At 42.2% G+C, this 144,179-nt stretch overlaps 1 protein-coding gene across 1 annotated transcript; it reads right to left on the bottom strand.

Moving 5' to 3' along the window:
- Positions 1-59,795: 59,795 nt before the first annotated feature.
- Positions 59,796-139,039, bottom strand: TPO (thyroid peroxidase). The gene is made up of 15 exons (XM_033937549.1): positions 138,674-139,039; positions 138,046-138,191; positions 128,555-128,724; positions 125,613-125,745; positions 122,604-122,733; positions 110,876-111,082; positions 99,218-99,733; positions 95,573-95,831; positions 91,829-91,999; positions 89,737-89,974; positions 83,059-83,267; positions 78,751-78,921; positions 72,937-73,068; positions 64,771-64,870; positions 59,796-60,280 (listed from the first exon to the last, which is right to left on the bottom strand). The coding sequence occupies exons 1-15, from the start codon at positions 139,037-139,039 to the stop codon at positions 60,136-60,138; spliced, it is 3,093 nt and encodes a 1,030-aa protein (XP_033793440.1). The 3' UTR covers positions 59,796-60,135.
- Between the last annotated feature and the right edge of the window lie 5,140 nt (positions 139,040-144,179).

Raw genomic sequence — 144,179 nt, 5'->3', positions numbered from 1 at the left:
AGCTTTTCTTGACTAAGGGCTGAAGCAGAGCCCGGGAAAGAGGAGTGAAACATCAAGTGATTGAGAGAGACTTCCAGGAAAGAAACAAAACCTGGTTAAGGTGATAAAAACTGTACATTGAATAGACTGTTACAGCCAGAGGTTTTAGATCCTGATGCTCATTGACCAAAGGAGTGTTTGTGGACCCTGTGAACCCTGTTGTTAGGTGCCATCAACTCGTGTTCGAGTCCTAGCGACTTGATGAATTGCAGATCTAAAAAGAAAATCAGTTTTGTGTTAGTCCTGCAAGGTCCTCCAGTGTCATCCTCAAGGTGGTTTTCAATGTGTCCAACCATCTGATTGCAGGTCACCCTCTTTGCCTGGTTCTTTCGATCTTCCCAAACATGATGACCTTCTCCAGGGATCTCTCTCTTCTCATGGTGTAACCAAAATAAGACAGTTGTAATTTCATCATTTGAACTTCGAGTGACAAAGCCAGTTTGATCTCTTCCATAATCGATTTGTTAGTTCTTCTGGTGGTCCACAGCACCAGAGCTCAAATGATTAAGTCTTATTTCTGTCTTGTTTCCATAGTGTCCATCTTTCACATCCATTACCTACCACTGAGAAAATGAGTGCATAGTGTGACAATGGACAAGTCTGATCTTCATTTAGAGTGTTACCTCCTTGTCTTTGAATACTTTGTCGAGAGCCTTCATTGAAGAACAATCAAGTGCTATTCTGCGTAGTATTTCCTCCTTGCTAGTTGCTTCTTTGTTTACAAAAGAGCCCAGGAGACTGAAATCCTTTACAACTTCTATTCTATCATCTTCAAGCTCAAAATCTTCACCATTTTCCATGTTCACGGTCATCGTCCTGTTTATGTTCATTTCTAATTCCATGTTATGACTTTTGGCTTTGATTTTTCTCAATAGATATAGCATGTCTTCTTTGCTGCTTATGATGAGTTTTGTATCATCTGCAGAGTGCAGATTGTTTATATTTTGGCCACTAGCTTTGAAACCAACACTCTCTTCTTCCAAATTTGCTTTTCTGAAGATGGTTTTACCATACAGGTTGAACAGGTAAGGTGACAAGATGCATCCTTTCCTGACACCACACTTTATTGGAAACCAATCAGTGTTGCCATATTCAGTTCTCACTGCAGCTTCTTGGTTTTCATATAGGCTTTTTATCAGCCTAGTTATGTGTTTGGGTATTCCCATTTGCACTAGAGTTCTCCATAGTTTATTGTGATCCACATAGTCAAAAGCTTTGCTGTAGTTGATGAAGCAAAGGTATAGGGAGTTTTTGTTCATCTTTGCTCTTCTCCAATATCCATCTAACATTGTTAATAAAGTCTCTTGTTCTTTGACCTTTTATGAAACTTGTTATCTGTTGATTCTCCACTTGTGACATCTGATTCTTCTGAGGATGCTCCAAAGGCCACTTTTTCTTGGATTGTACTACTGGGGTCTTCTTGATCCTTGTGTACACCCTTCCGGTGTGATAGTCCCTTTCATCCCATTTCCACTTTTTGATTTTGGTTTGTTTAATGGAATCGCAAAACTTATTTAATGAGTCCTCCAGCTCCTTTTTCTTCTTATCAAATTTTCAAACTCTATCTGTCTGCATTTCTTGTTCAATCTTCACCACTTTTACTTTCAAATCCTGTTTTTTATGAAGGTATATTTTGAATATGAATGCTCAATGCTCCAACATATATGCTAGGTGCAGAGAATGCCAGTATGAATAGGAACCATCATAGCACTACCAGTGTTCCTATATGAGTAACAGCTGATTTGCTACATTGTAATCCTATAACAAGACTACAATTTATAAACTGGAAATTATATAGCACTTATCTTGTAGCTGACAAACTTGTACTCTGCTGGCAGTGATACTCTTCTTATTCGTTGATAAATTATCCAACTTCTGCTGCATAGTCCATAGCGTGATTCCCAACATGTGATTGTGACTCGTGTGCAAAGTACCATGCAAAGTATACAAAAATTCAGGAAATACAAAAAATGCCCCCTCCCCAAAAAAATAAAAAAATCCCCCGCCCCACAAAAACTTATTAAAAATGATATTGTCCTCGTATAGAAGTTTCACAGATGGTTGATATAAATCAATTGTGAATGCTCCTCATTATTTTCTTACCTTTAGCTAGATGTATTTAAGAATGTTGATTTTATTATTTCTTAACTTATCTGCTTTTCTCTTTTTTAAACTACTACAGATTCTCCAGTCCATCTTCAAATGAAATCCAGTGATCCTAGGGTCTGGTCGGCTCTCGTATCAAAAAACAGATTACAATGCATTATTTACAACGCATGCTGTGTGCATGCATAAGAATGTGAAATTCAGGGCCTGGTTGAAAGCTAGCAAACCTGAGAATTATCCACTAGATGGTGCTGTTTGTTCATGCTATATTTTTGGATTTTCTCTTCAAGAACCCTTCACAGCATTTAAAAGTTTTTTATATGCCAAATTTAAAGAAAGTTAAGTAGCATGAACAAATTCAGACAAGAAAAAAAAATTTTGTTTTTATTTTCTTTTTATATGTAATAATAGTATAATTTTACAATAAATGTAGAAATATAACTGCAGCATACACTATCCCCAAAACAGCTCATGTGCCTTTAACTTGATTTCTTGAATTCAGACACAGAGTTGGTCTATACCACTTTTACTGGGAAACTATTTCATGTATCTACCACCCTGTCTGTAAAAAAAAAAATAAATATATATATATATATATATATTACTCCTGAGCCTATCACCTCTTAATTTCATCCTATACCCTTTCACTCTGGAGATTTCTTTCAATTGAAGAGACTCGCCTCATGCAGACATTCCTATGCCATGTAGGTACTTAAACATTTCTACCATATCTCCCCTCTCCTGCCTTTCCTCCAAATTAATAATAATAATAATTTTATTCTTATATACCGCCAAAGTCATAATAGTTCGAGGCGCTTTACAACAAGAAGTGCTGGACAATCAGAGAATAAAACACAATAAAATCATCAGTACATACATACAATGTGAAAATTTAAAAAAACCCAGTAAAACCTTAACTTACAAATCGATTAAATAATTTTGTTTTTACTAATTTTCTAAAACTGAAGTAGGATGAGGAATGCGTAATGATATTACCCAACCATTCATTCAATTTACCTGCCTGGAAAGCAAAAGTTCGATCTAAGAATCTTTTATATCGACAGGCCTTTATTGTAGGATAAGTGAACATGTGAATTCCACTAGTAGGCCTATTAGAACAGTTCAGTCTAAAATGAGAGACCAGATACGTAGGGGCCAACCCAAATATTGATTTAAAACAAAGACAAGAGAATTTGAACAGAACTTTTGCTTCCAGGGGCAACCATTGCAATTTTTGATAATAGGGACATATATGTTCCCATTTTTTCAAACCAAAGATCAATCTAACAGCCAGGTTTTGAATAACTCGAAGTCGTCGAAGAGTTTTCTTAAAAGTTCCCAAGTAAATGATATTACAGTAGTCAAGCATACTTAGAATGGAAGATTGAACCAATAAAGGGAATGATACAGCATCAAAATATTTTCTGATAGATCTTAGTTTCCACAATACCGAGAAGCATTTTCTAACCAATGCATCCATATGTTCATCTAAAGTCAGGGATCAATCCAATGTCACTCCCCAAATTTTTATGGAATAGTTAATTGGGAAGACCTGATCATTCAAAGAAATTGATAAATCTTTAATTATATCATATACCTATTGAGATCTTTAAGTCTGTCCCTACGTAGACTGGACATTTTAGTAGCTTTCCTCTGGACAGACTCTATCCAGAGTCTATCATAGGAGAAAACACCCTGCAGGGATTCAAGACAAAGTTAGACAAGTTCCTGCTGAACCAGAACATACGCAGGTAGGGCTAGTCTCAGTTAGGGCGCTGGTCTTTGACCAGAGGGCCGCTGCGTGAGCGGACTGCTGGGCACGATGGACCACTGGTCTGACCCAGCAGTGGCAATTCTTATGTTCTTATATCTTTTTAAAGGTGCGGTCTCCAGAATTGTACATAGTATTCTAAATGAGGTCTCATCAGTCTTATACAGGGGCATCAATACCTCCTTTTTCCTACTGGCCATTCCTCTCCCTATGCACCCAAGTATCCTTCTAGCTATTGCCATTGCCTTTTCAACCTGTTTGGCCACCTTAACATCATCACATACTATCACACTGATGTCCTGCTCCTCTTTCATGAACAAAAGTTCTTCACCCCTTAAACCACAGGTGTCAAAGTCAGTCCTCGAGGGCCAGAATCCAGTCGGGTTTTCAGGATTTCCCCAATGAATCTGCATAAGATCTATTTGCATGCACTGCTTTCAATGCATATTCATTGGGGAAATCCAGAAAACCCGACTGGATTCCGGCCCTCGAGGAGGGACTTTGACACCCCTGCCTTAAACTGTACCTTTCCCTCGGGTTTTGCAGCTCAAATGCATGATTTTACATTTCTTAGCATTAAATCTTAAGTTGCCAAATTTCAGCCTGTCCCTCAAGCTTCATTAGGTCCTTTCTTATGTTTAGGTATGCGCGAAACACAAATATTAGATTAGATTAGATTATTCATATCATCAGGGGTGTCAACTCTATTATAGATTTTGGTATCATCCTCAAAGAGACAAATCTCACCAGACAGCCCTTCAGCAATATCACTTACAAAAATGTTAAAAAGAGCAGGCCAAAGAACAGAACCTTGAGGCACACCACTGGTAACATCCCTTTCCTCAGAGCAATCTCCCTCAACCAGTCCCTCCCTCAGTCTGTAATTTTGGGGCCCATCCCAAGGGCACTCGGTTTATTTATTAGATGCCTGTCAAAGGCTTTGCTAAAATCTAAATGCACCACATCTAACACTCTCCCTCTATCCAATTCTCTGGTCACCCAAACAAATTGATCAGATTTGTCTGACAAAACTTACCTTGGATCCTGTAATCCACTGGATTCCAGAAACTTCACAATTCTCTATTATAAAAGCATTTCCATTAATTTACTTATCACAAAAGTTAGACTTAATGGTCTGTAGTTCTCTACTTCTTCCTTACTTCTACCTTTTGTGTAGAGCGACTACTACTATTAATTATTTTTATAGCACTGCCTAATGTACACAGTGCTGTACAGAGTCATGAAGGAGACGGTCCCTGTTCGAAGGAGTTTACAATCTAAACAGACAAACAGGATGCCATGGGTACAGTTAATCTGCTGGCTAGGGTAGTGGGGAGTATGGCTATGAATTGAAGGCTACATCAAAAAGGTGGGTTTTCAGTCTGCTTTTAAACAAGTTGAGGGAAGGGGCATGATAGACAAGCTCAGTTTATTGTAGGCATATGGGGCAGCTTGATGAAAGGAACAAAGTCTGGAATTGTCAGTGAATGAGAAAGGGTATAGCTAAGAGCAGCTGATCTGAGGAACAGAGTTCTCTGGGAGGTGTATAAGGAGAGAGAAGAGAGGAGAAATATTGAGGGACAGCAGAATGAACACACTTGTAGGTCAGCAATAGGAGCATGAACAGTATGTGAATGTGAATAGGGAGCCAGTGAAGTAATTTGAGGAGAGGGGTAACATGAGTGTTGCGAGATTGGTAGAAGATGAATCATGCAGCAGGGTTATGCAGATGTTGTAGGGGGGAGAGGTGGCACACCAGGAGACCAGTTAGAAGTAGATTGCAATAATCTAAGTGTGAGGTTATGAGAGTGTGGACAAGAGTCTTGGTAGTGTACTCAGAAAGGAAGGGGCAAATTGTGGTGATGTTATAGAGATAGAAGCAACTGGCCTTAGCAGTTTGTTGGATGTGTGTAGAAAATGAGAGGTTGGAATCAAAGACAACTCCAAGGTTGCGGGCAGAGGAGACTGCAATGATGACACTATTATTTACAGAGACGGAAAACTTGAGGAGAGGAGGGTTTAGGAGGCAAGAGGAGCAGCTCAGTTCTGGACATGTTTAGTTTCATATGATTAAAGGACTTGTTTAAAGGATTTGTTTAAAGGACTTGGTAGTTGTATAAGATGGCGAAAGCTTGTAGAGGGATATGAGCCTTGAAAAAACCCATTATCACAATCCTCTGAAATATCGATCAGTGTCTACAACACTTCAAGCCCTATTTTCTTTTGTCTTCTGCGGTCCTGCTCTTGGTGCTTCAACAACCTTCTTTGACCATATTTTGGATAAAAACTGTTTTATGTTCATATCTATTGTCACCGTGTATCACTAGGCCGGACCATGCCATAAATTGGAGTTAGGCAAACTAGCCCAGAGCACATGGTGCTGACCGAGCGGTTAATCAGTTCCCTTTGGAGTGGTGGATCAAATGATGAAAACACCTGAATAGTTCAAAAATTTAACAACTCTATTTCTTCAGGGACTCAATATTTCAACAGTTCAAAATAAGAATTGCTGGAATTCTTCTTTTCAGACATCAAACAAAAATACAGTACTTTTGCCCAAAAGTTCACTTTGTAAACAGGCTTTTATAACTTCTCAGTGTTCAACACAAACTTCCAAAAGAAAACATAGCTTCAAGATGCTTTTTCCAATATGGCCTCCCTGAGGCCTGTGCCTAACCGGGAGTAGGTCTTCTTTGTTGTTCTGCTGCCCTAGACAACAATAAATGCCTCTTACACCAAGGTACTCTTGCAGCTTAGAACTATCATTTTCTGGTTCAAAACATTTCAAACAATTTTCAAATTCAAAATTCTCACTGGCAGTGTCAGGCTGGATTTGCCTCTGAGTTCTTCTGATAGCGGAGCTCAGGGCAGAAAGGGACCTTCCACAACGACCATTGGTTGTGGTCACTCCACAATAGAACCCACAATCCAGCAAAAGAAAAAAGCAAATATTCAAAACCTCGCTGCCAGGGCTGTGCAGCACTCCTGCACAGCCTGGCAAAACAGTCTTAAAGTGTTGCAAAAAACTTTACATTAAAGCCTTCAAACCTTTCAGTAAACTTTCAATTCAGAGTTTACTGGGACAGCCAGACCCCTTTCTCAGCAAACCCTAGCAAACAATTCCAGTCTCTAGGCTTACTTAATTGGATGTAATTTTCATCAAAGCATGATAATATTATCCATATTTGGCTCCAATATTTCTTAAAGGCTGTCTCAGTTGTAGAAATTGTTTCCTTAACTGAACTGTCTCTTTAGCAAGATCTGGGACAAATACCAGTTTAGAATCTTTGTACACTGGATTTTTTGTTTCTTTTGCTGCTTTTAAAATTTCAAGAACCTTATTAAGAAAAAACCAAATACAGGTCTGAGAGACATTTGGAGCATTGAGATTAATGCGTCTCAATGGCCACGAATTTGGTCTTGGAGGATGAGATGTACAGTGTCGGCATCCATGAGACAAACTTGTTTTTTTTCTGTTACATAGAGCTTTATGGATCCCTGTTCGTTTACAAAAATTGGATAGCTCTAAGTCTAATGAATGTTGGCACTGTCATCTCAAAACAGGGACTTTAGATCATAGAAACATAGAAACATAGAAATTGACGGCAGAAAAGGGCTATAGCCCATCGAGTCTGCCCATGCCAATGACCTACTCCCTGACTTTTACTCCCCTATTGATCCCATGTGAATATCCCATTTTCTCTTAAAATCTGACACGCTGTTGGCCTCAATCACCTGCTGAGGCAGCTCGTTCCAATGATCGACCACCCTTTCGGTGAAGAAGTACTTTCTAGCATCACCCTGAAATTTCCCTCCCCTGATTTTCAGCGAGTGTCCTCTGGTTATCGAGGGCCCTGTAAGACTGAAGATATCATCTTTCATCTCTATACGCCCCGTGATATACTTAAAGGTCTCAATCATGTCCCCCCTCTCTCTTCGCTCCTCCAGCGAGTACATCCGCAGTTTTTTTAGTCTTTCTTCATATGTGAGATCCCTGAGCCCCAAGACCATCCTGGTAGCCATTCGCTGAACCGATTCAATTCTCAACACATCTTTCCGGTAGTGTGGTCTCCAGAATTGAACACAATACTCGAGATGAGGTCTCACCATGGATCTGTACAGTGGCATTATGACTTCAGGTTTTCTGCTGACAAAACCCCTACGGATGCAGCCCATCATTTGTCTTGCTTTGGACGAAGCCTTCTCCACCTGATTTGCAGCCTTCATATCATTGCTAATGATCACTCCTAAATCACGTTCTATCGTGGTACTGGACAAGGTTTCACCATTTAGTGTGTAAGTTCTGTGTGGGTTTTTTTTGCCTAGGTGCATTACTTTACATTTTTTGGCATTGAAGCTTAGTTGCCAAGTTGATGACCACTGTTCCAACTGTCGTAGGTCCTGCGTCATAAAGTCAGGTACACTGCTTTTGCCTACTATGTTGCATAGTTTGGCGTCGTCGGCAAACAGTGATACTTTTCCTCTAAGTCCTTGGGTCAAATCTCCTATGAATAAATTGAATAGTATCGGCCCTAAGACGGAGCCCTGAGGTACTCCACTCGTCACAGCTGACGTTTTGGAGGGGGTACCGTTTACCATCACCCTTTGAATCCTACCATCTAGCCAATCCTTTACCCATGTAGTGAATGTATCTCCTAATCCCATCGATTTTAGTTTGTTCAACAGCCTGCGGTGTGGGACGCTATCAAAAGCTTTGCTGAAGTCCAAATATATCACTTCTAGGGACTCCCCGGCATCCAGATGACTGGTCACCCAGTCAAAGAAGTCAATCAGATTAGTTTGGCAGGACCTTCCCCTGGTAAATCCGTGTTGGTGTGGATCACGTAAGTTTTCTTCGTCTAGAATTTTGTCAAGATTCTGTTTGATCAGTGTTTCCATGAGTTTGCACACTATGGATGTAAGACTCACCGGTCTGTAATTTTCTGTCTCTGTTCTGCAGCCCTTTTTGTGAAGTGGAATTACGTTAGCTGTTTTCCAGTCTAGGGGTACTTTTCCCGTGCGCATGGAAAGATTGAAGAGCACGGCTAGTGGTTCAGCCAGAACTTCACTCAGCTCTCTGAGTACCCTGGGGTGTAGATTGTCTGGTCCCATGGCTTTGTCTACTTTGAGTCTTGAAAGTTCGTGGTAGACGCTACTGGGTGTAAACTCGTACTCATGAAACAGGTCATTTTGGATGTCTATTTGCTGTAGTTGTGGACCAGCTCCTGGCGCTTCACAGGTGAATACTGAGCAGAAGTATTCGTTTAGCAGTTCATTTATTTAGCAGATCATTTATTATTCTATTGTCCATTCATTATGAATTTTTGGAAATCAATTTGGGACCAAATTAACTGTTTATTAGATAACCCTGTGGCATTATCATATGATACTGTGCTGTTTGGTATGGCAATGAGAGCAAAAAGTCAGATATCTACAAATAATAACAAATTATTACTTATAATGACTGGGGTTGCCATTCAACAAATTACATATAATTGGAAAAATTGGAATAGATTAAATTATAATTTTTGGTGGAACTCCTTATGTCATATTTATAAAATGGAGAGACATTGCAATACAACAGGGTTGTTTCAGGAAATTTCAAGATATTTGGGAGCCATTAACAAAGTATTGTAATGATTAGAAAAATCTTGTTTCCCTTAAATTTACAAGTTCAATTATGGGGTGGGAGGGAGGGTATTTTTATTGTTACATGTTGCATAAGTAATGATTATATGAAAGATAAGGGTGGGGAGGGGGGAGATAAGAGAATATTATATGTATCATTGTTGATTATTAAGTGATATATTTATGGTTATTTGTATGGATATGTTATCACACTTATTATAAGTTTAAAAATGAATAAAGATTAAAAAATAAATAAATAAAATAAAATCACCTATTTGTAGTATTTCCCATTTTAAATAGCTATATTTTGAATGTCTTCTATTAAATCTCTGTCCACCTTTTCCATCTGTGATAGAGGCCTGTGTATCACACCAATGTAAATACATATTCCATTCCCTCTTTCAAATTCAACCCACACTGCCTTTTCCTTACCTTGTAGATTCTGCAATTGTGTGGCTTTAATCTTTAACATATAACACTATTCCCCTCCTTTTCTTCCTACCCTGTCCACTAAATCCAACAGCCTCTTTCATCACAGCCTCTAGATCCAGAACCTAATTTCCTATACTTGAGCATTAGTTTATACTGCTTCCCATTTTCCTATTTGTGACAAAATTAAAAGTAACTCAACTTTCATTAATCACCTTGAAATACCACAATATATAGATAATCACTTCAAAACTTTAAATGTGCTTATTAGTGAATGCTCAGACCCACAACTATAACCCTAGTGAAAAATCACGGAGTCAGCTGTGTATGGAGACCATCATCGCGTGTTCACTGTCTCTTCCACTAATAACCATAGAACAAATGTTCTAACAGATCCAATAGATACTCAATTGGAAACAATGACAACTTATCTGGTATATTTGGTTAGCGGAATTTGTCATTCATCATAATTATTTTCAGTTTGAAAAGAAGTACTTTATTCAGACAATAGGGGTGGCGATGGGGGCAACTGTGGCTCCATCGGTCGCGCGCCTCTATATGTCAGAATATGAGGAACAACATGTATATAAGTCACAGTGGTTTGGGAAAGTTGGCCTCTGGAGGAGGTTTATTGACAACATCTTTTTTTGTCTGGGATGGGGAGCGTGATGAATTGGAAGTGTTTCTTGAGGAACTTAACCAAGTGGACCCTAATATTAAATTAACCTATGCTGTTAGTAGTGACAGCATTTCTTTTCTGGACATTCAGGTTATGAAACAGAATGAGGGTTCCGTGGTGAAGTATGAGACCACTTTATTCAAGAAACCCTCCGATCGCAACACACTCCTGCATTACAGTAGCTTCCATCCAAAACCCCTGTGGGATAGTATCCCGGTGGGGCAATTTTTGAGGCTAAGGAAGGTGTGCTGTGGCGATGCGGATTTTCACCAACAGGCCATGCAAATGTATGGGAAGTTTATTGAACGAGGATATCCTCCTAAGTTAGTGAAACAAGCGTGGACAAGAGCGCGCAATTGCCAGTGTGAATGGTTGTTCTATCCCCGGGAGCACAGCGGTAAAGGGGCCACGGTATGTGTATTGCCTTTTTCTAGCCAGAGTTATAAGATTAAACAGATCATTCTAAGGCACTGGTCAGTGTTACAGGTACATGAAGGCATGAGGGAAGTCCCACGGTTTGCTTTTACGCGAGGGCGTAATCTGGCCGAGATTCTTAAACATAGAGAAAATATACGAGAACACGCCTTGAGACCCCATAAGGGATGTGGACAGTGTGTTTATTGCCAGCATGTACTTAATACTGACCAGGTGAGTATTCCAAGATCAGGGGGCAAAAGATTTTATCTGAGAACTGGTACCAACTGCCTGTCTAGGGCAGTGATATACTGCATAGTGTGCCCTTGTGGTAAGTACTACATAGGGCACACTAGGCGGGTGGTGAAAGTTCGTATTGCTGAACATTTGAGCAATATTCGTTGTAAGCGTGATACTGCTCCGTTGGTTAATCATTGGTTGGAAAGCAATCATACGGCTGAAGATGTTATGTATACGGTATTGCTTCAAGCCAATAAGGACTCGGGGAACGTGTCCCAATATTTATTAAATCAAGAACATAGGTTCATATTTCAATGGCATACCCTGGCCCCGGTGGGGTTGAACAATGAGATCGACTGGTTTCAGATTTCATGCCTAGTTGATGCAGTTACGTTTCCTGCTTGGAGTGACGTCTCTCATGACGTATTCATTGGGGAGAGTACTTTAGGAGGCGTGGTCAGCTGGTATGTAATGCGACGCCAGTAGCAATCTGTATGCTGGACGGAGGAGTTTTGTTTCCCGGTAAGCCGTAGGCAATAATTAAAGTTAGTTGTATAAATAGTATGAAAGTAGTCAGTAAAGATTAATGAGATTGTGCGCTTTGTGAACAATTGACTGTTGTGGGTTATAGGTGGTGGTGTGATTAGGATCATTTTGTCTTTGTAGTACCCCTCCTGAAGAAGCCAACTGGTGAAATCTAGGTTGGGGGGGGGGGGGGGGGGGGGGGGGGTCGGTGAAAATGTACCAGTTCAGTTTTGGTGATTAAGGAAGTGCCCAGAGCAGCTGTGTTGGCAGTATTACCACCAAATATACCAGATAAGTTGTCATTGTTTCCAATTGAGTGTCTATTGGATCTGTTAGAACATATGTTCTATGGCTATTGGTGGAAGAGACAGTGAACACGTGATGATGGTCTCCATACACAGCTGACTCTGATTTTTCACTAGGGTTATAGTTGTGGGTCTGAGCGTTCACTAATAAGCACATTTAAAGTTTTGAAGTGATTATCTATATATTGTGGTATTTCAAGGTGATTAATGAAAGTTGAGATATATATACATCACCTTATTTAATTGAAGTTCCCTTGTATAGTGAGTTTTAAAATTAAAAGTAAGCTTTTTCTTAAAAAGGAAACCTCAAAAATTCCTAGAACCTGGTCATTTTATAAGATTGGATGCAACTATTACTCATGTAATTACAATTATAGACTACTAGCATAAGTCCCCCAGTTACATGCCTAACTTTAGGCATGTGAGGAATAAATTGTTCCAGTTAATACTAATCTCCAAAAGTCATAAGGAGAAAGTTAGATACTCGATCCTCAGAGGGTGAAATTACCCACAGGTTCAAGTGAGCAGCTCTCACCAAAACCCCGATCTTCACTGGATCACAGGCGTATCTTCTTTTGTCTCTTTTTAACTATATATATTTTTAACACGTTTCTTTTTTATCCATCAATTATTAGTTTAAATGATTCAAACGGTTTACTTAACTTGCTAATTTATATAGGTGGAGAACTTGCTAATTTATATAGGTGGAGGCGCTCCCCTATATAAATTAGCAAGTTAAGTAAACCGTTTGAATCATTTAAACTAATAATTGATGGATAAAAAAGAAACGTGTTAAAAAATATATATAGTTAAAAAGAGACAAAAGAAGATACGCCTGTGATCCAGTGAAGATCGGGGTTTTGGTGAGAGCTGCTCACTTGAACCTGTGGGTAATTTCACCCTCTGAGGATCGAGTATCTAACTTTCTCCTTATGACTTTTGGAGATTAGTATTAACTGGAACAATTTTTTCCTCATATGGTATTGTTGATTATTCCAGTTGTTTGTATAGCCATTATCTTGTTGTTCTAACTTTAGGCATGAGCACTTATGCTAACTGAATAGCTGGTGTAAATGCTTGCATCTAACTTCTGTCAGTTAGCACATAACTGAGCATTCTATAATATGCACACAAAAGTACTTCGCATATCCCGGAACTGCTCCTGCCCCTCCCAGGTCCAAGCACCCCTTGGAATTGCACACCATGGATACTGGGCACTTGATTTGTGTAATACTGACTTAAAGCAATTAGCCCTAATTAACCTTAATTATAGCCAATTATTGGTTAACACCAATTAGCAGCTAATTTAATAATTAAGCTGTATGCCTAATAATGACACTTCTCTATTGCTTGTGTGTGCATCTTTGTGCATTATCCCCCCAGTTCTGTAATTAGTGTCTTATGTTGTGCATGCATGCAAATCGGTGCACACAGCTGATATGCGTGTAACTCCTGGCCTCCTATGATACTTTAAGGCTGGTTATGTGTACAGGAGGTAGGCCAGAAGAACATTATCAGATAAAAAGCGGGTAACTAGGACAAATAGAAATTCCCCTTTCTTTACCAGTATATTCAGGGTTCTGGGACACTGATCCCTGGAGTTATATGTGTAGAAGCACCCAGCTGCTTAGAGAAATTCTCTGCCTGCTCCTACATAACTATTAACCAGAGAAAGACAGGATGTTTCTCCCTACTCCAAACTGCTCACTTCCCCTTCTCACACATACTGTTATCTGCCCTTTTCACTGTTCTCATGCTGGATTAAAAAAAAAAAAACTCTGAATCTTTCAAACATTCAATGGTAGCTCTCTGTTCTTTACAGTGGGAGGAGTGCAGACAGCTTCCCTGTTTTATGATGTCAGAGGAAATAGTAGCTCTAGGTTGAATTATTGTACTTTGAAACCTATAAAAGTTCAGTGAACTCAGGGATCCCCCTCCTTACACTCTCCCTCTGCCACAATTGAATGGGTCCCCATGTCTATCGGTAAGGCTAATGTGATAATCAGAATTGCATCCTAATACGGCAGAGATATCTTGACTAGCCAATTGAACATATTTATTCATGCATTCAAGAATAGGGTTCAGAGGAGAGCGACACATCTGATAAAAGGGATGGAAAACCTTTCATACGCTGAGAGATTGGAAAAACTGGGACTTTTTTCCCTGGAGAAGAGAAGACTTAGAGGGGATATGATAGAGACTTACAAGATCATGAAGGGCATAGAGAGAGTAGAGAGGGACAGATTCTTCACACTTTCAGAAAATAAAAGAACAAGAGGGCATTCGGAAAAGTTGAAAGGGGACAGATTCAGAACGAATGCTAGGAAGTTCTTCTTTACCCAGCGTGTGGTGGACACCTGGAATGCGCTTCCAGAGGGCGTGATAGGGCAGAGTACGGTACTGGGGTTCAAGAGGGAATTGGACAACTTTCTGCTGGAAAAGAGAATAGAGAGGTATAGATAGAGGATTACTGCACAGGTCCTGGACCTGTTGGGCCGCCGCGTGAGCGGACTGCTGGGCACGATGGACCTCAGGTCTGACCCAGTAGAGGCATTTCTTATGTTCTTAATTGTCAACCAATCAGCAAAAACAGTCTGCAGAAATTTGTATAGACTGATTAGAAGGACTATTCAATTCATCACAAACAAGTTTTGTGACAAGCTATGGGTCCTATCTGACCTGTGTACCAATACAATATTATCAGCGTGCTGACCAGATGTGACATCTGAAACAGCAGGCATACTTTTGGTATCAGCTGTATTTTCCTCAGTTACACCACTTATAAGGGCATTATCAACTATGAAACTGCTAAGCTCAGGTAGAGGTTCAGATTCACTGGATGATTTAGATAAATTTGACATTGGTTCTGGCCTGTGTATAGGAGGTAATTGTACATGAGGTAGGTCATGTGTGTGTTGTGTGAGAGAGAAGTCATTAAGATCCTCTACATTTCTAGCATTTCTTTCAGGCACTGTCTTAATGATCCATTTGTGAAGCATCTGACTAAATCAAATCTAGGCCTTGTAATGCTTATGGGTCCATACAGTTTCCCTTCTGAAATGTGAAATCCTTAGACTGCAGAGTGGTCCGAGTTACAGCTTTCTTGTTCATTCTGTGAGCAAGTTTGTTGTCTTAACTTTTGTTTGTATTTTGCTATTGGCCCTGGATGTTGTAGAATTTCCAATTTATAGCAAACAGACTGATTTACCTATGAGGAGTAGGTGATTTTCGTGTAGAATTTTCTCAGGAACCTTTCCACTTTCAGGTGTCAGTTTGTATACTGGCAGTTTGGCGACTGAGTCACTATCGCATAAGGCTCTGTGCACCAGCAGTTTGATAGCTTGTACTTGCCTGGGATGCCTAAAGTCCTGATCAGTACTCTGTCCCCAGTTTATAGCTCTGTTGTCTCGGACATCATAGCAGAGTTTATTGCTTGTATTTTGTTTGTCAGCTGTCTCCTGAACTGCTTGATGTGCAGGATTGAGTCGTTGCTTGGATATATTTGAGATGGTTTCCTGAAGAGGATCCATAGAGCTGGCATAAGGGCTGGAAATGTGCACATAGGACCAAATTCTATATATGGAGTTCAAAAATATGAGCACTAAGGCCCCAAAAATATGAGCACTAGGCTATGGCTTAGGTGTTGAGTACTGTGGTGTTAAAACGTGATTCTATAAAGCTAGGCACACTTTATAGAATCATGCTTAGTGATACCTAAAGTAGGCTCAGATGTCAATTGGCATCCTAACCTTAGGTGTACCCTATTTATACCAGGGTTTTCTTGACTTAATAGTGTGCCTAAGTCTAAAACAGGTGCCTACTTGAAAAACATGCCCACAGTCTGCCCCTAACCATGCCTATTTTCTGGTAGGTGCCTTGGACATGATCCCTCAGCACTCCCCCAATAGTCACTGATCCCCTTCCACCCCCCAAAGATGTGAAAGAAACAGTACATACCTGCCTGTATGACAGCTTCAGATGTTATGGCCAGTCTAATCTGAGCAGCAAGCAGGTCTCTGGAGTAGCCTGGTGGTCAGTGCAGTGGACTGCAGAGAAGGGGACCCAGGCCTATATCCCACTACTACATTTATGGTAGTCTATTTGAGCCCTCCAAAACAACCCTAATCCCACTGTACCTACATATATCAACATCTTCTTACAGTTCCTCACTGAATTCTGTGCCAACAAAACCTGTCAACATCCCTCAACCACTTCAATGAAATTTCTATACTCAGTGAAAGGTCCTTTCCTTAAATCAATCCTTCCCTTAATCAATGCTTCTATTGCATAAAGGGGAAGTTCCAACACCCTGGAAAGCTGAAGTGATCAAACCATTGCTGAAGAAACCCTCCCTAGTTCCAGACACACCAAGCAACTATAGGCCAGTTTCCAATCTTCTCTTCACATCAAAGCTCCTTGGAAAAACAGTGCTCCACCAAATAACTACATTCATCTAGAACCAGAATGCCCTCTCTACTCACCAATCTAGATTCAGGAGCTTTCATAGTACCGAAACAGTACTCCTAGATTAAATAGATGACTGTTAGAGCTACATGGACAAAGGTCAGGATGTACTTCTCATCCAACTGGACTTGAATGCAGCCTTTGACACACTTGACCATGAAATCCTATTATCCAGATTATTTGAGATTGGGATCAAGAATACAGCATTTCCTGGTTTTCATCCTTCTTGGACCAAAGAAGGATGAAAATTCGGTATTCTCTAAACTGAGAACCGCAAAATATGGAGTACCCCAAGGTGCACTTTGATCCCCACTTTAATTCAACATCTACATCAGACCAGCCCTTGATATTGCAAAGATACATGGAATCAACATGGATGGATGACAACCAACAAACTTCAACTGAACCCATCCAAGACTGAACTTTTATGGATTTGCCATGATTTGTGCTCTGCCTCTCATCCTTGCATCTTCTGGGACAACACCACTCTGGTACCCCAAGACCAAGTGTCCAGCTTGGGCATTACACTGGACGCTAGTCTGACTCTTTCAGCACAAATCTCCAAGGTAGTATCCTCCTCATTCTACTACTTATGGCAACTAAAGCCCATCTGCAATTATTTCACTGATTCTGACTTCACCCAATTGTTATATGCCTTTGTACTATCCCGCATGGACTATTGCAATGGTCTTTACACCGGTCTACCGGCCAAAGAGCAGAACCATCAAGAAAGAGTCCAAAATGCTGCAGTACGACTCCTAAAAAAACCCTTGGCCCTTTCGACCATATCTCCCCAGCACTGATCCAGATCCACTGACTCCCAATACAACAATGCAATATCTTCAAACAACTAGTATTAGCGTTTAAATGCTTCCATGACGACACCTGACTATGTAGCAAAGAAACTTCCAATATACCATTCTCAGTGTTCCCTCCATTCGCAATGGGAACTCAGACTTTCCAACCTTCCAGGAAACAGCATCCACCAGGAGACAGCCCGAAAGCGATCATGTTCCTAAAGCATACCTAAATTGTGGAATCAACTCCCTCCTGCCATTAGGGCAATTGATAACCTACTGACCTTTCGGAAAACAGTAAAGATGCTTCTTTTCATGGACCGGATCAATTTTGGTCTCAAACTTTGACAGACCTTGCTTCAATGTACCTTATCTTAGAACACCTATGCCTGCTAACCAGTTCTTCTAACGTTCACTGCAGATATGTTAATGCCCATTCATGACTCTATGATTTATTTTCTTAGATTCTGCAAAGCATGTGTTCTTAGTCACATTCTCTATAAGTTGTATTGATTCTGTAGCTTTGTTTATTGATCCTGTAGCATGTTATTGACTCTGTAATGTATGTATCTCTGTTCCTGAAAACTTTGTGTATGTATCTTTGTAACCCGTTCTGGGCTCCTGAGGAGGACAGGCTATAAAAATGAATGAATAAATAAATAAATATAGGTGATCCCTACGGGCATAAGGGCTATTGGTTTGGTCCAATAGGTTTTAGGTGTGCTTTAGATGGCTCAGTATAGACTATAAGGGGGTTTGGTAAGATGTGTACCTGCTCTGCTGGGATGTCTGTGTGGCCTGTCTACTATAAATTCTGGCCCCTTCGATATTCCAATGACTTGTCTTCTGTGCTTTTCTTTTGGATGTGTATTTTTCAAAAATGGTTCAAAAAGATATATGCACATCTGAAAAATGGCCATTTTCAAAAAAACAAGATAGCTGTTTTGCAGTTTTGAAAATGGGTATGTTTGGTACTGGATTTTTGTGCAGATTCTGTAAAACATCCAAACTCGGATTTGGGCGCCATATCGAAAATGCCCCTCAATATCTAAGATAAAATAATTCACTATAGACTGCAAATTTTATCAAAGTGGAGATTTTTGCTTTTTTTGACTTACTGTTCTTATTCAGTTCCTCTTTTTGTTCTCTCCTGCAATTGTTCTGACTATAAATACATTTTTACAATAGGAAATTAATGATTAACTTATTTTCCGAATATCCTTAAGGAATAATCATGAAATTGGTTTCACTTCACTAGAGCCATAGTAGATGCAAATCAGTTTTCTGCATATTCATTGTGGATGTCCTGAAACCAGGCTGGCTAGGTATTCTAACCATGTCAAAAAACAGACTAAATGCAGGCTGAAATTATGAACTACAGAAATATATACTGAAAACGTCTTTAAAAAATCAAAACACTAAGCACTTTTGCAAAAAATATAAAAGTAAGGAGGTTTTTAGACTGATGAAAGATATTTAGCCCTAGCAATAGGCAGCTGTGCCATAAGCAGGGCTTTTGAGTAGAGAATGACACGGGGACATATTTTTTCCCTGTCCCCGCGGGAACCTATTTTCCCGCCCTGTCCCCAGTGAGTTCTTTTCCTGTCCCTGCCCCATTCCTGCAAGCTCTGTCCTCATCTACCCAAGCCTCAAACACTTTAAAATCATAAGTGTTAAAGGATTCTGCGGTTAAGGCAGAGCTTACAGAAATGTGGCAAGGACAGGGGCAGTGACCTAACTCATGGGGACGGGAAGAGGAAATTGAGTTCCTGAGGGGATAGGGAAAAATGTATCCCCGTTTCATTCTCTACTTTTGAGGTCTTTTCCTCCTAGAAACTGGAAGTGTTTTGATTATTTTTAAGACAGGCTTTTCGCTATATACAGTGGTGCCTCACACAACGAACTTAATTCGTTCCAGGAGCAAGTTTGTTATGCGAAAAGTTTGTTATGTGAAACGCGTTAAGCGCAGTGACTAATGACTGCCTGCAGTGCCTGCGCGGAAGGATTCAATACATCGGCAGCGATCGTGGAAGCTCGGGCGACTTCGTTGTGTGAAACGAAGTTCGTTGTATGAATCATGACATGAAGTTCGTTGTGTGCAGCGTTCGCTGTGCGAGGCGTTCGTTATGCGAGGTACCACTGTATTTCCACTGGCCAGGTGTCCTGACAGAGCAGGTCTGAGAACCATTGGATTAGCCTATAATTTATATTTATGTCCACTATTTATCCCCTGTGGGTTTGAACAACGAAATTGATTGTTTTCAGATTTAGCACGGCTTGTGCTTTTGATGGGTCCCGCAGTTTTCAATTAGCCCCACATTCATGCGACGCACTTTGTGGTGTTTTTAAAGGGCTTGGCATGCTCAATGGTTGCACATCGCCAGAGCTGTCTGTTAGCTGGGTGGAGGAGTTCTGTTTCCCGGTAACCTGTGATGAGAAAGTTAATGCAATTGATTAGAGTTTGAGAAATATAAATGTAGTACATATAGGTAGTTCTGGCTCCTAGAACGGTTGGTCCCATTTTTCACTGTGGTGTGGTAGTTAGGTGTGTTATGTTTCCTTTATAGTGTCCCCTCCTGAAGAAGCCAACCGTGAAACCTGGGTTGGGAGGTCAGAGAGAGCATGACAACAGCAATTTAGTAGTAACATAAGAATGTACCCGGAGCAGTTATAGAGCAGCAGTATCGCTATCCTGCATGTCATATAAGTACAGATTGTGTTCCATGAAGCGGCAAAATATCTTGTTTAAAGTTGGAAATTAGTAGACCAATAGTTCTAGAGACAGCAGGTGGCGGAGACAGTGAACATGCTATGATGGTCTCTAAAATAACTGGCTCCGTGAATTTTCACTAGAGTTATGGTTGTGGGTCTGAGCATTCACTTTAAAGCCTGTTATTTTTCAAGTGATAGTTTGATTTTTTTGACGATGTCTTTGAAGTATCAAGGTGATTAGTGTGTGATATATTTATTCATCACCTTAGTTGATAAAAGTTCCCTTGAATATTTGTGTACACTATTTATTTCAAACAAAAATCTTTTTTCCCATTAAGAACCTGTAAATGTTATAAGAAATTGCTTAGATTAGTAATTTTCATTACAGACAAAGGGGTCCTTTTATTCAGGTGCATTTACCATAATTGTTGTTTTCCGGGTCTCACCGCGTCTGAGTAGGGGGAACTTATCTAGTACACAACTTTTTAATTGCACTATACCAAAAGTTTCAAGGCCATAAAATCTATGGTAAAATACAAAAGCAATTCATAATGAAAATATCATCATAGCATGAATATTGCAACAAGTCATATAAAAAAGTTTTCAAATTATTATGAAACCTTAAGTAATTGATATCAGTCCTAATGTACACAGGTAGATTATTCCAAATTGTAATGGCGGCATAAGTAAAAGAGGAGTTGCGCTGTCGTTTATACTATACTCCTCTAACTGTGGAAAATGTAGTAATAAAGTGCCACATAATCTGGAAGAATAATGCAAATGAGAAAAAATCAAAATCACATGACTGAAACGTCTGTTCTACCTACCCAGATCTGGCAAGACCCAGAAAACAGCAACAATCATAATACCAGCCATGGAAGCCTAAGAGATTGATAGGCTTAAAAATGATAAATCCCCGGGACTGGATGGCATCCATCTGAGGGTAATCAAGGAACTGAAAGGGGCTATAGCTGGACTGCTTCAACTAATAGCCAATCTGTCGATCAAATCAGGAAGGATTCCAGAAGACTGGAAAGAGGCGAATGCTACGCCGATCTTCAAGAAAGGTTTGAGGGGAGATCAGGGAAACTACAGACTGGTGAGTCTGACCAGGAAAGATGCAACAGGACATACACGCTCAAGAAATGGGCTATGACATGGCAAATGAGGTTTAACGTGGATCAGTGTAAGATGATGCATGTCGGTAACAAAAATCTTATACATGAATACAGGATGTCCGGTGCAGTACTTGGAGAGACCCCCCAGGAAAGAGACTTGGGAGTACAGGTCGACAAGCCAATGAAGCTGTCCGCGTAATGCGCAGTGGTGGTGAAAAGGGTGAACAGAATGCTAGGAATGATTAAGAAGGGGATCACGAACAGATCGGAGAAGGTTATCATGCCGCTGTACTGGGCCATGGTATGCCCTCACCTGGAATACTGCGTCCAGCATTGGTCGCCGTACATGAAGAAGGACACAGTACTACTTGAAAGGGTCCAGAGAAGAGCAGCTAACATGGTTAAGGGGCTGGAGGAGTTGTCATACAGTGAGAGATTAGAGAAACTGGGCCTCTTCTCCCTTTAAAAGAAGAGACTGAGAGGGGACATGATCGAAACATTCAAGATAATGAAGGGAATAGACTTGTTCACCCTCTCCAAGGTAGAGAGAACGAGATGCACTCTCTAAAGTTAAAAAGGGATAAATTCCGTGGAAACGTAAGGAAGTTCTTCTTCACCCAGAGAGTGGTAGAAAACTGGAATGCTCTTCCAGAGGCTGTTATAGGGGAAAACACCCTCCAGGGATTCAAGACAAAGTTAGACAAGTTCCTGCTGAACCAGAACGTACGCAGGTAAAGCTAATCTCAGTTAGGGCACTGGTCTTTGACCTAAGGGCTGCCATGTGAGCGGACTGCTGGACACGATGGACTACTGGTCTGACCCAGCAGCAGCAATTCTTATGTTCTTAGAACATGCTTTTACCATAGTTTAAAAGGGTTTACCATGGGTAGTATTAATGTGTCCTGTGATAAACCCAGAATGAGTACATGCTACTCATGTGCTAAAAATATATTATTTTGTTGAGGAAGCATATCTACTATCAGCACATCTACATTGGCATGCACTAATTGATTAGCCCAGGATTACTGTGTGAGCACTTTGGAACAGATTCTATAAATGTTGCCTAACCGTGCCTAAAATTTAGATGTCGGTCCATGCAGTTGTCAATCAACAGCTAAGTGTCGTTTTTAAAATCATGCCTAGTGGTGCCTATGATTATGCATTATATATGACTTTGCTAGGCATCCTAGAGGTAGGCACTGGTATATTAGGTGCTGGTCTAATTTACTGGCGCTTATCTCAGAGGCCTAGTGATGCCTAAGACCATCATGTCACAAGACATAGCCAGTTAGCGCCAATGTTCATTGGTTGACCAGTTAAGTTTAGCAGCCAGATAGACTTGCATAAATAGCAGACCTGTCTTTGACTGCAATAAATTAGCCAGTCAGTTGATGAATATCATCTTAACTGACTTGTCTCATTCCCACTTTCTGCTGTAATATTTAGTTAATGGCACTGCTAGGAAGATTCAAGGGAAACGCAAATGGAAATATACCTGGTTTAAGAACATAAGAACATAAGCCGTGCCTCTGCTGGGTCATACCCGATGTCCATCATGCCCAGCAGTCCGCTCACACGGCGGCCCATCAGGTCCAGGACCTGTATACTAGCCCTCTATCTATACCCTTATATCCCCTTTTCCTTCAGAAAATTGTCCAATCCCTTCTTGAACGCCAATACCATACCCTGTCCTATCACTCCCTCTGGAAGCGCGGTCCAGGTGTCCACCACCCGTTGGGTGAAGAACTTCCTAGCACTGGTTCTGAATCTGTCTCCTTTTAATTTTTCATAATGCCCTCTCGCTCTTGTAGTTGTCGAAAGTTTGAAGAATCTGTCCCTCTCCACTTTCTCTATGCCCTTCGTGATCTTATAAGTCTCTATCATATCCCCTCTAAGTCTCTGCTTCTCCAGCGAAAAAAGCCCTAGTCTTTCTAATCTTTCAGCATATGAAAGGTTTTCCATACCTTTTATCAAATGCATCGCTCTCTTCTGAACCCTCTCGAGTATCGCCATATCCTTCAATATTGGACGCAGTACTCCAGATGCGAGCGCACCATCGCCCGATACAACGGCAGGATAACTTCTTTCATTCTGCTTGTAATACCCATCTTGATTATTCCTAGCATTCTATTTGCTTTCTTAGCAGCCGCTGCGCATTGTGCCGATGGCTTCATTGTCATGTTCACTATTACCCCCAAGTCCCTTTCTTGGGAACTCTCACTCAATAATAGCCCTCCCATTGTGTAGCTGTACCTCGGGTTTCTGTTTCCTAGGTGTAAGAATTTGCATTTCTCTACATTGAACTTTATCTGCCATCTCGTCGCCCACTCCCCTAGTTTGTTTAGGTCCCTTTGTAAATCTTCGCAGTCCTCTTTAGTCCTAGCCCCATTGAATAGCTTGGTGTCATCTGCAAATTTTATTACTTCGCTCTTCGTCCCCGTTTCTAGATCATTTATAAATACATTGAATAGCAGCGGTCCAAGCACCGACCCTGCGGAACACCACTCGTGACCTTCCTTCAGTCCGAGTAGTGGCCCTTCACTCCTACCCTCTGCTTTCTGCCTGTCAACCAATTCCTGATCCATCTGTGTACGTCTCCTTCCACCCCATGGTTCTTTAGTTTCCGAAGTAGGCGTTCATGGGGAACCTTGTCAAAGGCTTTTTGGAAATCTAAGTATACAATGTTGATGGGGTCCCCTTTGTCCATCCGTTTGTTAATTCCTTCAAAGAAGTGCAATAAGTTCGTCAGGCATGATCTTCCCTTGCAGAAGCCATGTTGGCTTGTTTTCATAAGTTTATGCCTCTCTAGATGCTCCTCGATGCTATCTTTTATCAGCGCTTCCGCCATTTTCCCCGGAACCGAGGTCAGACTTACCGGTCTGTAGTTCCCTGGGTCACCTCTCGATCCCTTTTTAAAAATGGGCGTAACATTGGCTATCTTCCAATCCTCTGGGATCACGCCTGTTTTCAGGGATAGATTACAAACCTGTTGTAGTAGTTCCGCTATTTCCTCCTTTAGTTCTTTCAATACTCTTGGGTGGATTCTGTCCGGGCCCAGCGATTTGTCAGATTTTAATTTTTCTATCTGCCTGTTTACGTCCTCAAGGCTTACTTCCATGGATGTTAATTTCTCTGCTTGATCTCCTTTGAAGATTTGTTCAGGTTCCGGTATGTTGGATGTGTCTTCTTTTGTAAATACTAATGAAAATAACATGTTTAGTCTTTCCGCCACTTCTTTCTTCTCCTTCACCACTCCCTTCCAATCTCCGTCATCCAGCGGTCCCACATCCTCCCTAGCCGGCTGCTTCCCTTTAACATATCTGAAGAACGGTTTGAAATTTCGTGCTTCCCTGGCTAGCCTCTCTTCATATTCTCTTTTTGCTTTTCTAACCACGAGGTGACATTCTTTTTGATACTTCTTGTGTTCATTCCAGTTCTTCTCGGTTTTGCCCTTTTTCCATTTCTTGAATGAATTCTTCTTATCCCTTATCGCTTTCTTCACTTCTTTAGTTATCCATGCCGGGTCTTTTGTTCGGCTCTTTTTGCACCCTTTTCTGAATCTGGGGATATATCGATTTTGCACCTCGCTTACCGTGTCCTTGAATAAAGACCAGGCTTGCTCTACAGTCTGCCATTTCTTTGTGTTGTTCCTGAGTTTCTTCCTTACCATTACCCTCATTGCTTCATAGTTTCCTTTCTTGAAGTTAAAAGTTGTCGCTGTGGTTCTCTTTCCCTTTGGTATTCCTACTTCAACTTTAAACTTGATCATGTTATGATCACTGTTTCCCAATGGTCCCACTACTTCCACGTCTTTTGCAGGTCCTCTTAGCCCATTAAGGATTAGATCCAGAGTGGCATTTCCTCTCATCGGTACTCTGACAAGCTGATCCATGAAGCAGTCCTGTATAGCTTCCAGGAATCCAGTCTCCCTAGCGCATTTTGAGTTTCCAAGACTCCAGTCTATTCCGGGATAGTTGAAGTCTCCCATAATGATCGTTTACCGTTTTTGCATTCTCATTTCATCTCAGCTTCCATTTCTTCATCAGTAGTTTCGTTTTGCCCAAGTGGACGATAGTACAGGCCCATCTTTATCTCAGGCCTTTTCCTTCCCGGTATTTTAACCCATAGCGATTCCAATTTGTTGGTCGTTGCTGCTGTGTCCACTCTGGTCGAGTGTATGCTTTTTTTTATGTATAGAGCTATTCCTCCTCCTCTCTGCCCTCACCTGTCCTCGCGATAGAGTTTGTACCCCGGCAGTGCTATATCCCATTTGTTTTCTTCATTCCACCATGTTTCGGATATCTCAATGATGTCTACTTCCCCCATGACTTCTAGTTCCCCCATTTTGTTCCTTAGGCTCCTTGCATTAGTATATATGCAATTTAAGTCCTGGTAATTTTTGTCTTCATTTCCTTTACCTGTGCTTCGATCTTTATTTTCTTCTGTGCTACAATCCTCTTATCCTCCTCCTTTGGTTCAATCCGCTCCTGTGTTTTGCCCGTTGTTTCTTCCCAGCATTTTTCCCTCGTAGTATCTTCACAGGATACCTTTTCCCGAATCGTCGACACTTGGTCGACTGTCGGCTTTCCCCTTCTTCTTAGTTTAAAGCCTGTTCTATTCCTCTCTTGACATTGTTTGCCAGAAGTCTAGTCCCGCCGTGCTCAAATTGAATAATGCACCAGCTGGTTAACACTTCCACACCAATTCTCCACCTCCTATCATGACTCCTCAGAGAAAATTTCTTTAAAAATAAATAATAATAATTTTATTCTTATATACCGCCATACCGAAAAAGTTCTAGGCGGTTCACAACAAGGTGAGCTAATACATGGGATACAGATAAAATACAAATTACAATTACATTACATAACACTTGGTTTAGCATGGTTATTCTAGTCCTCTAAATTTTCTCTTCATTTTGCCTCTTCCCTCCACTGGAGTTCCTTTCTACTCTAACTCTTGTTAACCGTGTCGAGTTTTACGAATGTAGAGATGATGCGGTATACAAACCTATGGTTTAGATTAGATTAGATTAGAAATACCCAAAAATACTTTAACAAGTTTATGGCAGCCTGTTCTCATGTGCTAAACATCTATTAAAGGCTTTTAACACCCTTACTCTTGCCCCAAAACGTTGTCCAGTTCCTCACGAAGTGGAACCACTCTTCCTCACACCATCTCCTCATCCATGCATTTATTGATAGTAGTTGTGTCTGCCTCTTCACATTTGCCCTCGGTACTAGTAGGATCTCTGAAAACGCTATCCTCTGAGCCCTCATTTTCAACTTGTTTCCCAGAATCTTGAACTGTTCTATCAGTGCACTTCTGCTGTAGTCCCTCTGTATATGGCCGTTTGGTGGAGGATGGGCTGGGGAGGGCTTCAATGGCTGGAAGGGTGTAGATGGGCTGGAGTAAGTTTTAACAGAGATTTCGGCAGTTGGAACCCAAGCACAGTACAGGGTAAAGCTTTGGATTCTTGCCCAGAAATAGCTAAGAAGACAAAAAATTAAAAAATTTAAATTGAATCAGGTTGGGCAGACTGGATGGACCATTCGGGTCTTTATCTGCCGTCATCTACTATGTTACTACTATGTTACTATGTTCCGATGTGGATTATTACTGCAGTCTCTTCCGTCTCTGCTCCTTCTAGGATTTTTCCAATTTTGTCCACAATGTCCTTTGTTCTCGCTCCTGGGAGGCAGGTCACCAGTTGATCCTTTCTCCCACCTGGTATGTGGCTATCCACTTGCCTGAGGATTGAGCCTCCCACTAGGATAGCGGACTTCCCCTTCTTCAGTTTTTGCTCCGGTCGCAGGTCTATGTCCTCGGAGTGCTTTGCTGCTTCTTCTTCTTTGTCCTCGGTGTGCCTCGGTGTCTGGGCATCGACTAGACCATTTCTCTGTGGGTATCTTCCTTGGAGTCGTCTTCCACTTGTTCTCCCTTCCATGTTGGCGTGTCTTCATCTTTCCTCTGATGTTCTTGTTCTTCCACCCTCCTCCTGTAGGCCTCCTCAATGAATTCCTCGAGTTCTCTGACTTCTTCCTCAATGTGTCTCCGTCTCATGAAATCCTCCGCTGTCCTGAGTGTGATGTAGAGTCCTTCCAGTTCATGAATCCGGTCCTTCAGTTGCCTGACTTCCCTCTTCAAGTTCTCTTCTGTGCCTGCTGCTTGCTACTTCCTTATTTCCTTGTTATATGTTTTTCCCTGTATCCATTCCTAATGTGCCACGTTTGTCTAGTGTCGACTAGTGTTGTGGTGTCTTGTGTTGGTTGGTGTTCCTAAATTAGGATAGCAGTTTGAGTATGTCCTGCTGTTGTTACGTATATATGTTGTGGCGGGGCCAGGGATAAGCCTAGCGCTGGCAACCCGGCTCCCGTCCCAGGCGTAGGACGGAGCGCTCCCTGGAGGACTCCCGCTGGATAATCTCAGTAGAATAATTATCATACACTGCTCTCTTGGTAAAGTTCAAATTTTCCTCTTTATTATCCCCAGTTCAAGGCACTGGGGCTCCAGTAGTCCCTCTTGGCTGAGTGGACTTAAAACACACAGCACATCCACAATGCTTCTCTTTTATCATACATAGGAGATCCCAGGCTGCTAGACTGCAATCCATTTCACTGCCTTCAGCGACCTCTCCCTCTATCTCCATTAGGGACTCTCCGCTCTCTGAGACTGAATAGGAATTCCCTTCAGTGCCCGTTACTGGCCAGCCCTGCTCTGGAAGCCTTTCTCCTCCCTTGAGCTTCTGCCTAAGAGCCAGAAGTTTGTTAGTTCGGGAGGGCTGTAAGACAGCCGGTTCCCTAGCCCTGGACTGGGAAAGAGAACTCCTAGCTGGCTCCTTCCTGCTCTGCACGGCACGTCTCTCTCTAGCAGTTCCTGAGTTCCCCTGAATGTTCCCAGGTGTGCTGGTTTTATGCTGCAGGCTCGCTCCCACTCTCCCTCTGGGTTCGTCTTGCCTGTCAGCTCCACCCCTTTCCTTAACCCTTCCTGGGCTAGTTTTCTTTACCAGAGGCTTTACTGGAGAACTGCCCAAGAAGTTATAAAAGGGATTATAGTGCCCTAAACCAGATATTGTGGTTTCTGCCCTTTTCTCTCTGCCTTGCCCTGCCTGTTGGCTCTTCGTGATAGGAACAGGGTTACTGGGCAGCTTCCTGGGCTTAGGAATAGGGGCAGCCCTTTGCATGGCAGGGTTTAAAACCGGGTTTAAACTGGTGACAGGAGCTTCCCTGTCACAATGTGCACTTGTTTGGTTATTTGTTGGCTTCCTTACCTTGATTGCCCCTTCTTGGTGTCCTTGGGTGTGGTGACTCTGACCTTCTTGAGGCCCTTCGCAAAGGCGCTCTCGCTCATCTATAGAATGCCACTGGTTCCAAGAATTCATGGGAGCTGTAGTCCTCTGTATCACACATTATATTGCACTTGTGCTCAGTCTTCTCCTGTATTTAGGGTTTTACTGGTCTCTGTTTTAACTAGAGCCTTCAGCATCTAGTTTTAACTAGAGCCTCTGCTAACCCTGCTTGTTAGCAAACCCCTGCCTTCTCTTCACAGAAGGTAATTTTATAAAGGCTTTTTAAAAATGTGTAACAACCATTTTATTTGCTTACAAGGGGGTGCTGAAATGTTCTCAGTCCAGCCAAGAAGGAAATGACAAGGAGCCATGAAACTTACAAGTTATTCCACATATTCACCCCTAAGTTCAACACACTTGACACATTTGGCCTGAAGTTTCTGTAACCCTTCCAAAAAATACCCTGATGTCTGGTCACTGAAATACTGCTCCTCTGCTGTAATCACCTCTGAATCACTTGGATAGTTCAAAGTCTAATAAATGCTGGCACTGTCATCTTGAAATAGGGACACTGGATCACTTGTTGTTTTATTGTCTCTTGATACTCAACTTTTGGAAGTCTGTATGGAGTAAAATCAATAGGATATTGGAAACTTCTATCCCAAAGTCATATGACATTATGTTATTTGGGACTTTATTACAACCCAAGAATCCAGATAGTGCAAGCAAGAACAGATTACTTCTTATTATGCGTTATGCAAGGAGGGGCATGATACAAAAAAACCCATCTAAGTCCCCTTTTGGCCTAATGCCCTAAACGTTGAAAGTAGAAGCAGGGAAAATGTCCATTCTAAAAATTAAAAAAAAAAAGTCAAAAATAAAGGTTTTTTTTGAGAATGGCCTACCTCTATGTTCAGCAGTTTAAACGGCCATACCACCACTTGCAACACATTATCAAACAAAAAAAAGCCTAAGTCCCAAATGCCCAGAACCAGACCTTTTAGGAGACGGAGGGGCCAGTCCTTCGCTTAAAAGCTGGATTCTGTAACCAGTGTCTGTCAAAAAGCAATGATCACGGCAGGAGAGATGGCTCATCTCTCTGCCGCGATAACGATCCTGGGAAGTGCAGCACTTTCGATCGCTATGCGGCAGGACAGATAGCCAATCTCTCCTGCCGCGATCCATCCTCCACTCCTGATCGGATCGGGCAGGAGGGATCCCAGGCCCTCCTGCCTGAAGACCCAACCCCCTAACATGATCTGGGCAGGAGGGGTTGGGCTCCCTCCTGCCTGAAGACCCTTCCACCCCGACAAAATATGGGCAGGAGGAAGCCCAACCTCTTCTGCCCGAAGACCCTCCCACCCCCGACACAATCCAGGCAGGAGGAAGCCCAACCCCTCCTGCCCGAAGACACCCCCCCCCACCCTGACAAAATCTGGGCAGGAGGGAGCCCAACCTCTCCTACCCGAAGAACCCCCACCTCCCGACACAATCCTGGCAGAAGGGAACCCAACCTCTCCTGCCCGAAGACACCCCCACCCCCTGACACAATCCAGTCAGGAGGGAGCCCAACACCTCCTGACTGAATATCCTCCACCCCCCAACATGATCCAGGCAGAAGGGAGCCCAGCCCCTCCTGCCCAAAGACCCCCCACTCCCCGACATGATCCAGGCAGGAGGGAGCCCAACCCTTCTTGCCCAAAGACCCCCCAGCCCCCCAACACAATTTGGGCAGGAGGGAGCCCAATCCCTTCTGCCCGAAGACCCCCACCCCCACTAAGATATGGGTAGGAGGGATCCCAGGCCCTTCTGCCCACGACGATCCCCCTCACGATCGCCCCCAAACCCCTGATCAGCCCCCCGAACCCCCACTTTCTGACCCCTTGACCCTCTCACCGACCCCTTGACTCCACCCCTGACACCCCCCTGTACCTGGAAAAGTAGGCCATCCAGCTGGGTCCCAATCCCATCCGTCCAGCAGGCCCGGCATCACTCGAATGGCGGGCCTCAGGGCCTGATTGGGCCAGGCCCATAGGAGGGGCCTTAGGTGCCTGGGCCAACCAGAATTGGCCCAGTTGCCTTAGGCCCTTCCTGTGGGCAGGCCTTAGGCACATGGGCTGGGTTTGGCACTTGGCATTCATACATTTAGGCACCCACTTGGCTGACAGATTCTGCATACTCAAGTGCTCATGAATTATACACCCAGCACATTCCCTGGATATCTGTAGTGCCTCAGAAATTGTTTTATTCAATATTCGCTGATCTGCCAAAATTAGGTCATGGACATGGTCAACAATTTCAGGAGCTGCCACTGTTTTGAGGCATCTCAGACCTTGCTGCATCTTCGGTGTCAAAATCTCCATGCTGAAAGTTTACACACTACTTCTTCACTATGGAGTATGATGGGCATTTGTCACTCAATGTTTGCTTCACACATTCATGGATTTCCTTTGGAGTTTTCTTCTGCATGAATAGGAACTTCCTGATGGCTTGGAATTCCACACTTGAAAATTTCACACTTTTCATTGACATGGTTCAATCAGTGATTTTAAACAATGGCAAAACCTAACATTACAATTCTGAAAATTGCAAAATAAAATAATACTTTTTTCAGCTACAGTGGCAAAATAAAACTCAGAATTTAGGGAGTTGGTTGGGCTGAGAACTTTTTAGCACCCTCTCATAAAAGGGATTTTGTAATATGAGTTGTACATGTAAAAGTATGTGCAATACCAGGAAAACACTTACTTTTATGTGATACACATCTAAATATGAGTTTGGGTGGAGCAAGGGCATAGTCACAATTTAAAGGGAATGAGACTATATATACCACTTTTTCTGTATGGTTACAGTAGGTGGTTTACATATTTTATACAGGTCCTTTATTTTTTTGAACCTGGGGAAATGAAAAATTACATGATTTGCCCAGAGTCACAAGGAGCTGCAGTAGGAATCAAACTCACAACCTCAGGGTGCTGAGGCAGCTGCTCTAACCACTAGGCCACTATATACAAGGTGTCCCAAAAGTCACTACACACTTTTTTTTTTTTTTCTATTTCATTCCAGATATCATTTGGAGAAACTTGAGGCCATCAGCAAAAGAATAGTTAGGCTTTGCAGTTTTTGTAAGCGTATCATTCCTTAACCATGGCTGACCAATTGACATTAGAGCAGCATTGCAAAATTGCAGCTTGGCAAGAAGTTTTTCAGTCTCCGACTGCAGTTCAGTGAGAGTTTGAGAAGCTTTATAGAAACATAGAAAAAAGCAGCAGAAAAGGGCTATAGCCCACCAAGTCTGCCCATTCCAAGTATCCCCTCCCCTGAATTTACTCCCATCACGTGAGTATCCCATTTTCTCTTAAAATCTGTCACGCTGCTGGCCTTTATCACCTGGAGTGGGAGTCTGTTCCAATGATCCACTACTCTTTCGGTGAAGAAGTACTTCCTGGAGTCGCCATGAAACTTCCCTCCCCTGATCTTCAGCGGATGCCCTCTGGTGGTCGAGGGTCCCATGAGCCAGAAGATATCTTCTGACTCGATGCGTCCCGTGATGTACTTATATGTTTCAATCATATCTCCCCGTTCTCTTCTTTCCTCAAGTGAGTACAGCCGCAATTTCTTTAGTCTTTCTTCATACGTGAGATCCTTGAGCCCCAAGACCAGCCATCACACTGCTCCAACATGACAAACCACGCAGTGGAAGGCCTGCTACTACCACTACCGATGAAAACACTGTGAACTCCTGGAGCAGGTATTTGCGCAAAGCCAGGGAAAATCCATCTAGAGGTCTGCACTGGAACTCAGCATCAACACAACTTCGATTCAATGGATGATTCGGAGAGTGGAGGTATACAACTAGTCTTCGAGGCGTTGGAATGTGATGGCAAGCCTAGCAAGTAAAATTGCAATGACTCTTTTGTTGATGATAAGAATATGAATAAACTCAGTTTATTGTGTAATTTTTAAGAATTTATTAAAAGTGTGTAGTGACTTTTGGAAAACCCTGTATATATATGTGTGAACATGTGCCCATCCACCACTTCATGCTTGGAGTAAATTCTGCCATTTTGCCCTAGAATTCTATAATAGCAGGAACGTCCAAGTGCTGATAAAACAAACTTTCTGGACATTCAACAGCATTTCTAAGCTGCTGTGCATCCAGAGCTCAAAGGGGTGTGTTAGGAAGTGTGTTATAGGTGGGAATCGGATGGGCTTTCACCTAAGCAATAATCAAAGCTTTTCTAGGATATCCTAGGCAGAACTTACATGCCGGGAGTTAGACCAAAGTAAAACAGGTCTAAGTGCTCCAAAAGTGACCAAACTGACAAGATGACCACTGGAGGGTTTAAGGCATGACTCCCCCTTACTCCCCGAGTGGTCATGACCCCCTCCCACTACCCAGAGATGGGGAGAAAATAGCACATAGAGGGCTTGCTATCAGCTGATTGCGGCAGAGAAATCCCCATCAGCTGAGTCAGTTTCAGGGATTTCTGCCGGCTCAGCTGATGGGGATTACCTCTGCTAAGATCAGCTGGAGTCCTAACCCCTCCCTCCTCCCTCCAACATCCCCCAATATTCCTGGATATCCCCCCCCCCCATCAACCAACACCCCAAATATCAGGCAACACCCTCCCACACACACAGAAAATGGCAATCAGAGCCCTAGGCCCCTCCCACTGCATCCAAAGATGCATTGGGAGGGGGAAGGCCTGTCATTCTCAGTACACGGCCCTGTAGGCAGGAGGGAGTGGGCTTCCCTACTGCCAATTCTGCATCGGAAGGTATTGGGGTGTCAGGTGAAGTGGGGGGGGTGTCTCATATTGGATTGTTTCAGGTGATGTGAGTGGGGATGTTGCCTGATATCTGGGGTATCAGGTGATGTGTGGGGTGAGTTGCTTCATGTCGGATTTTGTGTGGAGGGGTGTTGCCTGATGGGATGTCTGGTGATGAGGGGGTCCAGGAATGTTGTGTGTGTGTGTGTGGGGGGGGGGGGGGATTGGAGTGAATGGTGCAGGGCTCTAGCTGATCCTGACAGGGGGAATCCCCATCAGCTGAGCTGGCAGGGAACCCCACAACTGGCTCAGCTGATGGGGATTTCTCTGCTGCGATCAGACAATGTATTTGGGTACATCTATAAAACTTGCTTTTGTGCATTTTTCATGTGGATGTTTTTATTTTTAAAAATGGCCCAAAAAAGTAGATGTCCTAAAGACCAAAGCTTATACCAAGGTCATTTTCATCTGGCATCTTTAAAAATGGACATTTTTATTCTCCTGGGTTTGTGGATGTCCTGCCCAAAACATGCAATCTCAGACTTATATGTCCTATCAAAAATGTTCCTCTATGTGTCATCATAAAATCACCTAGAAATAAGTATCAACTCTGCATTTACATGCAGAACCAATTATAATGCTTCACATTCCAAAGTGCAGACCCAAGCCTTTGGGATTAATTTGGTGCCAATGTCTTTATTTTTCAACTCTTGTGAACTATTCCTTTAGATCCATATGCAAAACATGCTATCTAAATGATTTCCCACTGCTGCACAATAGAAGAAAAATCTATTTATTGGCTGGGCAGCTCTCTGTTTAATGGTTTTTAGGTTCTTTTTAGCCATTGCATGACTAAAACACATCTTGGGTTTCATTGATTTTTACATTTTTGTATAAATATGGACGTGTTTATTTTTCATAATATATTAATAATTGACATCTGTTTTACTCAGTCATGTATACATGAGCCTTGGAGCATATAAGATAATTGCCCTAACATTTTGCTGTTCTATTGATTTAGTAGCATTATAAGCACACATTATTTGTTTTGGAGCATAATAGTCCAAATGTACCCCTGTTTGCTTGTTTTATTATGGCCTTATGGATTGCAATTCTTTTCCTACTAGTCTTGGATAGAGGCCAGCATGTTTGCTATCTGAGAATGAACACTGTCCTGCTGATAATATTCTCTGTAAATGTTTCTCCTGCTTATAACTCTGTGACTTAAAAAAACCTGCCACATATCTCTGATTCTTCAAGGTGACTTTTTAGTGTAGCTATGTGTACTGCCCGTATAAATAGCTCTTTTGTAATCTTTTCATTTTGATAATTAATCAGAACATGTGTGATACTGGATTGGGTATGGCATTTTACCAATCCATTACTTGGAAGATTTAGTGTTGTTTTCTTTGTTAGTATAAAAATTAAACACTAATCACTTCCAAAAATACTTGCATTTTGTCATCTTTTCTTTTCTAAGCTTCCTTCCTTTTTTCTTCAAATTTGATGTACTGTTATCCCAAATGACATGAATCAGAAAAGGGGAAAAGATAGACTTCTCTGTATGCATTAACATTTTGGAAATAATGTACTCTAAAATAAATGAGGACTTAGGAGGCTGGCTTATGTCTGAGTGGGATGTCAAAAGATCTATTATGTTAGCAGTTTGATTACATTGTGAAAAAGGATCCTTGCTCCTATTTGGACATAGAAAGACACACTTCTATTGTGAGCAAAATCTGGAAGTGGGTGCATAGAGGTGAATTCATCAAGGGGCACTAACCTATTTAGCATGTACTAATGATTAGCACACGCTTTGTCCTATGGACATCTAAGCATTTAGCACACGTTAAATCGGTTCGTGCTGCTTGATAAATTTCCCCATAACGTGGGTGGAGCATGTTCATATTGTGATGCCAATTAATCTAAGGGAAAGTTGTTTAAAATGCTTACCTATATTTTAGCTGGCATACTGCCTCCTTCAAATACGCTTTCTCACACTTTTATGGCTTGACTTCATAAGTAGTAAGGGTTAAAAAAAAAAGAGAAAAAAGTGAAAGGTGCGATGAACTACAGTCTTCAATGATAAACAGATATTCAACCATTACCTTGTAAGAGTAAAACAATAATCACACTGGCCTTACAGAGCAGTGTAGGTAGAGATATGCACATGGAATTATGTGCTAGTATAATAACAATTATGTGCTAGTATAATAACAATCATGCTCTGGAAATAGCATAATAATAATCATGCCTCCTAATGAGTAACTCTGAGTTCTAATTCCTTTTAATCTATGTGAATACTACTCAACTACTCAAGGGTTAAGTTTGTTTTGCGGTTTCATTTGATCCCTTTCCAACCTGGGACCTCTGAAGAAGGCATGTTCCGAAACACGGATCGTGTTGGGTCCCGTGGTTTTGTTTTGAAGGTGTTGTTTTTAACCGTAATTAATTCAATAAATTTTGCCTGTATCGTTGTACGTGCTACTGCAGTTTTTCTTGTTTTGTACTACTCAACTAGCAACATGAAACTGATAGAAGCAATAAAGAATTTATTTGCAGGAAGAATAACACTATTTACAGGAATGTAATATTTACAATAAGTGAGAAAAAGGTTCAGGTATAGGTAGAATAATAGTCCTTTAAATGCTGTTCTTTAAAAGAACACTATCTGATATTAGAACAAATACTCCTTGTTGGCAAACTGCCTACTATCTGTTACCAAAAGTGAACATAGAGCTTGAACATACACTACTACTACTACTACTACTACTACTACTACTACTATCTATCTATTATTTCTATAGTGCTATCAAATGCTTGCAGCAGTGTACATTAAACACGCAAGAGACAGTCCCTGCTTGAAAGAGCTTACAGTCTGTGTATGTTGTTAGTCTTCAGGATAGCTGAAACATCAGGTGCTTGTCCTCAAATGCAGTGGTGCTCAATGAGATGAGTTGATACTAGATGAAAGTTGTGGGTCTAGATGCCAAGAATGATGCGGAAGTAGATATCTTTTATATCAATGTCATCAGCAATGTCTGATGATCTGATAACATTGCAGAAGGTGATTGGCTGTGCAGTTTATGTTAGGGCTTAAGAACTACAGAAACGTCTTTGATGTCATTCCAGAAATTCTTCTCGGAACTTATCAGTCTGGGGTCAGCATGACCAAAATTCCTTTGTCTCATATCAGCCAGGGTCATATTTCCTTTTCAGACAAGCATGCCTGGTCAAGTTTCCAATCACAGCACAAGTATTAGAAAAAGACAAATCAGAGTTCATGCTTTAGTAGAGTTTGTGCTGCAGAATCAGTAATTTATTTTAGATGCCTCAGTCATAGCATAGTTGTACTGTGGCAGGGGCTTTTACCATTACACTCTCCCATTCTAATTTTTCCCCTCCTTCCAAATTTTCTGTGCCAATGACTGTAATCTCCCTAATTTTTAGTTGATAAATAGCTTTTCTATCCATAAACACAGGTACTAACTATTTATATATAAATCACAATAAGGGTAATTCTATAACTGGGTGCATATAGTTACAAGTTCCTTGCACACACAAGGTATTATATAAATGCTATAGAGCTTAACTGCAAAGGGGGCAGAATATGGGACTGGTAGAGGTTTTTCTCCAGTTTACATATGTAAGGGTCAACATTCAAAGTGATTTAACTGGGTAGTAGGAGCTCCTGCTTGATTAAACCATTTCTGTGGAGCTATCCACTGATATTCATCAGCACTTAACCAGTTAGTGGTGCTGAATATAACACAAAACGCTAAGGGGCTCATAATCGGAAGAGGAAAACGTCCAAAAATCGGCCTAAGTCGGCACTTGGATGAACATTTCACAACAACGTCCAAGTGCCAATACTAAAAATGGGTTTTGGACGTATTTCTAAACGACCCAGGCCTTCATAGTGCCGCTGATTGACCATAGCTAAATGGGGCGTTTCAGGAGGAGTGTCGAGGGTGGGATTTGGGCAGGACGTGGGCTGGCTTAGACTTAGTCATACAGCATGTATAACCGAAAGTTTTACAACAGAGCCTAGACGGAACTTGGACGTTGTGACTTAGACCATTTAAAACATGGTCTAAGTCACAAAAACCCATCTAAAGTCATCAGATAAGCACTGCAATCACATAATACAGACCCCCGCACACTACCCCAGTGATCACCGACCCCCCCAACCCCATAAAAATCATAATCACATCTTTAAAATTCTGCCTCCAGACCATCATCACCTGGTAGCCTGCCATAGGAAAGCCTAGTAGTCCAGTACAGAGGCGGCTTAAACCATCTTGGGGGTGGGTTATGGACTCATGGAGAGGAGGACCCATGCCCATAAGCCCCTGTAATCACTGCATTGATACTTAAACATATGCATTCCCCTATATACCCCAAAACCCTTTTGTACTGGCATATAAGTGGCTCCTGCAGCCATAAGGGCTATTGGGGTGGTAGATAAGTGGGTCTAGGGGATTCTGGTGTTGGTTTGGGGGGCTCACCATGACCTATAAAGGAGCTGTAGTGAGATGAAGACATGGCACCCTTATTGTGAAGTTCACAGCAGTGCCCTGTAAGGTACCCCACTATTTAGGTGCCATGTCTGGGTGTTCAGTCCATCACTTTGCAGACCCCTCCTAAGTCCAACAGGGCTTGTTCTAGGCGTTTTTGACTTGGACGAAAAGTTGGACAAAAATGTGGTATAAAGATGGATGATTTAGCGACTTGGACAATCAGATCGAAACAAAAAAAAATTTTGGACATATTTTTCAAAAATGTGTCCTAGGCTGTTTTTTACTTTGGACGACTTGCGACTTAGACGAAAATGGACTTTGACGAAAATGGACTTTGACGTTCCTTTCAATTATGTCCCTCCACGTGTTCAAGGTGGCATAGCTTAGGCAAAGTTGGAATTGTTATTTACATGTAGAGAGTACACACAAATATTTACACCTCCTTCAGACTATGTCTGAATTTGTTGTTTTATAAATTCTGTATTCATTATTGAAATCCAATATATAGTGCAATCAGATTAACAATCAAGTAATATAATCTAGTGCACTCTATTCCAACAAATAATATAAAGATATTTAACTCGCCTCCCCCCCCCCCGCCTCCCCCCCCCTCCCGTCCTAACCCTCCCCCTGTTCCTCCTGGATGTGTATAACAATCTTTCATGAATCAAAGGGAAATAATGTTATAATTTCACATTCAAATCTTACAATATTTTGTTAACGGGCCCCAAACTTCGTTAAATTTGCTATGATGTCCCAGATGTAAAGAATTAATATTTTCAAACTTATAAATCTGGCATAAGGACTCTCACCAAAATCTATAATTTAAGTTATCCCAAATTTTCCAATTTTTAATTATAAGCTGCATGGCTACTCCTGTCATGATGAGAAGCAATTTATTCTTTGCATTGATTGGTCTCTTGGTGAATAATATCATTCCAAACAATATTATATCACTAGTCTTTAAGCCCGTTACATTAACGGGTGCTAGAATACTGTTCACCCTCTATGTTGCCCCTTCCATTCACTGCCCTCTCTTCTCTTTCCATCTCTCTCTCTCTCTCTCTATCCCATATGGCCTCTCTCCATCTCCTCCTTCCTTTTGCCTTGGTCTGGCATACCTTCCTCCTTCCCTCCAAGCCATTCTCTCCCCCTCTGCTCCCTTTCCTCATTTAACTACTTCATTGGGCAGCAGCAGCATTCACAATTCATTGCTGTTGCTGGCTTCAGGTCTTCCTCTTTGGCGGGTCCTGTCTTCATGAAAACAGGAAGTAGGCAGGACCCACCAGAGAGGAAGGCCTGAAGCCGGCAACAGCAGTGAATTGTAAACGCTGCTGCTGTCTGAAGCACCCGAGGCAGACGCTTCTCTCCCCTCCCAGTCCAACCCCCGCTGACTCTGCGACCCTCCCAGCAAGATGACTTTAAGATCAAACCTCCCTCCAGCGTTGGCAACCACAACACGCTAAACAGGCTGCTTTGGCTTTCTTCTGCCGTTGAGTCTATCTGTTGCGTCATTGATAACGTCATTGGTGACGCGGCAGAGGGACTCAACTGCAGAAGAAAGCCTGAAGCAGCCTGTTTAACATGCAGCGACTGCCAACGCTGGAGGGATGTTTGTACCGGTGCAGAAGCGATATGTCTCTCCCCCTCCAGTACCTGAGCAGCACTTTGCAGCGGCGCATCCTCCCATGGGGGGGGGGTTTGCACAGTGGGAGCCGAGTGAGAGCGGCGATCTCCAGTTGGGGGGGGGTTTGCACAATGGGAGCCGGGTGAGAGCGGCGAGCTCCAGTTGGGGGGGGGGTTACACAGTGGGAGCCGAGTGAGAGCGGTGATCTCCAGTTGTGGGGGGTTTGCACAGTGGGAGCCGGGTGAGAGCGGCGATCTCAAGTTGGTTTTTTTGTTTGTTTGTTTTAAGTTGAAAGCCAGTGCTGCAGCTCCTCTCTCGATCCTGGTGCAGTTCGAGAGAGGAGCCGGTACCATTCACAGTGAGAGGCGGGGTTGAAGAAGGCCGCCGCAGCTGTGTAATTTTTGTTTTATTTGAAAGCCACCTCGAGCAAGTGGTGACGTAAAACTCGCGCATGCGCAGTCGTGTTTCCGCGACGGGATCAGGGAACACGTTTTTTTAGTGCGCATGCGCGGCCTATCATTTTATTATATTAGATATGACAACACTAATGAGACTTTCAATATCGTAATAATTTGACCCCAAGTGGATCTCCAAAATTTAAGTATCAAGATCCAATGTCCCTACATCAAGATGACAGTGCAAGCATCTGTTAGACTTAGAACTATCTCATTTCTGTAAACGAACAGGGGTCCAAAACCTTTTATGTAACAAAAAAACCCCAAGTTTGTCTCATAGATGCTGACGCTGTGCATCTCATCCTCCAATTCCAAATTCGTGGCCATTGAGATGCAGAAATCTACTGCTTTATCTCAATACTCCAAATGTCCCTAAGACTAGTTTTAGGGACATTTGGAGTATTGAGATAAAGCAGTAGATTTCTGCATCTCAATGGCCACGAATTTGGAATTGGAGGATGAGATGCACAGCGTCAGCATCTATGAGACAAACTTGGGGTTTTTTTGTTACATAAAAGGTTTTGGACCCCTGTTCGTTTACAGAAATGAGATAGTTCTAAGTCTAACAGATGCTTGCACTGTCATCTTGATGTAGGGACATTGGATCTTGATACTTAAATTTAATCAGATATTATTTTATACCACTTGGTGGCCTGATGCCCTAGGAAATCTGTCTGGAAGCATAGGCCTGGCAAACTATACTGATCCTTTAAATTCCACCATTCAGAGAACCCCTTCTGAATAGCTTGCTTCAACTGCAACCATTTAAATGCTTGAGACTTTGAAATACCGAAAGATTGTTGCAGTCGTGAAAACTCAAGCATCCTCCCATTTGACATCACATGTCAAATATGATGCGTATACCTGCCTGAATCCAATGTTTCCAAATGACTTTATATTTGCCAATTTGAATCTTGGAGTTTAACCATTAGGACTGACACATGGATTGATGAATCGGAATAGATGTTAGGTTATTAATAAATTTTAACGTTTGCCACGTGAAAATAAAATTCTATTGTCCTTATAGAGCCTAGGTAACTTGATACTTAAAACATGACACAAACGCCATTCCAAGTAAAGCCAGTCCGGAAGATGCTCCAAAACTTCAGGAAGGAACCAGTACATACCCTGCCACATGAAAAAAGCTTGGTGGTATCTTTAAAAATTTGGAAAATTTACCCCACCCACTGCAATTGGCTTCTGTAAAGATATTAGAGCAATTCTAGCCTTTTTACCCAGCCAAATAAATTTCGTGAAGATATTATTTAATTTTTTTATAAAAGGACCCCTGAAAATAAACTGGCAACATGCTCATTTGGTAACATACTACAGGGAGAATCATCATTTTTACAATCTGGACTCTCCCCACCAAGAAAGATGTAAAGGGTTCCATTGCTCACACATTTCTTTGACTTTCAGCAATAAAGATTTTTCATTTACTGCCATAGTATCTTCTACTGTTTTTTGAATCGTAATGCCTAAATATTTTATACCCTCCTCCTTCCAAAGGAAAGGGAATGTGTCAAATAATCCTTTTGTACAATGCGCATTCAATGAAAGAACCTCCAATTTGCTCCAATTTATTTTATACCCATAAAACACTGATGTGGGTTGATGTCTACTGGATTTATCTGTAAGAATTTCCCTATCTTTATTCTTTTAGAGGAAATTAATATTTCCCAACAGGAGTGTCTTGTGCTGATTTCATGGATTGAACGGGAGAAAAAAAAATTACAATTGTATAAGACTTCTTGGAAGAAAAAGTAACCACCAGTAACTTAAGGATGGGGCAGATACTGGCAAATTCTATTCAGTCTGCCTAAAGTTAGGTGCCTACATTGGTGCTCCTAACTTAATTGATAAATAGGCTTAATTGACACTGATAATTGGCACTTAACACCTCATAACTGGCTTTAATTGGACTTAATTGAAAGGTGCCTAACTAAAAAACCACGATTCTATAATAAGTAGTCCAAAGCACCTACCTAAAAGTAGGCATGGTTATGGAGCAGATAACGGGGGTGACTTCAAATTAGGTGCCTCTTTCTGAATTAGGCACTGGCATAAATAGGGCGCACCTAAAGTTAGGATGCCTAGAAAGGCCTAAGGCTACTTAAGTGGTGCTAAGTATGATTCTAGAAAGTGTGCTTAACTTTTATAGAATCGTGCTTAGCGCCACACTAGTTGGCGCCTAAATTTTAGCTGCACTTATAGAATCAGGCCCATAACGGGCAAAACAATTTATCTACCAGTATCTTTAGACTCAGCATTATATATCCTTTTAGATTAGGAGTTGAAATTTGGGAACTGTGAGTAACAGTTTATGGAAGTTTTTTTCTATTGCAATTTAAATTTACACTTTACATGAAAAAAAGGTGTTTTCTTTTTGTCTTTTAATTATTATCCTTCATTCCTCTCAGTTGGCCAGAAGATGGCAGAATGACTCTAATGAAACAACCGAGAAAAGAAAAGTCAGTATTGTTTTTCTAGACATGTGTGTTCACTTCAGTTATTCTGAAAGAAATGCAATGCAAAGGTTTATAGATAATCCATAGCTATTTTGTCTTGGGACGCGAGGCAGCCATTATACCATCTTCACTCTCGTGTCTGTTTCAGTAATATCTGTCCGTGGGGCTGCAGAAACTTCGCTGCTCTCATGAAAAATGCAATCAGGGCGCATCCCCATTATGTATTCAGAGCAGATTTCCTATCAGGGTTTAAATCTACAAGAATGTACAAATGTTCCTTGATACCACATTCTTAAATTCTAAGGGACAGCTATTCAAAAGCACTCCACTGTATAGCAGCGCTAGCTGCTGTGTAGATAAACGCCTATCTGTGAATATTTGGGAGTCTATCTGAATAGAGCTACTGAATATTCTTACAGACCTGGCATTCCCTGGATAGCACTGGGGTTGAGCAAAGGCATTTCATCTAACTCTGTGGATAATCTGAGTTATTCAACAACAATTTATTATTTCTATTTATTTATTTTTAGTATTTATATACCACTTATAGTCTAGACTCTAACCCCCCCTGTTTTATGAAGCCACACAGCAACGTCCCCGAAGCCCTTTAAATCTCTATGGGCTTCGGGGCCGTTACCGCAGCGCAGCCGCTAGTGCGGCTTCACAGAACAGGCTGTAAGTGGTTTACATTCAAGTGCTCAAGCATTATCCCTATCTGTCCTGGTGGAATCACACTCTACCTAATGTACCTGGGGCAATGGGGGATTAAGTGACTTGCCCAGATGTACTTCGCGCTGTATATTCAGCTTCTATCCGTATAACTACTGTATGAGGATCAATTTTGACCAGCTACTTATTTATTTATTTATTTAATTCATTTTTCTGTCCCATTGTCCCCAAAGAACTCAGAACGGGTTACAGGTTAAACATATATATTATATAGTTAACACGTTACAATTTGACACAATTATAGTACAGGTTTACAGTACAAGGCTGTATCCTAACTTGATACAAACTAGGGGGTCTAGGGCCAACAAATGTAGAGTTTCCAGGTTACAATTTGCCATAGTTATCCTTAACAGTGGATGTTTTCAATTCAAGCTTCTATCGTAATGTGACACATTGGGATCTAGTACCAATGCACATTTCTCTGTAATCGATTGGTCACGGGCATTTAATGGCTGTTCTCCTCCTTTTTTATGTGTACGGTTGCTTTGTAGCCTAAGGGACATATCATACCTAGTGTGGTTAAAGACTGTCCTAACTTTAACCACATCAAGAGCCAGCAGTAGTCATCACTTTCCACGCATATACTGTATAGCGCCACTTTCAATCCAGAGAGTGGATCTCAATATTCGCAATCAATGCTGCAGCAAGCACTTAAGAACTGTGATGTTTGAACACTGATTCCTTAATAATCCATTATTTTAAAAATAGATACGGGCTGCTGTCCATATCTGCTATTGTAGAAGGATAAAAGGCTTAAAATTCTTCAAACAGTGAACATATTATTATGCAACTCAGGTGTCAGAAGGATTGAAAGAGTCTGTGGTCCTGGCCAACTTTAAGAAAACTTTGTTGACCTTGCAAGAGACATTATTAACAATGCTTTGAGCAATTCATTTTGGCGTGATATGTACCTGCTCTTATCTGAAGGGACCAGAGTCGATTAACTCTGATCTAGTATAAAATCCAATTTTTGTGTTTGAGAAAAACCTGATGTACAATCTCTGTAAAGTGCCACGGGTTGTTGAAACCCAAGTCATTATCTGACTTTTATTTTCTGGTTCTGCACTATGGGGCTGATGTATAAAGCCTTAAGAGTAATACTGAAAGTTCAGCCTCAGTGCTTATGGCAGCATTTCATGTATTAAAAGACACAAACAAGTAACCCCTTGGTCACTAGTGGGATGCACTGTACTGTACTTAGGCTTCCCTCGTTCCTGCGCACATTGTCCCATGGTCGCAGTAACCACAAGGCTGTCTTTATGCTGCCAAGTAGTGGTGTGCGGTCAGGGCCTTCAGGGCCTTCGCCTTACCCCCTAAAGGCCCTGAAGGCACTACTTTGAATTTGATTAGTTGAGCAGGCAGTACTGTCAGGCCTTCAGGGGGTTTAGAGAATCCCCAACCCAAGAACCATGGTTTTGTTTTGTGTTTTTTTTGGGGGGGAGGTTGGGGGGGCTACTTTTTGTTTGATGCAGTTTGGCTGGTTGAGCAGGCTGCTTACTCAACAAACTGCATCACACAAAAATTAAACAAAAAAATAAAATAGCTGGGCTGTAGAGCTGGGAATTCACTGAATCCCCTGAAAGTCCTCACCGCACGCCACTGCTGCCAAGATATATCATTAAATTCAATAAACAGCGGGTAAGCTAGAGTAAATATGTGGTACTGACTCAATATGTGGTTAGAGCTGCATCCTGAGGTTGTGGGTTCAAATCTCACACTGCTCCTTGTGACCTGAGCAAGTCACTTAATGCTCCACTGCCCCAGGTATATTAGATAGATTGTGAACCAACCGGGACAAATAGGGAAAATGTTTGAAGTAGAGAATGAGATGGGGACAAATTTTTCCCTGTCCTTGCAGGAACTCATTTTCCTGTCCCATCCCACAGAGTTCTTTTCCTGTCCCTGCCCCAAGCTCTGCTCTCATCTACACAAGCCTCATACACTTTAAAATTATAAGGGTGAAATACTCACATGGATTAAAAACCTGCTGGAGCATAGGAAACAGAGAGTGGGGTAAATGGACAATACTCGGACTGGAAGAGCGTCACCAGTGGGTGCCTCAGGGCTTGGTGCTTGGACCCGTGCTCTTTAAAATCTTTATAAACGATCTGAACATAGGTACGACGAGCGAGGTGATTAAATTTGCAGATGATATGAAGTTATTCAGAGTAGTGAAGCCGCAGGAGGATTGCGAAGAGCTGCAACGTGACATAATCAGGCTCGAGGAATGGGCAACGACATGGCAAATGATGTTCAACATGGATAAGTGTAAAGTGATGCATGTCGGTTACAAAAATCTCCTGCATGAATACAGGATGTTCGGGGCGGTACTTAGAGAGGCCTCCCAGGAAAGGGACTTGGGAGTTCTGATCGACAAGTCGATGAAACCGTCCACGCAATGTGCGGTGGCGGGCAAAAAGGGCGAACAGAATGCTAGGAATGATAAAGAAAGGGATCACGAACAGATTGAAGAAGGTTATCATGCCGCTCTACCGGGCCATGGTGCGCCCTCACCTGGAGTACTGCATCCAGCACTGATCGCCGTACATGAAGAAGGACACGGTACTACTCAAAAGGGTCCAGAGAAGAGCAACTAAGATGGTTAAGGGGTTGGAGGAGCTGTTGTACAGCGAAAGATTAGAGAAACTGGGCCTCTTCTCCCTCGAACAGAGGAGATTGAGAGGGGACATGATCAAAACATTCAAGGTACTGAAGGGGATAGACTTAGTAGATAAGGAGAGGTTGTTCACCCTCTCCAAGGTAAGGAGAACGAGAGGGCACTCTCTAAAGTTGAAAGGGGATAGATTCCGTACAAAAGTAAGGAAGTTCTTCTTCACCCAGAGAGTGGTAGAAAACTGGAACGCTCTTCCGGAGTCTGTCATAAGAACATAGGGAAAAACACCCTCCAGTGATTCAAGACAAAGTTAGACAAGTTCCTGCTGAACAAGAACGTGCGCAGGTAGGGCTAGTCTCAGTTAGGTTGCTGATATTTGACCTAAGAGCCGCCGCGTGAGTGGACTGCTGGGCACGATGGACCATAGGTCTGACCCAGCAGCGGCAATTCTTATGTTCTTATGTTTGAGACTTGTGCAGTTAAGGCAGAGCTTACAGGAATGGGACAGGGACAGCGACAAAACACATGGGAATGGGACGGGGAAGTTGACTTCCAGCGGGCCCATGTCATTCTTTAGTTTGAAGTACCGGTATGTAGACTGCTTTGAGTGTGGTTGTGTAAACTAGCAAAAGGTAGTATACAAGTCCCTATCCCTTTCTCTTTTATATAAAGGCTTGTCCTCCCTTTTAGGCTATAGCACTCAAACTCCTTCTTGGATAGCTAGATTTTGAGGCTTCTCTCAGCAGGAACGAGGACCAGTATGTGCCACAGCACAGGTACCAAACTGAACTTGAAATTCCTTGCTCAGAGACAGTAGATGAAAGCAGTTTGGAATTAAATGAAGTAGAAATGGACTCAAAGGTTGAAGTCATGGAATGTTCTAGTAATGGAGTAGGATGTGATTCTATGGAATTATAAAGGGGCTGAAAACTTGTAGGAATGCTGTATGTAAGACCATTTAATGGTTGTGCTGCAATGCAGATGATAGTATAGGACAAGCCTAGGACTGTTGAAAGGTTTGCAGCTGTGAACACAGCCAGGAGCCGGGTGTTTGGCTTGAAGGAGAACTTAAAAGTGGAGGGGTAGTTATAAGGTGACCATAAGTCCTGTTTTGAATGGGACCATCCCGTTTTTAGATCCCCTGTCCCATCGTCCCCATGCACAGCTTCGGGACGCCAAAATGTCCTGTTTTCAGGGAAAGTGTCCCGAAGATGTGTGGGGGGACAATAAGACAGGCTTCACCTCCCTCCCTCCCTGCTGTGCCAAAGCCTGCCTGCCTGCCTCCCTCCCTCCCTCTAGTGTTGAAGCCTGCCCCCCCCCCCCCCCCCGGACTGGCCCCTGATGCTGCTACCTGGCCTACCACCGCTTCAACCCTCCCCCGGGTCCGCTGACTCTGCCACTCGCTGCAACTAAAGAGAAGGAAGATCCAGGTGCCAGCCCACAAACCTTCTTCCTGACGTCAATTCTGATGTCGGAGGGGAAGTTCCGGGCCAGCCAATCGCTGCCTGAATTCCCTGGCCAGAAGCGCAGAGATCAAGAGCAAGCCCTCCGCGCTGCTGCATGGGACCCCCGCCAATCTCTGAATGGCTGCACTCATCAGAGACTCATGAGACTCATCAGAACTGACTGCAGCCATTCGGAAATCAGTGCAGGCCCAGACAGGAGCACGGAGGGCTTGCTCTTGATCTCTGCGCTTCTGGCCTGTATGCCGCTGGCTGGGAAAGATAGGAAGAATTAAAAAAGGTACCAAGGGGGAATGATTAAAGGTATGGGAGGGGATGATTAAAAAAGGTACTAGGGGTACGTGGGGGATGATTTATGGTACTGTGGGGACATGTGGTATGGGGGGATGATTTAAGGTACTGGGGGCATGTGGGGGTATGGGAGATGATTTAAGGGATATGGGGGATGATTTAAGGTACTGGGGGCATGTAGGGGCATGGGGATGATTTAAGGTTCTGGGGGCACGTGGGGGTATGGGGATGATTTAAGGTACATGGGAGGTATGGGGGATGATTTAAGGTACTGGGGGTATGTGGGGCCTGCCTGCTTGTCACTCGGCCACTAGGCCTGCCTATCTGTCACTAAGCCACTTGGCCTGCCTGCCTGTCACTAGGCCTGCCTCTCTGTGCCCTGCCCCGGCCTACCACTAGACCATAAGGGGGCAGGGTACAGAGCCTGGTAGGAAGGGGGGAACAGGATACAGAGCCTGGCAGGGAGAATTTGGTTCAGAATGTTTTTTTCTTATTTTCCTCCTCTAAATCTAGGGTGCGTCTTATGGTCAGGTGGGTCTTATGGAGCGAAAAATACGATATCTCCACAAGGTAAAAGTTTTCCTTTTCAAGACTAGTGCAAGCAGGGGACTGAATCTACCTGGGGAAAACCTTAATGAAGGGAAGCTTTCTATGCAATGTGAATATTGCTGCAAATTCTGATGTGGCTTAAAGAAACACTTTAATACATGACCTGCAGGTTTCTTGGGTGGGTATAGTCCATCATATTTATTCAGGGAGGCACAGAGGAAGTATTCCTCTTTTCCTGCATCTTGCTAAGGGAAGATAGTGGAAACAGTTAAAAGCTAGCTTCCCCATTTTGTATTTTGTTTGAGACTTATGAGAGGGGGCTTGTGTTTAAACCACAAACTAAATTTTGGAGAACTGGGGAAATTGAGGCCTGCATCCAGAGCACAAGGAGAGACAAAGGAACTAAACTGTGGAACTCCTACCCCGGGAAATATAAGCAGTGGCTTAAAAAAGCTAATCGTTTTGTTTTTTTTTCTATTTTGGTTCGAGGCCAAGTCGGTGGGGCAAGCGTTCAAAAGGACAAAGTCTGAAGCTAGAAGTCAGAGGAACCATGCTGAATGGAGGGGAAATGAGAATAAAGCCCCCACATGAAGACAAAAGTTTTGCTAGCCAAGACATGTGTGGTGTTCCTATGGACATGCTTGATTTATGGTTTACAATAAAAAGACAGCTTTGAGTAAAGCAGAAGTAAATGGAACTCTTTTTCTTTACTGGTGCACACTAGTTTTATACTCCCCTAGCCTCACAGACTAACTGCTCAGTCTGATTTACCTGTGATCAACCCTAGGTGTGGCTGTTTTCTGCCTACACCCGCTCACAGCGTATGGATGTTGACACAACGACATCATACGTATGCACATGTGCATATCACATCATCACAGTGATGGCCGTGCATGTGCAAAGGCTTCCAGACGAGGCCTCCGAGCTCATGATTTCTGACAAACAGCCGGGATTTGGAAATCCCTCTGGACATTCAGACAATCCTCTAAAAAGAGGATATGTCCGGGTTTTCCCAGACATACAGTAACCCTACCTCAGAAGCTGTTGGCAGGGCATGGGAATCTTCTCCCAATTCCCTCAGGGCCTCTGTGACTCTCCATACTCAAAAGGTTTATTCTGAGCCATGCCCTATAAAAGGATTGATTATATCAGGATGATGTGATACAACTAGGGGGCCATTCAAGTTGTGGTATGATTCAACAATGGAAGGGATTGACTAAACAGATCCTAAGACTTAAACCTGTATAACTCTTCATTCAAATACCATATGCGACACTTGAAATGGGTTTGTGTTACTGAATAAACAAATCATGCGTCACAGGTCTTCTAGACCTATTAAAATTTGATTGACAGAACATTGGTTCAACCTGGAAGGATCAGCAACAGTCATGGATGGATAATGGACTGTATGCAAATGGGGTGGGAAGGTGGGAATAAGGAGCAATGTTTGATTTTCAGCCTGTATGCAACAAAAAAATGATAGCGAGGAATGGGGGTAATTAAACATCACAGACTCCCCATTAATAGTTAAACGCCTAGGCACCAATGCAATATAATTTGCTAGTGAAAGAAAAAGCCTCAGTCTTAATGGTGAGGGAAAACCACTCTACCAACCACACATCATAGGGATAAAACACTTTCGCTGCAAGAAAATTGTATATTTTGACTTAAGAAAAACGTGAAAAATTTGAAACAATTCCTTGTGTGTAAATGTAGTACATGCGCAATCTTGCTAGGTGCAGCCATTCGGCGATCATTTCGTAGCCAAATATGCTACTTCTTCAGGGGCAAACATGCTAGCATAGCAGTTGAACTGTTTGAAGTGCTGTTCCTCTGCATTCTACATGAAGTTAAAATATGCAATTTTCTTGTATCAAAAGTGTTTTATCCCCATGATGTGTGGTTGGTAGAGTGGTTTTCCCTCACCATTAAGACTGAGGCTTTTTCTTTCGCTAGCAAACTGTATTGTATTGGTGCCATGGCATTTGTTTAACTATGGGGAGTCTGTGTATATAGTGTGTGGATTTTCAGCCTGAGTACAACCAGCAGGTCTTAATGCAGACACTGAATGGTGGTCACTGGTGTAATTTGATTATTTAATACTATTTTTTTTCTCCAATAGGAACTTTTTTTTTAATGATAGCTGTGGTTTTATCCAATGACAGCAACTCAACTAGTTGGTTAAGCATTTATATAGGCCTATGGGATACCATCGCCAATGCTTTGACTTAGAAAGAATATGAGGTTGAATATGAAACATTCGTGAGTATCCGAGATTTAAACTAAGAACATTGTATTGCCTGATTAAAGAAGTTGGATGATTATTAATTGTTTTATTTTTTTTATAACGGACCACTTCCCTGATGAAGATCTCAAAACATTTGCCATGCTGGCAGTGGGTCTAGACATCTAAAATTAACAGCCCTTTTTATTAAACTGTGCTAGAGGTTTTTAGCATGAGCCAGCACACTAAATGCTCCAATGCTCATAGGAATTCTGTGAGCATCAAAGCATTTACCTCGCCGACCCACGCTAAAAAACCTCTAGTGCAGCTTGATAGAAGAGGGGGTAAGTAATGTTACCAACAACAATATAATCCCCTAATGGGAAACTATGCCACAATATTAATATATAATATATTCCCATATATCTGAAAAAGTGTATCCAATTTTACTTAAAAGTATAACAAGGAGGAGACCTCAGTAACAGAGCCCACGCTCAGTCGTATTCACAGACTGGAAATTTCGGTGTGGTTATACTGCTCTTTAGCTCTAATCATTGGCCAGCTCCTATATTTAACTTTAATATCTTCTATCAAAATTTAAATAAGAATTCAATATTCTAATTAATATCCTATTCTATAAATATTTTTTTATCACGTTTTTTCTTTAAATTTTTCCCCAAATAACTTATAAATATCTACACTTCTTCATCTGGTTTGAGACTAAACTGACAAGGTTTAGAGAACATTTCAGTTCTATTTCAAAAAGGACCTTGCTAGCATTCAATTTCTTGCAAGTTTCACTTTAATATTGCTAAGCAGTCTAATACCACATTACTTAGCTTTTTAACAGCGCTTGTATGTCAAAAACAGCCAACGAGGCCAGCGTTTCGTGGACTTCCACTTCTGTCCACTGCTTCAGGGCTATAGATTATATGCACCAAGCCACTGTAAAAAGAAAATAAACTCAGATAACTCATTCAATATTTAATGTCGTACAGAACTCTTTTCTTTACTTACTTTTCTGTAACTTATTGACAGCAGTCTCTACAGTTTTGAAAATGGCGACAACCTCGTTTTAAAGAGCCGTACAGCGTGTTGACGTCGGCCCCAGCGTAACCAATTAGCATATAGAATGTAAAAACAGTATGGAACCCTCAGTAAAAATGTTGCCATTCCATATGTTTGTTTAGCCCATTTGGATATAAAGTATGTAAGCGATTGATCCATCGTTGTTCATGCTGAGCTAAAGTTCTCCGGAAATCCCCTCCTCTCGTATTTGGTTTTAACACCTCAATGATCGTGGCTCGTAATGTCAAAAACTCATGATTTTTTGCTATGCAATGTCGAGCTAGGGGAGCGCCCATATTATGATTTTTAATAGCACTTTTGTGTTCCGTAAGGCGGACATTGAATCTGCGGGATGTCTGTCCTATGTAAATTAAATTACATGGGCATTTCAGAGCATAAATAACTCCTTGTGTTTTGCAGTTTGAGGTATGTTTTAAGGCATAATCTTTTTTATCTCCTGGATTCTGGAATACAGTGGTCTGCTCCATTATTGCACACATTTGGCAACCACCACATTTATCATGGCCCAAATGTTCTTCAATCTCTTGCGCTTGTTTATGTGGAAGTTGTGAAGGGCATAATACTTCTTTCAGATTTCTAGTACGTCGGTAAGCTATCCGTAAGACATAATCCTTCAATGTTCCGGCTATATTGAGCATTTCCCAGTGTCTCCTAAGGGAACGCGCAATTTGAAAACTATTCTCAGAATATGTTAGGACGCATGTTATCTGTTTTTCAATTGTTGCCGAATCACTTTTTTGTTTAGGTGTTAGTAAAAGTTCACGGTGATTGTAATAAGCTCTTTTATACGCTTTTGTTATGATCTTCGGAGGGTAGCCACGTTGTAAAAATTTCTCCATTAAACAGTTTGCTTGATGTTTAAATTCAATATCAGAAGTGCAGATTCTTCTAATTCTCAAGAACTGTGAGAAAGGTAAGCTTTTTTTAAGAGAATAAGGGTGTGCACTGGAGAAATGTAAAGTAGCATTGCTATCTGTAGGCTTAGTATATACTTTTGTATTAAATTCACCGTCAATAATGTTAACGTATACATCCAAAAATGATATTCCGGTATTACTATTCCGGTATTGAAGCACTGAATACATTTCTAAATTACATTAACACCTGTCACCCTAAAGTAAAGTTCACCCATGATTATAGTAATACCGGAATATCATTTTTGGATGTATACGTTAACATTATTGACGGTGAATTTAATACAAAAGTATATACTAAGCCTACAGATAGCAATGCTACTTTACATTTCTCCAGTGCACACCCTTATTCTCTTAAAAAAAGCTTACCTTTCTCACAGTTCTTGAGAATTAGAAGAATCTGCACTTCTGATATTGAATTTAAACATCAAGCAAACTGTTTAATGGAGAAATTTTTACAACGTGGCTACCCTCCGAAGATCATAACAAAAGCGTATAAAAGAGCTTATTACAATCACCGTGAACTTTTACTAACACCTAAACAAAAAAGTGATTCGGCAACAATTGAAAAACAGATAACATGCGTCCTAACATATTCTGAGAATAGTTTTCAAATTGCGCGTTCCCTTAGGAGACACTGGGAAATGCTCAATATAGCCGGAACATTGAAGGATTATGTCTTACGGATAGCTTACCGACGTACTAGAAATCTGAAAGAAGTATTATGCCCTTCACAACTTCCACATAAACAAGCGCAAGAGATTGAAGAACATTTGGGCCATGATAAATGTGGTGGTTGCCAAATGTGTGCAATAATGGAGCAGACCACTGTATTCCAGAATCCAGGAGATAAAAAAGATTATGCCTTAAAACATACCTCAAACTGCAAAACACAAGGAGTTATTTATGCTCTGAAATGCCCATGTAATTTAATTTACATAGGACAGACATCCCGCAGATTCAATGTCCGCCTTACGGAACACAAAAGTGCTATTAAAAATCATAATATGGGCGCTCCCCTAGCTCGACATTGCATAGCAAAAAATCATGAGTTTTTGACATTACGAGCCACGATCATTGAGGTGTTAAAACCAAATACGAGAGGAGGGGATTTCCGGAGAACTTTAGCTCAGCATGAACAACGATGGATCAATCGCTTACATACTTTATATCCAAATGGGCTAAACAAACATATGGAATGGCAACATTTTTACTGAGGGTTCCATACTGTTTTTACATTCTATATGCTAATTGGTTACGCTGGGGCCGACGTCAACACGCTGTACGGCTCTTTAAAACGAGGTTGTCGCCATTTTCAAAACTGTAGAGACTGCTGTCAATAAGTTACAGAAAAGTAAGTAAAGAAAAGAGTTCTGTACGACATTAAATATTGAATGAGTTATCTGAGTTTATTTTCTTTTTACAGTGGCTTGGTGCATATAATCTATAGCCCTGAAGCAGTGGACAGAAGTGGAAGTCCACGAAACGCTGGCCTCGTTGGCTGTTTTTGACATACAAGCGCTGTTAAAAAGCTAAGTAATGTGGTATTAGACTGCTTAGCAATATTAAAGTGAAACTTGCAAGAAATTGAATGCTAGCAAGGTCCTTTTTGAAATAGAACTGAAATGTTCTCTAAACCTTGTCAGTTTAGTCTCAAACCAGATGAAGAAGTGTAGATATTTATAAGTTATTTGGGGAAAAATTTAAAGAAAAAACGTGATAAAAATATTTATAGAATAGGATATTAATTAGAATATTGAATTCTTATTTAAATTTTGATAGAAGATATTAAAGTTAAATATAGGAGCTGGCCAATGATTAGAGCTAAAGAGCAGTATAACCACGCCGAAATTTCCAGTCTGTGAATACGACTGAGCGTGGGCTCTGTTACTGAGGTCTCCTCCTTGTTATACTTTTAAGTAAAATAGGATACACTTTTTCGGGTAAGTAATGTTAAGCAGATGTACTGATCAAATGCATTAAGGTTGAGACTATTTTCGATAAAAGAATTTTTGGACCAATGAAGAAAAAATTGAGCAGTGAGTCCAAGTTAGGTCATGCCTGAAAGAAGCTAATCATGATGGTACTTTAAAAATACAAATTATATGATACATATTTGTTGATTTTGTTGAATTTGAAACTGAGCAACCTAGATAATCAATTTATCTATGATTTATCAGAGGACTTCTAAATTTCTAATGACATTTTCTTGAGCACTGGGATTTTTTTTTATTTTTATTATGGTGTTAGTTCATCCCTATGAAAGAGGAATTTGCCCCCTAAGGCAATTCACCTTCAAGTGTGTGCATAATTAGGCTGGGTTTTCATGTCATTGGGCTGTATCCAGGTCACCTAGTCAGTGCATCATGATTCTTTTTTCTCATTATTTCACCTAGAGAAAACAGTTTATCTCCATGATGTAATGCTTTTTGGTACATCAGCTTGGATCAATAATGCTGACAGCTTTATTCTCTTAAAAATACAGTTCAGGCCTGGTTTGAACAGCTAAGGTTAAATTGGGCTTTGCTTCTAAATTACCTTGTAACCTACGGGCCCAAAGTCATCCCACAACTAACTATAACAAATGGAAATTTCTGCCCATGGACAAATGAATGGAGCGTATATGATGATGCAATGCCGAACAAAATTGTGAATATAAAGATATAAAGCTTAAATGGTATCCGGGCCTCTATCGAAATCCAATGGAGTTTCAGAAATAAAGGGGAAAGTTTGTCAACAAAAAAGAGTACTTATTCAGTTTATTAACCTGCTGTTTCATTGTAAATTGACTATCCAATTGAACACCCAATACCCGAGCTGACGTTATAGCATCCAATGTTGGCAAAATAGAAAAAGAAGGTGAAGTCAGCAGCCTTCAGACACCAAAGAAAAGTAGTGTCAAAAATGTGTAATGGAGGACTTCCATTTCTGTTAGTGTGAGAGTAGCTGATTCTTCATCTGGCTTTCTTCTGACTACTACGTTTGGACAAGTTCCTGGAGGAAAGCCCATAGTCTGATGTTGAGACAGACATGGGAGAAGCCACTGCTTGCCCTGGATTGGTGGCAAGGAATGTTGCAACTATTTGGGTTTTGCCAGGTACTTGAGACTTGGATTGGCCTCCGTGAAAATGGGATACTGGACTAGATGGACCATTGGTCTGACACAGTAAGGCTATTCTTATGTTATGTACTACTACTATTTATTATTTCTATAGCGCTACCAGATGCATGCAGTACTGTGTATTAAATATGCAAGATACAGTCCCTGCTCAAAAGAGCTTACGATCAAACAATTTTTTTTCTATTGATGCAAAAAAACAAATATAATCACCAATGGCAAATTTAGGAATATAGTAAATACAAAGAACATCTAAAGTCCTGCATCAATTTCAAATTGTAAAATCAGAAGACAGAATAATACAGAAATATTGACACTGCAAGAATGATTATTAGGAACCCCAGTGAAACCCCTTCTTAGACCATTAATTCCCGGCCCTCCCAAACCCTCACCCACCTATCCAAACCCCCCTCCCCCCAGTCATGCAGTGAAAAAGAAAGAAAGAAACATGAAAGCGTGTGTGCGTCGACCAATCAGAACCACCATATAAAATCCCCCCAATAGGAAGAACGGCCACATCCCCCAAGTGATTGAGGAGAAAGCAGCGAACACGATGAGGCAACGATTGTATATAGGGGCCCCATACAGGAATTCCCATAACAATAACTCATGAAGACGATTGTGCCAATGCCAGAAGGAAGGAGATGTCTCCTGTGTCCAATGTTGTAAGATGCACTTTTTCCCTACAATACAAGATTTGAGAACCCATAGACGAGGACCCTTACCCCAAACCCCTAACAGAGAAATCTGCCCCAGAAGGACACCTAAGGGATTTAGCCGAAGTGGTTGCTGGAGGATATCCGCAAGATACCGAAAAAGAGCCTGCCAATATTGAACAAGCTGGGGACAGGTTCAAAAAGAATGTATGAAAGTATTTGAGGCTTGACACCAACGACAAAGATCTGAGGAAATACCTCCCATCAAAAGAGACCATGTTGGGAAACATAAGCATGACATAAGACACAATATTGGCACTCCTGCAATTCCGCAGAACCAACCCAGGAAGGAATAAGCTGCAAGAGTTGAAAGAAGTCCTCCTCTCGAATATCCATAGCCAAATCTTTGCCCCTGCGAGCGGTTGCAATCGATTTAGCTGGAAGATGTTACACCAACTGCCAGTGAAAATACGCAATAGACAGTGATTCCTCAGTATCAGGAGCAAAAAGATCATCCAAAAGTTGAGCTACATCCATTGATAAGGAAGCAGCAGACAATGACTTTACATAATGACTTAATTGCTCATAAGCAAAAAGCTCTCTCCATTCCCCACCTCCCCCCCCCCCCAGATCTCCCAGGGAAGTCAAAGGTATCAGCTGTATATGTAAGAAAATGCCAGAGCTGAACAAATCCCAAAGACCCCCATCTATGGTAAGTAGAACTCCCCATCCCTGGCAAGAAATCCCCATTCCCTTACAATGGCAATGAGTACTAAAACAATTCCAACGAACCAAGACTTTCCATAAACTCTGGGTCACCTGGAACAAGACAGAAGAATGAATATGTAATGGTAGAGTTCTCGGACAAGCATGGAGTATATACAGTAGAGAGGATGAAGAGGGGCGCACCAAGTACATTCCATAGCTAAGGGAGTATGAAACTCCATAGAGTTGAATCAATCAACTAGATGGCTAAGCATACAGGCCAAGTTATAGAGCCTCAGATCTGGGATTCCTAACCCTCCTCTGTGCCAGTTACCCACCAAAATTGAAAAGGACACCTTGGCCTTCTTCCCTTGGAGTCTTAATGTCCGCAGCACGCAAATATATCAGAAGAATTTGTAGACAGTACAACCATCTAGGAAAGATAACCATTTTATAAAGACTAATGCGCCCCATAAGAGATAAAGGAAGGGCTTCCCATTGTTTAAATGAAGATCTAGTGGCTGTCAACAGATGGGGAATATTAAGGTCATAAAGATTTGCTGTATCCATCCCTAGAGTTATACCCAAATATTGAAAGGAGGCTGAAGCTTACAAAAGAGTTTACAATCTAATTATGGCAGACACATAGAACAAAAAGGGTGAATCTATACATGAATTACAAACAAATATGAGTGCTTTACAAGTTGGTTAGGTTAGGACTTAAATACAACTTTTTTAAAAAAGTGGGCTTTCAGCCTGGATTTGAATATCATTAGAGATGGTGCCCAACGTACTGAGTCAGGCAAGTTGTTCCAGGCAAACATCACAGTAAGGTAGAAGGTACAGAGTCAGGAGTTGGCAGTAGAGGAGAAGGATACCTACAAGAGAGACCCGATGAATGAAGTTCCCTGGGAGGAGTATAGGGAGCGATAAGAGAGAAGAGTTACTGAGGAACTGCAGAATGAATACACTTGTAGGTCAATAAGAGGAATTTGAACTGTATACAGAAACAGACAGGGAGCCAGTGAAATGACTTAAGGAGAGGGATAATGTGAGCATAACAACACTGGCAGAATACGAGGTATGCAGCAGCATTCTGAACAGATTGAGGGGAAGAGAGATAGCTTAGTGGAAGACCTGTGAGAAGCAAGTTGCAGTAGTCTAGGTGAGAAGTGACAAGAGCATGGATGAGGGTCTTGGCAGAATGCTCAGAAAGTAGAGGCCAGATTTTAGCGATATTGTAAAAAAAACAAAACCACAGGTTTGGTAGTCTGTTGGATATGTGGAAAGAAGGAAAAAGATGAATCAAAGATGACCCTGAAGTTGCGAGCCATTGAGACAGAGGATGAGAGCATTATCCACTGAAATAGAGAACAGATGAAGGGGAGAGGCAAGTTTAGAAGGAAATATAAGGAGTCCAATCTTGGCCATGTTTAATTTTAGATGATAGCCAGACATCCAGGTAGCAATGTCAGACAGGCAGGCTGAGATTTCGTCTTGGATTCCAGAAAAAATTTCAGGTGTAGAGAGGTAGATTTGTGAGTCAGCACAGATGTGATACTGGAAGCTGGGGGAGTAGATTAGAGCAGTGGACCCCAACCCTATCCTATAGGACCACCAGGCCCATCGGTTTTTCAGGCTAGCCCTAATGAATATGTATGAGAGAGAGTTGCATATAATGGAAGTGATGGGCATGCAAATCTGCTCCATCATTAAGGCTATCCTGAAAACCCGATGGGCCTGGTGGTCCTCCTGGACAGGGTTGGGGACCACTGGATTAGAGCACCAAGGGAAGATGTGTAGATGGAGAAAAGAAGAGATCCCAGGCCAGAGCCCTCAGGTACACTGACCAATAGTGGAATGGTAGCAGAGGTAGGCCATACCCCTTCGGACACGCGTCCTTGGGCACGTGTCCATGGATCGCATTCCGTGGTTCAAAGTTCTTTAAATGTCGGGAGATAGAACCTCCCCTCCCGATGCCGGCACTTGCCAGGTGATGGCCGCAGGGGTACCTGATTGGATGTCAACGTCCTCCCGGTGAGAGAAATCAGCCCTCTGTTCCGCAGTTCAAAGTTCTTTAAATGTCGGGAGAGAGGACCTCCCCTCCCAATGCCGGCACTTGCCAGGTGATTGCCGCAGGGGTGCCTGATTGGATGTCAACGTCCTCCCGGTGAGAGAAATCAGCCCCAAATGTTCACTTCTTAACGAGTGTGCACTCTCTGCAAAGAAGGTACATTCTTTGTACATAGTGCATGCATTCATGTACTATCAGGAAAGAGGCAACCCTCTGCAAATAGTGCACACACTGTAAGAAACGTGCACACTTGTTAATAACATTCATTCTGAAATCAAAAACACAACAGAAAAAAATATATATGATATGAATATTTTCTGGCTGGCTGGCACTAGAATTTAGCTTCTGGAAGAGAGTGGGCATTGCATCTTCTGTGCTTGAGAAGTGGACAACACTAAAAAGACTAATTCTGCTCAGATCTCATGTTTTCTATCAACATGCACAGAAAAGGCATAACCCAACAGTTCCTTGTATGGCAGTAGCTAGAAGGTGAGCAGTAGATTGATGTTGGTCTTAGTGCCTCAGAATCCTGAGGACATTCTTTTTTGCATGACCTTCGTTTTTGAGGGGAGCATTTGGTGAATAATTTTCCTTCTAGATCAGGGGTGTCAAAATCCCTCCTCAAGGGCCACAATTCAGTCAGATTTTCAGGATTTCCCAATGAAAATGCATGAGATCTATTAGTATACAATGAAAGCAGTGCATGCAAATAGATCTCATGCATATTCATTGGGGAAATTCTGAAAACCTGACAGGATTGCGGCCCTTGAGGAGGGACTTTGACACTCTTGTTCTAGATAAACAGTTGTTTGCCATGGAAAAAGCCCTGGTAAAGTATTGCCTACCCCATTTGGAAGAAAAAGTATCCACACTGTTTCTCAAGGATTCAGAAAAAAAAGATATTCATATGTTTATGTTTTATGCTTATGTTTTATTAGAACTTGTTATACCACTTCAGCATATGACAGATCTAAGTGGTTTACAATATGTTCTTGACCTAAAAAAACACTTTTTCAAACTGTATGCACAAAATTCAGTAAATGATGGTTGACTTAAGCTAAAAATATGTCTTTTTTTATCATTGCAGGAAGATAAAGGAATTCTAGCAATGGCACTCATATTGTAGGCATTTATCAAAGTGATGCATTGCTTGATAAAACATTGTTACACTGTTGCTCTTTTGAAACTTTATTCCTCAGATGTGTTTGCAAATGTTTAAGCAGAGCAGAAAGAACTGTCTTCACATATTCTGGAATGCATAAAAATCAGATTTAAAATTGGTTTCAAATGCATTGGAAAGTGAAATGAATATCGTTTAGTATATCACTAGAAAACATATCCTGATAAGTCCCTTATACTTTTTCAACATGTTTAGCTGAAATATTTTGCAAAGAGTTCTTGACTTCATAGCATTTGGATGAAGCTATGTCTTTGGAGAGCTTTGTTCCATCCTTTATCACGTTCATGCCAGCTGAGTCATGAATTGAATGAGCCCTGCTGTTAAAATAAAGATAACAAAGAGTAAAGGACTGCACTATTAAAAATATACAGTGGAACCTTGGTTTACGAGCATAATTCGTTCCAGAAGCATGCTCGTAAACCAATTTACTTATATATCAAAGCGAGTTTCCCCATAGGAAGTAAGGGAAACTCGCTTGATTCGTTCCACCTCCCCTCCCATCCGAGGCCACCAGCGCTGCTCCACCCCCCCCCCCCCCGCAATCCAACATCCCCCCTTGATCTGCCATCCCCCTCCCGCTCGTGTCGCCCCCCCCCCCCTGCCGCGATCCGGAATCCCCCACTCACCTACCCACCCACCCAAACACAATCACTTAACCCGCTCTGGCACTGGCATCAGCACCAACATACAGTACATGCCGGTGCCCGAAGATCCTCCCTGTTGCTTGTGCTGTGCCTTGAGCATCTGCGCATGTTCAAAGCCTTCTAGTTCTCATTCTCTCTAAGATTCTCGGAGATCTCCAAGAACTAGAAGGCCTTGAGCATGCGCAGATGATCAAGGCATAGCACAAGCAACAGGGAGGATCTTCGGGCACCGGCACTGGCATGTCCTGTGCATTGGTGCTAATGCTGGTGCTAGAGCAGAGTAAGCAATTGTGTTTCGGTGGGTGAGTGGGGGATGCCGGATCGCAGTGTGGGGGGGCTGACGCGAGCAGGGGGGGATGCCGGATCGAGGGGGGGGGATGCCGCATCGCAGGGGGAGGCTCGCAAATCGAGGCAAGCTCAGTTTCCGAGGCGCGGATTTTGCAAATGTTTTGCTCGTTTTGCAAAACACTCGCAAACCGCAGCAGTGGCGTACCTAGCATATGTGACACCCGAGGCCCATTATTTTTTGACACCCCCCATCTGTATGAAAAACATGATTTTTAGTAACAATGCACACGTCACACATGAATAACTAGGAAAAGGCAACATCTTACATACTGCAGTGAGCAGTACATCAATAAGCCCATTGTAAAACTAAACAAGCCAGACTAGTACAGATCAATCCTACACAGTCAATCCTAACAGAGAACCATGTCTTTTTGAACACACAGAACACAGAAAACACCTTCGCCTAGTATGTAATCACAAACTAACCCCTCCCCCTTTTACAAAACTAGTGTGGTTTTTAGCCACGGTGGTAACAGCTTAGATTCCAACGCTAAAAACGCTTTACAGTTTTGTAAATGGGGAGATAGAATAAAAATATGTAGACAAAGGTTAAACTGAAGCACCAAGAAGCTGGACTCTGCATACAATGCAACATCACATAAACAGCGATGCATCTCACCTAAAGCAAAAAATAAATAAATATAATTTTTTCTACCTTGTCTTCTCTGGTTTCTGCTTTCCTCATCTTTTTGTCACTCTCTTCCTTTCATCCACTGTCTACCCTCTCTCTCTCTGCCCCTACTATATGGCATCTTCTCTCTTTCTATTCCCCTTCCAGAAACTTTATGCCTCCCCCTTCCATCTCCCCCATTGGTCTGGCATCCATCTTCTTCCCTTCCCTCCTCCAGTGGGCTGGCATCTCTTTCCTCTCCTCTTCTTCCCTCTCCCACACCCCCATGGTCTGGTATTTCACTCTCTCCTCTCCCATACCCTCACTTCCATCAGCATCTGCCCCCTTTCTCTCCCTCCAACCCAATTCCATGCAGTATCCTTCCCCCTTATGTCTCTTTCCCCGCAATTCCATCAGCATCTGCCCATTTCTCCCCCTCCACCATGCTTCCATACCACCCTGACCGCCTTTCGCACCCTTCACCATGATTCCATACCACCCTGACTCCCTTTCTCACCATCCACACTCTTCCATATCACCCTGACACCCTTTCTCACCCTTCACCATGATTCCATACCACCATGATTCCATACCACCCTGACCCCCCTTTCTCACCCTCCGCACCCTTCCATAACACCCTGACCCCCTTTCTCACCCTTCACCATGTTTCCATACCACCTTGACCCCTTTATCACCCTCCACACCCTTCCATAACACCCTGACCCCCTTTCTCACCCTTCACCATGTTTCCATACCACCTTGACCCCCTTTCTCACCCTCCACACCCTTCCATAACACCCTGACCTCCTTTCTCTCCCTTCACCACCCTACTATGCTCCTTTCTTTCTCCATCCCAAATCAGCAAGGTCCCGTGATGACTGCTTCTGCTCCGGATGGATGAGGAAAGTGACGTCGGAGGGGACTGGGCCGGCAGACGCAGGGAGTTGCAGCAAGATCCCGCGATGACTGCGGCTGCCGGCCACCCCCCCCTCCAACGTCATTTACCTCTTCCGGAACAGAGGCGATAGACGGCACAGTCATCACAGGACCTTCGTTCACTTCAGCGCGGCTGCTGACCCTGCTCTGTTATAAGTACGGCAGCTATGTTGGAGCAGCACGGGAGGTTCCGGATAGAGAATGACACGGGGAAAAAAATCTGTCCCCCTCACTGCACTGTCCCTGGCCCTTCATCGCCCCGTCACCGTCACCGCCATCTCATTCACCGCCCCGTCACCATCCTCGCAGCATCCATACAAGCCTCAGTACTGCAATATTTAGCTTATTCCTTCCTTATAAATCAAAGTTTTGGCTGCTGAACTGGAGAAAGAGATGTTCAGCTGGCAGGGCTTTGTTTATAAATTTTTATCAACACAACTAATATACTACTTTATCCTGAAGCAAAAAAAAAAATAAAAGAAATAGAATTTTTTTTCTACCTTTGTTGTCTGGTTTCTGCTTTCTTCATCTTCTCATTCAATTCCTTCCATCCACTGTCTCTCTTCTCTCTGCATCTTCCATTTGTTCTGTTACTGTGTCTCTCCCTTTCTCCCCCCTTCCAAATTGGTCTGGCACCCTTCTTCCCTTCACTCCCCCAAAGTCTGGCATCTCTGTCTTCTTCCCTGCCAGCATCTTCTCCCCACTCTCTCTTCCCCATTTCCCTTCAGCGTCTTCTTCACACTCTGTCTTCCCCATGTCCTTTCAGCGTCCTTCTTCACCCCCTGTCTTCCCCATGTCCTTTCAGCATCCTTCTCCCCTTCTCTCTTCCCCATTTCACTTCAGCGTCTTCTCTCACTCTCTTTTCCCCATTTCCATTCAGCATCTTCTCCCCACTCTATCTTCCCCATGTGTTTTCAGTGTCCTTCTCCCCCTGTCTTCCCCATGTCCTTTCAGCGTCCTTCTCCCCCCTCTGTCATCCTCATGTGCTTTCAGCGTCCTTCTCCCCCCCTCTGTCTTCCCCATGTGCTTTCAGTGTCCTTCTCCCCCCTCTGTCATCCTCATGTGCTTTCAGCGTCCTTCTCCCCCCTCTGTCTTCCCCATGTGCTTTCAGCGTCCTTCTCCCCACTCTGTTTTACCCATTTCCCTTTAGCGTCTTTTCCTCTCCACCCCACATTTCCTACTCCCTACCCCTTACCTTCGTGGCGCTTTCACCCAGTGCGACAAACCTCCCTACCCTTTACCTGTGGCCGGCGATGTCTAAACTGCCTTCTTACAGCAGCCGGAGCATTATAGTTGAATATGGCTGCCGTAAAGGTCGTCTCTGATGCAACTTACGGTTGCATCAGAGATGACCTTTACGGCAGCCACATGCAGCTTCAACGCTCTGGCTGCTGTAAGAAGGCAATTTAGACTCGTGGCCATGAAGGTAAGGGGCAGGGAGGGAGATAGGGAGCTGTTTCAACTCGGCGGCAGCAGTAAGGAGGGAGGGAGCGTGATAGGTGACCGCGTGCATTCCCCACGGGGCGGTGAATCGCCTTGTCCCGGTAGCCACGGTAGATACAGGTTTTTCCTCACTGTTGTGGTAGGTTACCCACCATGTCATTCTCTAGTTCCGGATCCGGCCGGCTGTGTACCCCCTTGGAGCGTGCATCCGGGGCAGACCTACCCCCCACCCCCCCCCTTGGTGTGCCACTGAACTGCAGCACTCGTAAACCGAAGTTTGACTGTATATATATATATATAGAGAGAGAATTACATTGTATGGCTCAACCCACTGCAAATTTCCAGGTTCTACTGACTCCATAACATAACATAACGTGCTTATAGACCGTGAAATTCTGGGCTGACATTGTGGAGTGGTTATAGAAGATTATGTGGGAGGAATAAAACAGAGTAAAGTTTTGGCTTATATTCGAGTACACTGTATACAGTAGTAAAACAGATTTTATGCTACTTATCCTAGCAATAAGCAGTGGATTTCCCCAAACCATCTCAATAATGGCCAATAATTATCCAAACCTTTTTTAATACCCGCTAAGCTAACTGATTTCACAACATTTTCTGGCAATGAATCCCAGAGTTTAATTACACATTGTGTGAAGAAATATTTTGTCCGTTTTTGGTTTGTTTGTTATTTTTAATCTATTACCTAGCTTCATCGCATACCATCTAGCCCAAGTATTTTTGGAAAGAGTGAACACGTGATTTAGGTTAGAACAATTAGAAGATTTGCTGTATAAAGTACAGATTGGGAACAAATACTACTTACCATTGCCAAATCACTAACCAACCAGCAAATGTCCAGGAAATGATTAAGATAATGGTTAGAATGATAGAAGCCAGTGATGCTTTAGGAAGCCTTCCAGAATCTGAAACATAAAAAAACACTATAGCTAAACAAACAAAACAAAAATTATATCTATCTATGAGCAATTGGCACAGATTTAGGCATTTCCACAGAACAATTCTATTATAGAATACTAGTGTAAGTCTATGTTTACATGACTAACTGTAGGTAGGTGCATAAATGCTGGTATTCTATAACCTGCATTCTAAGCCCGCTCATGCCCCTTCCAGATCTTTGCCCCCCCCCTTTGAAGTTGCGCACTCTGGAATTTGAGCTCATAGAAAACTGACCAAGAGCACTTAGAGGAAGATTCTCAAAACGTATCGTGCCTTTAACAATGGTCGCTAATCCGTCTCCAGCCGGTTTAGTGTGGCAGTATTTTACCGGCTGATTTTCAAAATAACTCACCGCGATCTTTTCCAGGCTTCCTGGAAGACTCCAACTTCACTTGACTTTGGACTCTATGTGGAGTAGCCAGCTCTGAGATCTGCTCGGCTCTCTGCTGGTTTTTCAGTCTTGATTTATTGGTATTTCAATGGTTTTTTCATTGGTTCTCTTCCTCCTGAAGATGCATCTGTGAAACACGATTTCATGCTGAAGAAGTTTGTGGGGTTTGGATTGCCTTTTTGTGGATTATTTTTTACTTTTAACTGAACACCTTTTTTTAGGGATTGGTTACCACCTCTAGCTGAGCATCCATTGAATATTGCAAGAATTGATTGGGATGCGAGCCCTAAGATAAGTTTGTTTTTGTTTTTCCTACTATTTCTTGCATGGAGAAAAATAGTTTTGATGATGTACTGATAGGGCAGGGAGGTTGTGCTATGATGTGGAAGATTTAACCATTACCGCGTTGATAGTTTATATCACTGACTGAGCACTTTTCATTTAATTACATACTTTTTTACTGTTTTGAGGTTTATGCTTTACAGCTCCTGTTTATTTATGGTTTAGACTCCAACTCTGCCATGCAAATGGATTACAATGAGGTCATTAATATCAGTGGCGTACCTAGGGTATGTGGCACCCAGGGCCCATCATTTTTTGACACCCCCCCATGTAAAAAAATAACCATGAAACGGAATAAATGGTCAGAATAGAAACAGGCAGTGAAAATTTTATTTTATTGAACCTCATATATGTAACCATTATTCCAAACATAACAAATTATGTCTGAATTGTCATGACATCAGAAGTACATATGGAGTAGTTGCAGGTGATGCTTGGGACAGTTCTGATTGTGTTAGTTTGGTTTTATGTGTTTTTTGAATAGAAGGGTTTTTATTTCTTTTTTGAAGGTTTTGTAGTCTGTGGTCGAGGTCAATAGGTTGTAGAGTTGGGGGGGGGGGTCGAGTGTTGCAGCTCGAATGGCTAGGAAGTTGTTGAACAGTTTTTTTCTTTTGATGTTTTTGGTTGGAGAGTGTGTGAATAGTGCGTGGGTTCTCCTATGTCTGGTTGAGGTGGATTGAATTATTTAGCTGAAGAAATTAGGTACCCCCCCCCACCCATTCCACACACATTAATTCTCTTCCATTTTTGTTCCCATTATAAAAAACACTGATAAGTTCCCAGAAAAAAATACATTAAAATAAGAAGTGAAAACAAAGACCCCTACAGATGAGAACATAACATAAGAATAGCTAACTGGGTCAGACCAATGGTCCATCATGCCCAGTAGCCCATTCTCATGGTAGCCAATCCAGGTCACTAATACCTGGCCAAAACCCAAGGAGTAGCAACATTCCATGCTACCGATCCAGGGCAAGCAGACACTTCCCCCATGTCTTAATAACAGACTTTGGACTTTTCCTCAAGGAATTTGTCCAAACCTTTCTTAAAACCAGCAACACTATCTGCTTTTACCATAACTTCTGGCCACTTCATTTTTAAGCTTAGATCTTTCCTTCCAAACAGAGACCTTGCTAGATATCAAATACAGAAAGAACAAGGTAACTTCACAAGGACTTAGCTGTGCAGGAAATGTGAATCTCCTCATACACCCACCATATAGTGCAAAAATGTGCAAAGGTCTGGTTTTTTCTTTCGATCACTGCATAGCCTAATGCCACACAAGCAGCGCTGTTACAAACATATTCTGAAGGTCAATGCTAAGGTTAACAAAGTTTCCTTCCTTGGACCACAAGGAGATACTGACAAACCACTGGAAGAGACCCCAAAACAGCTACCCAGGAACAACACCCAAAGACCCACTCAGTGTGTGAACCAGCTGAGTGGAGTGGACTAACTGGGGGGTGGAAATGGGCCCAGAGTTTGCTCAGCAGAATTTCCCAGACCACCTCTTCCTCTCAACACATTGACACGCTGTCACCACCACTAGAAACACCTCACCGGGTAGGCCAGCAATGCTTATAAACTTTATAAAACACATTATTATATTTTCTTATAAAGCACATATTTTAACTGAACTCTCCGACATCCTCAGCCTTGCCATTCACAAAAATAGGAGGAAGAAAAGTTCCCGTTTCCTGCTGTCTCATGTCCCCGGCCTATACAATATTTTTCTTCTGCAGACCCTTCAAAAGTCTGATCAAATCCTCGTTTCACTTGCATTATAAAGTACTGAGGATGCCATCTCTTCCCAATCCCAGGTCCTAAAGTCTAAGACAGTAGCGCAAACTAGTGCTGCCCGATTCAGGAAAAAAAAATAAAAAATTTCGATTCGATTCAGCCTATTGAATTGGTTTTTTGATTTAATTTTCCTGCCCAATTGGGTGTGTTTTTTCAAACATCCTGGTGGGTTTATTTTATAGCTTTTTCACCCCCCTTTGGTTACTCATAACCACACTGGCGCTGTGGTGTAAATAAAATAAAGAAACAAAAAGGACTTTTCCTCTCTGTTAAATCCTAGCTCACGTTTGCGGTCTAACACCAGCTCTGGCAGGATACACATTTCAAATCTGACATATTGTAATCACAAAACAGAAAATAAAATTCGTTTTTCTACCTTTTGTTGTCTGGTTATTTTTCAAATCTTGTTGGTCCAAGGCTTTGGTTGTCTTCTGATAACTTGCTTGCCAGGGTCTCCTTTCTTCTTTCTCCGTGCTAACCATCCATCTGCCATCTCTGTCCTCCCCTTCTGTTTCCCTTCCCTCCCCCAGATGTCTGCCATCTTTCCTTTTTTCATCTCCCTCCACAGATCCACCTTTTCTTAACTACCCTTTCATCCAGCATCTCTCCCTCCTTCCCCACCTCCCCAGGGTCCACCATCTCTCCCTTTCTTTTCCCAACTACCCTCCTATCCAGTATCTCTATCCCCCCTCCACACCATCCCTTGTGTCCAACTTCTCTCCCTTTCTGTTTCTTCCCTCCCTAAAAACCATGATCCATCATCTCTCTCCCTCTCCTCTATTTTCAGACCCATTATTTCTTCCCACCCAAAGTCCGGCATATGTGCGTCTCTTTGAACCTCCTCCCATTCCCTCCGTGTACTTCTACTCAAGGGCCCCCCTCTCTGAAGGCCTGTATCCCCTTTAAAGGTCTGCATCCCACCCCTGAAGGCCTGTCCCCCCCTTGAAGGCCTGCACCCCCACCCGAAGGCCTGTCCCCCCCCTTGAATGCCTGCCTGCCTCCTGGCCTGCCTGCCACCCCCCTTGAAGGCTTGCCTGCTAGCCTGTCCCCCCCTTGAAGGCCTGCCTGCCTGCTTGTCCCCTCTTGAAGGCCTGCCTGCCTGTCCCCCTGGCCTGCCTGCCTTCCTGTTCACCCCCCCCCTTGAAGGCCTGACTGCCTGTCCTCCCCCCTTGAAGGCCTTCCTGCCTGACCCCCTGGCCTGCCTGTCCCCCCCTTGAAGACCTGCCTGCCTGACCCCCTGGCCTGCCTGCCTTCCTGTCCCCCCCTTGAAGGCCTGCCTGCCTGCCTGTCCCCCCCGCCCCTTTGAAGGCCGGTCCGCCTGCCCCCCTGGCCTACCTGCCTGTTAGTCCCCCACCCTTGAAGGCCTGAATGCCCGACCCACCATGAAGGACTGCTCGCCCCCTGACCTCCCCGCACCACCTACGTTATTGAAGCAGCCCGCAGTGGGATCGCGATGTCAGCGGAGGAAGCAGCGCCGAAGCAGCGCATGGATCGCTGGTATCGCGATCCCGCTGCGGGCTGCTTCTCCACCTCATGGGGGGGGCCGGGGGGGGGAAAATCCGGATGTCAGGGGGGAGGAAACTGGACGCCAAGGCCGGGAGCACCCCCTCAGGGCTTGCACCTGGGGCAGACCTCCCCCCCCTTGCCCCCCTATTGGTACGCCACTGATTAATATTAATGTGGCAGTAAAATGAGCTCATCAATATTTAAACAATCACTCTGGGCAATTCTCTATCATCACCAGGTGATTCTATAACTTTGTTGTGTTACATTTATGCGCAAAATTTTCTGGCAGGGTCAGAGCCGTCATAATCTTACTTTCTGGTCACTGAATGAGTGCTGATTGGCTCAGGCACTGACAAGAAAATAAGGCTTGACAGCTTAGACACCCCTCTCCCCGCAGATAAAAAAAAGATCCCCAATCCCTCCTGATACTGACTCACAGGGAGATTTAACTTTAGATGATATGGGTGATGGCTGGAGAAATGCAATAGGGTATTACGAGCTGCTGGTTTCCTGAATAACTGTGTAGTTAAGCGGAAATTTTCCTTAATTATTTTCATATCTAAAAATTCTATTTTTTCAGTACTATACGATGGAATGAATTATAGACGGGGGTCTCTAGTATTTATCCAACTCAGAAAATCTAGAAGATCTTGTTCAGGGCCCTCCCATAAAAAGAAAACATCATCTAAAAACCTCTTCCATAAAGGAATATGTTGGAAATAACCCGACTAATATATCTCTCTATCCTCAAACTCTCCCACATATAGCGTGGTCACCGACGGGGCTAACGTTGCCCCCATCGCAACCCCCTGGATTTGCTGGTAATACGTCCCTTCAAATTCAAAGTAATTTCTCTCTATCACCCACTGCGCTAAATGTATCAGGAACTCCTGCCCATATTTGAGAGGGGCATCGTGGATCGCCTTGGCCGGAGGAGTTGGGCTCCCTCCTGTCGGTATTGTTTCAGGGTTCGGGGTGGATCACAATTGTGATCTCCCCCCTTCCCCCCGAACTTCCGTGAACCATGGCAAGAAAGTTTGGGCATCTCTCCTGCCACGGGTCACAGCAGTTTTTTTTTTTTTGGGGGGGGGGATATCTAAAACCAGCTTAGACCTTTGCCCTGCCTCTAAATGCCTAGAGCGAAAAGAGGCATTTTTAGAGGAGGGGAAAGGGTGGGAGGTGGGCCAACCTAGACTTAGGGCTCCTTTTACAAAGGTGTATTAGGGCTTTAACGCGCAGAATAGCATGCGCTGAATTGCCACGCGTGCTAGACCTTAACGCTAGGATTGAGCTGGCGTTAGTTCTAGAAGTGTAGCGCGGGTTTAGTGCGCAGTAATTTCATGCATGCGCTAATTTCTTTAGCGCACCTTAGTAAAAGGAGCCCTTAGTCGTACAGCAAGTATAACCAAAAACTTGAGCAGGTTGCCCAGTCGGAACTTATACGTTTTGACTTAGATCAAGTCACAACAGGTATAAGTTCTGAATAGGGGATGCTGAGCTGATCGTGGCTGCCATGATCAGCTCAGTAGCCCCAGCAACATGCTCACCCCCCACTACAAGGATCGTGACAGGAGAGATGGCTCATTTTTCCCCTCGAACTGCTGCGATCCACAGCAGGAGAGATACCCAATCTCTCCTGCCGTGATTGCAATCCACCCTCAAACCCCGAAACAATACCGGCAGGAAGGAGGCCAGCCCCTCCTGCCAAGATGATCCATGACCTGCGACCCCCCTCTCAAATACGGGAAGGAGGGATCCCAGGCCCTCCTGCCCATGATGCACCCCCTACCCCCCTAAAATACAGGCAAGAGGGATCCCAGGCCCTTCTGCCCATGATGCACCCCCCATGACCACCCCCCTGAACCCCCGATTGCCCCCTCAAATCCCCAAACCTCTTAACCTCACGATACCCTGATACCCCCCACCCCTGATACCCCCTTTAACTTACATGAAGTTGGCCAGACGGACGTGTCCCAAGCCTGTCTGCCCATCAGGCCCGCCATCCGCCCCCATCAACACTCCACATAATTTGAACTGAATAACGGCAGGAGAGATGCCTACTCCCTCCTGCATTTGGGGTCTCCTTCTCCTTCAGATGACCCCCAACACCCTGCCCCTACGATGACTTCCTATACCTTGAAGAAAATGGCCGGCAGGAGGGATGTGTACAACTGGCAGGCCCAACTCTTTAAAATGGCTGGTCTTCCCCTTCCCGGTGCATCCTGAGATGCACCTTGAGTGGCCAAAGGCACTGGTTGGCCTAGATGCCTAAGGAACCTCCTATGGGAGAGGTCTTAGGCATCTGGGCCAATCAGAGCCTTAGGCCCTGCCCCAGTGCATCCCAGGATGCACCATGAAGGGGAAGGTCTGCCATTTTGAAGTGGCGGGTCTGCCAGCAGGAGGGAGTAAGTATCCTTTCATCCGGCCTTTCTTTGAAAAAGATACGGGATATAGGAGTGGGCTTAGGGGTCGGGGTTGGGGATCTGGAGGTTTGGAGGTGCTGGGGTGGGGTTCTGCATGTTTGGGGGATGTCAGGGGTCTTAAGGTTCAGGGGTGTTGATGATTGGGAGGTGTTGGAGGTTCAAGTGCCCCAAAGGAGGGGCCTTAGGCACTTGGGCCAACCAGAATTCCAGTTGGCCTAGGAATTCCAGTTGGCCAACTGGAATTCCAGTTGGCCCAGGTGCCTAAGGCCCCTGCTATGGGTGGGGCCTTAGGCGCCTGGCCAAATCAGGCCCTAGGCCTGCCATTTGGAGGATGGTGGGCTGCTGGATGGATGGGCTTGGGACCCGTCTGGCCAACTTCATGTAAGTTTAGGGGGGTTGTAGGGAGTATGGGGTGTCAGGGGTTTTGCGGGGTTAGGGGGGGTTCTGAGGTCCGAGAGGGACTATTGGGGTTCGGGGGCAGGAGGGCCTGGAATCCCTCCTGCCCATATTTGAGAGGGGCGTCGTGGATCGCCTTGGCCGGAGGAGTTTGGCTCCCTCCTGTCGGTATTGTTTCAGGGTTCGGGGTGGATCACAATCGCGATCTCCCCCCCTCCCCCCGAACTTCCGTGAACCGTGGCAGGAAAGTTTGGGCATCTCTCCTGCCACGGGTCACAGCAGTTTGGGGGGGATTGCAATCGCGGCAAGTGAGATGAGGTATCTCTTCTGCCGCGATCGTTGCCAGAGGGAGGGGGAATTCTGTAACCAGTGTTATTTTTGACAGACACCGGTTACAGAATCCAGCTTTTAGGCGAAGGACTGGCCCCTCCTTTGCTTAATATGTCTTGTTTTGGGCGTTTGGGATTTGGGCAATTTTTTGGTTGATAATGTGTTCTATGTTTTGATGTAGTGGTGATCTGGGCGATTAAACTGCTGAACGTAGAGCTAGGCCATTCTCAGAATAAAAACTCATTTTGGATGATTTTTTTTGAGAATAGATGTTTACACTGCTGCTACTTTCAGCGTTTAGGGCCAGGCCAAAAGGGGACTTAGACGTTTTTTTGATTATGCCCCTCTTAGGCTATAAGTGGTATAAAACCCTACTTTTCAAAAAATTTATCCAGATATCTTAACCCAACCCTTCCCCCTCCTCCTAGATAAATTCTCCCCCAAAACCTCCACTTAAATAATCTCTTCCTCCCCAAAACACCAACCAAGTATTCAGATCCTTGAAATGTAACATAATTTTATTTGTACTCTAACTGTAATCTATTTGTTATATCACACAGTAACGTACAGTCAATTTAATATCCAATTTGCAAGTTCTTCCGGAATTAATCCAGGTACCTCTCCTCCCTTGTAACCAAAAATAACCCAAACCCCAAAACTGTCGTAACTTCACTGGAAATGTCCAGTTAGCTCTTTTGTAATCCGCCTTGAACTGCAAGGTATAGGCGGAATAGAAGTCCCTAATGTAATGTAATGTAATGTAAATACTTAAATAAATAAATGGAATAGTCTGAAGAAAGGAAAACAGAAAGTTAAAATATTAACAACAAAAAAGTAGCCTTACCTATACAAGTTTTTGCATCTTCAGCAAGGTCATATGGATCTGTACATAAACACTCATAGCTGCCTATGGTATTCTTGCATGCAGCAGAAGCATGGCATGGTGGATTCAGTGGATCTTCACATTCATTAATGTCTGTAAAGTAAAGATATTCCATAAGTATTGAATATTTCTATCAGTTCTTGTTTCCTGATACAATCAGTGATGCATTATTTCTTAAATGTACAGCACCTTCTTGCAGTACCAATTTAGAGTGTGGCGCAGTGGTTAAAAATACAGCTTCAGCACCCTGGGGTTGTATTGTATACTTGGTGGAAGATGGTAAAATGAATAAAGAATTGGAAAAAAAACCCACAAAACCCCACGCTGCTCCTTGTGACCTGGGCAAGTCACTTAATCCCCTTATTGCCTCAGGTACATCAGAAAGATTGTGAGCCCACGGGGACAGACAGGGAAAAATGCTTGAGTACCTGAATAAACCCATGTAAACCATTCTAAGCTTTCCTGGGAGAACGGTATAGAAAACTGAATAAATAAATACTGCAAGAATTACAAGAGAGAGTTTTGATTGTCTCTGAGTTTTATCAAAGCTTCATTATGATATTTATTAAACTTAATAAACTGCATTTCTTAGGGGCAAAACAAAATGGTGTACAAAATTCTATTAAAAAAGAAGATATAAAAAAGGAACACTAATTCACATGCCCGATAGAAAGAGGAGTATAGGAGGAGTCAAGGTAGAGAGAATGCCAGTTCTAGATCCTGCTAAAAGCCTGAGAGAAGAGGGGGGATTTCAAGGCCACCTTAAAATTGACAAGTGATGCCTTGAGCTGGATAGGAGGAAGCAAGTTCCATAAGGTGGGGGGCCAATTGGAAATGGCAATTTATCTGGTTGATTAATGGGAAGCCATAGATGGAGGAGCTATGAAAAGATGGAAGGTGTTTGCAGAGCAGAAGAGAAGGGCAGATGATAGGAGGTGATGAGGGAAGATTGGTAGTAAGTTTAGCCTATCCAGAGCCCTTTGTATGCTAGGACTAAGATTTTAAATTGGATTTGGTAATTAACGAGAAGCCAGGGGTGCTGGTAGAGAAGAAGGAGGTGCATTAAACTTGTTTGTTTGACAAAGGAGACAGATAGTGGTATATTGGACTGATTGTAACCATTTGAGATGATCAAGAGGAAGACCTGCACAGACAGAACTGTTTGGACCTGGGGGGGGGGGGGGGTGTCAAAGAATGCATGGGTTAGCAGAGCGCCCAGAAACAGATCTAAACATGGGAAAATGTATGGTTCAGAAGAAAGGGAATTATCAAGATGAACACTTAGGTATTTGAATGATGAAATAAGATGTATTGGGATACTGGCCAGGGGTGGGAGCAACCATGAAGCTGCATTTTAAGCCAGTGATCCAGCAAGCAATTGTTTTCAAGGAGTTAAGAATGGAAACTGAAGACAAAGCTGAATCAGAGACAGATCTGGAGTTGTGCAGTGTAATGGTACAAGCAAAATAATATTATCAATATAAAAGTAAGCATAAAATTCCCTGGTCTTGTACTTATGAAGACAGCAGGTGGGTTTAGGAAAATATTGAAAAAAAGGGGTATGAGGATGGAATCTTGAATATTGTACAGTGGAGAAAATGAGCTGGGGAAGAAACAGAGTAGAGACAGAGAATATTTGATCATGAAAGAAAGCAATGAACCATTTTAGCACTGTACCAGAAAGCTCATGTAATGAGAAGTTCATGGTTGTCAAGATCAAAAGCAGAATATAGGTTGAGTGAAATCCCTAGGATGATTCTATCTTTGTCGAGGATGGGGTACCAGTCACTTAAGAGGTTGGTTAACATGGTTTCATGCTATGTCCAGGATGAAGCCTTTATTTCTGTGTATGAAGGATATTAGCCTTTTCAGCAGAATGAAGAAATTGAAAAAAAATAACTTTCTATTAATTTGGTGAGAATGAAGAGCTTTAAAATAGAGTTGTAGTTGAACAGAACTAAGGGATTCTTTTTCAGAATAGGGCAGACCAAAGTGAGATTTCAAATAGGAAGAATCTTGCCAGATTGAAGACTGAAGTTCAAAATAGAAGATATATAAAGAAAAAGCCCAAATGATGAGGTTTTAACCAACTGGAAAGTAAAGGGTCAAGGGAATAACTAGTGGGTTTGGAGGAAGCCAAAATTCTGGAAAGGGCAGATTTATAGATAAAATTGAAAGAGGACCTAGAGTGGCCTCATAGAACAAGGGCCAAAGGGGAAGAAATGGTGTTAAATCCTGCAATGGGGATGGTAAATGGCTATGAGAAAAACAGAGTTTGAATGGGTAGAAGTGGGAGACAAAGTAAGAGGGAAAGGATTAGAGTGGGAAAAAATGGATTTGTGCAAGTTTGCAATTGTGGTGGTGAAATAAGATATAAGAGTCAGAAGTAGGAGTGGACGGAATGAAAAACTTTGGGGTTCCAGGTTTAAGGTCAGAAATGATTGAAAAGGGGAGATCAAAATGTCTGACATCATGTGAATAAATCCAATATCAAATTCCAAGCTTCCAACCTTTAGAATATTCTTTCTATGTTACTCCTTTAAATCCTTAACTGATGTTGCTACTTCTGTTTTAGCCATAGACCTCAGAAACACCCCTCCTCCGTCCCATAAAGGTTATGATCTCATAACGGGGAGATTCATGTGTAACCTCCTCATTGGTCAATTGTGTTGCTGCTGAACTGTTTGTGCCAAGGGAATCTCCCTGCCATGATCAACTGAGCTGCAGTGGCAGCGACTCCCCCCCCTCTCCGACACAGTCCAAGGCAGGAGGAATGTCCAATTCCTCCTATTGCCACCCCCCTGCTTGAAGTCCCCCAGCCAGAGGGATGCCCACTCCCTCCTGCTGGAACCGCTGAAACAACTCCCTCAACCGCAATAGGCAGGAAGGATGCCCATTCCCTCCTGCCAGCAGGCCCACTTGCAAACCCATGACTACCCCAATCTACAACCCCCAAGACTTGAACCCCATTACCCTGGCACCCCCTCAAGACCTAATCCCCCCACCCCAGCACTCCAATACTCCTCCATACCTTTTGTAGTACAGTGGGCCAGAGGGATGCCTACTCCCTCCGGCTGCTTGGCTGCCTCTTCACAATGGTGGGCCTTTCCCTTTTTGGTGCATCTTAGGATGCACCAGGGAAGGGCCTAAGGCCCTGATTGGCCCAGGAGTCTGATGTCAGTGAGAGTTTCGGTAAGGGAGTGTGTGGCAGGGAAAAGGTAAGTAAGTTTGTAAGAGATGAAGCATGAGGTCAGTATCAAGGTGGACAGGTTATGAACAAGTAGATGAGGAGATCTCTGTTATGGGAAGAGAGTCCAAGAAAAGGACCATAGACCTCCCTCTCTCTTCAAGCTTTTGGATCTTGAACAGTTAGAGGGAAGACAACAATACATAAATGGCTCTTCCCATGGTGTAGGCATGTCTCAATCAGGTAGAAGAGAATGGGGTGAGTAGTTTGAATGATGCTGTGGGTCAAAGGGACTTTAAAGTAGATTGACCAACAGTTAAGAAGGGAAATAGTTAAGTGACGGGAGGGGCATGACGTTTGCGGTGTACACAGGATCAGATATTGTAGTTTTTCAGAGGGAACACAAGGTCAAATGGCCTGGGGATGATGGCTCCTCCATACTGAATAGAAAAGACAGTTATCCTGGTGAGCAATGTGGAACAAAAGTTCTAAGGAGACCTAGAAAGGAAAAAGGGAGTAAAAGTTAAAGAGTTGAGGAAAAGCAAAGAAATTATATAATAACTGGCTTAATAAACAACTGCTTCTCTTTGCATTATCACATCTATTAACAGCTAATGATTTTGCACCTTTCTTTAATGAGAAGGTAATTATTGTGGCAGCTAGTTCACAGAAAATGTCTGCAAATAGATTTCCAGAGCAGGTGAATAGTTATTCAGATAATACTTTATTACAATGCAACAAAGACAGTTTTACTCTAATGCCCAACAGGACAAACTCCCCAAAGTCTCTTCACAATGCCATCTTGGCCACTCCCTCAAGAATGGTAGATTTAAAGAAGTACAGTCTGCTATAGTAAGAGGCATAAAATCCATATTGAAATGCAGAAATAGCTTATAAAATTATGCTCTAAATAAAATAAGGGTTTGGGAATGTCTTAAGTACTTATGGTTTATTAGATTTCCCCTTTTCTTACACAGTATTTTTACCTGATTCGGTCTTGAACTAAAATCATATAACAAGTGAATGCTGATGAAATAGTTATTTCATTAAATATGAAATTGTGGAAATTGTTAGCCACTATTATCTTTGACAAAACACTTTAAAGTAAATCATGTTTTATTGATGCACAATCAGTAATTACACTAGACAAAACAATGGTTCAACAAGATCGAGAATACCAAGAGTACAACAAACAGGTTTTTCAAAGAAAGCCCAACTCCCCCCCCCACCCACCCGCTCCCAAATGCAAACACATCCCTCATCCCAGAAACCCCCCCTACCCTGGGAACCCCTATCCAGTACCCCGAAGATAGCAAAAGAGGAAAAAAAAAAAAAAAGGAAAAGCAGAGAGACTGCTGAGCCAGCTATTTTCTTATGCCGCTCAGCAAACACCAAAGAAAATAACCCTTCCCCAACCCCCACACACAGAATCGACCACCCTACCATTCTACGCATGGTTAACAATCACCCAACCATCCATACCAACCATCCACACTCATCCAAACAACACACCAACCAACCCGGGGAAGCAGTATCAGCAGCTAAAACGAGTTTAAGACCAGACTTCTGGCCCTAAGGGAAAGCGATTGAATATAGGCATCCCAGATCTGCAAAAAGACTTTTTTCCGCTTGAACGACAAGCGGGCATAGCATTGCTCCAAGAGCATCAAAGTGTGAAAGCGATTCCTCCAAGCCCAGTAAGCAGGTGCGGTCGCTTGCATCCAGACACTAAGTATGATCTTCTTACCTATAACAGCAGCCTTCCAGATCAACATCTGATGTCCCCGATCAGACACCCTCAAAGATTCATACCGATCCAGAAGCAAGCCCACCGGAGACATCAGAAGAGATTGACCAAAAAGCCGTTCCAAAAAACGGAGCACAGCCCTCCAAAAAACTTTCACACGAGGGCACTCTCAAAATGCATGAAAAAAGAATTACAGCCCTGTTGACACTTAGGGTAGGTCGGGGAAGAAATACCCCCAACTTTATGCACCCGCTCTTGGGAAAAATATGCTCGATAGAGCACTCAAAATTGACATTCCCTCAGTTTGGCGCTAATAGAAATAGAGGAAATGCAATTAATAAGGGAAGGGAAATTCTGAGATTCGACAGGTATACCCAGATCTCTCCCCCAGCGATGCCCCAAAGCTTCATAGGACTTCCGAGGAGAGAGGCATCGTAGAGTGCCACGCAACACAGACACCGTCAGGCCACTATCATGAAACTGAGCAAAAAAGAGATGAAAATGGTGGCCCAAGCGAAACCGTAGGCCCGGAGGAACCAATGACTTCACATAATGATGAATTTGTTTATAGGCAAATAAACCCCCCAACCCCAAAAAATACCCTCCTTCCCCAAAAATACCCTCCTCCCCTTTTACAAAACCCACGATAGCAGTTTTTAGTGTAGGCCAGTGCACTGAAAGCTCTGCGCTGTTCCTGATGCTCATTGGAACTCTATGAGTGTTGGGAGCAGTGCAGAGCATTCAGCATGCTGGCCTATGCTAAAAACTGTGATCGCGGTTTTATTAAAGGGGGGATAAGATATAAGTTAGAATCTGACTTATGCGTAAACATGTTGCCTACCTTCACAAACTGGAGGTTGAAAACTCCATTTGCCATTTGAACAGGTTAACTGCTCCTGTCCTTGTAATTCATAACCATGATGACATGAATAAACTGCTATATCTTTCCCACCTTCTGAACAAAGTATAAAGTCACCATTGGCCACTCTCTTTGGAAGATCACAACTGCCAACTAGAAACAAAGAACAAAATGAAAAGTTAAAAACAAACAAAAAAGAACCCCAAACAAACCTCCTTCAAAAAATATGCAAATTTACAGTATTAGATTTTTTTTAAATATATATCTTTATTAAATTTTCCAACTACAATTGTGCATACAAATAATTATCTGTTAGAATTCTATGATAGAATTCTGAAAGGGAGCTAATCAACAATTTAAGCTCTCCTTTCTAGTTTCAAAGCTATGTCAGCTTTGTAACATCTGAGGCGTTTTCCCCATTGTGCTGTACTGGCTTGAACTTAAGAGGGGTGAAGGTATTGAGCGTGTTTCACCAGTGTGTATTTTTTTTTTTTTTTTTAGTTCAATAGTTTTTATTGAATATTATAAGAAATTTACAGAAAGCAGTTCAAACACACAAAATCTGAATAAGACACAATGGTATAGAAAAAGTCCATATCTATAATCATTTACTTACAACCAGATTAATAAAAAGAATCTAGGGTATGTGTAACTGCTATTAGAAGATATATGGAAGGCAGAAAAGCAGGGAGAGTGAAATAAGAGAGAGGGAAAGAAAGAGGGAGAAAAAGTGTGTATTTAAAATGGAAACTTTGGTTTATTTTGTTTGACTACAAATAATTACATATATTACAAGAAAAGCACAATAAACTTACATAAGCAATTATTTTCCCCCACCCTCCCACCTATTAATCAAGAAAGTGAATATCCACAAGAAACTATATAAAAATTCCCCAAAACAATTCCACTACAAACCCCACCCTGGATGTGTATGTTTAAAGGTCAAAAAAATAAAGCCAGTTATCATTCCTTAGAAAATTTGGGGCTCCTTTTATCAAGGTGCGGTAGGCGGTTAACACGCGGAATACCGTGCGTTCAACCGCCTGCCGCGCTAGTCGCTATCGCCTCCATTGACGAGGCGTTAGTTTTTAGGCTTGCCGCGGGGGTTAGCGCGAGATGAAATGTCCGACGCGCTAACCCCCGTAGTGCGCCTTGATAAAAGGAGCCCTTAGTCAACGGCTCCCCAACATCTGTATCTTCCCTGCTGTATAGCCATCAGATGTTTAGCAACAGCACCTAAGAGCCTTATCCATAATCTCCGGTTCTTAAGAGATATATTTCACAGTTCTATTAGGTCCACTTTCAGCTTATTTTTATAAATGTCTATTTTTCTTGCTATTGCATTTTTCTTGAACTTTACACTAATATCAAAACTAAGGAGTTTCTGTAACTTTTTCAATTTCACTTTTCCATCTAAGGCAGTGGTTTCAAACTCAAACCCTTTGCAGGGCCACATTTGGGGATTCGTAGATACTTGGAGGGCCTCAGAAAAAAATAGTTAATGTCTTATTAAAGAAATGACAATTTTGCATGAAGTAAATCTCTTTATATTTTATGAATCTTTCCTTTTGGCTGTCTTAATAATAGTATTATAATTTATAGCTAAAGAGACATATGATTAAGAAACTGTTTTATTTTACTTTTGTGATTATGATAAACATTCCGAAGGCCTCAAAATAGTACCTGGCGGGCCGCATGTGGCCATGAGTTTGAGGCCACTGATCTAAGGGAAGAAGTTATCAGGTGTGATAAAAGACGAGCTTTTACTGCATCTTGATTTCCCACAGTACTGCAGGCTGCTAACTCCCATAGTAAATGCAAGTCTCCTCACAAGCAGCATTATTCCATTGATCCAGAAGCATCAGGTTGCAAAGTCACAGCCTGATGATCCTGGGCTGCTGCTTACAGAGACTGGAATCATAAATTTAACAGGTGGTTAGAAGCTCCCTCCTCCCCCCTCCCCCCCCCCCGCCACATAAGTCATAAGCCCCTTGACAACTTCTCCAAATCAAGTACCCTTCCATGAGATACAGTATGTTCATGAGATATATAATGGAGATATTAGGAATGGCTGCAGAACATGTTTCTCCTATTGTAAGGGCTTATTATCTTCCTGCCTTTAAGAAACAAGAGGAATAGGCATGAGCAGAAACTGAGATGGATACTCTGGAGGTATCTAATATACTAAAGTATTCAGAACAAAAGAGAATAATAACAGCCTCTATGGTGGTAACTTTTGCCTTAGGGCCTCTTCTATCAAACTGCGCTAGCAGTTTTTAGTGCAGAGAGCTGTGCTGAATGGCCAATGCTGCTCCTGATGCTCATAGGAACTCTATGAGTTTTGGAAGCAGCGTGGGCCATTAAGCGCGGCTCACCGCACTACAAAGTGCTAGCACAGTTTGATAGAAGAGGACCTTAATCTCTGTTAAAGAGTGGTTGCTTAGAATATTTTTTCACCATTTAGGTAAGAAGTTTCTTGATTTGAACATTAATGTATTTCCTGATGTCTCAAGAGAGGCACAAAAATAGAGGAAACAATTTCATTTGTTAAAACCTGGAGTGTTGAAGTTAGGAGCATTGTGATTTTTGAAATTTCCTTGTAAATGTTTTGTGAAGTATAAATCTATATAAGAACATAAGAATTGCCGCTGCTGGGTCAGACCAGTGGTCCATCGTGCCCAGCAGTCCGCTCACGCGGCGGCCCTCTGATCAAAGACCAGCACCCTAACTGAGACTAGCCCTACCTGCGTACGTTCCGGTTCAGCAGGAACTTGTCTAACTTTGTCTTGAATCCCTGGAGGGTGTTCTCCCCTATGACAGACTCCGGAAGAGCGTTCCAGTTTTCTACCACTCTCTGGGTGAAGAAAAACTTCCTTATGTTCGTATGGAATCTATCCCCTTTCAATTTTAGAGAGTGCCCTCTTGTTCTTCCTACCTTGGAGAGGGTGAACAACTTGTCTTTATCTACTAAGTCTATTCCCTTCATTACCTTGAATGTTTCAATCATATCCCCTCTCAATCTCCTCTGTTCGAGGAAGAAGAGGCCCAGTTTCTCTAATCTTTCACTGTACGGCAACTCCTCCAACCCTTTAACAATCTTAGTCGCTCTTCTCTAGACCCTTTCGAATAGTACCATGTCCTTCTTCATGTACAGCAACCAGTGCTGGATGCAGTACTCCAGGTGAGGGCGCACCATAGCCCGGTACAGCGGCATGATAACCTTCTCCGATCTGTTCATGATCCCCTTCTTTATCATTCCTAGCATTCTGTTCGCCCTTTTCGCTGCCGCCGCACATTGCGTGGACGGCTTCATCGACTTGTCAATCAGAACTCCCAAGTCCCTTTCCTGGGAGGTCTCTCCAAGTACCGCCCTGGAAAGGGGCATCTGCACATACGCGGTTGCTGTCGGGGGGCAGGGCTGGGAGGCAGAACGGGGCCTGACACAGGTGGAATAGGCAGAACTGGGCTAGACTGGGGGTGTGGCCATGGGTCTGGATTTTCCTTCGGGAAAATCTGGTAACCTTATCTAAAGTGCTCCTGCCACCATATGTCCTCAGCTGGCCTACTACAAAGACTTAAAACTATGAGTAGCATTGTGACCCTGGAAGCATTTCCAAGCCCATTGCCATCGAGGGTTCCATGGTCTGCTTTCAAACCCAAAATTATAACCTGAATTGCATAATAGTAAGTAGTACTCACAGTGTAAAGTAAGCGAAAAGTCTCACCTGAGAAGAAAAATGTTTTGCTTCCATCAACCAGGTTTTTAGAGGGAACTATACCCGACACCAGTCCAGTAGCCACATTTTGCACCAGCTGAGGCAGCTGATAGTCCAGTGTTATTGAAGTACAATAATTCAAGGTGATACAAACTATGCTTTTTTTGTACATCGCTTCTGTTGTAAGGGGTTTATAAATCTTTTACATAAAATAAATAAATAAATACTATCACTTTTGGGTTCTTTTACTAAATTGTGATTTAAAAAAGGCCTTAGTGCACCTTTATGCAAGTCTTTCTTGCATGCTAAGACCATGTTTACCATGATTGTCTTTTTTCCTTTTTTTTTTTTTTTGGGGGGGGGAGCATTAACTAACTGCCATGTTCTAAAGTTGTCATTAGTAAGTAACTATTTCTTAAAATTACCAAGTGAGCACTTACCATAACCCAGGAGCATTAAGGGCTCCTGTGGTATCCTTGTACTATCTAGCACAGTACTCTATTATTTGCTGCATTAGGCTCACATTAGCACCTAACACAGCTTAGTAAAAGGACCCCTTCATTTGTAATCTTACCTTGATCATACCTTTCCTTCCAAGCTTCCAGATTGATCCCAGGTATTTGATCACATAGCAAAAAGTCTTGCGGGTACTTGCTCAGCTGAAAAGCATCAGCTGGCGTGTGAGCAAGGCCTGTATTTTCACATATTACACGAGAAAGAGAATGTTTTTCAAGTTCATGCCTTTGTGCTTTAGTAAAAATAGGTCTGTTTTCCCACCAAAACCTGGAACAATTAGAAGAAAATAGAAAGCAGAATTACTTAATTTAAAATAGATGGTTTACCATAGAAGCAGTTCTAGAACAATTGTATGGCATTTGCATATGTAACTGTGAAGGAAATTACCTGGAAATAATCCCACATATGTATGTGTGTGTGTAAGTGGTTTTTACTACTGTATTTAAGAAGAACTGCTATACTTGTAATATTGGCGTTTATCATCTGGACTCATCTGGAGGAGTGTGTGGCGCAGTGGTTGGATCTACAGCCTCAGCACCCTGGGGTTGTGGGTTCAAACCCCGCGCTGCTCCTTGTGACCCTGGGCAAGTCACTTAATCCTCCATAGCCTTAGGTACGTTAGATAGATTGTGAGCCCACCGGGACAGAGAGGGAAAATGCTTGAGTACCTGATTGTAAAAACCGCTTAGATAACCTTGATAGGCGGTATATAAAATCCTAATAAACTTGAAACTTGATATTGTTAACATCAGTAATAAATCTCAAAGGGAAGCCTCAGCCCCACCACTCCACCGCAAATTTCACCACATAAAAAGCAGAACAAAGAAAAGTTTACTATCAAGAAGGTGACAGCCAATGATGAGGCGCCACGTAAGGCTTCCCGCCATTTGAAAAGCGGCTGTGCGGTGGAGTGGTGGGGCTGAGGCTTCCCTTTGAGATTTATTACTGATGTTAACAATAGAGTCCAGATGATAAACGCCTATATGAGATAGTACTTGACTTTAAGGAACATTCTAACTTATGCCACAGTTTATTTGGGATACTTGTAATATTGAGCAGTAACTGACCTGAATTTCAGCTGAATATGCTGCAGTTATATCTTTCTCTGTTATTTGGTGATCTCAGATCCTTGTTCTGTTTTATGGACTAGCTTGTAATGTCCTTGAATAAAGTATTTTATTTAATTGATTGAGCATTTTCTAACTTACGCTGGGTTTTACTAGACAGCACTAGAGGTTTTTGCAGCACGGACTGGCAAGGTAAATGCTCCGATGTGTATAGAAATTCTATGAGCGTTGGAGCATTTGCCTCACTGGCCCGCGCTTAAAACCTCTAGCGCTGTTTAATAAAAGGAGCCCTTAAACAGCTCAAGAGTCCACTATGCACAGAATATAGAGACTGGACTTGAGACATCCGGGAGTTTAGCTATCAACATGGGTTACCGTTAAGACATGTTATTTTATCGTTAATTTATCCACTTTTATACAATGAGGTCTGGGGCTCCTTTTACTAAGGTGCGCTAGCGTTTTTAGTGTACGCAGGATTTTAGCATGCGCTAAACCCGCGCTACGCTTCTGGAACTAACGCCAGCTCAATGCTGGCATTAAGGTCTAGCGCACGCAGCAATTCAGCGCGTTACAGCCCTAACGCACCTTTGTAAAAGGAGCCCCATGTTACTAATAACTGGGGTTAACACTAAAATAACATGTTTTAATGGTAGCTCACATTGATAAATCCTTCCCCCCCCCAGGCCAAGATGTGCTCAGTTTCACTGGTGTTTTAGAAAAGGATCTTTTGATGCATAGCATTTACTTTTTTTTCAGTTTGAATTTTTTTTATTGAAATGTTAAGATTAGTACATAACATAGCATATTCACAAGTGATACTAAACCAATATAGCCAGATGCTAAGAACATGAGAGAATCTACCAGGATTATATATGATGATGTATATCATAATGAATTATTTAGTGATGAAACAGAAATATAGAAAATACTTCCCTAATATTAAACTATATTTGTACGTGTACATGAACTATCAAATAAATGATTGTACCATTATACACTTATCCTCAAATGAGTTTAAACCAAATGTATATATATATATATATATATATATATATAAATAATATAAGCAAAACATTAGGAAACAAAGAGGGGTCTAGAAATGCAAATATGGGAAAGAATGTTTCTTTGAATTTCCAGTGATGGCCAAATTTTTCTGCTAATCTATATATCAGATACAAAGAAGACCACCAGAAATAGACATTCAATTTCTCTAAGTTTTTTTCAGTTTCTTAAATGTCTTGAAATATAACACCAAACAAGATATAATATAGACGTTGTTGACCTAAGAGACAGAGCAGGTAAAAATCAAGAAAATAAAATACTACATTCCAATCTACTATAATAAAATGCTAAGTGCGCATGCGCACTCCTACCTGCGTGATCTGTAGGTCCGTGACCGGCAGGCATGCGCATGCGTGCTTAGCTGTGCCAGTGGCCAACAGAGAAATTGAAAAGCGTTGGCCTCCCTGCTCTCCACCTCCTCAAGCCATCGAAGTGACAGTCCTCCATCCAGGAAATATAGCCCTACCAGCCATAAGTTTATTTTTAAGTTAAAAGCCGCGGCAGCGGCGGCTCCTCTCTCTGCGTCGGAGAAGGCTTCTGATGAAGGTGGGGATCGTGAGAGGAGCCACCACGGCACCTTAAAGCTTAAAAATATACTCCGGCAAGGGACTAAGGGAGCCGGCCAGACCGCGGGAAGGGGGTGGCGGCAAGGGACTAAGGGAGCAGGCCAGATCGTGGGAAGGGAAGGGGGGGGTAGGGGGAAATGCTGCTGCTGATGCACAGGGACATGGAGGGGAAGGGAAATACCGCTGCTGCTGTTGCACAGAGAAGTGGAGGGGGAAGGAAATACTGCTGCTGCACAGGGAAGTGGGGTGGGAGGAGGGAAATGCTGCTGCACAGGGAAATGGAGGGGGAGGGAATGCTGCTGCGGTTACTGCACAGGGAAGTGGGGGGAGGGAAATGCTGCTACTGCACAGGGAAGTGGGGTGGGGGAAATGCTGCTGCACAGGGAAATGGAGGGGGAGGGAATGCTGTTGTGGCTGCTGCACAGGGAAGTGTGTGGGGGGGAGAGAAATGCTGCTGCTGCTGCATAGGGGGCAGGGAGAGAGACAGATAGAAAGAAAGATAGACAGACAGCGGGATGGAGGGAAAAAGAAAGAAAAATAGACAGTGGGAGGGAGACAGAAAGAAAGGAAGAAAGACACAGGGGCAGGGAGACAGACAGAAAGACAGACAGACAAAGGAGGCCATGGAGAGAGCCAGACAGAAAGAAAGACAGCGAGAGGGAGAGAGACCGAAAGAAAGACAGACAGACATATATTCTAGCACCCGTTAATGTAACGGGCTTAAATACTCGTTTCTCTATAATCATTAGAACTTGTTTAGTTCTTTCCCAGACTGATGGTCAGTATTCCTGGGTGAAATAACAGTGAAAACAGTAAGTGATTAAGAGTGCCCACATGAGAATTACAGGACCAGCATTTGTCTGTATGAAATAATTTCATCCAAAAGTGTTTAATCAGAGTCCATATTACCAGGGCAGGATTAATTATTCGAGGGCCCCTAGGCACACAAGTACACTGGGCCCCCTGACCCTGTCCTACCCATACCCTGCTCCCTGCCCCGCCCCACCCCCATTTATCTGTTTTCTTATTTACTTCTTTATTTCCACTTGTATTTCTTTCTTTTTTTAAAATTCAAAATATACATAGATTAGCATACCAGTGCACAGTTTTTCTTCTATGCAACCCCAAACATCTCTGAACATAAGAAGCATCATCTCCGGATCAGACCTTCGGTCCATCAAGTCCGGCGATCTGCACACGCGGAGGCCCTGCCAGGTGTACACCTGGCATAATTTTTAGTCACAAGAAAAAAACAAAGAGTAATAGAAAAAATCCCAAAATTTAACTACAAAATATTACTCACCAGAGATGGGTTACACTCCCCCGATAACCATTTCACAAACCAGTGGAGAAAAAGCCTCAAAAATTTCAATGCAGCAGTAAACAACTTCAATACTGTTTAAAGTCCAAGCTGCTTATGTACTATCACTGGCAAAACTCCACCACCACTGAAATGTAATTATCAAAAGGGTAATATACCCATCACTGTGCACAGGAAAAGCAAAAAAAGTTTTACTTAGCTTGGGACCATGGTCTGAAATGTGCTGGTAGAAAATGTCTGGCCAGACTGTAGATGAAAATACCATGGCACCATTTAGATGTACAATCCAGAATCCATGCCCAATCCTCCAACGTGTGCCTTGTTTCGCCTCTCAAAAGGTTCCTCAGGGAATTTATCAGCTGGAAAACTTCACTCCTCTTCCATGCACACCGGGACAAGAAACACCCCTTGCTAAAAAGGAACTGCAGGATCCAACTTCCAGTAGCACTTCCGGGTTACAGTGTCATAGCAACAGCCAAAAAACAGCTGCCATTCGTCCATACAACTGCCATTCATTCTTCAAGCTGTCACTCAGCCAAAGAATGCCACCCACTCCACCCGCTGATTAAGGCCATTAGCCAAATAGTATCCAAAAAGAAAATCCAGCGCTGTTCATGCTGGTACAAAAGCCGATTCAAATTGCCCCTCCGTGGGGTAACAGGAATGTGTTCTAGCACAAAACACACAAAATCATCAAAATCATGCCGTTCTTTGGCACAATGGCGGGTCAGGATGTCAACTTCTTTTTGTGACCGATATTGGACCGGTGTTCAAATAACCGAGTCTTGAAACATGTGGCAGTATGACCAATATAGGTTAACCCGCAAGGGCACGTCATCCCATACACCACTCCTCTTGTTTCACGTTATAAAAGAGCGCAATTTCACCACTCTTCTGCCAGGAACTTGTGCAGCCGTGCCTTCTTGCATGACAAGCTGCATACTTTCCACAACGAAAATGACCCACCTCTCCCTCCTCCTGGACAGTCCAAATGTCAGCCTTGCACAAGATATCATTTAAATTCCTATTACGTGTATAAGCAATCTTACACTCTTGATTCTGAAAACATGCGACTGTTTGCATCATAGGCCAGATGTTCCTGATTTTTCTGCCTAAACTTTGTGCCACTGTAGAAAACTTCATAATACACGGAATAACTTTGTCATCTGAAGCTTGTGTGTGATATTGCAACAGTTGTTCTCTTGGACTGAACCTGGCCCTATGCCAGCATTTCTGTATTACTCTATGTGGATAACCCCTATCTCTATAACGCTGTTTAAGAGATTCCGCTTGTCTCAAAAATTGTTCAATCGAACTACAGAAAAAACTGTAGCGAAAAAACTGACATACAGGCAAATTGTTTTTTAATCCAGCAGGTACATGCTGGTATATTCCAAAAATGTATTCCGGTCAGAAGGTTTCAAAAATACTGATGTGGAAAACCTGGATGGAAGGATGACAGCTGTTCAAAAAACCCCAAAATGCGTCTAATTCCGGCTTGGTAGAATCCCATATAAAGAAGATATCATCAATAAACCGCTTCCACATTTGAACATGGGCAAAAAAACTTGATGAATAAATCCAGCGTTGTTCAAAAACAGCCATAAACAAATTGGCAATTCATGGAGTGAACGATGCCCCCATAGCATCTACGTTGTTGATAAAATTTCTCACCAAAATGAAATAATTCCAGGACATAGCAATCCTAGTCAATTTTAACAAAAAATTCCATTGGCACCACATGAGGGCGAACTCTATTATTAAGATGGGAAATTTTATCAACAACACATGGGAGTTGCTATAGGGGCATCGTTTGCTCCGTGAATTGCCAATTTGTTTATGGCTGTTTTTGAACAACACTGGATTTATTCATCAAGTTTTTTTGCCCATGTTCGAATGTGTAAGCGGTTTATTGATGGTATCTTCTTTTTATGGGATTCTACCAAGGCGGAATTAGATGCATTTTGGGGTTTTTTGAACAGCTGTCATCCTTCCATCCAGTTTGACATTAAAATTAACAGCTTGGAGTTGTCATATTTGGATGTAAAGATTTATTTGGAGGGAGTTAGGTTTTCCACATCAGTATTTTGGCTGCCAATCATGTAATGGCGTCATATAGAGAATCGTGCCTCTGGGAAAGATAAATGCTGGAAATATAAGCCAGGGTTTTCAGTCCTACATTTCCGGCGCCTATCTTTGTCATGAATCTTGCTTCTGTAGGCGCTTTAGGCCGCCTAACGCCACTTCCAGAGTTAGCCATGCCCACAGTGGCGTTAGGCGGCCTAAAGGACCTATGGAGTGAAGATTTTATAGGCATTGATAGGCACCTTACTATTTTTCACCATTTTAAATGGAATTTCTTAATTAACTTAGGCACCGGTAGGGTGCCTACCAACACCTTTGTTTAGGTGCTATTTATAGAATTCCCCCTTAAGCATATTTTTAATGGTCCATTTCCATCTCAAGCTGCTAAAATTTGGGATAGCCTCCCTCATTATTTGAGAAATGTTCCTTTCTATGTTCACTCATGTTAAAATATGAAAGTCTTTCTTTTTTTATTGTGCTGAGTTCTTGATATAAATCACTCAAAATTCATGTTTAGATTGGATTCGATTAGATTCTTAGTCCTTATAAGCATTTTTACACTGTCCACAGCTTGTGAATATACATAAGAGTTACTTAATGCCAATTGGCACAGGTTTATAACATTGCATACTTACCAGTCACCTTCCCTTAGTGTTTTCATTTGCTTTCCAATGATGCATGCAAACAATGGACCAGTTCTGGCACCTGGAAGGAAGTTTTCTGCCAGGCCACCAAGCCAAACATCAATATTATTAGGATGTCCATACAAATCCATGAGTTTTTCAACTAAACTATAATTTGATATTGCTGTAGATAGATCCTCTTGAGTCTCCAGCCTTGATAGACCACAAAATTCCCTCCATTCATTGTACCCTACAGAGAAAATATCCAAGTGAAAAAGTAAGCTGTAAAGTTTGTTGTCATCAAAATGCACATTTTCATTGAGATAGTATTGATATGGACTGGCTCATTGGCTCAGGTGGCAAGTTCTGTGCACTGCTTTAAGGAAATCTTATATGATAGAAAGAGTCATAACACTGCTTAAGGATGCCATCTCGTGGTTGGAATTAGAAAGACTATGATTTCAAGCTTCCAGAAGGATAGATTAGAGAAGGTAAGTTAGAAGCTGGTGATATAAAACAGAGGAGTTAATTTGAGGTATTTGGGAATGAAGGCTGATGACATTAGATTCCAGTTCTGTTTCTAACTGATCCCTCCACCCCCCCTTTTACAAAGCCACGTTAGTAACTACTGCAAAACTAAAGCCTCAAAGCCCTTTAAATCTCTTTGGGCTTCAGGGCAGTTACCGCAGCAGCAGCTGCTAGCGTGGCTTTGTAAAAGGGGTGGGGGTTAACTAGAAAAACAAAAAAGCTGGAAGAAGTTGTCGGGTTATTCTCCAGTTGTAGAAAACAATATTTCTAGTAAAATTATTTCATATGACTTATTTCTATAGCAGGGGCTCTCAGCCTAGTCCTTGGGATGCACCCAGTCAGTCAGATTTTTAGAAAATCCATAATGAGATAAACTTGCATGCACTGCCTCTAGTATATGCTAATCTCTCTCATGAATATTCATTGTGGATCTACTGAAAATCTGATTGGCTGGGAGTGTCCTCAGGACTGGATTTAGAACCTTTGTTCTATAGTGTTGTGAAATTCTAGATGAAATTCTAAATTAAGGCATCATTAATAATAAAGAATCATGCTTCTTACATAGTCTAAACCAGTGTTTCTCAACTCGGTCCTAGAGTACCCCTTGCCAGTCAGATTTTCAGGATATCCGCAGTGAATATGCATAAACTTGATTTGCATATACTGCCTCCATTATATGCAAATTTCTTTCATGTATATTCATTGTGGGTATCCTGAAAACATGACTGACAAGGGGGTACTCTAGGACCGAGTTGAGAAACACTGGTTTAAAAGGCAGCAATGTGCGTGACTGGTTGTAAAGTTTGGACTGTCCAATCACATTTGCATGATTTGAATTTGTATTTTAGTTGCATGTAGTATAAAGCTGGCCCTAAGAATTTAAAACTACAATATTCCTAGTTATATTTTATTTCATAATATTTCAAATTATTTATTTAAAGTGACCCCCCCCCGTAAAATTCAAAATACTACATGATATTGGTTGATACTTTCTGATTTACAGTATCTTATAGCATTAATGTTTCAAAAGTGTGAAGATATCTTTTCTAAATGAGAAAAATAGAGACAAGAAATTCTTAAAATGTTTAACACTATGAAACTCATAATCAAAACTTAAACATGTCTAAAAACCCACCCAAATCAGTTCTTGGATGACCTAAAAGACAGGTTGTCCAAGTGCTGATAATTAATCAAACTGATTTTCTGGACATATCGCCGGACTTTTTAGGCCTCTGAATCCCGCTGTGCACCCAGAGCTAAAACGGGCATTTCTGGAAGAGTGGTTAGGGCGAGATGGTGGCCAACCTAGACTCAATCATCCTGAAGGGATAACTGAATGTTTAACTAGACATCCTGGATGAAACAAACATTGTGAGTTAGATGACATAAAAACAGGTATAAATGCCAAAAAGGTATCCAAAGTGGCCAGATAACCATTGCAGAGACAAAGTAAAGACCCCCACACTCCCCCAGTGTTCACTGACCACTCACATACCCACAAAGATCAGAATAAAAAAGTACATACCTGTCTCCAGAAAATCAGCACCTTGTATAGGTACATTTATTGCATACCTACCTGGAAGGCCATGGTCACGTCCTCTTTGTAGGTTTAGTGACGCCAGGTCCATTGAACCGGCATTAGACAATACGAATAGCTTTTCTGTTAGTTCTTCATTCATTATTTGATCTTGCATTTGTAGTTTCGCTGATCCTACCAGAAGACCTCTTATTAAGGGATCTAAACCACCTAAGCATAAAAAGTATAAGAAACAAAACAAAGCAATATGCAGTACTATGGTATATTATAAGTAACTAGTGTTTAAGCCCATTATATTAACGGGTGCTAGAGTAGATGTCTGGCTGGGTTTTTTTTCTTTGTCTCTCTCTCCTTGGACGCTGTCTGTCATTCTTTTTGTCTGTGTCTCTCCCTGGCCCCCTGTCTGTTTGTCTTTCTTTCTGTCTGTCATTCTTTTTTTTTCTCTCTCTCCTTGGCCGCTGTTCATCTGTTGTTGTTTTTTTCTTTCTCTCTCTCCTTAGACACTGGTTGTCTATCTGTCTATCTCTGTCTCTCTTGCACCCTGTCTGTCATTCTTTCTTTCTCTCTCTCTCTCTCTCCTTGGCTACTGTCTTTCTGTCTGTCTGTATTTCTTTCTGTCTGTCATTCTTTCTTTCCCACTCTCCTTGACCGCTGTCTGTCTGTTTTTGGTTTTTTTATTTATTTTTCTCTCTCTCCTTGCATGCTGTCTGTCTGTATGTTTTTTTTCTTTGCCTCATTCTCCTTGGCTGCTTTCTGTCTGTCTCTCTCCCTGGCCCCCTGTCTTTCTTTCTGTATGTCTCTCTGTCTCTCTCTCTGGCCCCCTGCCTGCCTATATTTTTCTGTTATGCCATCCCTGACTGTCTCTCCGTGGCCCCCTTCTGTCTTCCCCCCCCCCCCGAGCAAAGCTGTTTGACCCCAGCATACCCCTCCCCCCAAAGCAGCCTCCTTTCCCTCTCCCTGACTGTCTATCCGTGGCCCCCCTTCTGTTTTCCCCCCCTACTAGAGCAAAGCTATCTGCATCCCAGCACACCCCTCCCCACAAAGCAGCCCCCTTTCACCTGAGTACCGGCACGACACCCTCCAGCCATTCCTAAACCACCCTCAAATTCCTCCAGCACCAACAGCCATCCAAGCAGGCACACGCGCCTCAAGCCACCGCACACCGCCAATGTTATAAGCCACCCTGCACGCCTCAAGCTGCCCCGCATGCCTCAAGCCATCACACGTGCCTCATCAAGCCGCCGAATACGGCCAAGGAGGGACACAGCATGAATCAGGTAGCACAGCCTCCTAAGTGCACATACGCGCTTAAAGGATTATTATAGAGGATGCCTTCTAAGGTGGTAAGTGAATACATATTGATAAAAGTTCCCTGGAGAAAGCGCATAGAGCCATTTCCCTTCATTTGATTCAAGAAAGAATTTGAGCCTTTACAAGATAAATTTTTAAATGAAACTTGCAAGATAGGGGAAAATGATTTTTAAAATTTTTTTTATTGCTTGGCTGACTTTATTCATTTTAGTTTCATGAATGGTGATTTATTGGAATTCATTTATTGATTTTTATTCAGTATGGGGCCCTTATACTAAGCTGCATTAGGTACTGATGCATGCCCATTGTCTAACACAGTTTAAAAGGCAGTTCCGCAGGATGCACCCAGGAGTACTTTAGTAAGTATGAAATGTGTGTCTGCAAACTACCTGCTTAAACATTTTTACACTTTTTTTTTGAAGGAGCATGTTTGGGGGCAGAAAGTAGGTATTCCTGCACTAATCAGTTAGCACAGATAAATTATTGCTAACTAGTTAGCATAGGAATAGCACATGAGCCCTTATGGCCAACAAAATGGGTGGCAGTAAGTGCACATGTGCTAATTTTTTTAATGGCCATGTGCGTACACAAGGGACATTTTATGAAGCAGCAATAAGCACTAACTCATGCTTATGGGCGAACTGGATGGACCATTCAGGTCTTTGTCTGCCATCATTTATTTTGTTACTTTCTAAAATGGCATCAGCAGGTCACGTTCAGGAGCCATGCACTAATCGCGGGCTTGGCGCCCTCCACCCATGTGCAAAAAAGTACATTTAGTTCTTCAGCTTAAGGGGTGTATTTGGGGGTGGAGAGTAGGCATGTCTGGCGGTAACTGGTAGACCAGATTGCGGTCATTTTAGATCCATGCCAAAAGTTGCCTCAGCGCATGGAATACCGATGTGCTAAAAATATCACAGGCCACTTTTTATCACAGCTTAATAAAAGAGCCCCATAGAAAACAGAAAAGCGTGTGGGGGAAAAAAAAACAACTCAAGGAATTTGTTGCCAGAGAATGTGGTGAAATCAGTTAGCTTGATGAAATCAGTTAGCTTGGCGGGGTTTCAAAAAAAGTTTGGATAAATTCCTAAAAGGGAAGTCCATAGGTCATTATTAAGATGGTTTGGGGAAATCCACAGCTTATTCTTAGGATAAGCAGCATAAAGTCTGTTTTACTACTTGGGATCTAGCTAGGTACTTGGGACCTGGGTTGGCTACTGTTAGAAACAGAATACTAGGCTTCATGGACCTTTGGTCTGTCCCAGTATGGCAATTCTTATGTACACTAAGGCCTTGATTCTATAAAGGGCACCTAAATCATGCCTAAAGTTAGGCATGCTTTAGGCGTCCATTCTAAGTAGTTAATGAGCCAATTAAGGACATAGACACCACTTTGTAGACGCGGCCACAATTTCATGGACGCCCATGTTTAAAACTCACGCCAAATTCAATAGGCATGGGCATGGAATTGGCGTGGTTTGGGCAATGACTCAAAAATTGCCTAAAGTAGGATGTGCTAAAGTATTATGCACTAGCATATGATAATGCAAAACTAACTGTATGGTAAATATACCTTGGGAATTATTTTTTGAGGGCTTTTCTTAGGCGTAGAGTGTGGTCATTCCTGTGCTAACCAGTTTGCACATTTACATTTATTTATTTAATTTGCTTTATATCCCATTCTCCCCAACGAGCTCAGAGTGGTTTACAGGTTAACATATATAAAATTTAGACAATTGGATTACTTGTTAGCATACAGAGTGATTTACACAGGGGGGAATAAAGAGGGGTAGAGAGTTGGATTTCCGGCATTGATCAGTTAGTGCATGAGCCCTTAGGATCATATTCTCTAACTAGTGCCAGTTTTTTAGGCGCCCATGCTCAGTATAAAATACCATTTAAATCAGCACCAGAATTGCGTTTTCTTAGATTCTTTAGGCTGCCTAACGCCACTGTGGGTGTGGCTAATGTAGGAAGTGGCGATAGTTGGCCTAAATTGTCTACGGTAGTGCGATTCACATTAGAGGTAAGCACTAGAAATGAAGGCCAGGAAAACACTGGCCTATATTGGTCGCACCCCCCTTTGCTGGAGGCACTTTGCTGGAGGTACCTTGTGCAGTTGCGTGATTGACATGCAATCAGTGGCCGCCAACAATAGCACCAGTTACAGAATCTGGGCCTTACTGTCTATAGGTATCATTAAGTGCTCATGCGGTATTTTTCTTTAATGGGTGCACATTCATAATGGCAACATTACATTTGGTCATTAATTTAAATAATGGGAAAAATTTCCCCATATCTTTTACATAGGACTTCTGAAATAGGCTGCTGCTATGTGAAAAGGTTTTTTTTTGTATTACATTTTAAAAAAAAGGGCTCATGAAACCATTCTGGTATTCTTTATACAATATAATAAGATATTCTGCTGGAAGATGATACAATTGTGTATGAAAATACAATAATATTAATTACCTTCTTTAATTAGTCTCCAAGGGCTAAAGAAAACCTCATGCAGATGTAGATTTTGAAAGTCTGGATGATCCTGGAACTGTGCATTAAATCTCTTTATAACTGGCGGTATTGTTGCATGACCAAAGCGAAAAGCTGCTGTTGAAAAAACATTTGATACAGTGGGATTCACCGTGGGATCATATCCTTGGTATTTTCCAATATACTGATTAAAGGCTACAGGGCCAATGATTTTTGGAATGTAGTCTCGAAGGGTAATAATCTAAAATACAAAGGAAAATGAATTCATCAGAAACAGAAAGATATGTGAAGGCCCATTTTATGTAGAATGTGGAGGTCCAGACTGAGAAGTCTAGGTCAGCAACAAAGCACAAAAAAGAGGCAAGTGAGATGTCTGAAAACAACCAAATGAGACACATGTATTAGTCCAACATAGAGAAACACTCTCATCTGTTGTGGCCCCAACTAGGATCCCAGTTTCGGCACAAGCCTTCCTCAGGGGCTAATGAGATACTTGTGGTTCATAGTCGAAAACACGCAGGATAATCGAACGCCGACAATACCAAGCAGACAATCGCGTGCAGGACATCAGCGCACTGGACTTAAACTTAATTTTAAAGTGCTCCGAGGGGGGGTTTGGGGAGGGAACCCCCGCAGTTAAGTTACAACTGTTTATGCTGCCGTTGGGTGGGAGTGTTGGGGGGAACCCCCCATTATAAAGGGAAGAGGCATTTTTCCCTTTTTTTAGGGAAAAACGTCAATTTTATCAGTAATGTGGGGATTACCCCCCTACCCCCAATGGCAGCGCAAACAGTACTAACTTAACTGCAGGGGTTCCCTCCCCAAATCCCCCCTCGGAGCACTTTAAAATTAAGTTTAAGTCCGGCGCGCTGATGTCCTGCGCGCGATTGTCTGCTCGACATTGTCGGCGCTCGATTGTCTCGCGCACTTTTGTCCCGTCACTGATACTTGTTGATATAGTGTACATAAATAGCCTTATCAGTGTGTTGTGCTTTGGTTTTGCTCCAGAGCACAACACGCTAACAAAGCTATTTGCATACACTACAGTATATCAACAAGTATCTCACTAGCCCCTGAGGAAGGCTTGTGCCAAAACTGGGATCCTAATTGGGGCCACAACAGATGAGAGCATTTCTCTATGTTGGACTAATACACGTGTCTCATTTGGTTGTTTTCAGACATCTCACTTGCTCCTTTTTTGTGCTTTGTTGTTGACTTTATCGAGGCTGATTTTGTGCTTTTCTACTTGAGGTCTTGGTCAGGACATGCTCAGTTCCGCAGATATAGAAAAGTTTCTGCCATACTCGGATCACGCCTATATCGCCCCCTTCCTTACCTCCTTGAAATCTCTGCAAGGTGTGGTTCTCCAGGTGTAAATAGCAGCTTTCTAAAACTGCTATTTATACACAGGGCCTTTGTTTTTGAGGGGGTACTCAGGATTACTGAGTCCAAATACCTTTTCCAATGCTTGATAAAGTTGACCCATGGTCCCCAAGTCTTGATAAAAGAGCTCAGATTCTGCATGCTCAGTGCTGCTTTTTCATGGACTCTGTGGCTGGTTGCAGGGGGCCTGGCTACTGTGGGGTGAGTCCCTTAGCGATCACCCCACTCCTGTAGAATGGCCTGGTATCGGCATATTTTTTTTGCTGGAAAAGGTGCATTGTTTTTACGTGTATGTGATCTATACGTGTAAAATGCTGCTATTTACATGGGGAGATGATTTTGAAAAAGATCCCTTAGATTCCAAAGTTATCAAAATCAAAGAACATTTTGCTGCTCTTTTTCAAAAGAGAACATAACATAAGAATAGCCTTACTGGGTCAGACCAATGGTCTGTCTAGCCCAGTATCCCATCTTTACGGAGGCCAATCCAGGTCACAAGAACCTGGCAAAAACCAAATAGTAGCACCATTCCATGCCACCAATCCAGGACAAGCAGTGGCTTCTCCCATGTCTGTCTCAACAGCCACTTATGGTCTTTTCCTCCAGGAACTTCTTCAAACCTGTTTTAAAACCAGCTACATTAACCATTCTTACCACATCCTCTGGCAACACATTCCAGAGCTTACCTATTCTCTAAGTTAAAAAATATTTCCTCCTATTGGATAATTTTCTCACCAAAATGTCTAAATCATGATTTTTTAAAAGGCAGAATTGGAACATTTTTATTGAGTTCATCCAAATAGCAAGGGGGCATATTGGAAGCATGCTTTGGGTGGAATTGGGCAAGTTTATAATCTGGACATTTTTCTTTGATAATAGAACAGAAGAAAAGGTCCAGGGCAGTAAAGAAGTATGTTTTTATCTAGACCAGTGGTTCTCAACCCTGTCCTATGGGACCCCCAGCCAGTTGGATTTTCAAGATATAAAGTAGGAGACAGGAATGCAAATCTCTCTCATTCATTAGGGATATCTTGAAAACCCAACTGGCTGGGGGTCACCTAGGACAGGGTTGAGAATCACAGATCTAGACTGTTCCAGTCAGGGCATCTTTTTTAAAATATAGTCATAACTCACCAGCTGACCATTGGAGGGATGAAGGCATGACCCACAATCTCCAAGTGGCCACTGACCTCCTTCCACCTCCTAAAAATGTGACAGTGACAGTAGATACTAGCTTCTATGACAGCTCCATAAATTATGGCCATTACTAAGAAAGCAGCAATTAGATGCAGTAGCCTAGTGGTCAATGTAGTGGATGGTTATCAATAGGACCCAGCTTCAGTTCCAACTCTTTAATCTCAGGCACATATGTGAGCACTCCTGGAACTTAGAAATATCTCCTGAACCTAAATATATAAGCATCCTACAAGCTTGAGGCCTATTGTAAAAGACATTTGATGAAGATACAGAGTGCTACTTTTAAAACCAATGGGAGGAAATATTTTTTCATTCAGAGAATAGTTAAGCTCTGGAATGTGTTGCCAGAGGACGTGGTGAGAGCGGTTGGTTGATGTAGCTGGTTTTGAAAAAGGTTTGGACAGGTTCCTGGAGGAAAAGTCCATAGTCTGCTGTTGAGACAGACATGGGGGAAGCCACTGTATGCCTGGATTGGTGGCATGGAATGTTGCTACTCCTTGGGTTTTGGTCAGGTACTAGGGATCTGGATTGGCCACCATGAAAACCGGCTACTGGGTATGATGGACCATTGGTCTGACCTAGTAAGGCTATTCTTATGTTCTTATTATTTTTACCTGTGCTAAAAATATGTACACAGTTATTGGCCCCCAAATTTGCATTGAATTGAATTGATTGAATGCATTTGAGATGTAGGAATTTTTAGACAATGCTATTTGGTAATACTAGAGACCTTTAAGAAAGTAATAATGACATGTACCTCAATATCCTGCAAGGAGTATTGGCCAAGAATATCTTTAAAACTGGAATGGTGTTAAAATTAATTTGGATGCCTTGACTTCTCATGTCCTGAATTGATGATGTATCTATGTTATAAATACTGTAGGTCATTTAAATTATAATAATGTGTCAGTTTGTTACCATAAAACTATCATAGTTTATATGATTATGCAAATGTAAGCTATCATACTTTAATTTGTAAATCGAGCCAAAAAAACCCAGCAATAATAAATCTGGAGGGAAAAAAAAGATGTTTAAAGTGTAGCTTACTTGATGCAATGCTCCAATAATTTTACGGGTTTCTTGATAAACCGTTTCAGAACTCCAGAAAGGATTCAATTTTTTCAGTTCTTTGGCAAGGCGGTTATGTTCTCTCAACCACAATGTGTGAAGAGCTGCCAATGAGATGACTTCACTGGATCTACTGTCCCCAGCAAGAAAGCATTCAATCCTTTCAGCTTTGTCAGCGGTGGGGTCCTGAGTGCAGGGGGAAGGGACTTGGGTCACAAAGGGCAGGTAGTCCCGACCATGGTCAGAATATTGCGTGTTTACTTTCAGAAGGCCTTCATTGGTTGTTAGGTTCCTCAGCTTGTTCTCCAGTGCTGATGTGCTTCCATAGACAGTGGAGGCATCAAGAAATGATGTTAAGCCATTAATTTGTTCTCTTGGATTTGCTGCTGAAAGATTTCCCCAAATAACCCCTTGATTACCAGTGCCACATGCTGGTGCTGAACGGTAAAATGGCATGCATCCCATACCTGCAGAGAGGGTATCATTTGCTGGTACCTAGAGCATAATTTATAAACATTTAATTCAGAATAAAAATTCAATTACTATCCTATTTAAGAGTGAAACAAAAGTAAAAGACAGTACATAAAAGCACCCATAAAGATAATGATATTTTGATCTTCTACTGTAAAAGGTGAGTTTCTTATTTTTTCAGGTGAAGATTGTTTTTTCTTTCCCTTTTCCTTTACCATTGGATCTTCTCTGGTTTCCTTTATTGTGGATGTGAGTTGTTCAAGTTTTTTTTTTTTGGGGGGGGGGTTTCTATCCCTCCCCCCTCCATCCTGGCGTGCTCAGTGCTGTGTGCTGCTCTAACGCTCACAGAAAACTCTATGAGTGTCAGAGCAGTGCACAAAATTCAGCACACTGACCAACGCTGAAAAGCACTTTCGTGGTTATTATTGAAGTAATATGGACATTTCTTCTGACGACTTGAAATGAGTACTAGTAGGGGCTATTATCCTACAGTTTGATCTTTTAGCAGCCTTTGATGTTCCAGATGTTTCCATCTTGTTGAATATTCTAAGTGAAATAGGCTTAGCTGGAAGAGTATTTGCTTGGCTTAAAGTTTTTTTGTAAAATAGAACCTTAGTAAAATACCAAAATTTGATGTCTAATTAATTCTTGGAGGGTTACAAGTAGTGTCCCATAGGGATCTTTTTTGTTCCTAATTTTATTCATTGCTGTCATGAGCTCTCTGGGTAAATCTCAGGTTAATCTGGATGTAAACTACTATATATAAATACAGATTTTACTCTGCTCATACACATAAATAGGGAAATTCTATAACTAGCGCATAAACTTATGCATCGGTAGGCGCCCTACCTATGCCTAAGTTAATTGAAAAATATAGTCAGAAACATCATAAAACGGTAATGATGAAGCACCGACCAATGCCTAAATAAAAGATGGTTGAAATCACGGCTAGGTAATTGTTTTATTTAGGCCATGGATAGGCAGCTACATTTCAGCCACCTATATATGCTACTTCGGGATCCTAAAGTCAGCTCACAGCAACCATAAGCTGATCATGGTAGGGGAAGCTATCCTCAATCAGTTGATCTGGCAGGGCTCCCTGAAGCTGTGACTTTGGGGAGTCCTGCCAGCTCAGTTGATTGGGGAAAAATACCCTTGCTGCAATCAGCTGAGCGACTGCAGCAAGTGATACCCCCCCCAACATGAGCAGGAGGGATGCCCACTCCCTCCTGCCAGAACCCCTGACTCCCCTTGAAGTCCCATGGCAAGAGGGATGCCCACTCCTTCCTGCTGGCAGGCCCCTTGAACCCATGGCCACCCCAACCATACAATAGGAGGGGCCTTAGGCACCCGGCCCTATCAGGGCCTTAGATTCCTTTCCCAGTGCATCCTGGGATATATTGGGAGGGGCCTAGGACTCCCATTGGCCCCTCCCAGTGTATCCCATTATGAAGAGGCAGGCCTGCTGGCCGGAGAGAGTAGTCATCCCTCCGGCTGGCCTTACTACAAAAGGTACAGGAAGGGGATGGGGGAGGGATTAAGGGTGTCAGGGTGGAGGTTTGGGGTTTGGGGGGTGTTGGTGTGAGGGGTTCAGGGGTATCGTGGTTGGAGGGTCATGAGTTTGGGGGGGCCTGTCCAGTCTGTCGTGGGACTTTTAGGGGGGTTTCGGGGGTTCTGTCAGGTGGGCATCCCTCCTGCTCTGGGACTTTGAGGGGGTGTTTTGGGGTTCTAGAAGGAGGGAGTGGGTATTCTTCCTTCTGATGTTGGGGGGTCCCCTGCTGGCTTAGCTGATCGGGGATAACTACCACAGTTGCAATTAGCTTATATCTATGGCTTTAGGATCAGGCGGCAGTATAGACAGGAGGCTGAAATTTAGGCCTCACCCGGAAGCCAATACAACTTTCAATAATAAGGTGTCACATGTTATGATTTTTTTAAATTGAAAATTAGATTCACTGCCATATTTTTGGGTAAGAACATAGATAAATGATGTTACAATAGTCTAGAGTGCTCAAAGCCAAAGACTGCACAATCAATCTAAAAGATGAAATGTCACAATAAGATTTTATTGTGCGGAGCTTCCATGTTGTTAAAAAAACCTCTTCTTTACTAAAGCAACGAGTTGAGCATCAAATGACAAATTTTGATCTAGTAAAACTCCTAAAATTTTAATAATTGGACTGATAGGATAGTTAATTCCATTAAATGTTAAAGAATTCTCTTTAATCTTATTAGGAAGAGGCACTGTGGGTCAAACTGTAAAGAGAGGATGGAAAATCTATAATAATAAAATGCTAGCCGCGCATGCGCACTCGCGCCGCGTGTTCCCTGATCCCTGTTCTGTCGGGGTGTGCCGGCACGAGTGCGCATGCGCGCGTACTATGTCACCACAGCCTCTCTGCTCTCCACCTTGCGCCGCTGCAGTAACGGCTCCACACTCGCGCAGGTGCTGCTTCCTGGAGTTCACAAGAAGCCACAATGAAGTGGGACTGCAGCAGGGGGGGCGGGGGGAAGGAAAAGCCACCGGTACTATGTGAGCAGAAGATGAGGGCGATCCTGCCTGCCCGCTCCCCTCCCCCCACCACTGCGCGCTGAGGCATACAATCTCTAGCACATCCCCTACTCTCTTACAGTATATCTGGGCCAGCAAATTCACGCGGGGTAGGGCTAACCCCCCCGCCCAATTGTTCTGAAAATCCGATAATGGGAACTGGCTGGAGGCTCCGCGTTGCCATTTGCTGCAAAACATCTCTCCCCTCTCCCCTCTCCCCACAGCCCATTCACTTTCCACGTGAACCCCGCGCGAGTAGGGCAGGCGTTGGGAGGGGGGTGCAACTCAGGCCTATATTCCACCAGCCCCCACTACCAGTAAGCTTGGGGAGGGGGGACACCCTCTCCTTGACATTTCCAACCTGCACCACATTGGCCCTGCACACACAAGCCGTAGTTTCGACAACCAAAACACCATCACGTCATTTAAAGGGTTAAAGATGCGCTTTAAAGGGAGGTGGAGAGGGGGGAGTGCTTCAATAATGCGAAGCAGCCGGGAAAGAGAACGAAGCAGGAATTCAAAATTTGTACCTCACATCGTCCATCCCCCACCACCACCACCACCACCACCACCACAGTGGCTTCACAACACCCCCAGGCTGAACGCCCCCGCCCCCCCCCCCTCGCGCAATACCCGAGGCCGGCGTACCCGAGGTGGGGATCGAGAGAGGACTCACGGCATCGGCTTTGCACTAAAACATTAACTTTGACGGAAGAGCTCTCCCCAAGCGGGAAAACTAGATATAAATGATAATTCACCCACGTTCCATAATGAACAAATAGAGTTAAAAATCAGTGAATCGACAACACCATGAGCTCGGTATCTCTTACATGACGCTGAAAATTCACTTCAGAGCTACCAGCTCAGCAACAGCGAGTACTTTATTTTGAATGTACAAACTGGAGTAGGCGCAGTGAAATATGCAGAATTAGTTCTTGAGAAATCTCTGGACTGGGAAGAACAGGCTGTTCACCATCTTATTCTGACAACCACTGATGGAGAGGATCCTGTAAGATCTGGCACTGCACAAATTCACGTCATTCTGCATGCAAATGACAATACTCCTGTTTTTAATCAATCTGTATATAAAGTTGTTTTGGAAAACGTTCCTATAGGTACTGTAGTGGTTACACTGAATGCTACTGACAGAGACAAAGGAATAAATTCTAGCACCCGTTAATGTAACGGGCTATAAGACTAGTATATTTATATTGGTGTGATATACAGGCCTTCACAGATTGAAGAAGTGGACAGAGATTTAATAGAAGACATTCAAAATATAGCTGTAAAAGGTAAAGTATTACTAATAGGATATTTTAATATTGCAGAAGTAGATTAGGATATCTCTATTGTGAGGTCTCCTTGAAATAGGGAGATCCTGGATTCTCTACAAGGAGAACTGTTCCAGCAGTTGGTAATAAAGCCCACACGGATGGGGCCATACTGGACCTAGAACTTACCGTATATACTCGAATATAAACTGAGATTTTTGGGCAAAAAAATTGGCCCAAAAATGGGGTCCCAGTTTATATTCAGGTCAATGCCCCCTCCCAGAATTTTTTTTTTCAGGCTGCCGTCACTGCCAGGCTCTACCCCCGCCTCCCTCCCTGCCCGAGCCTCATAGGTACTTCATCTGGCGTTCCGCGGTGGAGGTGCGGTGGGCAGGAGCGAACTTTCCAAGTTCCTGTCCTGCTGCTAATTGGCTGCCGGAGTCTTTTAGGACGCTGAGTGACATAAGCAGGAGCGCGATTTGGCGCTGTTGCTCGGTACTGAGAGGCATCCTTACTGGCTCTGCGAATTCTCATGAGAATTCGCGTGAGCTAGTAAGGATACTTCTCAGTACCGAGCAGCAGCGCCAAATCATGCTCCTGCTCGTGTCACTCAGTAGCGAAGAAACTCAGGCAGCCGGTTAGCAGCGGGCAGGAACTTGGAAAGTTCGCTCCTGCCCGCTGCACCTCCACCGCGGATCACCAGATGAGGTACCTATGAGGCTAGGGCAGGGAGGGAGGGTGCAGAATCTGATAGGAAAGGAAGGGTGCTGGGTGCAGAGTCTGACAGGGGAGGGGGGAAGGAAGGGGGCTGGTGCAATGCCTGACAGGGGGGGAAGGAAAGAAGGAAGGGGGCTGGTGCAATGCCTGACAGGGGGAGGGAAGGAAGGAAGGGGGCTGGTGCAATGCCTGACAGGGGGAAGTAAGGGGGCTGGTGCAATGCCTGACCGGGGGGGGGGGAAGTAAAGAAGTAAGGGGGCTGGTGTAATGCCTGACAGGGGAGGAAGGAAGGGTGCTGGGTGCAGAGTCTGACAGGGGGGGAAAGAAGGGTGCTGGGCACAGAGCCTGACAGAGGAGGAAGGGGGTTGGGTGCAGAGCTTGATGGGGCAGGACACTTGAATATTAAGCCACCCAACTTATATTCGAGTCAACCATTTTTCCTCCTTTTTGGGGGGAAAAGGGGGTCTCGACTTATATTCAGATTGACTTATATTCGAGTATATACGGTACGTACGAGGAACGTGTTTCTGATTTTATAGTGGGTGATCATCTGACATCCAGTGATCACCACATGGTGTTGTTTAATATTAATACAGGAGTAGAGAGGGCTCATTTGAAAGTGAAGATTCTAAACTTTAAATAAATCTCTGGTGAGACCTCATTTAGAATATTGTGTACAATGCTGGAGAACACACTTTCAAAAAGATATAAACAGGATGGAGTCAGACCAGAGGAAGGCAACTAAAATGGTTGATGGTCTATGTCATAAGGCTTACAGGGACAGACTTAAAGATCTCAATAAGTATACTATGGAGGAAAGGTGGGAGAGGGAAGATATGATAGAGATATTTAAATAGCTATGTGGCATATATACATATGAGGTGAGTCTCTTTCAGCTGAAAGAAAACTCTAGAATGAGAGGGCATAGCTTGAGATTAAGAAGTGATAGGCTCAGGATTAATCTAAGGAAATACATTTTTATAGAAAGGGTGGTAGATATGTGGAATAGTCTCCCAGTGGAAGTGGTGGAAACAAAGACTGTGTCTGAATTCAAGAAACCCTGGTAATTTTTAGAGAGAGGAAGAGTTTCAAGTTTCAAGTTTCAAGTTTTATTTAAATTTGATGGTTCGCTTAATATTTCTAAGCGAATTACATAAAATGTACAATTGGGGTAAAAACATTAAAAATATTAATAAAATTTCTACAATAAATAAAACAGAGCAATTTCAAACTGACAAGACTAACAGGTTATACAAAACTGGAATGCATTGGAGAAAACGAGAGGGAAAAAGTTACAAAATTTTTGTTTCCTAGTGCGGAGAAGAAGCAGGTTGGAGGGGGGAAGGGAAAAAACATTAGGGTTTGGGTATAGGAGATTGAAATTAAAATTTACATGGAAGATTGAGAATTTAGAGGTTGAATGCAGCTTTAAAGAGGAATGTCTTTAACTTAATTTTAAATGAGTTGAGATCTTTAGTATTTCTAATATACAAAGGAAGGGTATTCCAATCCAGCGGTGCCTTAACTGAGAAGATGTCGTGGCGTCGGGTTCCTATTGTTTTTAATGAGGGGACCATTAATAGATCTTGTGTATTCGATCGGAGAAGACGATTTGAGGTTTGTGGAATTAGAAGGCGGTCGATGAACTGTGGTTCATTGGTAGTTATTGTTTTAGATACTAATAAAGCTATTTTATATGTTATTCTTTGGTTAATAGGTAACCAATGTGAATTTATTAGGTAAGGCGTAACGTGGTCATATTTCTTCCCGTGATGGATTAATTTAATGGCGATATTTTGTATAATTTGTAATCGCCTTTGTTCCTTATATGTAATGTTTAAAAACAATGAATTACAGTAATCTAGTTTCGAAATTATGAGAGAATGGACTAAGATGTTTAAAGATTCTATCTCTAGATATTTAGCCATTGACCGGATTAAACGCAAGCGATAAAAGCAACTTTTAACAATATTATTGATATGTTCCTGATAGGTAAATTTGGCATCTAATGTTACTCCTAAGATCTTGAGCGATGATACTAGAACGATTGAAGTGTTTTCGATTAAAAAAGGAGTGGAAAGCTTTAGCTCCTGTCTAGTTGGAAAGAGTAGTGCCTTTGTCTTGGATATGTTTAAAGCTAATTTGTTTTGAGTAAGCCAGTTTTTAATTTTTTCTAATTTTTGATTAATTTGAATTACATCATTAGGATTTTCTGGGTTGACTACGTGAATTAATTGAATGTCATCTGCGTAGGCGTAAGTGGTAAAACCTATGGATTGACTTAAGTTGAGTAAGGGAGCTAAAAAGATGTTAAATAATAAAGGGGATAGGATTGAACCCTGAGGGATTCCATAGTTGTGAGAAAAAGATTTAGAACATGTGTTCCTGAACCGTACCGTGGATGTTCGATCAGATAAAAAAGAAGTGAACCATTGTAGAGCTACATCACTAACGCCTATGGATTGTAGTCTATTTATGAGGAGGGAATGATCAATGGTATCGAAAGCGGCTGATATGTCCAAAGAGAAAAGAATAACTGAGTTATGGTGATCAAGATTGTAAATGATGTTTGTCGTAAGTCCAATTAAGGAATATTCGGTATTATGATGTTTCCTAAAACCAGTTTGATTGGGGTGTAGTACGTTGGTGGAATTAACAAAATCCAATAACTGATTGAAGATCACTTTCTCTGTGATTTTTGCCAAGAAAGGGATGTTAGCAATAGGGTGATAGTTAGTGGGGTCGTCATTACTAACTTTATGGTCCTTTATTATAGGTGATATTAGTGATGTTTTCCAGTTTTCCGGTACGTTCCCGGAAATTAAACTTTTTTTGATTAAGGAATGGATATAGGGTCCAAAACCCAAAAAGTGTTTTTTTAAGATTGCCGGGGGTATGGTCTCAAACGTGGAATTTTTCAGATTTAAGTTTTGAATAACTGTTTTAATTTCTAATAGTGTTGGGATGTTAAAGTTAGAGCATTTGGCGCATGGAATTTTAGAATTATTATTTAAATCTGGGGGGTTAGTGTTTGGGTAAGGAGTGAATTTGTTTCTTATGTTAATAATTTTATTGCAAAAGGTATCTGCCAATGTTTGAGCTGAAAGTTCTGAGCTATTGTTATCATGTCGTGGTTGAGAGTTAAAAGATTTCAAAATGGAAAATAAAATGGATGAATTTTTTGCTATTTTAATTTTTTTTGAGTAATAATTTCTTTTGGTTTCGTTAATTTTATTTTTGTAAAGTTGTGCTAGGTCTTTAAATATTGCCAAGTTTGTAATAGATTTATTTTTACGCCATTTTCTTTCTGTGGACCTAAGTTGTCTTTTGATAAGTTGGAGTTCAGATGTATACCATGGGTTTTGTATTTGTTTATTAGATATTGTTTTGTTGATTAGAGGGACCTCTTTATCTAATAATAATTGAATTGTTTCGATCCATGAAGTGAGTTGTGCTTCAATTGGATCAGTTTCTAACAATGGGGGTCTTAGAAGAAGAAAAGATTCAACTGATGAGGTTTCTAATTTTGAATAGTCACGATATGTTATGTGCTTGATTGGAGAAGTTGAGATTATTTTCTTGTTTAACGTTAATGTAAATGATATGAGATGATGGTCAGACCAGGGGACTGGCGTATTTGAAATTTTAGAGTATTTAAGGTAGTTATTTTTTGTTATAAAAATCATATCCAATATATGTCCTGCCTGGTGGGTTTGTTCTTGAATTAAAGGTTGGAAGTTGAGAGTTTCAGTATAATTTAGAAGATCTTTGGTGAGAGGATTAGAGAGTTCGTCAAAGTGAAAGTTGAAGTCTCCCAAGATTAGAGGATTTTCAGAGGAAGAGCTGAAGTCAAAAATCAGATTTTGTAAAAGAAATAAATTATTCTGATTTATAGGTGGAGGAATATAAAGTAAAAGTATTTCAGTTTTAGGATAGTTATTAAGTTGAATTTGGAGAAATTCAATTTCCGCAGGTCCAGTGGAGTGATCAATAGTTTTTAGGCTGTCCTTTATGTGAATTATAGCTAGACCTCCTCCTTTACGATTCTGACGATGATTAAATGTAAATGAATAATTTGGTGGGCAACAGTAGGATAGATAGGCTTCTTCTCCCTCTGTTAGCCAAGTTTCGACCAAGCAGAGGAGATGCAAGCCCTCCGCGATGATTTTTTCCTTAATTAGGTGATATTTACCTTTAATGGATCTGGTGTTGATTAAACCTATTTTTAATTTTGATTGGTTGAGTATGACAGAGTTTGAGTTGGTTAGGGAAGGTATAATGGAGCTAGGGGTATGATTAATGTTGTACGTCGGTTGTTTAAGTGCAATTGATATGTTAGATGGCGGACGTGATGCGAATGATTTAATGTTAAGAGGTCGATGACCCCATTGAATTGGTATGTTAGAAGTTAAATCTAGTTGCTGATTTTGAAATTTAGAGACTTGTGCTGTCATGGTTAACAGTGAGGTAAGAAAAGAAATGAAACCAAGTGAAATGAAAATATTTTGGTGGGGCTTCCTTTGAGAAATTAGTTTCTGCGGTCTTTTATTGATATGGGTATGGGTATGGGTAGCTAAGCACTCAGAGATAATGGTTACTGCAGATGGGCAGCCTGGATGGACCATATGGTCTATATCTACCATCATGTTTCTATGTTTCCAAAAATGAGACACCTAGGTAGAACACTTAAGAGAGAGTTTGCATTTACTAAACCAAGTGGGCAAGATTGAAATGAATGCTTGTACAGTATTTAAAGAACATTTCAGACAAGTATTTAAGGGCCACGATAGAGGACTTCTGGGGCTGCACATTGGACACCACTGCAATTGATAAAAAGACTGAGGATAGATGAAGAATAGAGAGAGGATGGCCAGTGATGGGAGAGTAAAATAATCTAGGAAAACAATGGAGAAGGAAGGGATGTGAAATAGATGAAAATGAAAAAAGGAGAAATATGGGGGGGGGGGGGGAAAAAGAGTGGGCAAGAAGAGGAAGAGAGAAGCATGTAAAGTGCTCCCTTCAAATCCAGTGAAAGGGTTTGTATGTCTATATGGGGGAAAGTGAAGGAGCACAAAATAATCACTTGCACAGAATAGCAAAAAAAGAAGCATCAGCCCTGGTCCAAACTAACCTAAGTCTAGTTTGAGAATCTTAGTAGTGCTTAAACTCTGAAAAGCATCACAATTATAGAGGCTTAGAAATAGATCAGTATTTCATTTTGGTAATTGTAGTCGCAGTATCTGTAATGTTGTCTCTGACCATTATTACAGTCTTGGTAAATAAAATTATTTCATTAACTGCTGCAACATTAGTTTTTTTTGTTTATTTTTTTTAAATAAAAAAGTAGTGTTTACAATTATTTTAAAAAGCATTTCTGTTCCAAGACAGGGAGCCAAATCGGAAATAACACAAATGGTAATAGTAAAAGCCCATTTCTAAACTGTCCACTGTAACTCCTGGGACATAATGATGAGCCAAGGATGACCTACTTAAACTTGTAACTATGTATTTGTAACTACTGCATGACCTAACTGTGGGCTCCTTTTATCAAGGCGCACTCCGGGGGTTAGCACGTCAGACATTTCATCACACGCTAACCCCCACGGAAGCCTAAAATCCTAACGCCTCATCAATGGAGGCGTTAGGTACTAGTGTGGCAGGCGGTTTAACGCACGGTATTCCGTGTGTTAAACCGCTACCGCGCCTTTGTAAAAGGACCCCTGTATTAATAACTGTACTGATCTATCTGTACTAGCAACTCTATTGAATGTCCATTGTAATTTCCTGGGTAACTGACCCAACCGCTTGTAATGTACACTTCCCCCTCCCCATTCGCGGTTTCTCCATTTGCAGTTTCATATAATCGTGATTTTTTTCTGGGGAGGGGGAAAATAAAAAAAGCAGTCTTAATTTTAAAATAACCCATATTTTTTTACTTCCTGACGCCTTCCCGGCCTTACTTGGTGGTCTAGAGGGCTTTCGGGGCAGGAGCGATCTTCCTACGCTCCTGCCTCGTTCATATCGCCATGAGGAAAAGGCTGTAGGGAGTTCCTGACATAGTCTCAAGAGTCTACGGGAACTCACAGCAGCCATTTCCTCATGGCGATCTGTACGGGGCAGAAGCGTAGGAAGATCTTTCCTGCCCCGAAAGCCCTCTAGACCACCAGGTAAGGCCGGGAAGGCGGCAGGGAGGAAAAAATATGGGTTATTTTAAAATTAAGACTGCTTTTTTAATTTTCCCCCTCCCCAGAAAAATTTGCGATTATATGAAACCGCAAATGGAGAAACCGCGAATGGGGAGGGGGAAGTGTACATTACAAGCGGTTGGGTCAGTTACCCAGGAAATTACAATGGACCACCAGGTAAGGCCGGGAAGGCGGCAGGGAGGTGGGGGTGGGTCAGAACCGGATAATCGCGGTTTTTTGCCATTCGCGGTCCAGCTCTGCCCGTATCCCCCGCGAATGACGAGGGAGAAATATAATCCAATCTTGAACTGAATAGGTAAAGGTGGAATAGAAAACCTGATGAACATAACACAACACACAACCGTTAAATAGAAAAGTGTTTGCCATTTTATACAGCTATTAGTTCACTCCTATGTCCAGAAATTATAGAAATGAAAAGTACCTTTATTGGGTAGCAGGGGTTTTGATTTTCACAGGTCAGCTGACAGTCCACTCCTCTAATAAAGGCAGCTCTGCTTGTACTCTGGGGTGTGAATGCAATGTCATGATCTATGTATTGTCCCCATTCAACGATAATGTGAGAATAGAGGTCATCTTCAGTAATGGCTTCATTTGAAGCATGAATAACTTTTCTTGTCACTTCTCGGACCTAGCAATAGATAGTACATTTACTTGGGTTACCATGTTCTATTAACTTTCAGATCACGACCCAAAAAGTGCACAAGCCTACAGAACTGGGACTAAATATTCTTTATTTGTAGAGACCTGGCATTGCCAGTGTTTCTGCCAAAGGCCTGTATCAGGGGTATAATCGTACCACAAATTGTACTTGTAAAATTGTTTCTTATATGATTCACATATAGAGAAGATGGACCCAATATTAAAGTAATCCGTAAATCTTGAACTGATTAGAAACACGCCATCTGCGTTCACCAATTTCCATTTATTTATCAAATATAATGGGGGGGGGGGGGTAGATAAAGACAAAGCTACAAAAGTCATCATTTGTTACTAGGTTGTCCCCCTTCCATTTTTGTTTGCCACTATGTTTATGCAAAGATGGTATTGAATTCTCTGATCAAACAGTTGAGATATTAGTGTCAATGAGTGGGAAAGGGGGAGCCTATTCCAGCAGGATGGACTCTACCTTAACTGTGATGGAACCAGGATGCTAGTGCTAATGTTTAAAAAGGAGATAGAACAGCTTTTAAACAAAGATGGGGGGAGGGGGAGCCGACAGTCGCCCAGAAGCAGGTGGTTTGGTGTGGAGTATCCTTGAAGGATATTGTTGAATCAGAACATTTAGGGATTCCCAATAGAGAGGTTTCAAAAATGGTGAAAGAAAGCCAAGAGTGCTTAAGAAGGAAGCAGAGTAAAGATGTCAGGTTATCCCTGTAATCTTCTCAGAAGCCTAAAAAAATAAAATAAGAGAGTTAGGGTATATAACACTGAATGATGAGATAAATATAATAGGCATCTCAGAGACCTGGTGGAAGGAGAACAATTAATGGGACATTGCATTACCTGGATACAAATTATGTTGCAAGGATAGAGGAGATCAAATTGAAAGGGGGTTGCACTATATGTTAAAGAGGAAATTGAATCAAATAAAATAAACATTCTGCATGACATAGATAGCAGAGTGGAATCCATATGGATAGAAATTCCATGTGTGAAGGGAAGGAATATAAAGGTAGGGTTATACGACTGTCCCTGGGACAGAGTGAACAGATAAATGAAGAAATGTTTTCAGAGATTAGGAAAGCTGGCAAATTGGGTAACAATATAATAATGGGTGATTTCAATTACCAAGTTAATAGGAAAAAGTATGTATAATCACCAACTGACAAAAACTCATACTCTATAAGTAAGCGGATACATAGAACCCACTGCAACTCCACTGGATACTACAGTAAACTATAGGTGATATAATTATAGAGTATGAGCTTTTGTCAATTGGTGATTTCAATTACCACAATGTAAATCGGAGAATGAGTAAGCTCTCAGTCACAATCATAATCACCTTCCACAATTCTTACTCAAAACTACAAAATGAGAAGTTCATTGCCTAACATTGTATACTGTTTAAAGCACAAAAATGGTAGCTAACAAACCATTAGGTGGGAGTAAAATGGTCTCAGTTATGCTTCATAGGCCAAAAAATACTCCCCAACCTCCACTAGTTCTAATCATATACACTTTTTATGCAGATAGAAAAATTATTTCAAAAATCTTCAATCCATCAAGATTAAACACAGCACTCTGCAATCAAATATTTCCAAAGGCAACACAGCAGTGGTGTAAATATCAAAAATTACCTAGCTTGCTCTGATTTTCAGCCTTGTTTCATCGGACTTCCCACAAAAACATCAGCGGTATTTCATCACTCAGAACCGCGAAATCCAGCACAGAGACCCTACAGCAGGGCTGCCCAAATCCGGTCCTCGAGATCTACTGGCAGGCCAGGTTTTCAGGATATCCACAATGAATATGCATGAGAGAGATTTGCCTGCAGTGCCTTCTTGGTATGCAAATCTCTCTTGTGAATATTCATTGTGGATAACATGAAAACCTGGCCTGCCAGTAGATCTCGAGGACCGGAATTGGGCAGCCCTGCCCTACAGGGTCATCCTTGTTTTGCCTTCCTAGCTTCTTCAGGAATCTTCTGCTCTCAAGTCCATACTACTTCACCGAGCAACAAGAAACATTAACTGCCAAGTGACGCTCTGGCACCAATAAACTGGAAGAAGTACTTCCTGTATTGCTTCACTCCTCCCTCTCATCAGAACCATCCAATCAACATACTCTCTTCAGGAACTCCCCTTCACCAAACTCTCCTAATCTCTGGCATAACATGGCTCTCCACTGTAGATCTTTTTTTAAAAAATACTGCCTATTCAATGTGCGCATTTAAACCCCTTGATTGTACCGTGTTGAGCTCAAATATCCAGCGTTGCTCGCACTGTAGGAACTGATGCCACCAAGCACCCTGTCAAGGGGACTGCAACACTTGTTCTAGCACTAAACATTTCAACGTGCTGAAATCATATGGCAACATTGAAGACAGTGTGCTACTAGTGGCTCCTCCATCCGTTTAGTGCTGAACAGGTGTTGTAGTCCCCTCGACATGGTGGTGGCAGCTCCTACAGTGCGAGGAATGCTGGATATTTGAGCTATGGATTATGATTGCCAGATACTTTCAAAAATGTTAGTTCAGTACTACTCATCCTTCCTTTGGCCCCCATATGTCCCTTCTCATACATACAAGAAGAATCTTCGGGTACTGTTGTATAAGGGACATGGGCCTTGCCATTGCACACTTGCCTACTGTGGAACTCATTGACTTTTACTGCCTTTTTTTTTGCGTCTTTTACTGTGGAACTGGAACACAAACATATAGACTTCTGCAGTCTGGGTCCTGTAAATGGCAAACACAGATCGGGGGTTATGGCTGGAGTGGGTTTGGACTGCAACTTCAGTAGCTGTGATGTAGGACTGGCACCGGGCAGACTTCTACAAATTGGCAAGGAGTAACAAAGATTAATGGCTCCTTTTACTAAGCTTCGATAGCGGTTTTAGCGTGCACTTAGCTCGTGCTGAATTTCCGCGTGCGCTAGACCTTAACGCCAGCATTGTGCTGGCATTAGTTCTAGCCACGTAGCGCGGGTTTAGCATGCGCTAAAATCCTGCATGCGCTAAAAATGCTATCGCAGCTTAGTAAAAAGAGCCCTAAATCTACCCGAGAAAAAGTGGAGCCTATGCAGAGTGCCAGATTCAACTCTGGCCACTTTGTTGAGCAAACTTGATGGAATGTGCAGGACTTTATCTGACAAAATTTACCATGTTTGGATTGAGTGACAGCAAGACATCTTGGATCCTCATGTATGTACTTTTCCCTTGTCACAGTCCACTAATCAGCTTGGTCATGTTTTTCCTTTCTCTGCTTATGAATATATGAATTGCTTTCTTTTCCTATTTTGAAACTACTTATTGATAAAATCTGAGCTTTAGCAAACAAGTTCACTTTTAAGGTGAAACTGAAAGTAATTTTTTTTTTTTTAGCAAACTTGTTTTTTTATTTGCACCTTGCTGTGACCAAGTAATGGGCAATTCACGAAAATGGTGAAACGTTATACACTGCAGATATGGATCTAAATGTTGTGTTGCCCAGTAATCAAGTTCATTGTCATGCTATCGTAATTGAAATTCCAAAGCCTGATGGACAAAATGCCATTTAGATGCACACTTTGATTATATTGTGCTCGTCTCTTTCTATTGAAACTTGAACCCCTGTTGTGTTCACAGTTATGCTATTAAGGAGAAACAGGCAACAGGCAGATGATCGGGAAAGAAAGACCTCCAAAGTGATGCAAAATCTAATTAGAAAATATTTTCAAAGTGTCGGATTCCAGCTTTCAAGTAATTGATAATACAGTTGATGAGGGTATGTATGAACATAGCGTAATGCTCTGCAAGGCGTCTTGTCTAAGTAAATTTTCTGACCTCCAAGTTCTCTTAACAGTTAGAACTGGTAAAATAAGATTTTAAAGGGCTTTAAGTAATAATTATAAAAACTAGATTTGTAATCCGCTCATATCTCTACAGTTCAGAGTGACTCACAATACAAAGAAGCTGGGCATTTTCAGGAAATACAATATCATTCATATGCAATAAAAAATTGAAAAAAACATCTTACAGAAATATAATCTTTTAACGTATCTGTAAAAATATATTTCTTAAGTTTTAATATTTCTGCAAAACACTATACTGTATATGAAACTGAAGACCTATGGATAGAAGAAATTTCATTTCCTAGCTTAGCCACTTAGTATGATAATGTTTGCTCAAACAGTTTCGGTCTTTCTGTACCTCTAGCTGATGGAAAGCAAAAGATGTTAACATTTTGCTTTCCTTTGAATACAATCTCTTTTTATAAAGATAAGATGATATTAAACCATACATAACTTTATAAAGAAAACAGGACAATTTAAAAAGTATCCTTGCTTGCGCAGGAAGCCAATGAGATTCTACAAAATATAATGATACTCCATCTGACTTCCATATTGAGTAAATCAGGAGCAATGCCATATTTTGAATTGTCTGTAGAGATTTACTTACGAGGATGTGCTGAAAAGTTCTCAGCCCAACCAATATGAGAATGACTTGGAGAGGGTTCAGTCAATGATCTGAAACAATGTCAAAACTTAGGGTTCCTTTTACTAAGTTGCGTTAGGGCATTAATGAGCGGAATAGCGTGCACTGAATTGCCACGCAGGCTAGCTCTTAATGGCAGCATTCAGCTGGCGTTAATTCTAGCTGCGTAGTGTGCGGTAATATCCTGCGTGTGCTATAAACGCTAGCGCACCTTAGTAAAAGGAGCCCTTAGAATTTTGTTTTTACATATTGGCACTTAACAAAAATAAGATAACACTTTTCAGCTATAGTGGCGGAATAATGCTCAGAATTTAGGAAGTTGGTTGGTTGGGCCAAAAACCTTTCAGCCCCCTTGTATCTGGGCTGAACCTCCTACATATGCAATATTACAATAGTCAATTTGACTTAAAATCATAGTTTGAACTAAGATTCTAAATGGCTCCACATTAAAATATGAGGGTGAATCAAAAATGAAAGGTAATTGTTTTATTGCATGACAAGTCATTCTGGTCTCCCATCAACATCACGCACACAAGAGCACATTGACAGGGCAGATGCTCTGATTAGAGAATACTAACGGTGTATCAGTTGGCTGCAAATTTGGATATCAGCTATGAATCTGCATTTGCCATAATGGCATGATGACTTGGGATACAGGAAAGTCGGTGCATGATGGGTTCCCAAACAGCATACTGATTTGCACAAGCAACAGCATATGGAGGTTGTGACCCAGTTTCTGAGATGGTATGAAGAAGATCCAAGTACTGTATTCTGGAGACATGGGTACATCACTGTGACCCAGAGAGCAAAAGACATAGCATGATAAAGTAAAGGAAGTGGTGCTCACCTGGCATTAGAAGCAGCTGATAAACTTCTCTGCAGGAATGCAGAAGCTCGTTGAGCGATACAACAAATATATCATCTTGTGGAAAAGTGATACCGTGTTTCCCCGAAAATAAGACATTGTCTTATTTTAATTTTGGGCCCAAAAAAGGCACTAAGTCTTATTTTCGGGGAGGTCTTATTTTTTTTTTCATGTACTGTACAATGATTATCTCTCCCTTCCTCTCCTCCACCCCAATTCTTCATATTTCCTTTCTCTCCCCCACATTTACAGCATCTTTCCTCCCCTCTCACCCATCCCCTTGTACAGTATCTTTATATCCCTCCCCCTCCCATCCCCCTGTGCAGCAAAACCCTTGCGGCCTATATCACTCCCTCCCCTTGAGCAGCAGAACCCGTGCAGCTTATATCCCTCCCTTCCTCCTATTCCCCCGTGGAACATTTTTTAATCCCTCCCATCACCACAACGCACCCTCCCTCTCCCTGCTGACCCTTTCATCTCTCCCACCCATCCGAACCCCGACAACAAGACCGAAATACAGCACCTTATAACAAAGAGTATTGTCGACAGCACAGGCCCCATCATGGCTTTCTCATGGCCGGGCGTTCCTTTGCCGTGTTGCTGATAACATCATCAGCAACTGAGAGGGAATATCCAGATATTAATTCTTCAATGTGCTAACCCAGAATAGACACAGAATAGACCAATGATGTCCCAGAATAGATCCCAGAAAGCCACTGTAAAATCCCAGAATAGATCCTTCTCACAATGTGGCAGAGGAACGCCCCGGCGTGAGAAAGCTGTGATGGGGTCTGTGCTGCCAACGATGCACTTTGTTATAAGGTGCTGTATTTCGGTCTCATGGTCAGGGTTCGGATGGGTGGGAGAGATGGAAGGGTGGTGAGGGGAGCGCTGCTGCCACCGGCAACTAGGGCTTATTTTCAGGGTAGGTCTTATTTTCGAGGAAAAACGGTATGTTCAATTGCTCACAGTTACATGTATTTGATCTTTGCATTTTGATTTCCCCTTGTATTTGCTTATCCGCCTGCTTTCTTAAAAGAAAAAATGACTTTTTTGCTAAGAGATTTATTTGACTATCTAAAGATAACTTACTATCTAAGTAGAAAACTAAAATATTAATAAATGTTCCTAATTTATATTCTATCTGATTAATAGAATTCCTATGCGTGTCACAGGTTTTACTTCAGTGGCTGGTGATAAAAAATCCTAATGCAGCTTGATAAAAGGGGGCCTAAGATTGAAAAATCATCTACATATATACATGATATAAACCATTTCTTTTAAATTCAAACCGCAAAGAACACAGAAAAACAGTCAATAATATCGGAGGTAGGGGCAAACCTTGAGATACCCCACAAAGATTACTTCAACCAACTGAAAACTGTTCCCATTTTAACTTAGAAACATAGAAACATAGAAAAAGCGGCAGAAAAGGGCTATAGCCCCTCCAAGTCTGCCCATTCCAAGTATCCCCCCCCCTGAATTTACTCCCTTAAAGATCCCACGTGAGTATCCCATTTTTTCTTAAAATCCGTCATGCTGCTGGCCGTTATCACCTGGAGTGGGAGTCTGTTCCAATGATCCACCACTCTTTCGGTGAAGAAGTACTTCCTGGAGTCGCCATGAAACTTCCCTCCCCTGATTTTCAGCGGATGCCCTCTGGTGGTTGAGGATCCCATGAGCCAGAAGATATCATCTTCTGACTCGATGCGTCCCGTGATGTACTTATACGTTTCAATCATATCTCCCCGTTCTCTTCTTTCCTCAAGTGAGTACAGCCGCAATTTCTTTAGTCTTTCTTCATACGCGAGATCCTTGAGCCCCATGACCATCCTGGTGGCCGTTCGCTGAACCGACTCGATCCTCAGCACGTCCTTTCGATAGTGTGATCTCCAAAACTGAACACAGTACTCCAAGTGAGGCTTCACCATGGCTCTGTACAACGGCATCATAACTTCAGGTCTCCTGCTGACGAAACTTCTGCGGATACACCCCATCATTTGTCTTGCCCTGGAGGAAGCCTTCTCCACTTGATTGGCAACCTTCATGTCCTCGCTAATGATCACCCCTAGATCGCGTTCCGCCATGGTCCTAACCAAGGTCTCACCATTTAGTACATAAGTTCTACGCGGGTTTCTCTTGCCCAGGTGCATTATCTTGCATTTTTTAGCATTGAAGCCTAGCTGCCAAGTATTTGACCATTGTTCCAGTAGCAGTAGGTCGTGTGTCATATTATCAGGTAATAAACATCTGCCTACTATGTTGCAAAGTTTGGCGTTGTCGGCGAACAGTGATACCCTTCCTCTAAGTCCTTGCGTCATATCTCTTATGAATAACTTGGTATGATCTATCAGATAAAAACCCCATAAACCAGTTATATGCCTGACTATAATTCATATCTCTTCAAGTATTGAAGTATTGAACATAAGGGTACAATCTACCAGATCAAAGGCACATGAAAGATCGTACTGAAGATGAAGTGTGTGCTTACCCTCACAAAGATCGTATGTCATTCATTAAGGATCTGATAATTGTTTCTGTATTAAACACAGATCTAAATCCAGATTGGGAATAATGCATGATGTTAATTTTTTTTTCTAGGAAATCCATGAATTGAGCTGTAACAAAACCTTCCATTAATTTGACAAATAGCAGGATCATAGAAACATAGAAACATGACGGCAGATTAAGGCCAAAAGGCCCATCTAGTCTGTCCATCCACCGTAACCATTATCTCTTTCTCTCTCTGAAAGATCTCACGTGCCTATCCCAGGCCCTCTTGAATTCAGACACAGTCTCTGTTTCCACCATCTCTTCCGGGAGATTGTTCCACGCATCTACCACCCTTTCCATAAAAAAGTATTTGCTCAGATTACTCCGGAGCTTATCACGTCTTAACTTCATACTATGCCCTCTCACTGCAGAGTTTCGTTTCAAATGAAAGAGACTCGACTTATGCACATTTATATTATGTAGGTATTTAAACGACTCTTATCATAACTCCCCTCTCCCACCTTTCCTCCAAAGTATACAACTTGAGATCTTTAAGTCTGTCCCCATAAGCTTTATCACAAAATCCACACACCATTTTAGTAGCCTTCCTCTGGACCGACTCCATCCTTTTTATATCTTTTTGAAGGTGCGGCCTCCAGAATTGTACACAATATTGTAAATGAGGTCTCACCAGAGTCTTATACAGAGGCATCAATACCTCCCCCTATGCAACCTAGCATCCTTCTAGTTTTCACCGTCACCTTTTCAACCTGTTTGGTCAACTTAAGATCATCATATACAATCACACCCAAATCCCGCACTTTCATCGTGCACATAAGTTCTTCACCCCCCTAAACTGTACCGTTCCCTTGGGTTTTTGCAGCCCAAATGCATGACCTTGCATTTCTTAGCATTAAATTTTAGCTGCCAAATTTCAGACCATTCTTCAAGCTTCACCAGGTCTTTCTTCATGTTATTCACACCATCCGGTGTGTCTACTCTATTGCAGATTTTGGTATCATCCGCAAAGAGGCAAATCTTACCCAACAACCCTTCAGCAATATCATTTATAAAAATGTTAAAAAGAACAGAACCTTGAGGCACACAACTAGTAACATCTCTTTCCTCTGTCACCTTCCACTCAACCAGTTCCTGACCCAGCCCATCACTTTGGGACCCATACCAAGGGCACTTAGTTTATTTATTAGACATCTGTGTGGAACACTGTCAAAGGCTTTGCTAAAATCTAAATACACCGTATCTAGCGCACATCCTCTATTCAATTCTCTAGTCACTGAGTCAAAGAAATTGATTAGATTTGTCTGACAAGACTTACCTCTACATCTAGTGAATCCATGAGAAAGAAGATTGCAATAATAAAGACAGGATAATACCATTGATTGCAAAATGATCTTAAAAATTCCATCCTGCAAATATGGCCTAAGTTTGCTCAAGAGGCGCAACCTGAAATAAACCTTTTGTATCAGCATCTGAACATGGCTTTTAAATATCAATCTCGAGTCTAATACTATACCCAAATACTTAACCTCCTCTGAAAATCTAATAGGGATGTCTAATAACTGAATGGAACCTGGGATATCATATACCTGTTCCTTTTGAAAACACATTATTTTTGTTTTTTGAACATTCAATTTCAACCGACTGCTATCTATCCATTCCTTCACCTTTACCGTCACCACTTGTAGATGTTCCTCTGCCTCTCTCATATTCCTCTCAACAGGAAGCAACACCTGAATGTCATCGTGGTGCTGAAAAGGACAGTTCCCAGGCTTAGAACTAGGATATGCAGAAGCTTCTTTGGGAGCCAGGCAACCCTTGAGAGAAGAATGCTGGTCTCTGGCCTAACCCTTGGTAAGCCTTTAAGACCTGCCTGCCCATTAGAGTTTGGGATGACTAGGAGGGTAGCCCAGGCTTGATGACCGGCAGGGGACCTGGTGGAGTTGTGTGTAGTGACCAGGGGAGTGAGTGGTGGGGCTGTCCTTACAGAAAGTGACTGGGGGACAGGAAGTAAGTCCTTGGGAAGAACCCTCAGAGAGAGATTGGCTGGGAAGGAGTCCTCAGTATGTCCAGGTGAAGATGACTGAGCAACTGTGAGAGGGCCTGGAAGAAGGAGTAGCCATAGGGCCCAGTAGAGCTGGAGTCCAGGGAGGAGCTCAAGCTTGATAACTGCCGGTGGGACCATTGAAGTTTCCAGGACCCATGGGGACCCAAGAGGCTGGGTAACATAGGGACCAGTGGTGGCCTCACAAGAAGATCCAGAAGAGTGGAGTCCAAGATCCTTGGCTGATGGGGGTTTGGCGATGGACCAGTGGTACTTGGCAGAGAGACCTGTGATGGTACCAGAAGCTGCTAGAGGAGCCCAAGAGGAAGCAGCCTGACAGACCCAGGAGACATTGGCCAAATGTCCAGCAGAGGGACTGATAGCAGAGGTGGTGATAGAAGGAGAGACCTGGAAGCTGCCTGTAAGACCCGGAGGGCCAATGAGGATCAGGAAGGACCTGGATGAGAAGAATAGAGTAAAGGGTGGACCCAGCAATGAGGAAGAAGACCTGGAAAGACCTGGTCAGGAGTTTACTATACATGTTTTAACTGTGTGTTCTTGTTTTAACAGTGCCTGGGGAGTGGATATTGTGTGGCGGGGAATAACTGCTCAGCCTGATCACATGCTCCTCCTTATTGCCTATTCCCCTTTTCCATCATCTACCGATCTATTTTCTCCAGGATTCATTTACCCTGCCTTTGCTCCTCCTTAACACAGCATCCATCCCTCCTCCCTTCTCTTTCCACCTTCCTCTCTATATACCCTTTCTCCCACCATCGGCATTGTCATCCTTTTCATATACCCCAGCATTAACATCATCTCTCTAGTACCACATCATCCCCCCACCCCCTACCAGCTTTCAGCTCCCAACATGAGTATCAGCAGCAGCTCCTCCTAGCCCCAAGTATCAGCACCAGTATCCAGCATCAGCATCATTTGCCCTCTCATTCTCCCAGTTACAGAATCAAATCCCTCCTGCTCCCCAACAGCAACATAAGGTTTCCCTCTTCTCTCCACATCATTAGACACCACTCCCCCACCCCCTCGTATCAGCATCAAGTTGCCCCTTCTCCTACCATCAGCTTCAGGTTCCTTCCCTCTTCTTTCAGCATCAGCATATGCCACCCCTCTTCTGAGGCATACAAAAATCTGAAGCAGGTCGATGGAAGCTTTACTCTTGCTGCTGTGTCTTTGCGATGCAAACACTGCTAGAGACTTTAAGCACTTCCTGTTTCTCATGAGATATAAAAAGCACCTGTTTTTATATTATCCCAAGGTGCTAGCATTGCCAAATAGAGTTGTAGACCAGCAGGAACAAGGTCACCAGCTTTCCTCACTGCAGAAGGTGGAACCAGTAAGATGGCATTTGGCACTTTTAAGCTTGGGTATCCTGAACCAGTGGTTCACTGACCTTTCCTTTAAGCCTGTCTAGAACTCATGTACAACATTATCCTTGAATGATATTTATGGTGGTCATAAAAGGTATCATAATGAAAAAAAGGATTTTGATTTCTATAGAATAAATATGGCCTTTAGAACACTGTCCTGTAAAGCAACACATTTAAATATTCCTCAATATGGTTAATAATACCATACCAATGGCAGCTGAAAGCCAGAGTAGGAAAAGCTAGGATTCCATCCTTTGGGCTGACTAATTCCATCTTCATAAACTGGAGGAAGCCATCTAGCTAAAGCTGTATTAGAAGCTCCCCACCTTGGATGGTTTCTGGGGGAAATAAGAGAATAAAAATATATTTTTGAATAATGTAAAAAAATATTGATCATAAAAATAAGTGGGAGTTTGAAAGATATGAATACAGGTTGTGATAGGCAGCAAGGGCCACCTATTATGCAGAAGGAAAGCATAGAAGCGGGAAAATATTCCTTCAGTGGATTCAGGCACCTGGAAGCAGGGATTCCTTTTAAATGTTTTAAACTACAATTCCTAAAAGGTCATGGTGAGCCTGGTGTCAGGAGAACTAGACTATGAAAAGCTGATGAGTCATCATTCAACCATCTGGTTTAATTAACAACAGGAATTTAAAAGAATGGCTTGTAGTCTAGAGAGAGAGGGAGAGAATGGGAGGCACACATATATATACCCAAGGAGAGAGAAGCACTCCAAAGCATAGGGCATCTGCAAAGGCCTCAGCCCTAGCAGCCTTTAGCTGTGAAAGGAGTAGAGGTAAAACTCTCAGGGGTAATGGAGTGGAGCCCCAGGAAATAGGGTGAAGGCAGGGCAGGTTGAAGGAACTGTAGTGCCCTGAGCCAAATTTTGCATCAGCACCCCACCCCACCCTCCCCATCTTCAAGGAGCTCCCTCTTCATCTCAAGTCTCTCCCCCCCCCCCCCACACACCCACTTGATACTGGTGAGAAAGGGTGCCAAATATTAATTTGGCATCATCCCTCCCTCCCTGCCAGCAGAGGGGAGGGAAGGGAGAGATGCTGGACTAGGATTTTGGTGCACTTTATGTTATATTTCCCAAACAATCACCTACCCTCTTCTTCTCTCCTGTCCTCCCCTCGGCTCTGTATCCCTACAGCAGCTCCCAACCTTCTGGCCCTTCACCAGTAGCTGCCACTAGATGGCCAGAAGACCTGCAGACAGCAGAAAAGTCAGCCTCTGAAGGCAATGCGAGACCTTCCAGGTGTGCGATTCTAACAGATCTGCAGCATCCTGATCTCAGGGAAGCAGGAAGTTTGTGTCCTAAGGAGCAGAACACTATGGATTTGTCTGTGCACATGCAGCTAGATGGTTCTGGACCCATACATGATTATGCCCCTGCAAAGAGTCATAGGTTTGATACCCATTGTGTCTTGAAATGGCCTATTTGGCTCATCTCTTGAGTTGTTTGGTGGGCTCCTTGTCTATATTTTTAAATTTTCTAGCAGCAGATCCTGCCTTGTGGAATCTATGCTCCACTTGAATTCAATGTACTGTTGCAGGGTTCATAAAAGTACTTCAATATCCTTAAGCTAGCTGGTCTATTGTATAGTCTGAAGTCAGGACAAGTTACCCTCTACCCTGTGCGGCAATTGCAGCATATACAAACTGATTCTAAGCATAGTACCAGATCAGGTTCAGATGAACGTTATATTGGATCCCAGGCAAGCGCGTTTGTGGTTCCCCCCCCCACCCCCACAATAGACCCAATTTTACTTCTTCTACCAGAGTCATTCACTTTTCCTATACCTATACGCAGATTTTCATTCATGGTCTCCCGAGTAGAGGACAAAAAAGAAGTCCACCAAAGGAATTCCACAAAGAAACAGCAGAGCAAAAACAAAAGAATTGTGGAACTGATGGTCTTGATGAAATCTTTATTTGAACGAGGTGCAGATAAAAGTAAACACAATGTGAAACACAGTAAAAGGTTGTGGTATCTGACCCTAAGAGCTCATGTGCTAAGTGCACACTAATTGGATAACACGTGACAATGTAGCTGTGTAGCTGATAAATGCATAACAAGCCTGTTTTCTTTCCCCAGACCTGCCCCTAGTGCTAAGAAATAAAGTTTACTTTTTAACTTGTGGATAGCATGAGTACATCTAGAAATGACTGCAGGACACCTCAGCATGCCCTGTGGTGAGCCGTTGCTTGCTGCAATAAGCACCCAGTGCTTACCACAGCTTAGTTAAAGAACCCCTTAGGGCCCCTTTTGGCAAAGCCATGGTAGTGAGTCTTGGCACAGCAAATGGGATGCAGCCCACAAGAATTGAATGGGCTGCTTCGCATTTGCCACATGGAAATCCCTGGCTTAATATACTGGCACCTAACATTATGACACTTACTGGTGCCTATGTCATTTTAAGCACCACTAGGCGTAATTCAACAAACGGTGCCTAATTTTGATTGGCATGCGGCAGCTGCTACTTTGCTAGGCACTTGCCAAGTTAGGTGCCGTTTATAGACTCTGGTCCATGTTGTCGTTAGGTGCCATCGACTCGTGCTCGATTTCTAGCGACTTGATGAATAGCGCATCTAAAAAGAAATCGGTTCTGTGCTAGTCCGGAAAGATCCTCCAACGTCATTCCCATGGTGGTTTCCAACGTGTCCAGCCGTCTGATTGCAGGTTGCCCCTCTTCTCCTGATTCCTTCGATCTTCCCAAACGCGATGTCCTTCTCCGGTGATATCTCTCTTCTGATGGTGTGACCGAAATAGGACAGTCGTAACTTCATCATTTGGGTTTTGAGTGACATAGCCAGTTTGATCTCTTCCAGAATTGATTTGCTAGTTCTTCTGGCGGTCCACGACACGCCTAAAATCCTTCTCCGGCACCAAAGCTCAAAGGAGCCAATCTTCTTTCTGTCTCATCTGACCCACAGAGTACACAATTTACTAACCTACAACTTAATACAGTAGAAACCCATACCCAATAGAATGCAGAGTTTCCTCTGCAGAGCAGTTACGGTATTAGCAGAAAACATACACAAGTTTTAGGCTTTCACAGCTTTTGTAAGTCTGAATAGAAGGCAGGGCAAGCAAAAATAACAAGATTTTTCTTATACCATAGCCTTTTATGTAAAGAAAAACAATCATATTTTTAGAAAACGCAAAATAGAACAGCACCCCTATGCTGTAATCAAATTGATCTTAAATACCTGTTATTGCAGGCACCTGTGATATGTCTGTATTTTTTAGCCAAACAATGGTTAGGGCATTTTGGAGGCAGCATATATGGAAGGCACCCAGATGCGTTTGCAATCAAGCTGAGCACTTCAATTGACAAAATATCTGCAAACAAAGCAAATTATGTGTTCTGTAAGTTCAAAGAACCTGTTGTGATTATTCATGTGTGCAAAGGTTTTGATATATTATGGTCAAATCAACCAAGCAGAAATTTGAACAGCCCAAAGTTAAAATATGAATTCACTCTGACCCCTTTCTTTCAGTTGTCATTTTTATTTCCTAGGCAAAATAGAGTAGTACTTAAAAGGGATTTTACATCGTCATTTTATTTCATTTCCATTTAATTTAATAACATTTTGACCCCCCACTTATTATAAATAGCACTAGGCAGCTTACAATTTCCTGTTGCAACAATATAGAGAGGGAATTTCAGTTTAGGAACATGAAAGAAAAAGCTTGATACTTCCCCCCCTTTTACTAAACCGCATAGCAGTTATTAGCGCAAGGAGCCACGTTGAATGCTCTGTGCTGCTACTGATTCTCAGAGTTCCTAGGAGCATCGGGAGCAGCGTGGAGCATTCAGCATGGCTCCCTGCGCTAATAAATGCTATCGCGGTTTAGTAAAGGGGGGGGTATGTGAACAGTTTCTGTGCAAATTCAGTGGTGCCAATGTATGCATGCAAAATTACTGATATCTATCCTACATGAAGGGCTGCTGAAAAGTTCTCATCCCAACCAAGAAGACAACGATGTGGAGCCATGAAGCTTGCAAGTTATTTCACACTTTTCGCTTCATTTCATATCATTGAAACGAAAAGTGTAAAGAAAAGTGTGGAATAACTTGTAAGCTTCATGGCTCCACATCATTCTCTTCTTGGTTGGGCTGAGAACCTTTCAGTGGCCCCTCGTATTGTGATGTCATAATGCCTTATTTTACCAGTGCCTAAGAGCCAACCTCATTGGTGATGTCACATTGGCTTGGTTTCCCTATACTCGTGCCCATTTACTAGATGCATTTACCTCATTGAAACAAAAAATATCTAGAAAAGTGTGGAATAACTTGTAAGCTTCATGGCTCCATATCATTCTCTTCTTGGTTGGGTTGAGAACTTCTCAGTGGCCCCTTGTACATATACAGTATAAATACAAACACATGCATACTATTAGAGAGCTGCCAATTAGGAAAAGTGTATTTCTAACTTTTCCAACAGCAGCCAGCTTAACTATAGCCCCCAAAAAGCATAGGCCATTCAATCAGTGGTGTAGTAAGGGTAGGAAGCGCCCGGGGTGGTGGTACCCCCTCCCCCCCCCAAACTCCTTTATCTCAACCCCTTCTGCTCCATCCAAAACACTGCAGTGAGATTAATCTTTAACCTGAAAAACTTTGACCATATAACTCCATTCTACCAAAAATAACATTGGTTTCCTGTAAAGGGAAGAGTTCTCTTCAAATTTGGATGCCTTGTCTGCAAAGCCCTACATGGCCTATTGCCTAACTACCTAACTGCTCAGTTCTTGTTCTCATCGCCAAGCCGCTCCACACATTCCCGATCATTTTTTACCTACCCTTCAGTCAAAGGCTGTACTCAGAAAAGATTCACTAACCGACTTTTATCATACCAAGCCGCTTCCAGGGATCCTGAACTGGGCCAAATGATTAGAATATCAACATCATATATGCATTTTAGAAAGCTATTATAAAACCATCTGTTCTCAAAATTCTTGTAATCCCTTCAAAGCAGCATGCTGATGTGAAAATATTGTTAACGTGTTGATGTCAATATTCTATCTATTGTAGCTCACTGACAATGGTCAGCCCATCTCTTTTGTAAACCTCATAGAACTGAAAGGCTTTTGCAGTATATAAATAAAAATTTATGTTATGTTCCCACCCCTCAAACCACACATGCACCATCCCTTCCCTGTACTTCATTAAATCATCGCCAATGCAAGCAGCTTCTTTGGCTTGCTGCTCGCGCCAGCGTTGTCTTTCCCTCTGGTGTCACTTCCTGGACCTGTGATCTGGAAGTGATTTCAGAGGGGAGCCAGGCTGGCGTGAGCAGCAGGTCTGAGAAGTTCATGCTGGTGAAGATTTAATGAGGAGTAGAACAGGTACAAGTGGATCGATTTATCGCTCCATCAAAAATTTAAAAGACTAGGGGACACTCAATGAAGTTACATGGAAATACTTTCAAAACTAATAGGAGGAAATTTTTTTTCAATCAGAGAATAGTTAAGCTCTGGAAAGCATTGCCAGAGGATGCGGTACGAGTGGATAGTATAGCTGGTTTTAAGAAAGGTTTGGACAAGCTCCTGGAGGAAAAGTCCATACTCTGTTATTGAGAAAGACAAGGGGGAAGCCGCTGCTTGCCCCTATTGGTAGCATGGAATATTGCTACACCTTGGGTTTTGGCCAGGTACTAGTGACCTTGGTTGGCCACCATGAGAACGGGCTACTGGGTTTGATGGACCATTGGTCTGACCCAGTAAGGCTATTCTTATGTTCTTATGAGGTACGGGGTAGGGGAAGGGAGGGCACAAGCGTGGCATGGGGGGTGGGCAGAGAGATGCCGGTGCTCCCACCAAGATGGCTCCCAGGGCGGTCTTCCACCCCTTACTACGCCACTGCATTCCATAGTCTCCCAAGTATAATATATTTACATTTCATAGGTATTCAAAATCTAAATCAATGGAATATGTTCTAACAAACATTCAAGACTAATTACTAATTTTCAGTGGAACACAGCAAAGAGGTGACATAGATGTGGCATTAAATCATATTATGCAAAAGAAAAGTTAAGTAATAACATTCATTAAGCCAATGAACTTTAAGCAATCATTCCAGATATAAAAATAGAAATATAGAAATCAATGTGTAGTGCTGAAATTGTATTATTTCTTATTATATATTTACCTGTTACATGTAGTGATCGTTTGTGATTTTGATGGACTTTGGCTTTCATCAATTGTATTGTAGCTTCCATGATTTCAGCTGATCGAGAAACATCCCAGCTTTCTTGTTCTGGACGTTTTAAAAAAGCTAATAGCTGAACAGGGGAAGAATTTTTCCTGTAATCCAGATTTCTGTTAAAGATATAAAAATGATATTTTTCCCCAGTATTGTCCTATGATTTTGTCTTAAAGTTGCACTAGTGACAGAAATAACCAGTAGAATCTAGATTCATTTCCCTGTAAGGGTTCAAATATTTTAGTAGACAATACCCATTGAAATAGCAATTAAGAAGGTAGTTTTATAATATAGTGCCTGGTTTAAGAGGGCAAGTAGGTACTTTATTAGTTGCTATTTTATAAAGAAAAGTTGGCAATTCTCTTTAAACAATACGGGGCTCATAATCGAAATGAAAATATATCTAAAAACTAGCCTAAATCGTCACTTAGATGATCAGTAAGACAGGTCATCTAAGTGCCGATAATCGAACCGGGTTTTAAACATATTTAAAAATGACCTAGACCTTCACAGTGCTGCTGAACGACCAGAGCTAAAATGGGTGTGTCAGGAGTGTCGAAGGCAGGACTCTACCAGACCCGCCCAAAGGTATAAACTATCCTTCCCCTCTCTACACAGTATTCTCTATGCAGGCAAACTGGGAAAATCCCTTCTCTTCAGAATCACAGGTCTTTGGAATGACCTTACTACCCCACTGCGGAACCTGGGCTCCCTCCAATTATTCCGCAACCAACTGAAAACCTGGCTTTTCACTAAAATGTAATTCTATCCCCCCTTACTCTTCTCTTCTATATATAAGTTCTTGTAAACCTTTTTTTTCCTTTTCTTCCTATATTTTAAGTTCTTGTAAACCATGCCAAGCTCCACATCCGTGAAGATGATACGGTATATAAACTTAAGGTTTAGTTTAGTTTCGTTAGTTTAGGATTTGGGCAGGACGTAGGCCTACCTAGACTTAGCCATACTGCATGTATAACCGAAAGTTTTACAACACTGCCTAGACTTAAGTCATCTAAAACCAGGTCTAAGTCACAAGAAGGTATCCAAAGTGACCAGATAAGCAATGCAGATATAAAGTACAGACCCCCACACACTGCCCCAGTGATCATTGACCCCCCCCCCTAAAAATCATAATAACAACTTTACATATCTGCCTCCAGAATATCAGCACCTGGCAGCCTGGCTTAGGAAAGCCTAGTAGAGCTGCACAAAGGTGGCTTACGTGATCTTGGGGGTGGGTTAGTGAACCATGAAGAGGAGGACCCAGGCCCATAAGCCACTTTAATCACTGCATTCATGGTGAAACGTGCACTCCTAAAAAAAAAAAAACCAAAACCTTTTGTACTGCCAAATAAAGTGGCTCCTGCAGCCATAAGGGCTATTGGGGTGGTAGATAGGTGGGTCTAGTAGATTCTGGGGGGTGTTTTGGGGAGCTTACCATGACCTATCCCCCCTTGAAACAATTTACACTTATGCAGACAACATCCTCGTCCTCCTCGAGACCGATTCGAACCTCACCGACCTGTCTAAGAACATATCCTCTTGTATAACGAACTTACAATCCTGGGTCCACACTGTGCAAATGAAATTGAATGAGTCCACAACAAGACTTCTTTGGCTCGGCCCAAAACTAGGCCACCTACCCACCTCCATCCCACTACCCTCTGGCTCCTCTCTGCTGCTTGAGTTCTCGAGCAAGGTCTTGGGCGTCACCATCGATTCCACATTGTCCTTCAATGACCACCTCCAATCCTTGGTAAAAAAAAAATGCTTTTTCAGCCTTCATATGCTGAGGAAAGTTAGATCCTGCTTCCATCAAAAATATTTTACCCTCCTTGTCCAATCCATCATCCTTTCCAGATTGGACTATTGCAACTCTATCTACTTAAGCCTAACTAAGAAAAACCTCCACAGACTCCAACGGATTCAGAATGCCGCGGCCAAGCTCATCTTCGCTAAAAGTAAATTTGACCATGTCTCCCCGCTCCTGGCCAAGCTCCACTGGCTTCCGATTATCACTAGGGTCCACTATAAATGCTCCTGTTTAGCTTTCAAAATCCTACACAGTATCCTCCCTCCCTTTATCCCTCTTTCTTGGAATTCCTCAAACCCTAATACCACCAGATCCTCTCACAAATTAAAACTATCCTTCCCCTCGCTAAAAGGCATTTCCCACACAGGAAAGCTAGGGACCTCCCTCCACTTCAAAATCACTGAGCTCTAGAACAACCTTACCTCCCCTCTTCGGAACTTGAGCTCTCTCCAAGTTTTCCGCAAACATCTGAAAACCTGGCTTTTCTCAAAAATGTAAGTCTCCCTCCAATTTAGGAATCAAGGAAACTCTTATATCTTGGCATCCCAAGTCCTCTAAATTTTCTTCACACTTCTATCTCTAACCCTCTGTTGTAGTTCCTATTTCTTCTACTGTAAACCGCGCCGAGGTCTACGAACGTGGAGATGATGCGGTATACAAACCTAAGGATTAGATTAGATTAGATTAGATTAGCTTTAGTGAGATGTTTATATGGGACCCTTTTTGTGAAGTTCACAGCAGTGCCCTGTAAGGTACCCTACTACTCTGGTGCCATGTCTAGGTGTCCAGTCCATCACTTTTCTGCCTCCTCCCGTGCCCAAAAGGTATTCTTCTAGGCGTTTGTTACTTGGACAAATTTTTTGATGAAAATGGGGTATAAAGATGGATGACTTAGTGGTCTGGGCGGCTGGACGTACAGTTGGATGATTTTTGAAAAAAAAAAAATGTTGAATGTATTTTTCGAAAATGGACCTTTTCCCATGTCTGACTTTGGGCGACTTGTGACTTAGGCCCTAAACAGACATAGACTTTTTTTTTATTATGCCCCTCTACCTGTGTAAGTTGCCTAACGCATAATCTAATCACCATTCCTTCATTCAGGCACTTTATGACTTCACTCGCTCCTCTATTTTCTCAGTCACTGGCCTTTCCTCGTGGAATGCCCCCCCACTTGAACTTCAACTGCAATCTTCCTTTTAGAAATGTAAATCTAAACTCAAGACTTTCCTTTTTAACAATGCCTACGACTCCCAAACTGACTCCTTACCATTTCCCTCATCAACAGAATCTTTGAATATACAATGCAGACTGGCATTGACTTCTATAGGGTTTTTTTGTTTGTTTCATTTTTTATTTTCTATCATTAATGTAGTTCCCTCATTTTTGTCTACATTTATCCTTACTCTCTTCTCATCTTCCTTTTCCTCCTCTTTCCCTTGAAATGTGGTATATAAAGAAAAAATAAAACTTGGAAACTATATTTTATTTATTTATTTATTCATTCAATTTTCTATACCGTTCTCCCAGGGGAGCTCAGAATGGTTTACATGAATTTATTCAGTTGCCAACATTTATACTTGCCCTATAGATGGTATAAATTTCATGACTAGATTTTAAATAATCTACTGGAAAATCCGGTGGCATTATCATATGACACTGTGTTATTTGGTACTTCCATGAGAGCTAAGAGTCAAATCTCTAATAATAATAAATTTTTGCTCATCATGACAGGGGTTTACAACATATTATGAAAAACTGGAAAAATTGAGATCGACTAAATTATAATTTTTGTTGGAATTTGATATGCCAAATCTTTAAAATGGAACGGGCAATAGCCATACAGGAGGGGTATTTTAAGAAATTTAGGGCTCCTTTTATCAAGGTGTGGTAGGCGGTTAACATGCGGAATACCGCGCATTCAACTGCCTGCCGCGCTAGTCGCCAACGCCTCCATTGATGAGGCGTTAGTTTTTAGGCTTTCTGCGGGGGTTAGCGCATGATGAAATGTCCGACGCGCTAACCCCTATAGCGCGCCTTGATAAAAGGAGTCCTTAGGGTTGTTTGGGAGCCATTAACAAAATACTGTACAGAATGAATATTATTTTTTCCCGTTTGTTCATACATGGCCAGGGTGGGGAGGCGGGGTGGGAATACTGTATGATTTCTAATGCTTAATAATAATTGTTGGGTATAAGGGAGGGGGATATTTGATGTGAGTTAGAATTGATGGTATATTAAGTGATGTTAAAGTATAAAATTATTGTATCTTATGTTACACTTATTGGAAGTTTTAAAAATGAATAAAGATTAAAAAAAGAAAAAAATTCATGTAGAAATTATAGTATGTTGTAATCTACAAATGCCCATATTACTGCTAGCGGTCTCAGTGGCTATTTTGGAGACCTGGAGGCAGTGGCATTATTTTCAGTCTACTAAACATTGGAGATCCCTAGTAAGTCTGGGGATTGGGCTAGTGTATTGGGGTGGGATGGGGCTTGTGGGACAAGGGAGAGATTTTCAGGCCTTGAGATGGGGGAGCCTGGGGGAGTTTGCATTTTGCTGCACCCATACCCACACATAAAGATTTCCTGGGAGGAAGTATCTGTGTGAGTGTGTGTGTGTGTGGGGGGGAGGGGTGCTGTCTGAGATCAGATGTCATGTTTACAGGGGACTGTATGCTATCAGGAGTTGGGTGTCATGTCAGAATAGTTGGGGAAACCATCTTTGATGTGGGAATGTGATCAGCAGAGGAGGGCTGCCATTGCAGAGACCATGCATATTTGAATTTATAGATACCCCTATGTCAGGTTTTCAGATATAGTACAATAGAAAGGCAAGGGAGGTGTCCTCACAGCCAATCAACAGTCTTTATTCAAACAGATGGTCTCAACAAGGATCACAGTTTTGGCGTGTGTAAAACGCCTTCCTCAGGGGACATTATGTGGACATGTAAAGCATAAATAACACAAAATAAATAAAATACATAAATTGTAAAATATATAAACATGATGACATGCACATAAAATATATATTTAAAAAATGCAGTATATGTTTAAAAGTGAATGAGACATGCATATGCATATCTGAATAAATATGAACATAAAGCAATGATGAACAATTTGTACAATTCTAAAACACTAAATGGGATAAAATAAAAGAGATATAAGAGCATAATGAAGCCTAAAAACCATACATGATACAGACATGCAGTATGAGCTGAGATGCAAAACCCAAAGGAAACGAGATGAGTGGAACAAATACTGTGAGGGGGTTCACTGCTTAGGACTGCCACTTGCTTCTGCTACTTCAGGGCTTGAGGGAGGGAGAAGGGTTTTGCAGCTCAGGATCGCTGCCACCTTAGTGCTTGCTTCAGGGCAAGTGGGGAGGAACTGAGGGTGTGTTAGACAAGGTTTCTAACACACTCTCAATTAATCAGAAAAACAGTTAACTAATATCCACCAATCCCCGTGAGGGCCGGATAACTGAGATTCTATTGTATCCCTTTCAGTTTCAGTTTCACTTTCACGGAAGAAGGAAGTGGACAGCAACCACTGGAGGATTAAGGAGGTGTTATCTCTTAATCCCAATAGTGGTCAGCTACTCCATCTGAGCACTTTTTTGTACCTTAGATGTGACTGAAACAGGTCTAACTTAGGGTGTTTTTCTTTTTAGATTTGGACGTTCCTTCCTGTTTGGTAATTGCGTTGGGTGTCCATATTTCAGGCTTTCCTTAGTCCCACCCAAAATACATCATGCCCTCTTGCTCTTTGGATGTACTGCAGTGTTGCGAAGGTGTGGCTCACTGGTTGAGCTGCTGCCTCTGCACCCAGAGGTTGTGAGATCAAATCTTAGTGTTGTTCCTTGTGGCCCTGGGAAAGTGATTTAATCCTCCAGTACCCACCACTTCAAATGTCAGCTTTGAATGCCAAAGCCACAAAAAGGCTGTATGTAATTCCCTTCCCTTTCTGCCTTTGCAAAATAGGAAGTGGACGCCCATATGCTTTGTAAATAAGCACCAAAATGCCAGTAACATCAACATAGCTTAAGATAATTAATTGCTGTTTAATAGTAATATGTAGGGTTACCAAATGGCTCCAGAAAAAGGAAGATGGATTGAGATATCTAGGTTTCTTCCATTGAAAGCAATGGTTTAAACCTGGGTGTCTCAATCTATTCTCCTTTTTCTGGAGCCATATGGTAATCCTAATAATAAGTAAGTATGATGACTAAATAAGTACGTAAAATTTCTTCTTGAAACTCATAGCAGTTGCTGAGAAAATTGTAACAAACTTTAGAGGGTTACCTTTTTTTTTTTTTTTGCCTCACCCAGAATATGCATGTTTTATAATTTTAGTCTTGTATATTCTAACTTTGTAAAAGTAGGATTTAGATATTTATGCAATATAAGTGTCTAAATGCAATGTATGATGTCTAAAACCCAGATAATACATCTAAATATATTAATATTAATAGATTGCAGTGTTCAAAGAACCTTAAAGCAGATGATACTTTTGTTCACTTTAAGAACTGGCATTACTTCTCTATGGAAGAAGTTCATAATAATTGCATTTAATCACTAAGAAATATGTTGCAGCATCTTAGTTCTGAACATTTACAGAATATAGAACAAATCGAAACTGAGATAATAAGAACATAAGAACATAAGAAATGCCTGCACCGGATCAGACACGGGGTCCATCTAGTCCGGCGTTCCGCACACGCGGAGGCCCAGCCAGGCACACCCTGACGAATACAATGCCACTCGTATCTCTCAATGTCTTCTGCAAGAAGATGTGCGTCCAATTTTCCCTTAAATCCTAGAACGGTGGTTTCCTCCACCAGCTCTTTCGGGAGAGAGTTCCAGGCGTTCACCACTCGCTGTGTGAAGCAGAACTTTCTGACGTTTGCCTTGGCCGTGTCCCCTCTCAGCTTCAGGCCATGACCTCTGGTCCGAGACTGGGTTACATTTGCCAATGTGAATAACGCTGTTTCTTGCTCACCATCCTTTCCCCCTGTTGGTGAGTGAGCTTGCTCCATTATGTCAATTCCTTTTAGCAATTTAAAAGTCTCTATCAGATCCCCTCTCAGTCTTCTCTTCTCAAGGGTGAATAGTCCCAGTTTTCTGAGGCGATCTTTGTAGCTCAAGTTCTCCATACCTTTTACTGGCTTCGTCGCTCTCCTCTGCACCCTCTCCAGTAGTGTTATATCCTTCTTCAGGTATGGAGACCAGTGTTGGACACAGTATTCCAGGTGTGGTCTGACCATTGCTCTATAAAGCGGCATTATGACCTCCCTTGATCTACTCGTGATTCCTTTCTTTATCATGCCTAACATCCTGTTAGCTTTCTTTGCCGCCGCTGCACATTGAGCCGATGGCTTCAGGGTTCTATCTATCAGTACTCCCAGGTCTTTCTTGATCGCTCTTCCCCAATGTTATACCTAACAGTTTGTACCCATGCTCCTTGTTTTTACTGCCCAGGTGCATCACTTTGCATTTTTCTACATTAAAACTCATCTGCCAATTTTCAGCCCATCTCTCAAATTGCTTCAAATCTCTCTGGAGTTCTTCGCTGTCTTTTTGTGACCTGATTGCTCGGCATAGTTTTGTGTCATCTGCAAACTTGATGATAGCACTGGTCGTTTCTTCTTCCAGGTCATTTACGAAGATATTGAATAAAATAGGCCCAAGAACTGAGCCCTGAGGCACACCGCTAGTTACTTTCTTCCAGTCTGAGTACTTCCCATTTATGCCCACTCTTTGTCTTCTTTTTTCTAGCCATTTTCCTATCCATCTCAGTATATCCCCTTCTATGCCATGACTTTGTAGTTTCTTGAGAAGTCTCGCATGAGGTACTTTGTCGAACGCTTTCTGGAAGTCCAAGTATATTATGTCAACCGGTTCTCCGCTATCGACTTGTTTGTTCACTCCCTCGAAAAACTGAAGTAAGTTTGTCAAGCATGACTTCCCTTTCCTGAAGCCATGCTGACTACCTCTCAGCAGGTCATGGTTATCAAGGTGCTGTACAATGCTGTCTTTAATCAAAGTCTCAACCATTTTCCCAGGGACCGATGTGAGACTATAGTATCCCGGTTCTCCCCTTGATCCTTTTTTGAAGATTGGTATTACGTTCGCTATCTTCCAGTCTTCAGGTATCTGTCCGGTTATAACTGACAAGTTAGCGAGGGTTTGCAGTAGTTCTCCGATTTTCACCTTTAGTTCTTTTAATACTCTCGGGTGAATTCCGTCTGGGCCAGGGGATTTATCACTTTTTAGTTTGTCAATCTGATAGTATACCTGGTCCAGATCCACCTTCACTGTGGTGAGGCTCTCCTCTATTTCCCCCTTGAATACTTTCACTGTTTCGAGTATCGATGTGGTGTCTTCCTTGGTAAAGACAGAAGCAAAGAAGGAATTTAATCTGTCTGCAATCTGTTTGTCCTCTTTGATGTATCCTTTTCTTCCTTGGTCGTCGAGAGGGCCCACTGTCTCCTTTGCAGGTTTTTTCCCTTTAACATATCTAAAAAATGGTTTGAAGTTTTTGGCCTCTTGGGCTATCTTTTCCTCATAGGCCCTTTTGGCTTCTCTCACAGCCTTGTGGCACTTCTTCTGGTCGTCTTTATGACTGTTCCAAGCCTCAGTTGTTTTCTCGCGCTTCCATTTTTTGAACGAGTCTTTCTTTTCCCTAACTGCATCCTTCACCTCTTTGGTTAGCCAAGCTGGTTCTCTTTTGGCTTTAGTTTTCCTTCCTTTGGCTATCTGCAGGATGTATAGATTCTGTGCTTCGGTGATAGTTTTTTTTAGTAGGGACCATGCTTGTTCTACCGTTTCGATTTTGGATATCCTTTTCTTGATCCGTTTTCTTACCATGGCTCTCATGCTATCGTATCTTCCTTTTTTAAAGTTGAAGGTCTTGGTTAGGGTCTTAGTTCGCTTCCCCTTCCCGATGTCGAGTTTAAAGTAGATCATACTGTGGTCGCTCGTTCCTAGCGGGACCATGACTTCTACATCTTTGGTTTGCCCAGTTATGCCATCTAGGACTAAGTCCAAGGTGGCGTTTCCTCTTGTCGGTTCTCCTACCATTTGTTCTAGGAAGCAGTCTCCCATCATTTCCAGGAACTTTATTTCTTTGCCGCAGCTTGAGGTTACTAGGTTCCAGTCTATTCCTGGGAAATTGAAGTCTCCCATGATAGTTACATTGCCCGTCCTACATTCATGTCTTATTTCATCTATCATATCCGAGTCTGTTTCCTCCGTCGATAGTAGAGACCTATTTTTATGTCTGCTCCGCTTTGTCTGGGGATCTTTACCCAGAGGGACTCCAGTTTCGTTTTCTCTTCCGCCTTCCCTTCTCCAATAGATTCTACTCCTTCCTGGACATATAGGGCAATGCCTCCCCCTTTCTGCCCTGTTCTGTCTCTTCTGTAAAGCTTGTATCCCTGTAGTACTGTATCCCATTCATTTTCCTCGTCCCACCATGTTTCTGTTATGCCAATGATATCTATTTCTTCGCATCTAGCTAGTGTTTCCAACTCCCCCATTTTGTTTCTCAGGCTTCTGGCATTCGTGTACATACATTTAAGCTCCCTTTGTGTTGCCTTCTTAGATTTTCTGGGCTTCACAGGCCTTATTGTATCTTTTACTGCATCTATTTGTGCTCCATTGTTGTCTCCCTCATTTGCGTCAAGTTCTTCCTCTTCATCTGAGCGGATGTCCTTATTTCCTGCTGTCCGGGCCATCAACTGGTTGTCGACTGTCCGCTCTCCCCTGATCTTCAGTTTAAAGTCTTCTCAATGATCTTCTTCATGTTTCCAGCCAATATTCTCGCCCCTTCTTTGGTGAGGTGTAATCCGTCCTTCCTATAGTACCTGCTCCTTCCCCAGAACGTCGTCCAGTTGCGCACGAAGTCAAACCCTTCTTCCTCGCACCATCGTCTCATCCAGGTGTTGATTTCTCGCAGCTCATCTTGCCTCTTCACATCTGCTCTCGGTACCGGGAGGATCTCAGAAAATGCCACTGTCACCTCCCTGACCTTCAGTTTTCTTCCAAGTGAGCAGAGCTGGTTCTTCATTTCCTCCCTATCGTACTTCCGTCCACTCACGTCGTTGGTTCCCACGTGGATAAGTACCGCAGTGTCCTTCCCTTCTGCGCTGTCTATGATCCTGATGATCCTGCCAGCCACATCCTTCACTCTTGCTCCGGGCAGGCAGGTGACCAGTCTGTCTTCTCTTCCTCCTGCAATGTGGCTGTCTACATTGCGTATAATGGAGTCTCCAACAATGATCCCTATCTTCTCTATTCGAGGGTTTCTTGGGGGTCGCAAGTCCACGTCCATGGTGTAGGTCCTGTCTTCTTTCTTCTGTGGCACATCCCCAACCTCAGCTGCAGACTCTTCATCAATTGTAGTGGTATCTCCGCCCATATCACCATGGCCTTCTTCCTGGGTAGTTCGGGTACAGGTGTCCAACCCTGGGACTTCCACATGTTGCTGGTGGGCTTCCTCGATGAATTTCTCCAGTTCCTCGATCTCTTCGCTGGCACTAGATGTGTCCTGCTTTCTGGGTTCTTCTTCTTTACAGGTGAAGAGTTCTTCCAGTTCTCTCACTGTTCCCTCCAGCATACGAACTTGTTGTTTCAGGCTATCCAGTTCTCTGCACCGACTGCAAACGTATGCCCTAGTCCCCGAGGGGAGGTAGTCATACATATTGCAGTCAATGCAGAAGACTGGAAAGCCCATCTTCTGGGTACCCCAACACTAAACTAAATCTTGGATTTATATACTGAGTCATCCCTGAAAAACAAGGCTTGACTGAAAACTTAGCTTAATCCGATCTTCCAGTTCATTACAATCAAGAAACAAATCACGTTCTATGAAAAGACTAATGGTTTCTCAATTCCAGTCTGAGTTGAAACTGAAATCCCCTTCACCCAGAGAGAGAGAGAGAGAGAGAAGTTGCTCCAGGTCAGCCCTAGCTTTTTGTGTGTTTTGTGAGTGGAGCAGAGTTTCTTTGCGTGAATCCTTGGACCTTCAGAATCACAAATGTTTGGTAAAACATAATTTGTTCCCTATGTTTTTCAGTCTTTTTTCATCAGTTCTTCATCTTAAAATAATAGCAGCTCAGCTGAGGAGACAATGCAGTTTAACTTTCTTTAAGTGGCTTAGGGCTGGATTCTGTAAGTGGTGCCCTTAGATAGGTGTCAAAAAGATGCGAGCTAATCCAGTATTTTGTATAGGGTGATCTGAGCAGAACAACCTTTGCAGAATACTAGATTAGTGTGCATTTCTGCCCTGATTCTATAAACAGTGTTTAATTTATAGGTACGCAATTGTCAATCATCCACTAGGTGCTGTTTATAGAATCACACCTAGCAGCTCTTAGTGTGCTTAGGCAGTGATATAGTAAGAATGGGTGGCACACCTCCCCCCTGCCATATGCATACCCTCTTCCCTTTTCCCCATACCTTTTTTATTTCTCCGACGTGAGCAGCATTTTGGCTCACCCTTTGATGCCACTTCCTAGGCACGGGTCCTGGAAGTGTCATCAGAGAGAGCGTCGACAGCAGGCAGCAACCATACACCGGGGAAATGAAAAAGATACAGGGAAGGCAAGGGGTGTGCACATGTAGGAAGGAGAGGAGCAGGGTACGGAGAAGATGAAGGGGTGCCATGCCCTTAGGAAGACTGCACCCGGGTGGACCGCAGCCCCTGCACCCCCTTCCTATGCCACTGGTCTTAGGCACTGGTAGGCATTTAAACCTTAGGCGCACTCCCATTTCTCTCTTCTTCTTAGGTGCCATTGACTTGTGCTCGAGTCCTAGCAACTTGATGAATTACAGATCTAAAAAGAACATTTTTTTGCTAGTCCGGTAAGGTCAGCGTCATCCCCATCATTGTTTTCAATGTGTCCAGCCATCTCATTGAAAGTTGCCTTCTTCACCTGGTTCCTTCGATCTTTCCAAACATGATGTCCTTCTCCAATGATCTTTCTCCTCTGACAATATGACTAAAATAAGACAGTCATAACTTCATCATTTGGGCTTCTAGTCACATAGCCGGTGTGATCGCTACCAGAATCGATTTGTTAGCTCTTCTGGTGGTCCAAAACACTCCCATTTAGACCAAGGTTTTCTTAGCCTAAATGAGCGCGCTTAAGTCAAACCATGCCTAAATTCTGCCCAGAATCCACCCCTAACCATGCCTACTTTCTGGTAGGTGCCTTAGGGTAGACACCTAACTCAAAGTGATAGGTGCTACCCAGTTCGGCACCTACCAGTTGTTTTGTGGGGTTTTTTTTGTTCAAATGTTTTATTGGTTTTATAGAAAAAAGTAAACAAAAAGGTATACAAATGGTAACTAAGACATGATACAATCCAACTGCACAAAACATCAATAATACACAATAAAGAACAATAATCTAGTAACAGCACAGCCGACTGTTCCATGTCAAAAATGTGTGACAAAACCAGAACAGAAACTTTCATCAGTAGATATGTATGCAAAGCATGGAAGAGAAAAGATCCCAATGAGCATCACAGAGTAATTATATCAAATCTAGGGAGATATATATATCAGTGTGTATCAAATACTATAACAGAGAGTTCTACATGTCAACGATCTAAAGCATAGTAAGATTGAACAGGATACTATACTTTGAGAAATGAACTAGTAGAATTGTGTTTCTCAGCTATAACACTTTCAAATTTGACAGTTCTACAGACTGTGTTCCACCATACAATGAATTCTACCTTGGACAGATCTTTCCTACAGTGTAGAATATTTTTAATAGCTAAAAACAATAAGATCTTAAGCAAATGAGGTTTTGGTTCGAGTAAGGGATGGGTAAGATCATGCTGACCAAGAATGAGCATTCTAAGATATAAAGGTTCCGCTCGGCTGCAGTTCTTCAGTCGATCTATTTCCTTCTACACTGGAATCCGAAAAAACTTTCCAAATTTTCTCAGGATGGATCCAGTATATGCTGGTCCTGTGGGAAATCTGAAGGATCGCTGCTCACATCTTAAGGTGTATTGGGATAAAGTCTGGAACATCATTTCCTCCATACTAGATATACAAGAACCTTTACATCTTAGAATTAGTTTTTAATGGCACTTTTCAGTTATCAGTGTTGATTAAGCCTAATTGAATAATTTAGTTAGGCACTTTGGCTAGACACCTAACTTTAGGTAACTTTTATAGAATCAGGGCCTTTGTGCCTAAATTTGGTCATCAGCATTTACAAGTGCCAAAGGCAGGTGCCCAACTGATAAAATTCAGGTGTTCAAATGCAGATATTCTATACCATTGTGCCTAATTTCTGGGAATGTCCCTGACCTTCTCATGCCCCTCCCATGGACAAACCTCCTTTGGAGTTGCACCCTATGACATTTAGGCACACATGTTATAGAATAGGGCATAGGTCAGATTTATTTATTCAGTTTTCAGGATATACTGGACTTCAAACACCACTACCAAGGATAATATAATGAGAATAAGAAATGAGACTATATCTGGGGGATGATTTGTGAAAGTGAATTACAATCTAATCAAAAATCTTGAAAAACTACTCACTTCTAAATCTTCTGAGGCTATCTTAGTATAACTTCAGTATAAATACTCATACATGTTAACTGTTTCCAAATTTATTTATTCCACTTAAAATAATTGTCTAAGTGGTGCACAATAAGAAATATGTACAATTTAAAATCAATTGGGTAACATAACTTAAGATGTAAACAAAGACAGACCTAACCTGGGAGGGGGGGGGGGGGAGAGGATAAAGATGCCAGACCAACCACATTGCTGCCTTGGATTTGGATTAGTGAGCCATAACTAACTTTCTTTGCATTAAAGCATGGCCTGCAAGTACTCTTATCTTTTGTTGAACTTTCCTAGCTCTCACCTTAATGTCTGTAATTCATCAAAAATGGCCAATCTGTTGTACAAGTTAATGTAATCTGAAAAAAGGCAAACTTTTCTTTCCAACCTCTCTGCAATGCTACTCACAAAAACAGTGACCAAAACTGCAAATCCTGAAGTGCTTGACTTCTCACTGTTAGTATTTACCCTCTGTTTACTGACTCATCCAGTTTCTAATCTATTGAAAATCCTTGAGGACTAAACTGATGCCCAGTTTATGTATGAGCCTCCTGAACCTGACATTATTAAAAACTTTCCTAAAATCAAGTACCATGCCCAGCGCATGCCCTTAATCTTATTCTTTGGTCACTGAATCACCTCAAGAGATTCTTGAAAAGACAATGAAAATAAAATCTCTTTATTTTAATCACAATTTTTGAGAAAATTGGTTCTCATTTTTCTAGCGTCCTTGCCTGTAGAACATATCAAGTTCATATATTACATGGTCATACCTTTTCATTGTAGTGTATATAGCATTATCCACCATATAGGTTCCCTCCTGGGAAGCACTTAAAACATAGTTATCCTCAGGTTTTCCTAAAAATGGAAAAAGAAAACAATAAGTTTAGGCAACTTTCAACTGGAGGAAACAGATTAACATCCATATTATTGTAATCCACTGAGGACCTTAGAATAGTGTCCTATAAAAGATGTTCAAATAAATTAAGATGTTCAAATAAATGTGTCCATTAATAAATTAATCAACACATTAAGCAGCCCTTTTACTAAACGATGGTAAATTTTGCACTTACCTCAGGTTTTAACATAAAACTTAACATATGGTAAATGCAGCAGGCATGGTCATCACCTGCCCTATATTTACCATGCAGGACCTTAGAAGCACCACATTACATGCAATGCCAGACAGTGCAGGAGCATCTGCACTGCATGAGATGTAAAGAAATGTAGACCAGGCTCATCCCAAGCTGGAAAGGTGCCCTGTGCGACATGCTCCCTTGAGCTCCTATCCTGCTCACTGTGTCACAGCCAAGCAGGGAAGACAATGGACCTTTCCTGCTTCCCTTGTGACCTGTGCAGTTGCACTGCTCACACATATGCAGCCAAAGGTTAGGCATGCTATTCTATAAAAGGTGCATGCCATTTATAGAAGAGTGCTCAATGCTAGATTATTTTGGGGCCTACATTTCAGCACCGTTTCTTGAATCCTATGTGAATACTTTTTGTGATCGTATTCTATTTCTTGCTGAAATGTTCTTCTGAGTTTCTGAGATTAGACTGATAGTGAGAACTGTAGTAAGTCACAGAAACAAGACCTTTGATTCTCACATTTGATAGTCCACTTTAATTTAATTTAATTAATTGATTGATATATTTTCTAAAGGTAACATAGGTCTTTTACCGCACCTTTCCAAGTTTATTTTTCATTTTGATATGCCGTCTATCAATAATTTATCTAGATGGTTTACAATCATTACAAAAAAAAAAACATGTAATAAAATAACATACTGATAATTAAGATTTTCTAAAGGGTGTGTATGTGACAAGACTTGTAAAACTGATGGGACAGAAGAGGAAAAACAATAAGTAGTGAGAAGTACATCAAGATTAAAAAAAAAATTAAACTAGGAGTAGGGGATAGATAGTACATGAAGGCAGGAATCACTCCGAAAGAAGCGTTTGGTCAAGAGAGCCAGGAAGAAGTTTCTAAATGGGGAGACAGTGGCTCAAGTATTGAAGGCATTCTTGATTTTCCAAATGAGTTACCAACCTGCAGTCTCTCAGTACTACTAGTTGCTGACTTCCTTGGTATATTAATGATGCTTAAAGCAGTATTATTCTACTGACCCAGGAGCATCAGACTGCCAAGGCATGGCCTGCTGCT

This window comes from Geotrypetes seraphini, chromosome 3 (genome assembly GCF_902459505.1).
Source record: "Geotrypetes seraphini chromosome 3, aGeoSer1.1, whole genome shotgun sequence".
NCBI lineage: Eukaryota > Metazoa > Chordata > Amphibia > Gymnophiona > Dermophiidae > Geotrypetes > Geotrypetes seraphini.
This window is presented reverse-complemented; position numbering and strand designations above follow the sequence as displayed.

Coding starts and splice junctions, on each gene's coding strand:
- TPO (XM_033937549.1), bottom strand. CDS start 139,039: ATGCTGGAGGGAACAGTGAGAGAACTGGAAGAACTCTTCACCTGTAAA. Junction 73,069..78,750: donor TCAACCTCCAGTTTGTGAAG/GTAGGCAACATG, acceptor TTTACTTTACAG/ACATTAATGAATGTGAAGAT. Junction 64,871..72,936: donor AGATGCAAAAACTTGTATAG/GTAAGGCTACTT, acceptor TTTATGTTTCAG/ATTCTGGAAGGCTTCCTAAA.